At 44.7% G+C, this 109243-nt stretch overlaps 4 protein-coding genes and 1 pseudogene across 14 annotated transcripts; 2 read left to right on the top strand and 3 right to left on the bottom strand.

The window, feature by feature from the left end:
• Positions 1–6843: 6843 nt before the first annotated feature.
• Positions 6844–27329, bottom strand: COPZ1 (COPI coat complex subunit zeta 1). Its single transcript, XM_035002478.1, has 9 exons — positions 27259–27329; positions 16073–16141; positions 14651–14732; positions 13941–14032; positions 12098–12153; positions 10507–10584; positions 10292–10343; positions 9078–9116; positions 6844–8233 (listed from the first exon to the last, which is right to left on the bottom strand). Exons 1-9 carry the CDS (start codon positions 27274–27276, stop codon positions 8186–8188), a joined length of 534 nt encoding a protein of 177 aa, XP_034858369.1. The 5' UTR covers positions 27277–27329; the 3' UTR covers positions 6844–8185.
• Positions 27330–28733: 1404 nt separating this feature from the next.
• LOC118008464 lies at positions 28734–29693 on the bottom strand (annotated as a pseudogene).
• A 17340-nt stretch (positions 29694–47033) lies between these two features.
• Positions 47034–55424, top strand: NFE2 (nuclear factor, erythroid 2). 4 transcript variants are annotated; one of them, XM_035002485.1, is made up of 3 exons: positions 47034–47322; positions 51655–51823; positions 53019–55424. In XM_035002485.1, exons 2-3 carry the CDS (start codon positions 51710–51712, stop codon positions 54018–54020), a joined length of 1116 nt encoding a protein of 371 aa, XP_034858376.1. In that variant the 5' UTR covers positions 47034–47322; positions 51655–51709; the 3' UTR covers positions 54021–55424. The 4 variants fall into 4 exon arrangements, with proteins under 4 accessions (XP_034858376.1, XP_034858374.1, XP_034858375.1 ...); XM_035002483.1 differs by lacking the exon at positions 47034–47322 and adding an exon at positions 47373–51512; XM_035002484.1 differs by lacking the exon at positions 47034–47322 and adding an exon at positions 47374–51366.
• Positions 55425–56464: 1040 nt separating this feature from the next.
• On the bottom strand, positions 56465–63179 carry HNRNPA1 (heterogeneous nuclear ribonucleoprotein A1). Of its 5 annotated transcripts, XR_004678742.1 has the most exons (12): positions 62912–63179; positions 62242–62358; positions 61819–61965; positions 61459–61669; positions 61275–61367; positions 61101–61193; positions 60741–60815; positions 60398–60556; positions 59650–59805; positions 59312–59377; positions 56823–56922; positions 56465–56601 (listed from the first exon to the last, which is right to left on the bottom strand). XR_004678742.1 is itself a non-coding variant. In XM_035002480.1 (11 exons), the coding sequence occupies exons 1-10, from the start codon at positions 62924–62926 to the stop codon at positions 59322–59324; spliced, it is 1122 nt and encodes a 373-aa protein (XP_034858371.1). In that variant the 5' UTR covers positions 62927–63179; the 3' UTR covers positions 56465–56601; positions 59312–59321. The 5 variants fall into 5 exon arrangements, 3 of the variants coding, with proteins under 3 accessions (XP_034858371.1, XP_034858370.1, XP_034858372.1); XR_004678743.1 differs by lacking the exon at positions 60398–60556; XM_035002480.1 differs by lacking the exon at positions 56823–56922.
• A 383-nt stretch (positions 63180–63562) lies between these two features.
• CBX5 (chromobox 5) lies at positions 63563–100018 on the top strand. 4 transcript variants are annotated; one of them, XM_035002487.1, is made up of 5 exons: positions 63563–63732; positions 81611–81788; positions 86409–86595; positions 89832–89932; positions 91562–100018. In XM_035002487.1, the coding sequence occupies exons 2-5, from the start codon at positions 81652–81654 to the stop codon at positions 91710–91712; spliced, it is 576 nt and encodes a 191-aa protein (XP_034858378.1). In that variant the 5' UTR covers positions 63563–63732; positions 81611–81651; the 3' UTR covers positions 91713–100018. The 4 variants fall into 4 exon arrangements, with proteins under 4 accessions (XP_034858378.1, XP_034858381.1, XP_034858379.1 ...); XM_035002490.1 differs by having other exon boundaries at positions 89835–89932; XM_035002488.1 differs by lacking the exon at positions 63563–63732 and adding an exon at positions 79415–79800.
• Positions 100019–109243: the final 9225 nt, after the last annotated feature.

A 109243-nucleotide genomic window follows, 5' to 3' on the forward strand; every position in this document is an offset into this window, starting at 1 on the left:
TCCTCCCTTCTCCTTCATCCCTCGGGAGGAGAATTGGGGTGTGGTGGGGGGGGGATCCGAAGCAGAGGATGGGAACTGGAGGGGTAAAATTGGGTGGGGGAGATCTGAGGGGTAGGGGTGGGGTGACAGTAGAGTAGGGAGAGAAGACTGAAGAGGGAGAGAGAATGAACTGAAAAGCGAAGGCGAAACTGAGGGGATCAAAGGGGGTGACAGGAAAAAAGGAAGGCTGAGGAGAAAAGAGAGACTGAGGGACAGAAAGAAGGGGATCTGAGGAGAAGAAAGGAGAGACTGAAAAGACAGGGCGCCTTTGAAGGGGCAAATGGGCTGAAGCGGGGGAGATCCGGGAACTGGGAGACTTCTTTTCAAACCTCACTATCCAGACTGAGTAAGAGACTGAAATTTCCCTTCAGACAATGGTTCTGAAGAGGAAGAGGCTTAGAGGAGCAAAGGCGCAATAGAGAGGTCAGAGAGAGGGGCAGGGAAGGAGAACTGGAAAGTAATGGTGAAGAAAAGGGGGAGAAGGATGGAGAACTAATGGAGAAGACAGAACTAAGGTTGGGGGGGGGGGCGTGTAGTGAGAAAAGACTAATCGCCACAGGAACTACTGAGAGAAATAATGCCTACTCCTCCTACGAAGACCCATAGACGCCTGCATGGGGTCAAGTCCGGCGCCCCCCCCCCCCCCCCTGTTCTACTTCAAGGCTGCGGTGGACTCCCCTCTCTCTACACCTCACTCCTCCCCCTTGCCCACCTCCTCAGTTAAATTTATGAGTTCAGGGCTGGCCTTCAGGAATTAGGAATATTTATGCCTCTTTGAGAGTGAGGTTTGGAAGGTGATAAATAAGGGGCCATGGTGGGGGGGTGCAGCTGGGGGCTCCTATTTTTAGCATGACCACTTTCCCAAGGCCCCCACCCACCAGTTCCCTCTCATCCTGAGCCAGAGAAGGGATCGCTGCGGGAGGTGGGGACTGGGTTTCAGATATCAGGAAGGGGGTTTGACTACCCTGGAGAACCCCTCAGAGGACTGCAGATCTTTGCAGCAGAAAGGATTGAAGGCAGTTGGGGGAGGAACTTTCCAAGTGTCCTGGCATTCTTATAGACCCTAGAGTGCAGTTACAGCATTTCTGCAGAAGATGGAGAGAAATGGGGAGAAGCCAGTTTCCCCTCTGCCCCCCTAAGCTCAGTTGCTGAGAAATAGGGGAGAAGAGCCAGGAAATTCAGAGGCAGGTTTCTCTGGCATGTCACCTCCATCATAGGGAGAGGACGATTTGAAATCCCCCACCCCCCACAGACCACTACCTGGGTCCCTGGGAAAGGAGGCTAGGAATGTGGGGCTCAGGGCATCTCCTAGGAGTCTCGGCCTCCAACCTGTCTGCCCCCACTGCTGGCTGAGAATTAAAAACAGCCAGTAGTTCTTGATACTCCCTGCCCTGGGCCTCCAGGAAATGAGGGAGGGAGAGGATCTATCCCGTGATCCACATGCCTTCTCCAGCCCTCAGCTCCCAGAACCATGTGTTTGTGACCCCCACCCCAGTCAGAGGGCTTGCTCTGGGCTTGGGTAGGTAGTGAACAAAAATAGGGGTTAGTGGGATGGCGGGTGGGGGGGGTTGTCTAAAGAGAAGAGAGAGAGCTGGAGAAGAGCTGCCCCCTCCCCACACACTGTGCCCTCCATTCACTATGGCTTTAGCAAGGACAGACACAGTGCATGCATGCAAGCACACACACCAGACTCTGCTGCCTGGAGTGGGAGAAGGGAGGGAGAGAAGGGTCTAGACTGGCCCTTTAAGAGCCACTTAGGGTCAGAAAGCCTGGGCTACAGAGAGGGGAAAGGAGCTGATGTCAGAAGACGGATGGGCAGCAAGATGGGGATTGATGCTAATGGGGGAGTTAAAGCTAAGTACTCAGACACTCAGAGGGCAGAACTGCAGATCTGTCTTCCTTATGCTCACCCCCCCACACACACCAAACCAAGGCTGTAAATCTGCCTTCTCAATTGGGGGAAGGGGGAGCGAGGAAAAACGAGATGCTTTCTTCTCCCTTTTCCTGTTTTTTCCTTAACCTGTGCCATCCCCCACCCCAATTCCTTTGTCCTCTCCCAATCTATGACCCCTTTCCCCTAAAATTTCCAATTTTTTACTTTCCATCAGGAATTGAGGTAGTAATTTCAGCTTGTAGAAGGTCTCCTTCGCCAAATACCGGGTGGCAAAGGGTTGGTGGGATTGTGGTGAGAAGCCAGTAGGCTGGAAGCTCCCAGTTGCCTCAGTTTCTCTTCCTTCCACCCTCTTCTCACTTGGAGGTAACTCTAGCAGCCTTCTCCCAGGACAGTAAAGGCAGGATGTGGGATGTTGGGCGCCAGGAGTTGGAATGAGTGTGAGAGGCTTCAGAGTGGGTTTGTGGAGCCCTCTGATACACTGAGATACTAGAGGGGCTAGTGGGCCTCCAAGGGCAGGTAGGGAAGCTGCAGCAGCTGTCCACAGAAAGATATACGGTCTCATTTCTCAGAAACTCCTGGATCATACTGTTCCTTTTCCTTGACCACATACCCTGCCTGCTGAGTAGAGACAATTTCGGGCCAATAGTCTTTTTATTTTAAGGGTAGGGTCCAGCTGCTCCTCATACCTCTCAGGAGGCAGTTGGGGATCTCAGGGAGGAAGGCCCTCTCAGAAGGGTTGGAGCTAGTAACCCTTGGGGAATTCCATGTCTTCCTTTACTTTCCAGTAAGTCTTTCAGTACCCATAATGACATTTCTCTCTCTCTACTGGCACTCAGGGCCTATTCTGGAGAAGTCCTTCTTTTTTTTTTTTTTTTTAAAGATTTTATTCATTTATTTGTGAGAGAGAATGAGAGAGAGAGAGCACGCGAGGGAGGAGGGTCAGAGGGAGAAGCAGACTCCCCGCTGAGCAGGGAGCCCGATGCGGGACTCGATCCTGGGACTCCAGGATCATGACCTGAGCCAAAGGCAGTCGCTTAACCGACTGAGCCACCCAGGCGCCCCTGGAGAAGTCCTTCTATATTAGAGGAAGTCCCTCTCCATTTCATCTGTCACAGTGCTAAACCTGAACTCCTTTCTAGTCCTTGAAACAACTGCTGCCTGATTGCTCCCTGGTTTCCAAATCCTCCTCAGTATCCATAAGAGAAAGACCCTCTCTTCCCTCTTCCCAGGTTTTCCTTCAGAGGCCTAAAATCACTTCGAGGCCACCGTCTCTCTGTTTCCTAAGTCTTCAGGGACTAGGAAGAGAGCAAAGTTGGAGTGAGAAAAGTTGGAGGTTGTGAGCCAGAGCCATTGGAACCCAGGCTTCCAGCCTCCCAGCATCTGGCCAAGCACTCCCTCCCATCCCAGGGAGGTCAGCCATTGCCCTCAGCCCTGGTCTCTGGCTGCTTCTCTGTCCTGATGATAAATCCTGTCTTTGTCTCCCCCTCCAACCCAGGGCCCCAGGCGGCTGGGGGTCAGAGGCTGGGGGAGGGGTCAACATGGAGGGTGGAGTGGGGGGAGACACAAGGAAAGTGGGAGGAGAAGATGGACAGGAGCAGCTGGTGAGCAGGCACTGGGGGTGGGCAGCGAGGGGGTGGGGCCTCTTGATTCTACAGATCCTGACTGCACATTCCAGCAGGCCAGCATTCCCAGTAAGCAAGCCAGGATTCTTATGATGTGGAAGTACCTTGGGAATGACCCCAGGGAAATTAGAAATACTGGGAGATGGGGGTTGGTGTGGGATGCCTCAAGGAAGGAAGCTGCTGGAAGAAATGGGTGAATGAGAATATTGTGAGAATCAAACTTATCCCCACCAGACCCCTACACAAATGTGCTGTGCACAAACACTAAGACAGACAGACATACACACATGCATGCACACATCCAGGATTTATGGCCCGTCAGCATGAGGGAGCCCAGGAGAGCCAGCCTGCCCCTGGGCTGGCCCCTCCCCAGCTGCCTTCTCTTGCTATGACTTTCCCATCTCCATCTCTCCATTCTTTTCTCTTCCCAGACTTGCTGCTCTTTACTTGTGTCAGTTTCTCTTACTCTCCCAGTTCATTACGCTGGCTTTCTGCTAACTCTCAGCCTCTGCCTCTTTGTCTTTCAGTCACTTTTTCTCTCTCACTGTGCTTCTCTATCTTACTCCCCTCTCTTCTATTTCCTTGGACCCTCCATCTGTCCTGACTCTGCTGCTCTTCAGCCCAAGAATCTCCCGTACCTCAACTGCCACCCCAGAGCCTCATAGTGATGGGAAGGAGAAAAGAGGCTCTGAATGAGGCCCTGCTTTGGTCTGGGAGGTCTGGGAGGTCTGGGACCATAATGTGTTATGATATGGGATGGAAGGGGGGACAGGAAAGCCAGATGACCAGGAGAGAAGCTCAACTAAGGGAGAAAAGATGAAAGGATGAAAGAGAGAAAAGACACAAAGAGCAAACACTAAGGAGAGGAGGGTAAAAACTAAAGGTTCCCTTTAAGTGTATTTTGGGTCAGTCTGAATGGGAGGAGCTGAGGGGCATCTCCTGAGTCATTGTGAGACCCAGATCCAGCAACAGGATCTGGAGACCCAGCCAGAGAAACAAAGATGTGATGTCCACCAGGCAGCCACAGTTCTGGGCTCTCTCGCCTACCTGAGTTCTCACAGACCTTTCTCCTCTGCAGACAGTCTTGGAGTGCTGGTTCCCTCCCCACCCACCTCCTCCTCCCCTAACACCTCCCCTCACCACCAGTGCAAATGACATCAGCTCTGACTGCCACTGTCCTCAGCCCTGCTGATGTACTCTCCCATGGGTGAAAGAGGCCAATCACCTCTGCCCCATCCATTCATTCTCCAGCCCAGGAGCTGGGGCTTATACACGCCAGCACCCCAGGATGGAGTAGGAGGTTGCTGTACCAGGAAGCCATCTGCAGGACACGGTGGAAAAAAAAGGGGAGCCTGGGCACCAGGGGAAGGGAGAGGAGCTGAAGGGGGGCACTTGAGGAAGAGGGGCTGCAGCACTAAATCACCCTGTGGGGGGGCTTGCTCTGCCTGAGCTCAGTGGGGTGGGTAAAGGATAGATATTTGGGGAGGGGGAAAGAATGGGGAATCGCCACATCTGGCAGGCAGGTGTCTGGCACTGTTCAGGCTGCAGTCCCTTTCCCATCCAAAGGGGAGGAAGGGGGGAGGGGAGGAGGGGCTTTCCAGGGTCTCCTGGGGAAGAGGGAAAAGCTTACAAACAGAGACCCAGAGGCCCAGAATCAGAGACCAATGGAGGGAGATAATCAGACCCTGCTCCCCAGTTTCTGCTTTAGTTAGTGCTGGAGAAGGTTTGCTCATAGTCCTGAAAGAAAATTGCTGGCCAAAGGACTGGATAGGCCAGGGCACCAGAGTTCCATTCCTCGTGGGAAACAGAGAAGGCAGGAAAAGTTCAAAGCAGGCCAGGCTGGGGAAACAAGCTCAGAGAATTTCAAGTTTGAGAACTGGTTAGAACTCCATTCTCTTGGGGCGCCTGGGTGGCTCAGTCGTTAAGCATCTGCCTTCGGCTCAGGTTATGATCCCGGAGTCCTGGGATCGAGCCCCGCGTCCGGCTCACTGCTTGGCAGGAAGCCTGCTTCTCTCCCTCTCCCACTCCCCCTGCTTGTGTTCCCTCTCTCGCTGCGTCTCTGTCAAATAAATAAAATCTTAAAAAAAAAAAAGAACTCCATTCTCCACACTGTCACTGATCAGCAACACCCCCCAACTCTCACATTGACATGCCCTCCCCACCCAGGGTCAATGCTGGGTGATAAGTAGACAGTAAGGCTGGACACTGCTTCCCCCTCTCAGACAGGCAAAAACAAAGATACCTAGCCCTCATGCAGCCCCCTGTACCCCAACTTTCAATGCTGGACTACAGGGATGATAACCCAAGCATTTTCTTTTTTTTTCTACCTGCTGAGGGGGATTCCGGGCAGAGGTGCCCCACAGTTGCTGAGCTTAATTGCCAGGTTCTCATACAGCAGGGAAGACTGGACAACTCGGTTTCATGTCTTGATGCTGGAGAGGCTCTTCCCACTCCCATTACCTTCCTTCCCTCATCCTTTCCTGAGGTCCTAATGTGGTCTCTCCTGCTTACTCCTGGAATTGCAGGCCCATCTTATGAGCTGTAGAGGTGACTGAGGAGACCCTTCAAAACTGCAGTGCAGAGGAGGGCTCCCCACACTCCCCCCTCCTTAAAATCCTGCAGAGGAAGGGGGAAAGAAAACCAAAGCATTCTCCTGTCGCCGCGGCAACCATAAAACCCCCAGCTAAATCCATCTTGTGAGCTCACCGCCCCATTAAGATGCAGGGCCAGGCTCTGCGCCAGCCCAGCCACATTCATTTGTGCGAATAAAGGTGGAGGAGGGGGAGGGGAGCAGGCTCTGGAGGGACCGGGAAATGGCGAGAAGAGGTTATTTACACCACCGTCCTGACCTTCTGGAGCAGCACTGGCTCCGATAAATAACCCGCTCAGCGCCATTTCAGAGCAGGAGTGGGAGGTGCAGGAAGGGAGCAGGGGCTGAGGAGAGCCCCCACGCAGGTGCGCGGCTCCGGGTTACTAATGGCTGAGGCGGGAGCAGGCAGCTGGCTTTGGGGGTAGTGGGGGGGGAGCAGTCAGTTCCCTGGGACTCCCACTGAGAAAATACCACCCCCACCCCACCCCTGGCGCCAATTTCCAGGCGAGGGGACGGAGAGATGCCAAGGAGGCAAACAGCCCCGTAAATTAGGGATGGGAGGGGGGGTGGAATGCTGGGGAGTCTCTGAGGTAGGAGGGAAGAAATATTATAAGATGGGGAGTGATGGGGGGGTGCGCTGGAGGAATAGAAGCAGCTGCCAAAAAGAGAGGAAGAGGAACAGAAACATCACACAAAGGCAGTTTGGAAAAAAATGTTTTATTCCTCTTTGCACAGAGCAGTATATGAAGGTGGCTATCTCCTGACTCCATACATCTCTGACACAAAAGTGCCCCCTCAAATATGCCCAGTTATTCACCCCACTTCAGTCTTGGAGAACTGGCAGTTAGTGGGTGGGACAGAAGACTTAAGTCTCAGGAAGGTTTTTTTGAGACATTTTTGTGGGAAGTTTTGGGTCAAGGGGAAAGATTAGACCTCCATCTTCCAGGGGAAATCCAAAACCCAAAGGTTTTCTGAAGAAAGGCACCTCTCTCAGCGACATAGGGAGGGAAAGAGCCCAGACCTACTGCCTGGATGTAAGGCTGAGGCAGAGAGAAGACAGGGTTAAGCAGCAGAGATTGCAGACCCAAGGCAGAGGAGTGAAATGCATGTGGGGGAGGGAAGGGGACAGAGCCCAGAGGCCCAAGTCATAAATCCCATCCCCTCCCCAGTTCTGAGCAAAAACTCTTCTTCCCAAGACTAAAATGGAGTTTTAGTTTAGGGACTGGCTTTGCTCCAGGGCACAGCAAGGACAAGCCAGGCAAAGATACCATGGGTAGGGAAGGTGGAGAGTCAAGGTAGTGGACCAGGAGACAGACACTCCTACAATGAACACTCACAGACCATAGCGGTTTTGAAGCTATAAGCCAGGATCAGGGTAAAGAATGCAGCTGTGACTGAAATACAGAATTTTATAAGCCCTATCCAATAAAATTTAAATCCCTGCTTCTTCCACTCTGTCCCCTGCCCATGAGCTGTTCCCAATCTTTTTTCCAAGGCTGGAGGACAGGGCAGTAAGAAGGGATGGGAAGAAATGCTGAGGCCAATAAGTGGGGCTGTGGCTGAGACTGGATATGCCACCCCCACTCATCCTATAGAAAAGAATTCTCTCTCTCCCTCCCCTCGCTAACATATGGGCTGTTGGGATGAAGGCCCAGTAAAGGCAAAGGGAGGAAAACACTCAGCACATTCTTTTTCCTGCTTTGATCTCAAGTGTAACTGCAGCAAAGGGCAGAGAAGTTGAGAAGAAAATATGGGGGGTAGAACATGAGAGCATAATCTGGTGTAAAAAGGAAGAGGGTGCTTCCCCTACCCTGCGTTTAGAATCTGCTGGGAGCTTTACTCCCAGACTGTAAAAAAAGTAAGAAAGAATAGGAAGCATACATGGGGGTTTGGGGGAGCAACCACAGACAGAATGGAGATTTAAGGATCCCTTGTGATCCCCGAGATGACCCTGAGAGCATCAGTTGGGGGACTGGATGAGAAGTCACAGCAGACGTGTGGATTTTTTGAGGGGGTGAGGAGCCAGGAACAGTGAGGTCTTCACCGAAGGAGTGACCACTTGATCTGTTCTTTTGCTGACTGCAGCACCTGCAGGGACAAGGGCGGCAGTTGAGGGGCTTGCTGCGGGGCAGGGCAAGGAGAGAGACTGGGGCTCTTCTTCCCCTCACTTGCCTTCCCTGTCCTTAGAAGAATGGCAAATACAAAATCCCCAAGGGTATAGGGATGGGAAGAAGCTCTCTAAGGCCCTAGAGGATTGTCAGTTTGGGAAATTCCAAAAAAATTCAAATCCACTGGGGGGATGAAGAGAGAAGAGGTATACCTGGGAGGAAAGAAAAAAACGGGGGGTTACTGGACATATGTTAGAAAGGAGGGGTTACACATCCAGATGGACTTCTTGGGGAGAATTCCAAGTAGGTAGAAAACAGAATCCCTCCCTTGCCTCCCACATCAGGTAGACAATCTATCCGCAAAGTAGCAGGATGGATCTGCAAAACCTGCTTATTCTAGAATATGCATTTCCAGCTTAGCCCTCATTTGAATAATAAGAGGAGAGAGAGAGAGAGAGTGTGTGTGTGTGTGTGTGTGCGAGCACGCGTGCGCATGCACGCATGCACACGCACACACACACACACCATCTGCTTAAGGCAAGCCTCTGCTGGGGAATAAATCACTGAATGAGGCATCAGGCAGGGAGGGTTTGAAGGGTACAGAGCAAGGCTGACAGCCACTGCTCACAGGAATGTGGGATAGGAGTTGGGTGGGTAGGGAGTGTTTGGCTATATGAGTCCCCAGTTCTCTGGAATAAGAGGGAGCCAAGAGAAGATGTGCCTTCAGGCTCTAGACTCATTCAGACTTGGGCTGGGGTGGAATGCTATTCTAGCCTCTTTAGTGGCCCAGTCCATCTGGAGAGGAAAAAAGGAGAAAGTCATACCTGAGACACGGTCTGCTCCGTAAGGGGAACATCTTCACCCTATGACATAGAAAGACAACATTTAGCATGGGAGAAAGCTGGAGTAAGTAGTCAGTGATGGAGAAGGAAAAGGTAGTTCTTAAAACTGAAGCAAAAGGCAGATGCCTGACTTCTCAGTCCTTTCTAGGTAGTACAGCCACAATTTTCTTGGCCAGAGGGACTGTGAGCAGGAAAGGGTCATTTCATCCATCTTCTGTTTTCAGGCAGGAGGACTTCTTAAAAGATTTATTCCATTCCAAGTAATCAGCAGGTTATCTGATCCTCAACTTGGGGGTGGGGGACCTGATTCCCTAGTTAGAGAAGACCTTCCCTGAATATCAATATCACTAGGGAAAGGATGAGGGGGAGCCAAGGGTAATTTAATGGATCCCGCAAGGCCTGATGGGTAACGACAGCATGTTAATTTGAAGAAATAAACTGCTGCAACAGCAGCCTGAGAAGGGGAAGGCGGGAGTGGGGGGGGGGGACCCTCTCTCTTGCCACATAGAGACATATGTTAGAGGAGAAGATTAAACTATGCAAATGGAGCCCACGGCAGTTAAGGGAGAAGATTCCCATTACCCGACACTGTCAGCCTTCACTCTGTAGAGGTCAGAGCTGGGACATTCTATGAATGGGGAGATTTGCTTTGCTTAAACATCTCTGCACCCCACAATTTCCTGGTAGTCTCTCTCTATACCCACCATTATCTCTCTAGCAGACTTGGAGGCTTCTATGGTTAACTCAGGGCCCCCTTTCTGATATTACTACCACCAAAAGAAGACTGAGGTTCTGGCAAATAAATGCTTCCTAACAGAGAGGTGCTGTCCTCAGACTTTAAGACAAGGAAGACACTCCCCTGACTCACCTGATTGGGATCCATCCCCAAAGGAAGTTTAAGTCAAACTCAGGTTCCTTTAAGTTTCAGAACCATTAATATTAAAGTTTCTTTTATTCATCTTTGATTTAATTAAGTATGTATTAAATGTCTCTTCTGTGCAAAGACTATATGGGATCCTGGGTACCAGGTAAGGGGAAAAGTATGCTCCTTCTGCTTCCCCTCTTTGAGATAAGAAATTGAAAGGGAAGGGGAAGGCTGTATGTATTCTATAAGCCCTGACCTTTAGATGCATTTAGCAGGTCTGGCCCTGGAGGGTGAGTAAATGGGGGATGTAGGGGAGCACACTCCTGCTTACCCTTAATGCCACCCGGTGTACCACTTGCTGGGGATCACTCTCTAGGATCACCCTAAGAAGACAAAGAAGAAACCAGCATTCACTCTGTCCTGAAAGACACACTCATTCATTGTGGGGATACTGTGGTCACTCAGGCCACTTGCCTTAGGACAGAGGCAATTATCCGACCCCCTCACCCCAAATCCAAGGAGGTCCAGGCAGGTCAGAAAACTCACCCTCCATCTACGATTTCATCCACAGCCAAGAAGAGCCCCTCCATGTTCTCCAGCAGAGCTCGCTTTTCTACATTTTTCCTGAGTCCCCAAGAGAAGAGAAAAAACCAGCCTGTGTATAAAAGGAATCCTAGGACATTGTCTGAGTTGGAGATCCAAAACTAGACCAATAAAATGTCTCCACCAACCACAGAGACTAAAAAGTAAGTAAGAACTTTTTGGCTTATCCACTCTAAACGTCTTCTTACTCTTAGTTGCTGAGTAAGGATCAGGAATGTCAGGAAGGAGATTCAAAAAATACAGGCAATTTCTGGGCACCTGGGTGGCTCAGTTGTTAAGCGTCTGCCTTCGGCTCAGGTCATGATCCCAGGGTCCTGGGATCGAGCCCCGCATCAGGCTCCCTGCTCCGCGGGGAAGCCTGCTTCTCCCTCTCCCACTCCCCCTGCTTGTGTTCCCTCTCTCGCTGCGTCTCTGTCAAATAAATAAAATCTCAGAAAAAATACAGGCAATTTCTGACTATTCAAGGGTTGATTATCCAGAGCTAGTTTCTTCCCTACCTACCGTGATGCTGCTAGTGACACTGCTCATAAACACTGACATCAGTGGGTGGAAAAAAGGAAATAAACAGCTAAACTCAATCTGGAAGTGGCGGGAGGTAGAGAGGAATTGAGTGCAAACCCTATTTGTACTTAAGCTCTGACAAACCTTCTAAGCCTCTCTCCGCTCCCCCCGTTCTTCCCCTCCCTCACCAGCTCTTCTCAGGCCTTAAAAAGAAGCCCAACTAGGGGGCTGGGAACAGTCAGGGCCCTCATCCACCAGCCTTAGATCCGGTGGTTGTGCATGTGGCCAGTCACATCCGTCAGTTTGACTCTTTCACTAGATCACCAAAATGAAGTCTATTCATTCACCTGGCTAAGAAATAAATCATCCCCTTCCTGAGGAAATCTGAGCCATTCGCCCTGCTGATTTTGTGGGGCTGAGAGCGCCTGCTGTTCTGCTCCGGATGGTGGATGGCTGTCTGTACTGGGTTCACTTGGGAGCTGCTGGGGGAATAAGTTCAGACTCCTGGATGTTTTCAGGAAAAGTATCTTATATCTCTTCTGTTGCCCATCTACGTGGGGACCAGAGGGCTGCTGGGGAGGTGGAAAGGGAGGAGAGGGTAAATGGTATATTCTTCCTCTTCTAAAGAAGGGAAAACCTAAGGGCTGAAGTTAAAAATTGGGAATGTTGCCTCCATTCCTAAGGCACTAATGTTATATCTGGGACATTTCCCTATGTTTGCCCTTTCCCTACCTTCTAATGAAGTCTAGGAAAGCACATTAACGGTTCTCAGAACTCTGACATAGCCACTGGGTAATGAGAGAGTAGAGAGACACTGCTCCCTCCCAGTCCCCTTTCTTAGGAGAATTATCCCACAGGAGGGACATACTTTCCATCCAGTCCTCCCCATCAGTGGGAATTACTCTGAAATAATAAGCCTAACTTCTCAAGGTAAATCAATTCTCTGGAGCCTCTGCTAATTCCCCCACAAACCCCTGGGCCTGATGAATAGTGACTTTCTCTCCCAAACAGATGTCAACAATGGCCTGCTCACCTCAGCATCTGGCTCAATGAGTCAAAGAGGCAATTCAGAACAGCCATGAGCATCAGCTGTTGGGAGACAGAAGAAGCAGAAGGATAAGGTTCAAGGCCCTGAAATCTGCTACATGAACACAAAACCCACTAATTCATTAAGCATCAAAAGACACAGGCTTTCATAAAGGACCAAAAGCATAAGGTGGAAGTGAGAGCAAAACAGGAAGAGGACCTGTGGTTTCTCACAGAAATAAATTCTGCTACACAATCCCACAATTCGAGGTCTCTCTTTGACGAGACTGTTCAAACTTTCCCATCACAGTCCTTTACATGTCTTTGCCAACTGTATATGCGTTACCTGGTATCTTAGGTAAAGAAATCAGTATCCAAACAATAGCTAAGGTCAGAGGGTTAGTGGAAAGAGCATGGCCTTTGGCGTCAAACAGATTTGGGCTAAATCCCAGTTGAGCCATTTCTAGATATGTGACCCCGGAAAAGTTATTAGGTTGAACGATATGAAACTGCCACTTCTGTAGTTCAAGAGTGGTCATATGCAAGTAATTTCATATCATTCCTCATGGTTTGGTTTCCTCATCTATAAAACAAGGGCACTAATGCCCCAAACTCACACAAGTGCTGTAAAATTTAGGTAACAATGTACCTTACAAAGCACTTAAAAGTAGTAAGTAGTGGGCGCCTGGGTGGCTCAGTCGGTTGAGCGACTGCCTTCGGCTCAGGTCATGATCCCAGGGTCCTGGGATCGAGCCCCATGTCGGCTCCTGGCTCCGCAGGAAGCCTGCTTCTCCCTCTCCCACTCCCCTTGCTTGTGTTCCCTCTCTCGCTGTGTCTCTCTCGAATAAATAAATAAATAAAATCTTTAAAAAAAAAAAAAAGTAGTAAGTAGTAAGAACTTCAGAAGAATTGGTTCTCTCAAACTTTTACTTTTGCTTTAAATTATGTGGGGGCTTTTTACTTATCTACTCTCCTAGACGTTGGAGACTTACCTGAGGTAAGTAGCTTTTCCTATGCATAGGAAGCAGGTTAAGACTATACCCACAGTCTTCTCAAGTTGATCCATTCAGAACGTATGGCTTCAATTGACCCCAAATGTTGGCTAATTGACCCAAACTCAGTCAGGTGTGGACCCTTCATAGCAGGAGCAAGCATCCCCCCAACCTTGACCAAACCTCAGAAATCCATCTTTAAGGGATGCCTGGGTGGTTCAGTCAGTTAAGTGTTTGATTCTCGATTTTGGCTCAGGTCATGATCTCAGGGTCGTGAGATCAAGCCCTGTATCAAGCTCCACACTCAGCACAGGGTCTACTGGAGATTCTCTCTCCCTCTCCCTCTGCCCCTACCTCCCCATCACCACCCCCACACCGTATGTGCATATGCATATATTCTCTCTCTCAATAAAATCTTAAAAAGAAATCCATCTTTAAAAACACTATACAGGGAAAGCCACTGGTATATGTTAGTATGTATTAAAATATATATGGTGTCTCCTACATGGAGATAAAAAAGCAAGAGCAATTGGCACCTGGCTGGCTCAGTCGGAGGACCATGCAACTCTTAACCTCGGGTTTTGTGAGTTCGAGCCCCACATTGGGTGTAGAGATCACTTAAATAAATGAAACTTAAAAAAAGAAAAAAGAAAAAGAGCCATTGGGGAAAACTTCCACTCTAGGTTGATTTGTTTGCTAGGCCATGTTTATGAGGTCAGCAGGGATCTCTGACAACTTTATTAACCCAGTCAGAAGCCAGAGGGACGTGGCACTCTAGGGTCCAGAACCAGTAACTGTGTCCTGCCTATGGGTTTAGGAAGTGGGATCAGAGATAGCAAAGAGGGGTGGGATTCTCACCTCATTTTCATAGGAGCTGCCAATCACATAGAAATAGAGATCGATACTGCTTTTGTATACCACTGTCAGGCCTTCCAAGAGAGCGATTTCACCTGGGGGGGGAGGGGAAGGTGGAAACAGTGGGTGGCCTGAGATAAGAAAGCAGGATAGAAGGAATTACCGTGAACTCCTGGCATTCAGCTGTTTGGGCTGAAGTATGGTAGGTCATAATAACCCCAAAGACCAAAGTTGACCTGCTTTTTCTTTCTGGGTAGTAGCAGAAGAAGGGAAGTACAAACTTGGGGAAATCGAAATGTATCTTCTCCTCTAACCACCTCCCCACCAACTACCCTTATTTCCCTCCTTGTATATGAGACAGGATACTAGTCGATCCTTCGGAGGTGAAAATGCAGAGCGGTCACCTTTACAGACTTCCATTTACCTGCCCTAATGGATGCGGTACAATAAGCAGAGCTGCAGTTAAATTTGTCAAGTGAGGCTCATAAATCCAGGGACTAGACAGGTAGCTAACAGCCAACCTTCCAGCACGGTATTCCCGCGTGAGGTACACTCACCTCCCCATTACATTCTGGAGAGTTTATTATATGAGGGGAGGAGGTAAAAAGAGAAAAAGGAAGCAGTCATTTTATCCTTCCTCTGCAGTCCTGCTGCCACCCCCTGCCCACCATGGTTCCCCCAACACAGGGAGCAGTGAAAGGAAAATGACCTACTGTCAGTCCGATGGGTCTTGTTGAAAATGTTCTTCTCAAAGGCCTTTTGCTCCTTGACACTGGGGTAGGTGTCGTCATAGTACTGGTCAGTGAGAAAGGAGATGGGTTGGGTCATTAGAGCTGGGAGCCCAGAATGATTAGTGTCTGTGTTTGCCCTGGATCTTGGATTTCTTTCCTTCAAGGCATGGGGTGAGGGAAAAACACTGACATGAAGGAGGAAGAACTATGGAGGGAGGGAATGGCCAGTGAGTAAGCAAATACAAAAAAAGAAAAAAAAACTTTTAAAGACCCTGCTGTAAGCATGCCCACCTCACATTTCTGAGACTGTAGGGGCAGAGGTCTACAAGCCCTATGATGAAGCTCTGCCCCTGTCTGCATTCTAGGGGAGCAATCCCGAAACTACTCTCATCAAGTGCTCTCTAGGAGTTACCCCACGCCAGGGAGCAGTGCTGGGGAACACAAAAAGCACTACAAGCACAGAACACTTCTTTCAGACCCTCACACACAGTATGAAGCTGAGGAATGGGGAAAGGCTGCATAAACCTCTCTAAAAAAAGGCAAACCCTACCCCAATCTCTCTTATATCTTAGCTCTCTTTTCTGCAAACTGCAAGAAGCAAGAGACCATCTAGCACATTGCTGAGCCCACTCCCAAGCTCTCCCTGGCACAGGGTGGGGATACAGGCTACTAAATCGCTCTGCTCTTTAGGGGCTAATCCGTCGCAGTCAGCTGAAGACCTATGACAGGTCTGGCATTTAGTAACTGGATAACTGTTTCAAAAGGTGTCCTGCATAGTTACATCCAATTACAGGGAGGAACAGCTGGTGAATTCTAAACTAATCTCTACCTGCTGATTGATTTATGCTGTGCTCGCCCGGAGTTAATACACCAGGGACAGAAAAAATTTCCACAGGAGGGGGAGAATATGGAGAGGAGAGGGGTGTCCTTTCTCCTCTCTTTCAATAGATCCGAAGTTAGAAACATCACACGGGGGACGTCAGGAGGTAACAATCTTGATGGTGACTGCAGACTTAGGGCTGGAACCCTCTGGAACTGCAAGAGAATTCCCTGGAAAAACCCAGGCAGGGTGACAAGGCAGAAGGAAAGGGGAGAGGAGTGATGGGCCCGGGGAGCCTGCTTCTCACACCCAGACACTGTACTGTTCAGAAACCAAGGTTCCCAAGCTTTTCCTGATCTGATGCTGACAACAAAGGAGGTCAAAATCTGTGAGAGGCAAGTATGGAAGCAGGGTAACTAAGATACAGAAGCAGTTTGGGTTTTATCTGGAGTAGGCACAGGAAAATGTAAGAATTCTCAAAATTATAGTATCAAGGAATATGAGATAACAGGGGCAGTTCCAAGATCCAAATTTCAGAATAAGTCTTTGTCTTGCTCCTAAATGAATTTCAAAGGGAATCTCACCTTGGCAAAAAGTCGATCTCCATCGTTGTCCAGAATCAGGATGGCTTTGACAGTATACAGGGAGGGTTCCTGAAGAGATATGAACATACCTTCAGTCCTGAAGGCTCCTGCCACCACTGGCAGACCACATATGTTCCCCTAGTCCCATTGGGGCTGCAAGGGGATACAGAGGTGCCTCTGCATGTCCCCTCTCCCAGCCTGGTTAGATTTAGGCAACTCCCACCGAGAATGATCAAGTGGTGAATGAACTGAATTGAGGGAGGGGGCATTTCAACAAAGGACTCCAAGGCAGCATCAGAGAAACAGTTTCTCTGAGCCAGACTCACAAAGGGTTTAATCAAGGTAGGTCATGCTGTTATTTCCAAATATTATGCTACAGTTATTTTCCAAATTACTCTCCCTCCCTGGTCCCCCATGCACAGGTAGGTATGGAATGTGACCAGATTAATTAATAGGCACTGCACGAGGCTATCTGAAAATAGGGTTGAATGCCCTAGTGTACTTGGAAGTTTCTGCAGTCCCAATGCAGTAGCAATGCAGAGGCATAAAGCAAGCCTTCCCTGAACCACCCACACACTGTGCAGAGGGAAATGAGCATACATGCATGTGCACACATTCATGCACACAGACACACCAGTTCTGAATGCAACCCAGTGAGACATCCATCTTCCAAGACTTCCCCTATGATCCCAATTCTTCTACTACACCCCCAACCACTACCACTTAACTTCCCAAGACATAAACCAATCTGAATTTGGGGGGAATTAAGAAGTCGTAAGAAGAGAATCTAAGAAGCCTGAAGCCTAGATATAATGAGCAGGAGGGGAGTGTTCTTTTACTACCCAAAATCAAATTTTGAGGATAATGGCTCTCATAAAGGAACCACAGCCTCAGCCTTAATGATTACACTCAACTGCAAAACATAACACTTTGCAAAAGCTCCTCTACTCCTGCAACTTCTAGGGAACCAGCTAACCAGGAGACGAAGAGGAAGGAAAGGGAGGCAGTGCTATGTGTATGGAAGGTGTCTGCAGTTCACATTTCTTTTTTTAATATATATATATTTTTAATATATTTTTTAAGTAGGCTCCACGCCCAGTGTACTCACAACCCCAAGATCAAGAGTCGCATATTCTACCAAGTGAGCCGGTTGGTGCTCCTCACATTCCTTGAATTTCTTTTTTTAAAGATTTTATTTATTTATTTGAGACAGAGAGAATGAGAGAGAGAGAGCACATGAGGGGGGGAGGGTCAGAGGGAGAAGCAGACTCCCCGCCGAGCAGGGAGCCCGATGCGGGACTCAATCCCGGGACTCCAGGATCATGACCTGAGCCGAAGGCAGTCGCTTAACCAACTGAGCCACCCAGGCGCCCCCATTCCTTGAATTTCTAATCAACATTACTTACCATTGATATCCCTCCCCTGTACTATGAGAAAGGGCTGTTGCTTTGCTGCCTCCCTTTCCTGGCCTTACTTAGGAAACCCGCAGTCCTCACAGGGGCTAAATATAATCTCCAAGCATGTGTTTAATAAAGACCCAAGAGTGAGGATGAAAGAATTATTGCCAAGGATCTAGAAACTACAACCTCTACAAAGGTAAATTGTCCCATGAGGCTCCAGGAGGTTTATGGTTCCATGCAAAGAACCAACCCTACCTCAGGGAGTTAAGAATGAGAGTAAAGGGAACCCAGTCTTTTGACAACAGGGTGATGAAGAATGTAAGCTTTCCCCACTTGAATTCTTGAGAACGGCAATTTTTGTGTTTTGTTCACTGATTTATTCCAAGTGTCCTGAACAATGTGTGACACACACTAAACTCTCAGTATTTGTTGAACGATTATGAGAATTAATGAAGTGTGAGAATAAAGTAGAAATTTCTTGAAGCAGTTAAGCATCTAAGGGACCCTCTTATGATTAGACTTCCAAATATAGGTAGACATTCTGGTGTGGCCATTTTGGGTGATATTACTACCAACTTATCTCTCCTCTGATAAACACTTAAGAGATGTCCACCCTATACACATTACTCCCTGGAATAAATACTCTGTCTCAAAATAAGGAACTCTGTGTCTAGCAGAGGTAAGTCCCCTAGAATATCATCTAAAAGGTCACAAATAGAGAAGCTTTCCTAACTCCTATGCCCCACAGAAAGATCTTCCCATAAAGCAGGCTCAATGCTATAACAACTGGATCCTCAATTCACCAAAGGGAGATACCAATGGGAATTAATTTCCTTAACAGAGGAAAAGAAGCCCATAGGGAAGGAAATTTAGAAAAGATCATTTTTCCTACAGCCTTTTCCCTGGAAATCTTTGGCTCTGTTCCTCTCTCTACATTCACAGGAACCTTGGAGAGCTTCCTAATGGTTTAAACTGGGCATTGATCTGGCATAGGTAACTGGTTCTCGCAGCCACAGAGTCTGGCATCCCTAGAAAGAATGGGATGGATCCCAAAGAAAAGAAAAGCCCTGGGGTGCCTGGGTGGCTCAGTCGTTTAGCGTCTGCCTTCAGCCCAGGTCATGATCCCAGGGTTCTGGGACTGAGCCCCAGTTCGGGCTCCCTGCTCCGCAGGAAGCCTGCTTCTCCCTCTCCGACTCCCCCTGCTTGTGTTCCCTCTCTCGCTGTGTCTCTCTCTGTCAAATAAATAAATAAAATCTTTTAAAAAAGAAAAAAGAAAAGAAAAACCCTTATAGCCACCAGCCAACTAGGAAACAATGTCCTTTGCCCTTTGAGGCCAATGGGGAATGAATGCCTAAAACTGCTGGCAAAGAGAGAAATAGATCCCTGGGTTCCGCTCCTAGCTTTCCTCACTGGCTTCCTAGAAGATGTTATCAAGGAAACTTCCAAAACAGGAACTAGATCTTACTGGAAAGGATAAAAGACAGGCAAAGGAAGGCAGGGAGAAGACCAGATCTGACTTACTACAGCTCTGAAAGAGGTAAGAAGGCACTAGAGAAAAGGCTGCTCATTTCAAACTTCCAAGGGATAACCACACTAAATAAAGCCAAGAATTTAGGCATGAGTCTAAATGCTGCTTTAATTCTCCACTCTGCTACAGCTGGAGCCGCAGCTTCTCCTTTACTTCTCCTGCCACCTCCTGACAACTGCCGGTTCCACTTCCGCCGGGGGCCTTTACCTCTCAGGAGTGGGGAGGCCAAGAGTTCCTCTCATACCATAAAACCAGCCAGTTTAAAGGCCCCAGAAGCCATTACTGATAATGTAATTTCATCTTAAGTTTTTGCAAAGGGCAAGTTTATAAATAACTCCCAGCTATTGAGAAATGGGCCTCCTGGACAATGGACTAGGCTTGACCTTGTAACACATTAAATGCTGATTACTGAAAAAGACCCTACAAGCTTAGGGCCATGTTCAAAGGATTTAAAAGGTCTATTCTTCCCTCCCACTCCCAAATGTGTAGCTGCTAGAAAGCTTTCGAGACAAAGTTCTGTGATGCACTGACTTTCAGAGAGCCACAGCCTGAGTGTATAACAGAACTTCACCTCAAATGCTAATAGTGCCTGGAAATGATGTGTAGGCAGATTGGTTTGTGGGAGGTGGGTGGCTCAGACAGATTTTCCTGTATGTTTTTATTATCAAGAAAACCAGACTGGGCTCCTCAGGAGAGCTGAAACAACACGGAAGAAGCAACTAGCCCGCTGCAAAGGAGTCTTTGATCTCAGAGGCTTTCTGAAGCCTGGTGAAAAACATCTCCCAGTACCCACACCCCCAGCACAGAGGGGACTAGAGGAGGAAGTCATTCCTAGTGCTGCCCCCTGTGGGCCTTCGAATGACCTGCAGCGCTTCCTCAGAATTATAGTCAGCAAAAATACTAAAAAGGCAGCTCTGGATAAAAGCTCTCTATTTGTGTGTCTTTTAAGTCAAACTAGGAGAGGTGTGCTCTGAAAAAGCACGGGAATGAAGTCAGTTGACAATGTATACAGTAAGAGGGCACTCTGGGATAAAATCATGGAATGCCACCAGAAGAGGACTGGGGCGGGCAGGGCGGGGGGGTGGATAATAAGTCTTTGCAGCAGGCAGACAGGACATTTGAGGGCTAAGACTGGTTACTTTATTTAATTCACGGGGGAGGGAGGGACATGACCAAGAAGCCTTTGTGGAGTTAGAGGATGCTATCCATAGAGCTGAAAGGGCACAAGTAAGAATCCAGTTGAGATTCCTAGAAAGTTCTTCATTTTCCACTTATAAAGAAATCTTTATGGCCATGCCAAAAGTAGTACCCTAGCTTGGCAATAGGTTTTGAACAACAAGAAACAAGATGCTCTTCCCTCAACCCTATTTATAAAGTAAAACCAAAACAGTATAAACTAGAAGGAAAAATTCCTAGATACCACTCCCAGCCACATAGCTAAGCAAGTATTTTGCTCCCTGATTCTGTGCCAACTTCTTTAAAATGAAAAACCCCTCTGGGGTTGAGGGCTCCAATTTGCCAGCCACAAGCCTAGGGACTTAAATGAAAAGAATTAACTCAAGGATTTGACAAAGAAGCATAGTTTTTATACACTACCCAAAAGTTTGCTTAGATTCAAGCACAATTCAGGAAAGACCAGGAGCCACAGGTACCACGGAACATAACCCAGATGCCATGAGACTAAATACTGGCTATACAGAGGAAACTGAACACAAGTCTTAGGAAGGAAGAAGTGATGTCAGGAAGAGACACCTAGGAAGAATCTTCCTATCTGACACAGATACAAAATGTGAAAGCACAGTCACTACTAAGAACTCATACGCTCCAGGAGAAAATGTCTCTAAATTCCTAAAACCCTTTATTATCATCTGGATCGGCCATTAATTCAAGTTCTACCTTTCTGTGGGACTCTGCTTCTTCATCAGAGAAATGAGAGGCCTGCCCTAGATCAGTTAAAGTTAATACCTTAAGTTACCGAAGACCTCTTTGGTAAGCTGATGAAATCTATGGACCCTGTTCCCAGAAAAATATACATTCACAAATTTTTATGATTTCAGGCTCAGAATTAAATATGATACTTTGTGAGGATAATAAGATGGTGTGGAGAGGGTAGGAAAAAAGGGGGGAATGAGTGATACTTTTATAAATCACCCCCTCTCCTCTGCCTGGCACCAAATAATGATTTCAATAAATAATGTGTGTGGACTTCATAAATTAATGAATATGACTGAGAAAACTAACGCAGCCAGCAGGGGGAGCAAAGGTCAGCACCTTTCAATGACTAAATTTGGTGGCTGTGAGACAGGAAGGACAAAGGTAACCAAGCCCAAGCTCTTCAGGAATGCAAAATCTCAGATCCTCTCTTAACCCCTGGCTGGCTCAGTCAGTTCAGCATGCAACTCTTGGTTTCAGGGTTGTGAGTTTGAGCCCCACATTGGGCCCAGAACTTATTTAAAAAAAAAAAAAAAAATTCAGAAAGGCTATTTGTAGAATTTTTCCCCAGGGGCGACAAAGTAAATTCTCCAACTGTTATGAAAGTGAAAGAATTACAGAAATGCAGGACACAGCAAGCAGCACTGGAAAGAGAGAGGAGTTGAACAAGCAGAAATCAGAGTACTCCACACCAAGGCCTGAGAGCAACATTAGAACCTCCTGCCTTCCCAGTTCAGTAATCCAAGAGTTCTCATTTAAATACCACTCAGTAAAGGGAAATATTAAATGGAACTAGATCTATTTCTGCTGAGTCCTTAGTTATGTTTCATGCTTTCTGCGCCCCCCACCCCCCCAGCCACTGCCCCACATCTGCTAGTCTAAGAGAATGAGTTAACAGCCTCTGTGTTCATCTTTCAGTCTGTCAACCCAAAATTCAAAATCGCACCCCGAGGAATAACTGCTATCCTCTGCCCCAGTTTGTCTCTCTCTAATAAGTCCACAAAAAATAGAAAAGGGGTGGTGTTGTTTTTTTTTTTAAGATTTTATTTATTTATTTGACAGAGAGAAAGAGCGCAAGCAGGTGGTGTAGCAGGCAGAGGGAGAGGGAGAGGGAGAAGCAGGCTCCCCGTAGAGCAAGGAGCCTGATGTGGGGCTCCATCCCAGGACCCTGGGATCATGACCCAAGCCAAAGGCAGTTGCTTAACCAACTGAGCCACCCAGGCGCCCCAGAAAAGGAGGTGAAGAAAGTTAGTAGAGCTATCCAAACCTGTGGCTGTAGGTGGTGATATCTGCCTTGACAGTGCAAAAACTAAACAGCCAGATAGGGATACATGTGCTTCACCTGCAGCCTGAGACTTCGGTGACACAGCAAGAAAGGCTTCTGAAGAGATGGATGTGGTCAAACACCAGAAAACGAAAGCTAGGAAATCTAAGGGTAAGAGAACTCCTCTACTAATCAGATCTGAGAGAAAGGCAAGACAGAATGTGAGTGGGCCTTTGCCAGTACCAGCATCTTATAATGTGCATGGACTCAACCTCCCAATCCATCTTCGTCAGCTGCTTGAGGGCACTCTGCCCTCTGTCTTTCTAATTACTCTACTATAAGTGGATAGGTAGACATTGATTCTTTACTCCGGTTCAATCCTTTATTTGCTTCTTGAGTTTCCCTTTCCAAAACTAGTCATTTACACGACTCTAACCAAGTCGTGTAAATGAAGTAAAAAACAGCAGAAAATATCTAGATGAAAAAGACCCTAAATCTGCCACTAGGCTCCCTCAAATATCTGGATAATTGCATTCATCCTCTGCCTCGAAGGGAAGACCTGGCTTTTCAAAGATCTGGCTTTCTTCACATGGAGAACCCCCCTCCTCTTTTGACCGTGTGACAGCTCCCCTAGACCTTTGTTATAATTTATACCTTGCCAGGGACCAACTCTTTCCCACCACTGTGAAGGAGAGGGAAAAAATATATATGAATACGTCGGAAATCTATAACGAGGTCTTTTTGGAGGGCAAGACATGGAGAGAGTTAGAAGCAGCGTCAATTGCTCTTTGGGGGTTTTAGTTCAAGCTGAGGTCTGCTTCCAGCAATCAACCATTAAAACAAGCCGGCCAGAGTAACAGCACAGTTTATTCTGATCATTTAATTTGAAGTGTCAATAAATTAAACTTCAATCAATTAAACTAGGTGTGCAATAACCCAGATGGACACCCCGACACCAACATAATCACAATAAAAATTTTTATGGCTGCCAGGGACCTCACCGGGGGCAGCGCTGGCACTGCTCGCGCCCTAGCTGAGAAATATATCTCCACAGTGCAGGAACAAGGAGATTGCTTCTCCTAACGAAATGGAGGGGCCAGGCACCAGCAAGGACGCAGCTGGGAGAGGGGCACAGGGGACTGCCAGGAACGAGATGGGAGTGCTTTGGGGGCTTAATGTAATTGATACCTTTGCCCAGAGCAGGGAGAGGGGGCATTTAGGCCAAGTACCTCTACTGTTAGTGCCAAAGGAATTTAACAAAAGCCCCATTAAGATGATTCAGGAAGCGAAGGCCACAGAGCAATATCAACCTTTAAGTCATTGATGTATTCTGTATAGTTTCCTCCTCCATATATACACACACCCTTGTGCACTCTGGATGCCCTGAGTTTTGAACGAGGCTTAGAATTCGGGATTTGGTCATTGTTTTAGAATAAAAAAATGTTACTAAGGGGAGAGAAAGGATAGAATTAAGTCTAGTCGGAAAAACACTGGAAAAACACTCAGAAAGTGAATCTAGAGAGGATTAGGAAAAACGAAACCTATGATGAAAGATTTAAGGTTCTAGACTGCTAGAGTAATTCAGTTTTGAGAAAAAAAGGTAAAGAGGGAAGGGAGGAAGGGGTAAGTCATTATCTTTAAGATTTCATTGGTTATTAATGGAGAATGGTGACCTGCAGAGATCCATCTCCATTCACAGCTAAGAAAGGGAGAACCAGCAGAAAACAGCGGGAGAGAGGAAGCTGAGTCCAAAGATGCAGGCTGGGAGCACTATAAAGCACTGGGAAGGAAGGTGATGAAAGGGTCTCTTTCCTTAGAGACTACAAGAGGACCTGAGAAAGATTAAACAAATCTGCTCAAAACCTAGAGCCAGATTACTTAATTCAAGGAAGAAATGTGACCCACCGTAAAGTACCTAAATGAAGGGAAACTACTGGTATTTAGAAATTCCCAGGGCGCCTGGGTGGCTCAGTCGTTAAGCGTCTGCCTTTGCTTAAAAAAAAAGAAATTCCCATAACCAGACCAAATTTTGGCAGATGTTTCTTCTTGACCCCCTCTAGATTACCCTTCCCTTCTTCTCAATATCCTACGGCTGTGTGCCTTGTAGAGGTGAGGATAGAAAAATATACTTTGATCAGATTTCTCCAGAGGTCCAGCCAAACCAGGAAACAGAAATGTGAAAGGAGGAAGCCGACAAGAACTTTAGAAGGTGTCTGCCCTCTTTAAGTTAGAGTGTGGTCTGTTCAATATTATCACAGTATAGTAAACTTTAGTTCAGTAGAGAGCTAAGGTAAGATCCAGGGATTCCTCATACTTTTCACAACAAAGATGGCAATAAGTAATCAGATGCTGTTGAGTAAACAGAGAAGGGGATGAGGTTAAAAAGGACCAATGCAGGAAGGTGATTCTGAATCTGTTGGGGCTAAATTTCGTGGGCCGGTTTGTGAGGGTAGAGAAATAAAAATTTAGGGAGGATCACCTGATTCTCAACTAGGATTCCTCATCTGAAGCACTGAATACTGAAAACTATTTAAATAACTGCTTTTTTTTTTTTTTTTTACTTCTCCCAAGGATGGTACAAACTAGTACCATTGTGGATACAGAGAAATTGATTCATTACATTAATGAATGCCTTAGGGTTTAACTCTCCTAGAACTCTGGTCAAGAAACGGCTGGAATGGTGAGAAAGATATACAAATTATTAACTGGGGGCCCAAAATATAATGAAACTGTAAAGAGAAAAAAAAAAAAAAAGTTGGAAAGAGCTGACACAGAAGAAGGAAAATACTAGTTCAATATAAGAACTCTGGACACCAGCACACGTATTGATACCTGTTAGTACTTTGTCCCCAACAAAAGCTTTATATAACTGATATTTAAAAGTACAATTCTGCATACTGAAGAGGTAGAAAGTCCATGATGAGAAAACCTATAGTAACATGAGAGAGACTTAGTCTGGGAGGATGAGGAATCAAAATTCAATTGTTTTGACATGTGCTTCCTTGAGCCATCCCTTTTCCCTGAAATTTGGTTTCCCCTAACCCCATGACATAGATTTCTCATGACAAAGAATCAGTACGGTTTCAAAAGCAAAGTTCAGGGGTACCTGACCAGTTTAGTAGGAATCTGTGAAAGTGGCATCTTAGGTATAGATCAAAATGGATATAAGGAAGAAGCAGATTGAAATAGACTTCATTGAGGAAGCAGAAACTGAAAAATGAGGTAAGAGAAAACGTGACTTTCATATATACCTCCTTCAACTCACCCCTACACACAGATCCCTTATTAAGAGGGCTCCCCAAGCATCATGTCCCTCAGTCCTATACCTCTAAGCAGGCTCCCTTGTAAACAGATGTAGGGAGCATTTTAAAATTTTCTAAAAACTTCCAAAGAAACCAACTCCCTGGAATTTATCCTAGTCTGTCAACTGGTTAAGAATACTGGCTAACTGCCTGGTACAGAAAATATCTTATTAAAAACTACTCAGGGGGTGGGACACCTGGGTGGCTCAGTCGGTTAAGCATCTGCTTTCGTCTCAGGTCATGATCCCAGGGTCCTGGGATCAAATCCCACATTGGGCTCCATGCTCAGCAGGGAACCTGCTTCTCCCTCTACCTGCCACTCTCCTTGCTTTTGCTTTCTCTCTCTCTGACAAATAAATAAAATCTCAAAACCAGGGCGCCTGGGTAGCTCAGTTGGTTAAGCAACTGCCTTCGGCTCAGGTCATGATCCTGGAGTCCCGGGATCGAGTCCCACATCAGGCTCCCTGCTCGGCGGGGGGTCTGCTTCTCCCTCTGACCCTCTTCCCTCTCGTGCTCTCATTCTCTCTCAAATAAATAAATAAATCTTTAAAAACAAACAAACAAACAAACAAACAAACAAAAAACTACTCAGGGAGTGCCTGGCTGGCTCAGTTGGTGGAGCCTACGACTCTTGATCTCTGAGTCACAAGTTTGAACTCCACACTGGGTGTACAGATTACTTAAAAAAGTTAACAATTTTTAAAAAACCTCAGATTTTAAGCTTGCTGCCTGACTTGACCAATCCATACGATAAGAAAGAATTATCCCTATCTTTGCCATTTTGAAAGAAAAGAAATAAAACCTGTTATTCTCTTTTACCTGATGAAAATCTGGATATGCACATATATTAGAACTGAAGGAAAAGATACAAGAAAACGTCTTTGGAAAGAACCTGGAATTCAACTCAATCAAGGAAGGAGACTGGGAGCTAAATTCCTATACACACATATATACTAACATCCCAAATTGCAAAACAGAGCACTTTAGAGAGGAATCCTCTAGTCCAGTTCTAAAGAAGGGGTAATAGCATTTTATTTGTTTTAAATATGGGCAAGGAATCTAAAACAACCTTTAGCCACCAAAATGCTCATATAACCAGAGGAAGAGTTAGCATCCCAGATCCTGCACTAAGAACTCCTAAAGTCTTAGTGGGGAGAAAAAAAGAACAGAATAAGGAGTCTGGAAAAATATTCTATAATCCTGCTAACTCTATCAGGTATTCCAGAACTTAGATGGACCATGACAAACCTACATAATGGGGATTAACAGGAGACGGAAGTAAAAGGAAAACCGTTTTTGGAAGAAATGTAACGTTATTATCAAAGGAGAGTCAAACTGTGACAACCATGAGGAGGACCCTGTGGTGACAAACACCTGCAGTCTATTCTTACAATTTGGGGCTAGTTTGAAGGTTTGGAGAAAGTCAAACCAGGCTATCATCCATAATGCTCAGAATGAGGGGGAACCTAAAGGACCCCGATCCAGTATGCTTATGATACTGTGCATTCTAAGGACTCCATGTGCTCCCTCAACTTTCCACGGATTCTGCCTTCTCCCCGGAAGTGCTTCCTACTCTAAACCGAGGCTTTAGCTCCTACAGTTCCTATAGTAGGCCACACACTTATTCCAGGGACTGGCAGAAGCTTCGGTCCCCGAGGATTACCCGGAATTCCCCTTTCTACCCCCACCCAGTCAGGCTGAACCCCAACTCCCAGCCCCTCTGGACACCGCAGCATCTCGGCTGCCCCTCCAGCTCCTACCAAAATCAACGCCTCCATCTTGCCCCGCAGCTGGTGCCGACGTGGAGCCGCAAAAGCTACACCGTCGCTGATTGGCCCCGCGTCCTCATTAGACCCCGCCCAGGAGGAGGATTATTGGACTATATCGTACCAGCTATTGCTCTATTGGCCAATCAGTGTTCTAACTTGCTTAGCGGAAGCAAGATGTCCAGCCAGAAAGCGCAGGCATTTGATTGTCAGTTTAAAGACTCAATAAAACGCCAAAACCTCACGGTTGAATGGGGCGGGAGGGCCAGTGGGGCGGGGTTGTTTCCATGGGGAACAGAGGAAGCGATTATTAATTTTCAATTGGCAGAGAGGGGAACACGTGATATCGTCGGCCTGATTTAGCAACTTTAATCCGCACTCCCTTTAGAGGGCGCTGTGTCTCCTTAGCCCTCAACACTGGCCGCTCTTGACGGAATCCTACCCTAATCCTCGTTCCAAGAGCCCACTTTAGGGCCTGGGTATCCAAGGTTGCTTTAGCAAACACTGCTCGCTCTTCCCTGCGGCTCGCTGAGATCCCTTCAGTATCCTCACAGTCTGCACAACCATAGAGTAAAGCCAAGAGATGCCCAGCGTATTAACTAGATAAAACAAGGCCGCCAGAAGTTAATTGCTACAGTAATAATCTCAAGATGGAGCCCCCAGGCTTTGCTGGGCCCAGGGAAGGAAGGACAAGAAGCCAGTGAATTTCTAACGCAGAGTTTCTTTGGCCAGACATGAAACGGGATATTAGAGCTTTGGAGACTAGAGAGGAGATAGTAGGAGGGACAAAGGGGCAGAGGGTCCAGGATAAGGAAGGGTATAGGGAACAGGGTCTGCGGTTTTCCAGTAGGGACAAGCTGTTGCAAAACGAGAAAAGAGAAGTTTACAGAATGCAGGGATTTCACAATATGGAAGGTTTTTGGTGAAGTTTAGCTTTCCTCTACCCCTAGGTTCGTTGGTGCCGACTCCTCTTAGGTCAGGGATACCTACTGCCTTATATTAGCTCTAAAGAGAGGTTTTTTGGTTTGTTTGGTTTTTGGTTTTTTTTCCATTTCTGACAATTGTGTCTTCAGGAGCTCTCCAAGAAGAACATCCAAACCTACCCAAGAGTTTTTCTAATAATTTCAGAGTAGAGCCAGAGGGCCTAAGAGAAAAGTATAGAACAATACAAAACTAGAGTTCACATACGGTATGAAGGAAGGTATATATTTTTCTGGTAAAGTCCCAGGTGACAAGCCTCATATCTGGAGGCAGTAAGGGCTTAGCCTTTATCTGTTCTGAATGGGGAGTTATTCAAACATTTAGCATTGTGCCTGGCATCACAAGGTTGTCCTTGGCTTGGCAGCTTAATGATAAAGCTAACATTTAATGACCATCTACTATGTGCCAGGCACATGCTAAATCTTTGAATAGATTATTTAACTTTTTTTTAATAAGAAAAAAGTTAAGTTTATTATAATTTATTTTATCTAACAATCTAGGAAGTTCCCAGCCATCAGCAGTTCCAGTGCAATTTCAGGTGCAACTGGGAATTCAGGAATCTCTGTGGAGCTGTTAGTGTAGCAAACATTGTAGGTAAAAAACATGCATACTTTTGATAGCACATATGATCGGATCTCTCAAACTGACTTGATTTGGTTTTTTTTCTTTCTTCCTTTCTCTCTTTCTCCCTTCCTTCCTTCCTTTTTCTTTTTATTTTTTTTTTCTTCTTTCTTTTTAAAATAAGTTCAGGGCGCCTGGGTGGCTCAGTCATTGGACATCTGCCTTCGGCTCAGGTCATGATCCCAGGGTTCTGGGATCGAGGCCCGCGTTGCACTCCCTGCTTTGCAGAAAGCCTGCTTCTCCCTCTCCCACTCCCCCTGCTTGTGTTCCCTCTCTCGCTGTGTCTCTCTCGGTCTAATAAATAAATAAAATCTTAAAAAAAAAAAAAAAAGGCTCTAGGCTCAGAGTGGAGCCCAATGCAGGGCTTGAACTCACAACCCTGGGATCAAGAGTGAGAGACTTAACCGACTGAGCCAACCAGGTACCCCTCATTAGTTTTGTTCTCTGCAAACTGACTTGGGCCACTCAACATGGCTTTTATTGTTCCTGATGTTAGTGAATGTTCCCTTTATACAATAAATTCATGACCATCAAAAGATATCAATTTGGGGGTGCCTGGGTAGCTCAGTCAGTTGGGCATCTGCCTTCCACTCGGGTCATGATCCCAGAGGCCTGAGATTGAGCCCCACATTGGGCTGCTTGCTCAGTAAGGGAGCCTGCATCTCCCTCTCCCTCTGCCCCTGCTCTCATGTGCTCTCTCGCTCTCTCTCTCGCTCACTCTATCTCTCAAATAAATAAATAAATAATTTTTTAAAAAAAGATATCAGTTTGATATATGTGGCGTCAGGGCCTTCACAGCCACCATAGGTTTTCTCTTCTCCATCCATTATGTTCTTACTAAATTCTACTTTACTTCCACAGGAATTTTAGTAGTTTCTCAACAACCCTGCAGCCACCATGCTGTAGCAACGCCACAGCCCTTACTCCAGGGCCACCCCCTCACTCCCAGCTGCCTGCTGCCCCGAGGCCCATTATTTAACACTTTTAGAAAATCTTTATGAAGTACATGACTATTACACCCATTATATAGATGAGGAAAGTAGAGTTCAGAGCAACTAAACGATTTACTTAAAGCCATACAACAATTAATTGGCAGCCACACATTCAAGCATAGGAGGTCTGGTTCTAAACCATATTCTTACCCACGATCCACTCTTCTAACTTGTGGTACAGCCTCTTGTGTATTCCAGTCCTACCTGAAGTACCCTACAGCAATGCCTGCTGTTCTGTAAGGACCATGAGGAGAAAAGGTGTGTGATGGGGGGAGAGGTCCTCTTTCTTTGATAGAGTAAGTGACAAATTTTAACAGTCAGACATTGTTCCAGAAGATGGCTCATTCTTAGGTCTCCAGCCTATTAGGTGACTGTGTATAGGGGGAGGACAACTGGCTGGACGGGAGACATTAATTCTTGTTGTGACTTGGACTTGATAAGCAGGAGCCTTCTGGAGCACCTGGCTGGCTCAGTCATAGAGCCTATGGCTGTTGAGTTCAGGGTTGTGAGTTTGAGCCCATGTTTGGGATAGAGATTACTTAAAAATTTAAAAAACACAAAAAACGGACTAGAGCTATCTAGAGCCCTATCTAGAGTTAAAGTTTTATCTTCCATCAGCCTTCACTTGAAAAACCTTTAAAAATCAATCAAATGGCGACACCTAGGTGGTTCACTCAGTTGAGGGCCTGACTCTTGATTTCGGCTCAGGTCATGATCTCAGAGTCCTGAGATTGAACCCCGTGGGGAGTTGGCTTGAGATTCTTTCCCTCTGCCCCTCTTCCTGTGCACATGCATGCACCCGCATGCTTTCTCTGTCTCTCTCAAATAAATAAAATCTTAAAAAAAAAAAGAATCAATCAAATGGGAAACGAGTATGTGCCTGCCCCATATATATATGCGTGTGTGTATGTGTGTGTGTGTGTATATATATATATGTATATATATATATAATATAAAACCATGTGTATATGGTTACAAACAATTTATAAAAAATGTATGGGAGGGGCGCCTGGCTGGCTCAGTTGGTGGTGTGTGTGACTCTTGATCTTAGGGTTGTAAATTTGAGCCCCGTGTTGAGTGTAGAGATTACTTAAAATTAAATCTTAAAAAAATATATGTGGGGAAAAAATGGAGAAAAAGCCTGGAAAGAAATATACCAAAATGTAACCAGTGGTTTGTTTTTGTTTTTTTAAGTGCTAGGACTTTTTTCAATGTTTCCATATTTTCCAGGTGTTCTAAAATGTGTGAGGGGCGCCTGGGTGGCTCAGTTGGTTAGGGGTCTGCCTTCAGCTCAGGTCATGATCCCAGGGTCCTGGGATCAAGCCCCACATCAGGCTCCCTGCTCGGTGGGAGGCCTGCTTCTCCCTCTCCCTCTGTCCCTGCTTGTGTTCCCTCTCTCGCTGCGTCTCTCTCTGTCAGATAAATAAATAAAATCTTTAAAAAAAAAAAAAATAAATAAATAAATAAAATGTGTGAGTGCTATTTAAAAGGAGAAAAATAAGCTATTTTTTAAAGGACAAAATCAACTTCTTTCCATGAAGCCTTCTCTGATGTCCCCAGGTGGAGTTGAACGTTTCCCCTGTATTGCCATCATTGACTCTACTTACAGCTATGTTGTAACACATAGATCTAACTCACTAGACTTGCCATCTATGTCCCATTCATTTTATTTCCTCAGCACCTCGCCCTCAAATGGTAACATTCAGTGTTTACTGAATGGAATGAACATTTGTGAAAATGCAAGATACAAAGGAATGAACAGTGTCAAAGGGAAGTTTAGGATTAAAAGACTAGTAAGGAGCACAGATATTGAAAGGGAGTGATCCTTTAGGATTGGGGCAGGGGGTTGTCAAGGTCTGGGAGAAGAGGAGGTGTTGAGTTAGGCCTTGATTCATTCATGCGTTGCTGAAACGCCAGATAGAGTTTAGAGTTTGGTATGAATAAAGGTATAGGATGTGCAAGAAAGCTTTTTTTTTTTTTTTTACTTTTTAATTGTAAAATAGTGTAAAATATTTTAATTTATTTTATACATAGCATACATCTTACCATTTAACCATTTTTAGGTGTACAGTCTGTGACATTAAGTACATTCACGTTGTGCAACCATCACCACTATCCATCTCTAGAACTTTTTCATCATCCAAAACTGAAATTCTGTGCCCATTAAACAATAACTCCGCATTCTCTCCTCCCCCGCCCTGCAGCAGGCTTTGGTAACCATTATTCTACTTTCTGTCTGTATGAATTTGACTATTCCAGTACCTTCTATAAGTGGAATCATATAACATTTGTCCTTTTGTGTTTGTTTGGCTTATTCACTCTGCATAATGTCTTCATGGTTGTGTAAAAAACGTTTGAGGGATTGGCTTGATAGTAGAGAGGATTCAAATAAAGAAACAGAAGAAGATGAAGATAAAACTGGAAAGGTACTTATGGCCGATTGGGAAATGCCTTGAATGCAAACCTACATGGCTGCTGTTGTGGGACCAGATGATTGTGGAAGTTGGAACTGTTACAGTCTCTTGGAAAGTATTATGGCAATATCCTGTAAAATTAAATGTAAGTACATCCTCACCTAGAGAAATAAAAACATAACCCAGTACATAATGATAATACAAGAATGCTTATTGCAACATTGTTTACAATGACAAAAAATAATATTATTGTGTATAAATAAGGTAATAGTCAAATAAATTATTGTACATCCAGACTGTGGAATAATATGCAACTAATGAAAAATCATATTCTAGCTGTATGCATTAACCTGGAGAAGTAGTAGAGTGGCATGTTAAATGAAAAATGTTGCAGGAGCGCCTGGGTGGCTCAGTCGGTTAAGTGTCTGCCTTCAGCTCAGATCATGATCCTGGGGTCTTGGGACTGAGCCCCACATTGGTCTCCCAGCTCAGCTGGGAGCCTGTTTCTCCCTCTGTCCCTCACCTGCCACTCCCCTTGCTTGTGCTCGCGTGTACAAGCTCTCTCTCTCTCTCTGTCAAATAAATAAATAAGATCTTTTTTTTTAAGATTTTATTTATTTGAGAGAGAGAGAAAGCACATGAGAGGGGGGAGGGTCAGAGGGAGAAGCAGACTCCCTGCTGAGCAGGGAGCCCGATATGGGACTCGATCCAGGGACTCCAGGATCATGACCTGAGCCAAAGGCAATCACTTAACCAACTGAGCCACCCAGGCGCCCAAAATAAATAAAATCTTAAAAAAAAAAAAAAAAGAAAAATGTAAGTTGCAGAGGAATTTATGAGGTACGACTGCATTTTATTTATTTATTTGTTTATTTAAGAGGGAGAAAGGGGGTGAGGGTTAGAGGGAGAGGGACAGAGAGAATCCCAAGCAGGTTCCACACACAGCACAGAGCCAGACTCGGGGCTCGATCTCACAATGCTGAGATCATGACCTGAGCTGAAATAAAGAGTTGGGCGCTTAACCAACTGAGCCACCCAGGTGCCCCTGCATTTTTTAAATTTGAAACAATATGAGACTCTAATTATGAATAACTATATTTATAAATGCTTATTCTATTCTATTCTATTCTATTTATTCAACAAATATTTATTGAGTTCCAGCTGTGGGCCAGGCACTCACTCTAAGTACTGGGTATATAGCAGTAAACAAAACAGACAAGTATCCCTACCCTCATGGAAATTGCATTCTAGTTGGGGAGCAGGAGCAGACAGTAACTGAAGAAACAAGTAAACTGTATAGGAGTTTAGGTGGTGATAAGTGTTAGGGAGAAAATTAAAACTGAAGAGGAGGCTAGGGGGCAATTCTAGTATGTTGCACAATTTGGAGTGGTACCATTCACCTTGGGGAAAAGTGACGGACAGGATGAAAATTCAAGAGGGTGATCAAGGAAGACCTTACAAACAAGGAGATATCTGATAAAAGATCTGAAAGGAGTAAGGGAATGAATGATGTGGATATATGGGAGAAGAGCATTCCAGGCGAAGAGAACATAGAGGAGGGGTTGCCTAGCTAGCTTGGTTGTGGAGCGTGTGACTCTTGATTTTGGGGCTGTGAGTTTGAGTCCCATGTTGGGTATAGAGATTACTTAAAAATAAAATCTTTTTTATTTTATTTTTTTAAAGATTTTATTTATTTATTTGAGAGAGAGAGAATGAGAGAGAGCAAGCACATGAGAGGGGGGAGGGTCAGAGGGAGAAGCAGACTCCCTGCCGAGCAGGGAGCCCGATGCGGGACTCAATCCAGGGACTCCAGGATCATGACCTGAGCCGAAGGCAGTCACTTAACCAACTGAGCCACCCAGGCGCCCAATAAAATCTTTTTTAAAAGAGAGAGAGAGAAAGAGAGCACATAAAGGGAAATGTGGAAGAAAAGTATTAATAAATGTTACCCTAGGAGCACCTGGCTGGCTCAGTCAGTAGAGCATGTGACTCTTGATCTCAGGCTCATGAGTTCAAGCCCCATCTTGGGTGTAGAGATTACATACATACATAAATAAATAAAGCCGTATTTAAAAAAGAAAAAAGCTACGGGTGCCTGGGTGGCTCAGATTGCTAAACGTCTGCCTTTGGCTTGGGTCATGGTCCCAGGGTCCTGGGATCAAGTCCTCATCGGGCTCCCTGCTCAGCGGGGAGCCTGCTTCTCCCTCTGCCTCTCTCTCGTTCTCTGTCTCTTATGAATAAATGAATAAAATCTTAAAAAAAAATAAAAAGAAAAAAGCTAAATATATATATGTTACCCTAGGGGGTGAGATGGAAAGAGCGGATTATTAAATAATTTTCCTTTATATATGTCGGTATTATTTGACTTTGTTACAACAAGCATGCGTTTATTAAAAGTTGTAAGGATTAAATGAAATAATAAAAATATACATAAACTGTTAAATGCTCTACCATTGTTATTCATTACCTTATAAATAGTTGGAACCCATTGAACACTTCTGAGCAGAAGCATGAGATTATGGAAGCAATTTAAAAAAAAAATTTTTTTAAGATTTTATTTATTTATTCATGAGAGACGCACAGAGAGAGAGGCAGAGGCAGAGGGAGAAGCAGGCTCCCCAAGGATCAGGGAGCCCGATGCGGGACCCGATCCCAGGACCCCGGGATCATGACCTGAGCTGAAGGCAGACGCCCAACCATCTGAGCCACCCAGGCACCCTTAAATTTTTTTTTTTAAGATTTTATTTATTTATTTGTCAGAGAGAGAGCATAAGCAGGGGGAGCAGCAGGCAGAGGGAGAAGCAGGCTCCCTGCTGAGCAAGGAGCCCAATGTGGGACTTGATTCTAGGACCCTGGGATCATGACCAGTGCCAAAGGCAGATGCTTAACCAAATGAGCCATCCAGGCATCCCTGGAAGCAATTTTTTAAACTGCAGCAAAATCATAAAACAAAAAATTAGCTATTTTATTTTATTTTTTTTACGATTTTAGTTATTTATTTGAGAGAGAGTGCATGAGCAGGGGGAGAGGCAGAGGAAGAAGAGAAACAGACTCCCCACTGAGCAGGGAGCCCCATGTGGGGCTCCATCCCAGGACTCCGAGATTATGACCTGAGCTGAAGGCAGATGCTTAACCAACTGAGCCACTCAGGCGCCCCCCCAAAATAAGCCACTTTAAAGCATAAAATTCAGTGGTATTAAGTACATTCACAATGTTGTGTAACCACTGCCTCTCTAGGTCCAAAACATTTTCATTACCCCCAAAAAATACCTGACATCCATAGAGCAGTTGCTCCCAATTTTCCCCTCCCTCTGGCCCCTGGCAACCACTAACTTGCTTTCTATCTCTATGGATATTTCAGATAAATGGAATCATACCATATGTGACCTTTTGTATCTGGTTTCTTTCACTTAGCACAACATTTTCAAGATGCATACATTTCTCAGCAAGTATTAGTATTTCATTTCTTTTCATGGCCATGTAATGTTCCATTGCTTAATGTACCCTGTTTTGTTTATGCATTCAGTGGATGGACATTTGGGCTGTTTCCACCTTCTGGCTATTGTAAATAGAATAGTTCTGCTATGCACATTCATGTTACAAATATTTGAGTACCTGTTTTCAGTTCTTTTGTTTAAATGCCTGGGAGTGGAATTGCTAGGTCATATGTTAATTTTATGTGTGACTTTTTGAGGAACCACCAAGCTATTTTCCACAGGAGCTGTACCATTTTACTTTCCAGGGCACGAGGGTTCTAATTTCTTCACGTTATAACTGACATTTGTTGTTTTCCTTTTTTTTTTTTAATGACCTTCCTAGTTGATGTGGTGTTTCATTATGGTTTTGATTTGCATGTCCTTAATGACTAATGATCTGAGCATCTTTTTATGTACTCGTTGGACATTTGTAAATCTTTTTTGGGAGGAATGTCTATTCGAGTCATTTACCGATTTTTAAAAATTGGGTTGTTTGTCTCTTTGTTGTTGAGCTCTAAGAGTTCCTTATATACTCTGGATACTAGACTGTTATCAGACATATGAGTTGCAAGTATTTTCTCCTATTTTGTAGGTTGGATGAAAGAAATTTTAAGACAATTAATTTGACAACTGTGTGTGTAGGAAGGATTCCAGGAGAAGTTTAAGGGCACAAAGACCAACTAGGAAGCCATTACAGTTCTTCAGGTTGCAGTGAACACAGAATAGTAACAATGGGAAAATATCCCCAAAAGATTGTGTACCACAGGTGAAATTAGGAAAAGTCAAAGTGTAATGGATAAGATTAGCCATCTGTAGAAGAAGCAAATGACCTGGTGTCGTCTCAGGAAAGCATAATTCTATCAATATACTAAAGCTCTAGCAGCCTAATCACTTAAAGTAGAATGGCTGGAGCCCTAACACAATCAAATTCTAACCTAATCAATTACAATAAAATGGCTGAAGTGAACATAAACAGAATCAATTATATTAACTTGGCTGAAGCTGAGACCCAATCAATTCAATTGTATCTTGTCTTCACAAAAGGGGGAGATAATCTGCATAGAATTCCCCCTTCCCCAACCAAAAAAAAAAAAAAATGTCAGTATTTCCCCAGTGACATTTAGGGAAGAAGATTCCCTGTTTGGACTACATAAGTATCTTCTATATTTATAAAGAAGATGGATGTAGTTCTATTAGTCATTAAAATTATCCAACTAATTCGCTTGTTCACTGAACAGCCTTCTAATTATAATATTTGACTTCCAAAATTGTCAAGTATTTTGATTGGTCAATAGGATTGTCTAGGCCACTGTAAGTTATATGTGGAACATTAAATCAACCATATGGCTTATATTTCATGCTCTTTTGAGTTTGGTCAGCATAAATGAATTCTCCTAAGATGAATTAATCGGACAAAATCAACTTCAGGGCATTCAAGCTGAGGCTCAGAACCTCTTAAAGAAGAAAACTCAACAATGTTTGTATCTCTTGTCACTCTAACATCAACCCAGGCTTGGCAGGAGCCTTATTTCATGTACTCAGAGAGGTAGTGAGAGGAGTTTTTGTTGTTTTGTTTTTCCATTTTAGAGTGGAATGAAGACTTAGAAAGTGCTTAGGTTGCCTAGGGCCGCACATAGTTCACCTAGATTAGGTGCTAAATGCTCCAACTCCCAGCCCAGGGCTTGCTCTGCCTCTTGCTAAAGCAATCATTGATTGTTTCTACAGAATGGGAAACAGGATAAACAGGGGGAATTACAGATAGAAGAGCCTCAGCCATAACTGATGGCCTGGAAATAGGAGCACATCCCCTCCACAAAATGACTAGTAAGGACACAGAGATTCTTGGGTGCTCAGTAGGGGCACTTTCTGACAGTGAAGCAGGTCTTGGGGAGACAAGAGAAGAAGGTAGAATCTTTCTGACCCAACAGCAGTCTGGCTTTGTCTCTGAAGTATAGGAAGTGTCTCCCCAACATACGACTATGATGACACTTAAGACCACAAAGAGGAAGCTTCCTGGGATTATATAGCTGCTGCTTTGATCCGAGAGAACGGGGTGGTAATTCCACCTGGATGAACTCTTAGGACTGCCACCTTGCACTTCAGCCCTATCTGAATTATTTTATTACTCTTCCTCAGGACTGGAACCACATAGTCAGCTGTACAGAGAGCAACCTTGCTGCTTGTGGTGCAGAACTGAATGTTAGCTATGCACTCAGACAAATCTAATTTTCTCATCTTTTCACAGAGCTGAGAGGGGATGGCCTTAGAAACAGGGATACTTCTTTCATCTTAATAAGGTAGAAGGCTGAGCATGTGGAAATACACGCAAGTAAGATGGTGGATTTGGTATTGGAAAAATAAAACAATCCATCTAACTGCATCTATTTTATCAATGAAATGTGAGACAAGGTCATCTGCTGAGAGAGAAGTGGAGGGGGGGTTGGAGATTTTAGAAGAAAGAAGGTGTGAAACAATTATTGAGCAGAGTAGAAATGAGAATTTACCGGGGAAATGTAGTATTAGGCAATGTTGAGCTTTTGGGTCATAAGTTTAAAGTGATACTAGTCAGCAAGAATCTGGGATTTCCTCTATCACTATTTAGCTGCCCAGGTATAGATGTGGAGAAGCTAAATTGTTGGATTTAACCAGAATTGATTTTTTAAAAATTTCCTTAAGTAATCTCTGCACCCAACATGGGGCTTGAACTAACATGAACTAACATGAACTAACAACCCCAAGATCAAGAGTCACGTGCTTTACAGACTGAGCCAGCCAAGCATCCCAGAATTGATTGTTTTCTCCCCAGGAAAGTTCAATGGAGGGGGAAAGGGGCAAGGAAGTTAACAGTGTCTGCAGGTTTATAGTTCTGGATATGAAGGGGAGTGGATGGGTTATTTAAAGAATAAAATAAAGGGGCGCCTGGGTGGCTCAGGCAGTTAAGCGTCTGCTTTTGGCTCAGGTCATGATCCCAGGGTCCTGGGATTGAGGGTCCTGGGATCGAGCCTCTGCATCAGGCTCCCTGCTCAGCGGGAAGCCCTCTTCTCCCTCTCCCTCTGCCACTCCCCCTGCTTGTGCTCTCTCGCTCTCTATCTCTGTCAAATAAATAAATAAAATCTTAAAAAAAAAAAAAGAATAAAATAAAAAGATAGTATCAATGGTTTAGAGATCTTTGAGGGAAAAGAGGTAATTGGGTGGGAGGAGAGGTGTTAGGGTGTGAGAAGAAAAGATAGAAATGGTGAACCAGAAGTTAAGGTACTTGGACATTTCAGAGGATTTTATCTGGACTAAATTTTTCCAACCTTTTTTTCTTTTCCAACCATTGGTCTTTCCTTATTTCTTCTTTCTACCTTTCCTCCCACCAGAGAGTAAGAAACAATGAAGTCTGCTTTTCGTTTCTTGTCTGGGTAACTGAGCTGCTGGCTCTCCACCAGTCCTCAATATGAAGCCCTTTCTCTTTTTCTGTCTCTTCATTCTGGAGAAGGAAAGCTGATAGTTGGGGGAAGATGAGGTCAGGAGCTCTGCACCTTTCTCCTTGTGGGTGTCTCGTTCTCTGCCAAGTGATCTCTTTGGGGAAAATATGGCCAGAGGAGCAGCAAGCAGGTTATGAGCATGGTTTCAACTGCAACCAGAGCGAACACAGACAAGAACTGCCAACAGGGAAATTGTGAGGCCCTGGTGTGGAGATAGGCTTTTTGGAAGAAACTTTAGTTGGCAAGAGACTTTGGGAAGGGGCCCAGAGGCACTTGGAAAATTAGGCAACCTTTATCCAGTGTCTCCATGTGCTATATAGAGGTGAGCCCAGGCTCACCACAGTGAGGAGAACCCCCTTGTCAGTTTTGGCCAAGTTGGTCACTCCTAGAGACTGGGATAACCTCATTAAAGCCCTGTAAGTTGGGCACGTGGGTGGCTCAGTCGTTAAGCGTCTGCTTTCAGCTCAGGTCATGATCCCAGGGTCCTGGAATCGAGCCCCACATCGGGCTCCCTGCTCCGCGGGAAGCCTGCTTCTCCCTCTCCCACTCCCCCTGCTTGGTTCCTGCTCTCGCTATCTCTCTCTCTGTCAAATAAATAAATAAAGTCTTTAAATAATAAATAAATAAATAAATAAATAAATCCCTGTAAGTTTTCCCAGGGTAGGTCATCCCAACTTGCCCTAGGGTACTTGGAGGGAGGAGTCTATCTGAGAACTTTTTTTTTTTAAGATTTTATTTATTTGACAGAAAGAGACAGCGAGAGCAGGAACACAAGCAGGGGGAGTGGGAGAGGGAGAAGCAGGCTTCCCGCCGAGCAGGGAACCCGATGTGGGACTCGATCCCAGGACCCTGGGATCATGACCTGAGCTGAAGGCAGATGCTTAACAACTGAGCCACCCAGGCGCCCTATCTGAGAACTTTGATAGGCAACTAGACTCCAGGCAGGGAGTGGGCTCTGAGCCTCCTCACTAAGACCTACTCTGTTGTCCCAGGAAACTTAGGAGACTTCCTCTCCACCCAAACCTCTTTTTACAACATTGGGGTTCCCATATACTATAACTGGTCAAATCTTAGAGATTCCCCTCCACAACTGTGCATTTACATATATCGTTTCTTCTGCTCAGAATGTTGTCTCCCATTTTTCTCCTAGGAAATTCAGATTTTTCCATCTTTCAAGACTAGTTGAGGGGCACTTGGGTGGCCCAGTCGGCTGGGTGTCTGCCTTCGGCTCAGGTCATGATCCCAGGGTCCTGGGATCAAGCCCCACGTCGGGCTTCATGCTCTGTGGGGAGCCTGCTTCTCCCTCTCCCTCTGCCTGCCTCTCTGCCTACCTGTGATCTCTCTCTGTATCAAATAAATAAATAAAATCTTAAAAAAAAAAAAGACTAGTTGAAAGGTTACCTCCTCTCTGAGGCCTCCTCTGAGATAGTTGCTTCTTTTTCTTTGTTCCCCCCAAAACTAATTTTTTAAATCTTTTTTTTTTTATTTTTAAAGATTTTTTGGGGCCCCTGGGTGGCTCAGATGGTTAAGCGTCTGCCTTCGGCTCGGGTCATGATCCCAGGGTCCTGGGATCGAGTCCCGCATCGGGCTCCCTGCTCCTTGGGAGCCTGCTTCTCCCTCTGCCTCTCTCTCTCGCTCTCTGTCTCTCATGAATAAATAAATAAAAATCTTAAAAAAAAAGAGTTTTAAAAATTATTATTTATTTACTTGTCAGAGAGGGAGAGAGAGAGAGCACAGCAGGGGAAGCGGCAGGCAGCAGGAGAGGGAGAAGCAGACTCCTCACTGAGCAGGGAACCTGAGGTGGGAATAGATCCAGGCCCCTGGGATCATGACCTGAGCCGAAGGGAGACACTTAACTGACTGAGCCACCCAGGCATCCCCCCCACAAAAAAACCCTAATTTATCTATTCTCACATCACTGGCCATATCCACTTACCTGTTTATACATGTGTCTGCACCATTAGACTGTGAGTGCCCAAAGGCAAAAGATCACAACTTAGTTATCTTGGTATCCTCCAAATTTAGCAATTTGGCAAATACTCTATATTTGTTGATTGAGTGACAGTATTTATACTCAGAACTAGACACCTTGAGGTATATATAAAAAAGACAAAACATAAAATGCACTCCTTCTCAATAAGTTTATTAGTTCACAACAATTTAATGCAATAATTTAATATATTTATTAATAATATTAGATGTGCCACATATGTACCATTTAATAGTGCTTACTATATCCCAGGCACTGAGTCACTGAATTAAACACACATACCTGGTTTTTAGCTCATTTATTTCTCACAATAACATGTATTGTTATTATCCCCCAAATTACTGGGTGGGTAAAATTAGGCTTGGAGAGATTAAAGAATTTGCTTGAGATCTCAAAGTGATTGTCAGAGTACAGGCATTTCCAACTCCAAAATTCATGCTCTTAAAAAAATTTTTAAGAATTTATATTTTTTAAGTTTTTATTTATTTACATAATCTCTGCACCCAATGTGGGGCTTGAACTCACAACCCCGAAATCAAGAGTCTCATGCTCTTCCAACTGAGCCAGCCAGGCACCCCCTAAATTTATGCTCTTAGCCTTTGTGCTATAGGGCCTGAGTCAAGTTTTGTACAATACAGTTTATACCGTCACTATTACAAGGCAATATAATAAAACACAAAATCATATGGTTCAATTTGCAAATAAAACATTTAAATCAGGTTATTAATTATTTGGTACATATAAGGAACCGATGCTCATGGACTTTCTGTGTAAGCACTTTACGTACATGGTCACATCTGATCCCTCACAATCACCTGTGTCGGGAGCTCTATTCTCCCCATTTAGGAGAAATTGAGGCTCAAGGAGGTTAGATAATTTGCCAAAATGCACAGTGCTGTGTTTAGCTGACAAACTGAGATCTCTCTTCTACTCCATACTGCCTCAGATTGGTAGGAAGGGCCAAGCAGAGCATTTTGGTGGAGGCGAGCGGCTTGAGCAAAGATAGAAGACTGGAATGAGCAGGATAGCCGTGAGAAGGAGCAAATAGGCATCTGGCTGGCTTAGTTGGAGGAGCCTATGGCTCTTGGTCTTGGGGTGGTGAGTTTGAGCCCCACGTTGGGCACAGAGCTTACTTAATTTAAAAAAAAAAAAATTAAAGGGACGCCTGGGTGGCTCAGTAGGTTAAACATCTGCCTTCAGCTCAGGTCATGATCCCCGGGTCCTGGAATCAAGTCCCGCTTTGGGCTCCTTGCTCAGCGGGGAGCCTGCTTCTCCCTCTGCCTGCCGCTCCCCCTGCTTGTGCTCGCTCTCTCTGACAAACAAATAAATAAAATATTTTTTAAAAAATAGGCATCGGGCGCCTGGGTGGCTCAGTTGGTTAAGCGACTGCCTTCGGCTCAGGTCATGATCCTGGAGTTCCAGGATCGAGTCCCGCATCGGGTTCCCTGCTCAGCGGGGAGTCTGCTTCTCCCTCTGACCCTCTCCCCTCTCATGTGCTCTCTCTCTCTCTCTCTCATTCTCTCTCTCAAATAAATAAATAAAATCTATTAAAAAAATAAAATAATAAAATAAAAAATAGGCATCAAGCCTCATCCTCTAAGGAGCAGAGGGTGGGGCTTCCTAGGCAGCTCCGCCCCTGCAGAGGATTACAACATGGTGAGGTGGGGGTAGGGGTTTGGGGTTCCTGGAAGGTGACTGAAGCCCATAAGGCTGGCCCTGTGCCCATTGTGTGGCTAAAACTGGCCCCGCCCAGTAGTGCTGGTGGGAGAGCCATGGCCTGAGGGCTAGTTCCTGGAAGTCTAGCTGCCACCCGCCCCCACAAACTGCTGCGTCCTAGGCCTGAATGTCTCCCAGAGTCAGACTGCCCACCGGCTGGCTGCAAGTCTCTCACACAGGAGTGTGGCCTCCAGATAGGTTAGTCTTGTTCCCCAAGCCCCTGGGATGCTCTGGCCTCCAGGCTTTGAAGCTTCCATCTCCCAATAATAACAGATTCACTTTCCTATTGACTTCTCTTCATCTTCTCAACACCACTAAATAGGTATTATTATCATCTCCATTTTTCAGGTGAGGAGAGAAAACTCAGAAAGTTTGGGCTGCCCAAGCCCACATAACCAGGAAATGCTGAAACTCAAGCCCAGGTCTGAAGATTCAGGATCTGGTCCTCCCTCATTCTGCTATACACCATGCTCATGTCTCTTTCGAGATTTAGAATGAAGCCCCAGGGGTTATTTCTTCTGGGCTACTCTGGACTCATCTATTAGTCTTCATCCATTTTGGGTTTAGGGCTAGGCTCTGCTACCAGGGCATAACTCTTAGATGTCAGAGTCTGGGAACTTCAGTCTTACACAACTCCCTGGACCCGTAAGCCCCGAGCTTTTTTGGTCTGAGAATGGGGCTCAGTCTCCCCTCAACTCCTGCGTCAATCCTCTAAGAATTCTTATCACTGGAGGGCGCCTGGGTGGCTCAGTCGTTAAGCGTCTGCTTTCGGCTCAGGTCATGATCCCAGGGTCCTGGGATCGAGCCCCACGTTGGGCTCCCTGCTCGGTGGGAAGCCTGCTTCTCACTCTCCCACTCCCCCTGCTTGTGTTCCTGCTCTTGCTATCTCTCTCTCTCTGTCAAATAAATAAATAAAATCTTTAAAAAAAAAAAAAAGAATTCTTATCACTGGAAAGGACCTCCTCAACTTTTTTTTAATCCTATCCTTACCCAAACTAGAACACAAGGAAAAACCCCAGTGGATGGCTTAGGAGATCTGGCTCCAATACCTGGGCCTCGGTTTACTTTAGTAAGAGGGGCCTTAACTATTCCCAGGTCCCAGACCCCCTCCACTACCTCCCCCTGCCATCCGGGGTAACCGCCAGGCTCTGGTGCCTAGGATAACGCCCAGCCCTCCCCTTGCCTCCTGTGGCTGCCTCCCCTTTCCGTCTGTTGAGAGAGGAAGCCAGGGGGTGGCGGGTGCAACCCTGCAGGGCACTGATAAAGGGCCAGGCCTGCCCCCGCCCCCTGGGGCCACTGCGGTCAGGCCAGCAGGCAAGCAGGCAAGGCAGCCATCTCCCTCTGGGACCCATGGCCCTCCCCTGGTTCCACCTCTGCCACCCCGCCCTACTCGGGAAGCTGGTTGCATAACCCAGTGGGGTGTTTGGCAACACACTTGTGGCTTGACCTAATGCTGGTGGTGGTGTGCACATGCGTTGGGGTGAGGGGGGGATGGATTGATCAGGGGTATCAAGTCAGCCTTTTGGGGGTAGGTGAGCAACATGGATGGAGAATGGTGTAACAGTAAAGACACGTTGCCATGTTTTTCTCCATATTCTGTCTGCTACCTTTGCTGAAGTGGGGGAATCTTGGGATAGGAAAATATTAGGGATTCTGCCTTGCCCAGCCACAAGCACTACCCATCCAGGCTCCTCATGCCCTGCTAATCATCAATCAGACAAAGGAGACTGAAGAGAGAAGGCTGTTGACTCTGGACATCAGAAATCTGCGAGGAGGAGGCTGAAGGAACCATTCCCACCCCTGAGGGCTGTCAAGGGTGTTCTGGCGGCAGGACCCAGCGTGGGAACGGCAGTCATGGCCTCTTCCTATAGGAGGGGAGTAGGAGAGAGGTGGGAAAGACACTTCTGCCTGGCCTCAGTGAAGGCTGTCTGTTCACTTAGTCCACCCTACATGATCATGTCTGTCCCCCTGAAATAAGCAGGAAACTGCTTCAGATACTTCTATGACTGCCTATTGCTTACAAGATAAAATTGTCCCTAGCTTGACTTTCAAGACATTTTACAATCTAGCCTCAAATTTCCCAGGCTTATCTTCTACTACTTCCTACCCCCACACCCCACCCTAGTAGACCCAAAGTACTACCCTATGTTTTATGGCTCTGTGCCTTCATATCTTTGCTTGGAATACCCTTCTCCCTCTCTCTGCCAGGTGAACCCCTAGTCATTCTCCACAGCCCCACTCAATTGTCACCTCCTCTGTGAAGACTTTCCTGAATTTCATCAAGCAGAAATTCAACTCCACAGCACTTTATATAGACCTTTACTAGTGTAATTCCCCAACTAGACTGTGAGTGAGGACACAGACTATGTCTTATTCATCTTTGTGTTCCTGGAGTATAAAACATAGTAGACACTCAATAAATGTTCGCTGAACGGATTAATGAATGATGAGGTCTGTGTTATCCACAGTTGTATCTGCAATGCCACAACAGTGTCCTGAGCTGGTAGTTTTCATTCAGTAAGTGTTTGTTCACTAGCTGTAACCTGATACCATTATTTAATCAGCCACAAGTGTGACTATCACCACCCATCATCCTCTCTGAGGGGCCCGAATAAGTATGCCACTGAGAGAGCTATATCTGAATACCCAGATGCCAGGTATGTGACCCAGATTCATGCCCAGGTCATCAAGAGATTCTGGACCCACAAGTAACGTGTCATGGAGCCATGGGTCCCCTCTTGTCCTACATAGATCATGCATATAGAATCATGATCTCCTGGGATAGAGCTGAAATCCAAAGTGTTTAACCATGGGTTTGATGTGGGGGTTGATCAATCCCCACCCCCCACCCCCCCCACCCCCCCGCCGCCCAGGCACAAGCTGCAAGGAAGCTGTATCAAACTGCCTCTTGAGTTGCTTGGTTGTGTTTCTAGTTGTGGAAGGTCCCAAGGGAGAACTGGGGTGCTGATGTAGAGGTGTCAGGGCGGGGAACACTTGGAGGAGGACTCCCAGCAGCTATTCTTTATCAACCGGGACAGAATATTTTCAATATCTGAACAGTGAACATGATCCTATCAGAGGATGTTGGCTGTGTGCCAGCTTTGCCTTGGGGTGGCACCCATCTGCCTCCCCATCTTTAATTGTTTCCAATAGAACTTGAACTATTGTAAGAAAAAATAGAGAAAAAGTCTAAGCTGCAGCTGTAAGGACTGGAGCTAGACATGGGAAGGACTTTCCTTACAGTTGAGAGTCACTAAAAGGAAGCTAGGAGGAAGCAAGACTCCTCTGGTCTCTGGAGAGAGAGATCTGTTTGGCCTGGGTCTTGGGTTGTGTGTTGGAGATCAAGGGATGATGGAGTGACTTCTGGGGGTACTTACTGGCCTGAGAAAGAGCTGCTGTGGGTGCTGGGGGATAAACCTGATATCCTACACACATGTGCTGGCCTGTCCAGAGAAACACAGCTGCCATGTGTTTGGGGTGCCCTGCCTGAAAGAAAGGAGGACAAAGGGCACCCAGGGCCCCCTTTAACAGAGGTGAATACTGTCCCTGCTGGGCACCCCCATGCACACCTAACTCCCCTCACACACTGACAACAAACCTGGCCAAGAAAGAGGCCATTGTCCTAGGACATCTGAGGCTGCTGGGGGAGGGGAGAAGGCTACAGGTGAAAGGACACATCAAAGCAGCAACTGCCCCTCCTCCCCAAAATAGCTCCCCTACCTCTCTCCCAGAACCCAGGCTTTCCTGAAGTAAAAGCAATGCCCTAAATGCCCACCTGCCTAAACAATTGGGACACTAGACATTTGATCCTTATCTTCAGCTGCCATCCACCTTGCTATGACTCAGTTTCCCTGTCCCTAAGAGAGTCAAGGGGACAGAAGGAAGGAGGTTAGACTTGTATAAAGTTTAGAGGTCACCTTGGAGTGGGCTACCAGGTTGGAATTTATCATATGCATAGGAGAAACGCAGGCCTGGCCGGACTCCTGGGCTCAAAAGGAGGGCTGGGAGGCGCTGGAAGCCATGTGTGCCCCCGCTGGCTGGGAGCAAGGTGGGGGCGGGGTGTGGGCAGAAACCACACCGGGCTCAAGTTTCCTCTCTTGGCCAGAAGGGGCAGGAGGAGAGGAGGGCCACGGGGAAAGGGGAGGGTTGGAGGAAGGACGGAGAACTCAGGCCGAGGTCTTCGGAGAGGAGGCTGGTGCGCCACCCGGCGCTCCCCGTGCTCAGGCCGAGCCTCCACACTCAGCGCTCAGTAATGGCCCGGGGGCGGGGCGCAGCCCTCCCCTGTTTTCAGAGGTAGCAGGGATCCTCACCCAGGAGGTGTCAGCGCAGGCCCAGCCTCCCCAGAGACAGCACCGGGAGCCACATCTCTCTCCTCACCCAGCTCGGACCCTGCCACAGGTGCCTGAGGGGCGGGGTGGGTGGGCGATTCCAGTGGGATCCAAGCGGCAAGCTGGGGAGGTGGAGGTGGCAGATGAGAAAATCACCAACTTTCTGCACATCCCTAGGAGATCTCGGGCCCTCCCAGGCTGCCCCTGGTTTAGGAATCTGACATCTTTGGGAATTCATCTGGGAGAAGACCTAGATGACTTATTGAGCACTCTGAGATTCTTGGGGTGAGAGGCTGTAGATGGGGACCAGACAGTGGTCCTCTGAGGCACCTTTGAGGGGCCGGGGGTGACCCTGAGTAACCCTTCAGCAGGGGACTGCCCCAGGGAGCCGATAGACTCTTAGGTGTATGGTACCAGCCTTTCCCCTACTCTATTCCATCTTGCTGCCCTGTCTGGCCAGCTGGGAGGATTTGGGGGAAGGTGAGGAACTGGAGACACTGGATGCCTGGATGGGTGGGGAGCACAGCAGAAGGATGGGGTGGTGGGCGCAGGGCTGTTGAGCTCTTGCCTCCTTTGCCCCTTGTCATCTCCGGGCCTGGGCAGTCGAGCTCAGCTAGAACTGGCTGGGAGAGGAGGGCGTCCTACCCCAGTGCAGTTCCTTCAGACCAGAAATCTTAGCAGCTTGGGAAGTAGGAGGCTGGGTAGCAGTGGAAGAGAAGAGGAAGGTAACAGATCTGCTGGGGCTGGGATTCTCTAGTCATTGGCCCTCAGATGACTGGAGTTTGGTTTCTAGGGACCGAATGGGGATAACATAAACGTGTCCCTTTCTCCCTTGTTCCCATACACCTGTTTGAGTCACGTATACCCTCAGGAGACTAAATCTCACTCTGATTAACTCTCTCTCTCTCTCTTCCCTTTTCCTCCGTTCTCTTTCTCTATTTCACCTCTATGTGTCTCTCCCTCTTTTGGGGTTGGTCCTAATATTTCTGAATAGCCTGCTCACCTGCCACTCCACACCCCAGGCTTCGTGGATCCCTCCCCATCCCTTCCCTGCTTCTATTGATAGCTGGACAGGTGGGGTGGTCTAATCAACCTCAGAACAGGATCCCAGAGGCAAGCACCCTCTCTCTTTCTCCCCGTCAAGGCATCCCTCCACAAAGGGTCCTCATTTTGAATCTTTAAATATAAAGCTCTATATCATTCTGTGAGTACTCAGAGACTGTGATAAGAGCTTTCTGGGTAGGACCATCAGGATCAGAGTCAGGAGGACGGATTATAGTCCCTGCAGATGGCTCCAGTCCTACCTGGTACATGTTGGTAGGGAGGAAGATGGCTGTGTGACCCCAAAGTGCAGGTTAAACTGGAAAGTGGGAACTGTATGTTGTAAAGCAAAAGGGACACAGGGAGGCTCACTCTACTTTCCCAGGATCTGTTGTTTCTGCATCTTCTGTGATGTTCTGTTTGACTCAATTCTGACTACACCCTCCTATACCGCTAGTGGCCAGCGCCAGGCCCCCAGGCCCATCCTGGAAAAGTAGGCTCCTAAGACCCAGAGGGGCCTATGCCTGGTAGATAGACCACCAACAACCACTGAGTATCTAGGGAAAAACATACTACTCCTCTTTGGCCTGGTGCAAACTTGCCCCTGCACCAGAGAGGTGGTTGGAGCTGATCCAGAGATTCTCATCAACTCCCTCTTCTCTGGCCTCCTGCCTCCCGCAGGGACCCTTCTGGATTCTCATTTCCCTGTCCCAAAGGCGCATGAGAAGGGGCTGATATCTAGTCTCAGAGGCTAGGGCAGCTTAGAACCCAGCTTTGCCTGGGTCTGAAGCTAGGAGAAGTCTGGAGGTCATTTGCCAGGCTCTTTTCTGGCTTTGTGTTCTTTCCTGTAAATACATATGGTTGGACTAGTTTAGCGTTTTTCAAGGTGGGGTGGGCCTCTGGCATCAGAAACACTAGGGCGCTTGTTAAAATGCTGCTTGCTGGGTACCTGCACCTATGAATTCAATTCAGTAGGTCTGGGGGTGCCTGGGTGGCTCAGTCGTTAAGCGTCTGCCTTCGGCTCAGGTCATGATCCCAGGGTCCTGGGATCGAGCCCCGCATCGGGCTCCCTGCTTGGCAGGAAGCCTGCTTCTCCCTCTCCCACTCCCCCGCTTGTGTTCCTGCTCTCGCTAACTCTCTCTCTGTCAAATAAGTAAATAAAATCTTAAAAAAAAAAAAAGAAAAGAAAATTCAGTAGGTCTGGGACGACTCACAGGAGCCCATGTTTTTACAAGTACAACAGGTGACTGCGGTGCACAATCAAGTTGGTGACTGCCTCTCGCAGTCCTGTCTCCATTTAGTGGAAGAGACTGAATGGGGAAGTGATTTGCCCGAAGTCTCGCATTTGGAAGGCCAGAGAACCTGGTCTCCTGCCTGCCTCCTAGGGCAGGATCATTGTACTGCACCTAAGAGTCAGATCCAGGAAGATGCAAGGAGGGACAAAGTTGGGGGGGGGGGTGCGGTGTGGTGTGAAGGACTATGAGGCAAGAGTCATTGTCCCTGCCCCCTAACCCCCTTCTCCATTCACTTTGCCTTTGGGCAATTTCCTCCAGAACCTGGGTGGGGGAGGGTGGGGTTCCGGTGTTGAAATGGCATCCTGGACAGACATAAACACCCCACCCACTTTGCCCACTGGCCAAGCGCCTGTGCCTACACCCCCTCCCAGCCCTGGGGATGGCAGTATAACAAAGGGTGGGGGGGCAAGGGCTAAGGGAGATCCTCCTTCCAATGGATAATTTGGAGTTCTTACTAATTTTGGGTTAAGTCAAAGAGTAGATTTCATATTGGATAGCTGTGACAGGCCATCCTTGTGGTGATCTAAGGTCATGCAATTTGAGGTCATCCCATCCTATCCTCTGTCCTTTTATAAGTTTCTCCCACCCCCAGCCTGCCTGCCTTTACTTATATGGTAGGGGTGCGGTGCTGTGTCTGGCCCTAAGATATTGGGAAGCCCCTGTGAAATCTGCTTGGCATCTCTTGTTAAAGGCTGGGTGAACAGGTGCAGGGAGATGGGTGTCAGGGGATAGGGAGGCAGGATGAGGAGAGGGGCAGATAGAGAGAAGATGAAGGCGGCGGGGTGGGGGAGGGTTTGCTGAGAACAGTAAGCTGCCCGAGCAGAAAGGGACCTCTGAGTTCAACTTATCCAACTCCTTGGTTTTATAAATGAGGAAACAGAAGCTCAGAGCAGCGGCGATGGCTTGCCCAACCTCACACTGCTGCTCGGTGGCTGACTGGCAGCTAGAGCTCAGATCAAAAAAAGGTGGGGGGGGGACTGTGTTTTTAAGGCTCTAAAGAGATATTCCCTCAGAAGAAAAGAGACAGATACCACAGAAAGAACTGACTGAGGTAAACCACCACTAGAGGCTCAGAGAATGGAGACACAAGAGTGGGCTGGCAAGGTGTCTGAGAGGCCAGTAAAGGCTCGCAGGGTCAACTAGTATATCTTCCAGACCTGCGTCTGCTATCGATCAGGTTGGGTCCCAATTTCTGAATGGACCTTATAGGATCTTTGTGAAAATCAATCTCAAACTAATGCTTGTAAAACATCAGCACAGTTCTTGACAGTGCTTAATAAGTCTTTGCTATGATTGTTATATTACCTTAGGAACCCTGGAAGCCTGGCTGTGTGGGTTGGGGTATGGCCGAGATGACCCTACAGGGACATAGGACAGAGGTCCAGTGTCTCCAGAGACCATTCCTCCTCTGCTGCCTCCAGCTGATAAACCTCTTATCAGGCCCAAGCAGGGGAGCCCAGAGTCAGGATAGGAGGAGAAGGCAGAGCTGGTATCAGCCACCAGGCCTGGGCCATATCTCAGAGAAGGGGAGGGGCTGTCTGCTTTGCTCTTCCCACAACATGCTCCTTGGGGATCCCCAAGCACTCATTCTCAACCTTGGAAGATGAGACAGAGGAGGAAAACTGAGGACAGAGGAGGAAAGCAGGAGTGATCCCTGATGTTGCCCCAGAAAATGGGGAAAAAAACCCCCAGAAGATGTGACTTCTGCCCTGGCCAGTGATACAGTTTGGGGGAGTAAGAAGAAGGGGAAAGGGAAGGCATCTCGTCTGAAAAAGAAGGTAAGGACCCACTGCGCTCCCAAAGGACCTGACCACAGCCATAGCAGGTGAGGTGGAGCTCACACTGCAGAGAAAGCCTTTGCAGCTTAAGGAGTCGGTTGATGAGGACAACATAATTCGGGGGATGAGGCCTCTCCTTCTCTCAGGTGAGGCTGCAGGGAGCTCTCCATGGAGGCAGGACAAAGTTGCTGGCCCCTAGCAGGAGGAGCCTTAACCTATATCTCCTGGTTTTATTATTATTATTATTATTACTATTATTATTTTTAACCTGTTTCTCCTTTGACACAGGTTTCTGGGGCCTTTTGTGCTTTGGGGATCCTGGACCAGGCCCTGGCCCAGTAGGATGCCCCCGTGTCCTCCCCAGCAGAGCAGGGACAGGGTGACACAGTTGCCCACTCCGGAGCTGGGCGAGATGGAGCTGACTTGGCAAGAAATTATGTCCATCACTGAGCTGCAGGTGAGCAGATTTGGGGGGACCTGGGGGAAAGAGCAGAAAAGCAGGGAGTCTGGCTGGGACTGGGGCAGGGGACTGGAGCAAGCAGGGAATGTTCCAGGCACTGGAAAAGGAAGGGCTGGAGTAGGAGGGAGATCTGGATGGAAGACCAGAATATTAAGGGGAAAAGGGTGTGGAAGAGCAGGGGAAAGTAGTGGTGGGGAAGGAAGGATCTGATTGGGGGTGTAAGCTCTCTCAGCAGCCACTCTGCTCACATCTCTCTATCCCACCTCCTGCCCCGCCTTCCTTTTCTCACCTTCTTTCCTTCGGAACTCCCTCTCTTCCAATCCTGCCCATCTTCTTCCCTCATTTCCTCCCCTGTCCTCAGATGCTGGGCCCCTTTCCCTCAGGTAGCAGAGCAGTAGTTCAGGGGCCTGGAGAAGGCGGGGTGGGGGGGTCAGACTATGACGGGGTCCTCGCCTCCTACTAGTTGGACAAAGGGGTGTCTGTTGGCCTAACAATGATGCCTTTGTCCCCATCTGGGCTGGAGCACGGTGGCTCCTCCATGTGAGTTGGGGGCCCTGTTTCCAGCATGTTCTCTCCTCCTCTCCGCACCTGGGCAGGGACAGAGGGACTGAAGAGGAGAGGGTAGAGTTTATGCTAGCTCCCCAAGGTGCCTCAGCCCCCAGACCTGGCTCTGCGCCGCCCCCCGCCCCTTCGCTTCCCTGCCACAATGCCCGGGGCCATCATGATCTGCCCTAAGCCCTCCTCCTGCTCAGCAGCTCCCTCTGCTGTGCACCCAGGGCATGGCCAGGGTCTGAACTTGACCCTTTTGACCCTAGATAACCACAGCAGGAAAGGGTTGGGGGGGAGGGCGGTCATCATAGATAACAACTTCTTGTCTTCCTGAAGGAAATAAAAGAAGAAGTGCCATTTCAACCCAGTAAGAACTTCTCCTGAAGAGGAGGAGATTCCATATTGTTGCAGCGTTAGATAGTCCTTTCCGAAGTCTGACCTCACTGACTTCCATTCCTGTTTAAGCTGCTTTCTGCTTGAAATAGCTGCACTGCAATCTTACAGGAAGCTTCGAATGATTTTTAGCACTTTTCTGTTCCCCTGTTATCTTACTGTGTCTTTCAGAAGGACCCAGCTTGGTCCTGCGAGAGAGCTCGTTTCTCTTCAGCCTGTCTCCAAAACCTCTTTGTGTCTTTCCTTGCAGGGCCTAAATGCTCCAAGTGAGCCATCATTTGAGCCCCCAGCCCCAGCGCCATACCCTGGGCCCCCGCCACCCCCAACTTACTGCCCCTGCTCAATCCACCCAGATGCTGGCTTCCCCCTTCCTCCACCACCTTATGAGCTTCCAGCACCCACATCTCATGTCCCAGACCCTTCATACTCCTATGGCAACATGGCCATACCAGTCTCCAAGGCACTGACCCTCTCAGGCCTGCTCAGTGAGCCCCTCCCAGATCCCTTGGCTCTCCTGGACATTGGGCTGCCAGCGGGGCCCCCCAAGCCCCAAGAAGACCCAGAATCTGACTCAGGATTATCCCTCAACTATAGTGACGCTGAATCTCTTGAGCTGGAGGGGACAGAGGTTGGTCGGCGGCGCAGCGAGTATGTAGAGATGTACCCAGTGGAGTACCCCTATTCACTTATGCCCAACTCCTTGGCCCACCCCAACTATGCCTTGCCACCTGCAGAGACCCCCTTAGAACCCTCCTCAGGCCCTGTGCGGGCCAAGTCCACTGCACGGGGGGAGGCGGGAAGTCGGGATGAGCGTCGGGCCCTGGCCATGAAGATTCCCTTCCCGACGGACAAGATTGTCAACTTGCCGGTAGATGACTTTAATGAGCTGTTGGCACGGTACCCACTGACGGAGAGCCAGCTGGCATTAGTCCGGGACATCCGACGGCGGGGCAAGAACAAGGTGGCCGCCCAGAACTGTCGCAAGAGAAAGTTGGAGACCATTGTGCAGTTGGAGCGGGAACTGGAGCGGCTGGGCAGTGAGCGGGAACGGCTTCTCCGGGCCAGAGGGGAGGCTGACCGGACCCTGGAGGTCATGCGCCAACAGCTGACAGAGCTGTACTGTGACATTTTCCAGCACCTGCGGGATGAAGCAGGCAACAGCTATTCCCCTGAAGAGTATGCTCTGCAACAGGCTGCTGATGGGGCCATCTTCCTGGTGCCCCGGGGTACCAAGATGGAGGCCACAGACTAAGCTGGCCCGGAGGGGTGGGACTGGTGATGGAGATTTCCTTTATTCCCTTCTGATAAAGGTACTCCCCAGAAGAAGCTGGGTTCTCTAGACCAGAAGGGGACAATGGGAAACCTGGCATTTGGAGGGTCCAAGGTGTATTCAGTAAGGCTTGCCTTGAGACAAGTGTATGAGGGGAGGGCTGGAATCTCTTTTCTGTGATTCAGCTTCCTAGGTCTCCAACCTCCACCTCGTTTGAGCTTTGGTATATAAAGCGCTCTACACAAATAGCCTTCCACTGTGTCTTCCTTCTCAAGAGAGGGTGATAAAGCTGAGTACTGAGTTCAGTGCTTGTTAGTGGTGGGGAAGGAATCCTGCCAAGCTCATTTCTTTCTCCTGCAGCTCTGTATGACAGAGGTATGCAAAAAATTTGGGCTTGAGCAGTGTGATCTATCACCTTCATCTCCTTTTTCAGAGCCAGAGGTCATGGATGATCTGAGGAATCCCACCCTCCCGGGGGGCCCACTATTTATAGAGTGGGGATTGCTGCCAATGCTGGCTACACCCTCTGTGCAAGGTCCCCGAGGTTCAGACCTGTCTGTGGAGCACAGAAAAGTCTAGAATGCCCATAGGCCTTTTTTCTGTTCTCTCCATCCTGCCTACTTCTATTGGATTTCCTCATCCTGATGTGCCAGAGCTCTCAGAAGTCTGAGATGCTCTTGATTTGAGAGAATTTGATTGGACAGCATAGTTTCAAGGGACTTCATACCCAAGTCTGGGTAAATCCTGCTCCCCGAGGAGTAGGTTATGCCTTTTGGGAACTTTCGTCTCCTTGGTTACATTAGACACACTATCCAATCGTTTTGGGGCCTCCCTTTTCTAGATCCTCAAAGATCTAGGGTCTTTTTTTTCCTTAAGTAGAACACGATTTAAGTTCTAGAATCCTTTATCACATCAAACTCCAATCAAACTTCTCTCACATTACACCATCTCCTTGAATGGAGTTGCGTGGTTCCTATCTTTCCAGTCACTGGATTACACAAATTACCTCTTTGGGGTTTTTTACTTCTATTTATACTTCTACTCAACTTTAGTAGCTCCATTCCAAAAAGGAAAACGTACTCCTACTTTCAAGTTCTGATAGACACTCAGTTGTGAGACATGAAAAGCGGACAATGATCAAAGGTGTAGTCTTCATGCTTACAGATTCTCAGAAACGTGGTCTCTAAGCTAGGTTGGGGAATGAAAGCAATTTAAGGCTTCTGATTCCTAATAGATCTGAAAACAGTTCAGACAACTTGTGAACTTTCTCAAAAAATTGAAAATGCAGGATCAAGTTGTAAAGGGCAGTGCCCGGGATTAGCTGTTCAGCAACTTGATTAGTTCACCTAAAAGACATCAGGCAGTTTTTTTTCGCTTTTAAGCAAGCTCCCAAAAGTGGTAATTCAGAGGCAAATTTAGACATTTATCCAACACTTGAGCACCTAGGTTCTAGTATTGTCCTAGGCACTGGAGATAAAAATGGGGAGAAATGCCCCCGTCTCCTGAAGTCAGATCTATAGTAGTACATTACTTGGTGTGTACCTAACTAAAGCGAAAGGTGGAACAGCTTTGGAGCATGATTTGGATTCTGTTCCAGATTCAAAAACTTTTAAACAGGTCATCTTCATCTAAAAAGTTAGCTTAACTAGCAACCTTTTATTTGTAAAGCATGTTGTGAAGTACATAGTGTGATAGAAGCATAACGTCATTTTCTTCAATAGCTGTATTTAGTACTCGGTGGCCTGTGTTGTCCTGTCCTTCTAAACCAGGATTGAGAGAAACCTGTTCTAGTAACTCCAAGCCACAAATGAGATTCTTAAAATCATAGCAATAAAGACTGCCCATACATTTACACCTCTCTACCCCTCTTACTAGTTTGAAAATCAAGGCCGGATCTTTTCTTGAAGGCGGTAGTTTAAGCATTTGCTAGGGGGTTAATTATTGCTCCCAAATTTTTGCGTCACTTTTGAAAAACTTGATCTTCCCCTCCATATTCATCTTAACCTGGTTCCAGATTTTTTGGAAGCCAGAAATAGCTGGCAATAAATACTTGCAGAACAATTATAAACAGCTTTAAAGTGATGGGCCAAGATTTAATCCTACAGCAAGAGCCAGTTTGATTTCACTATACCATGCTGCTGATAGGATAACTTTTACGTATTAATACATGGTATTACCACTTGTACTCCAAAAAGCTAAATATTATTCATTTTTTACTTTGGGGAAGGGTGGGAAAGAACCATTCCCAACAACCTAATCTTAACATGTTATATGTCCCACCTTTCTTAACATACCTAAAGTTTAACTTGTTCCTTTAGAAGGATCCAAGGAAGCATGAATAAGGAATGAAAAGGGACAGACTTTCAACTCTGCTAAAAAATTCTGACCTACCATTATCATGAAGGGAAAAAAAACCCACACCAGAACCAAGTTAAAAGCATTTTATTTAAAAAAGTTCATTCATAAAACTGAATAATTTAAGCTGCAGAGCAGCTAACAACTGCATGGCAGTGAAAATGAGGTGCAGTGGCTCGGATAAAGGTTGTCCTCATTAAGGATGTTGCTGCAAGAAAGAAAAAAAAAATTAGGAAGTGTTTTATATATGCACTTCAAAGATCCTACAATTATACTCATTCTGTTTACTGGGAACCCAGTTACTTTAAGACATTTTGCTGGCTAAGGTAGACGATCTCATTTTTTTTTGGTTCTCAGGCACAGCTTGCCATTCTTTACTTGGGCAATACCAAGCACTTTTGCTGATCATGAAGTTCATAAATAGCTTACCTTTTAGCCATAAATTTGGACAGATGAATTTCTGATTTTTTGTTTTTGTTTTTTTTTTTTTTTAAAGAGAGTTGATTAGCCTGGAGTAGCAGACTCCTCCCTAGAAAAGTAAACAACCTTTAGAACTAGCTTTTCTGAGACCAAGTCCCAGCTCAGGGTAAATCCCCCACCCCCCCCAAATTAATGATCCACCCTTCCCTCCCACCATGTTTTGGGGAAGATTCTAATGCATTACTTTGAGCCATTGTTTTAAGGAAATGGGTTAAAGGAAGGTAGCAAATAAAATTAAAGGGCAAAAATATATTGTCACAGTAGAATTAGTGTTCACTTCATTTGGGAGCCAAGTCTAGGGTGTCAATTTAAAACAATTGATCTCCAGAAAAACCAAGTTCAGCTTAACTGGACTAGTTTTGGCTCAATATATTAAGGATAATGTAACAGAAAATCGGATTTTAGGTAACACTATATGGATGTAAGTAAAATCTGTTCTTACCTACCAGCATAGCAATAAAACCTTTCCTCCTGGTTCTGACTGCTAGTCCTAAGAGTCAGGTGTGCCTTACTCTTGTCTGCCTCCTTTCTTGCGATGGTCACTGAAACTTCACTCCCTCCTAGCTTTCATGGAGCGTGCCGTGGCCTGCCCCTGGCTTATCTGTACTCCACATACCACAAGTGTCTACTCTCAGCTGTAGAGTGTCTGAGCTCGGAGCCATTCGCGCTATACTTGCTAGCAGTTCCTAGAAGCTGAACATCTCTCCTGGATCTTTAAAGGCATTGTCACGAATCCTGAGGTATCTGCAAACTCCCTCAATAGTTAAGGTTCCACCTGCCATTGCAAACTCAGCCAATATCAAACTCATGGAACTATCAACCATGCTTTCCCACCCACCTCCCCCCCACTCCCTGCCCACCCTCCTCCCCAAACTTCCAAGTAACACACCCATGAGATGGAATACACAGTCCTAGTGATAAACAATTTTCTATGCTAATCAGGTACAATGGCACTGAAATTGAGGGTACCAAAGGGAGGGCTCAAGAACCTATGTAACAAATAACAATGATTGGATATTAAGTAACTGTAAAAGGCTTTAAAGAAATCATTTTCTATACAATTAACATTTTAGGATGGTTGTGTGATGTACCATATTTAAAGGAAAACTGCAGTTAACATAAATATAATAAGGTTCCTCACCATCTCCATAATTTTAATGTCCAAATAGATTCAATAGTATGATTAATCTATAAACCTCTATTAAGGACCCACCCACCAGAACAAAGTAAAACTGCTGTTTTCCTTTAATGTAAGCCTGTTTTTGTATTAAAAATAAGATATTCTTACTGGTGCTGGTCAGTTTAAAAAGGTCTCCCAAACACTTCTAATCTGTGCACTTATGGGGTGGCATTAGCCAGCAGCTGGTTTCTATTCTCTGGCAGAGTTTTGAACTTGAATCGTGATAGAAGCATTCAACATTATGAGGGGTAGTGGGTAGGGAAGTCCAAAGCTCTGCCAGTCCCAAATCCATACAGTTGTCATTCCATTCAAGAGAATATTAAATCGTTTATTGATTACACATGATAATGGATGATACACAAGCTTTAATCCCATCTATAATTTTATCTGATACCATAATTCAATTTAGATATATTGCATAGGATGTGCCAACAATCATATTAATAACCAAATAAACTCCAGGACTTTGCTTGGGTGACCCTTTTAATGGTGAACTCCAGGTCACAACACATTAACTGTCAGTTCAACTACACCAAGGTTTGTGGAGACAATGGCGTCTGTGCCCAAGCAGGTTGCAAATCAATTTCGAATGGAACCTGGCATCACCCTGAAGGAAATTCTAACTTCACACTGTTGGGGTAGTATACCAAGATGGCTTCAGAGTAGACTAACTTTACACAGCACATTTAAAAAAAGACACATTTATTCAGCGTCATGATCAGACTATTACATTTAGCAATCAACAGCATGGGTGCAAAAAAAAAAAAAAAATCTACATTAAAACCCTTTGTTGGAATGCTTTACACTTTCCACAGAACAGAAACTAAAATAACCTGTTATACAATTAGTCACAAATACAGTCCTCGAGTTTTTTGCCCATACACATGAGTATTGTCTAAAACATGTCTTCTTTGTAGCAGCTAGGCCCTGCCACCACTGTGCTTGGCTGAGTTCACAAATCTGTTGTAACCTGTAGCTTCCCTGTCACTTCTCTGGCTCTCCTCTCCTGCTAAGCTTTGTTTCCTGTTGAACAATATGGAATAAAGTTGTTAATCTAAACATATTAAGACTCAAAGCTACAATCCAATAGCAAGTTTTGTTTCCCACAAATTTTGCTGATCTGAATATTAACTTAATATCCAAAATTTTACTGCAATTTTAATGTTAACTATGTTGCACTGCTCAGCTACATTAGGGTTACTGGGTTTCATTATCATTTACAAAAATTAACTTAAAACATAAAAAGGTGTTTACTTACCTGGCAGTAATTAAAACCTTCTGCCACTGCCATAGCTACTGCTGCTGCTGGAACCACCATAGCCACCTAAAAATACAATTTGTTCCTTTGAAGCTTTGGAGGTGCCAACAGTTAAGACTTTCTGTACAGGGGGGGCAATCAAAGTTCAAATTTTTCTAGAGTTTGAGCTCACATGACTTTCCCAATTTGATTGCAAATTACCCGGTCACTTAAATTTCCTAAAAGCTTTAAATCGTCAGCGTTTCACTATCTATACAGATATTACCTAAAAATTAACGTATTTTTTACTGGAACTAGCTAGAGACACCTAGCATTCCAACAGTGCATATATACAATACCTTGGTTTCGTGGTTTGGCAAAGTATTGGCCTCCACCACCATAGGGGCCAGAGCTTCTGCCTCCAAAATTTCCTCCTTTCATGGGTCCAAAATTTGAGGATTGATTGTTGTAATTGCCAAAATCATTATAGCTTCCGCCACCTCCAAAGTTGCTTCCTAAGAATGGAAAGAGGCCCTTTATCTGTTACTTGAAGATGGTAATTCTGAATTTTATTTAGTGCTCAGAGCAAAAAAAGAAAAAAGAAAAAAGAAAAAAAAAAAAAGCTGCATGTTCTGCTTGCCTTCCTCCCAAACTCTGGTAGCTCCGAAGTTTAACTATTTCATCCTTTTCTGGGCAAGGCACTGAGATGAATATTCCAGTACTTTAAAAAGATTTATCCAATGCACCGTGGCATAACAGCATATTGTCTAGCCTTGAAAGCCTCTACCCATCCAAGGCCCTGCAAACACATGCTGGATATATCCACTACGTGCCTAAGATCCAAAGGAGTTAAGATACTAAATCCTGCTGGAAACTAATCTAATTCTGATTAAAGACACTGCTATCCACTTACCCATCTATCTAATTTGGGAGTGAGGCGGCCCCAGCTTAAAGCTAGGAGGAGGTAGCATTAGCAAGCCCATTAAAAAAGAATACCATGCATTGTACCACATAATGCTTTTAAGAGCATCAAATCCCCTTACGGGCATAAACTCTAAAGGGCTAATCTAGCTGTTGCACCGAGTACTTGGATCACTGGATACCTACCACTACCACCGCCATAGCCGCCTCCGCCTCCTCCGTTGTTATAGCTGTCATAGCTGCCACTCCCGCCATAGCCACTGCCCTGGTTTCCATAACCCTGTCCACCACTTCCATAGCCTCTGCTTCCTCCAGAGTAACCAGGGCCGCCTCCTCCATAACCACCTACAAGAATACAATTCTTCTCAATAAGACAAAAGTATTCAACAATCAAAACCTGTGCAAGTGTAATGCCTAAAAGCCTGCACACAGCATGCTGTTATCAGAGCTGAGCTTGTCATGCACTAGTTTACTAACCTAGTCTAAAGGTTGCCAAAAGAAATTTCACCTATGAACTCCTTCAACTTACCATCATTACCAAATCCGTTATAGCCATCCCCACTGCCACCATATCCACCACCACCTCGACTGCCACCAAAGCCACCTGGAAGAGAGAATTTTATACCACTTTTTGAAGTATATAGATTATACATTGTTTTTACCCTTCTAAACCTAAATCTTTTAAAAATTCCTGCGTTACAAAAATTGTTTTTATACTCAAGATTTAACCTGGTTAGTGAGAAAGTCAAAACTACATTTGGGTAAAATTGAACTCTGGAAATGTTGGCCAGTAGCTACATCTACTACAGGTTGCAAAGAGGATAAATCATCTGGGGATAATCAAACTACAAGCCTATTATTCTTAGTGGTAGGCTATAACCACACATACCTCGACCACTGAAGTTCCCTCCACGACCAAAGTTGTCATTCCCACCAAAACCACCTCCACGACCACCACCAAAGTTTCCAGAACCACTTCGACCTTAAAAGATAAGTTTTAAATGTTAAATCATACACATTGAAATTGCTTAGCTATCTATACTGATTAATCAAATAAACCCACCTCTTTGGCTGGATGAAGCACTAGCCATCTCTTGCTTAGATAGGGCTTTCCTTACTTCACAGTTGTGGCCATTCACAGTATGGTATTTTTGAACTAAAAAATTATCAAGAGAACACCATCTCAGAGTTTAGAATGTAACACGGACTTCAGAGCCCTTAGCAAAGAGCATGCCCCTGATACTTACTGACAATCTTGTCTACAGAGTCATGGTCATCAAATGTTACAAAAGCAAAACCTCTCTTTTTGCCACTGCCCCGGTCGGTCATGATCTCGATCACTTCAATCTTCCCATACTGTTCAAAATAATCTCTTAGATGATGTTCTTCAGTGTCTTCTTTAATGCCACCAACAAAAATCTTTTTCACAGTTAAGTGGGCACCAGGTCTTTGAGAATCCTAATATTTGAAAAAGCCCAATTAAGTTACTTACATCAGCAAAGGCATCCCTGATAAAGATCATTAAAGTGTGTTAAGACCACAAAATTGAAGTCCACCTAGTGGCACAGTTCTAAATCGTCAGAGAAAGGAAAAAAATTATTACTCACTTCTCTTGAGACAGCCCTCTTTGGTTCCACAACTCTCCCATCCACCTTGTGTGGCCTTGCGTTCATGGCTGCATCCACCTCCTCCACAGTGGCATACGTGACAAAGCCAAAGCCTCTGGAGCGCTTGGTGTTTGGATCTCTCATTACCTGGAATGTTAACTCATTTAATACATAGTAAAACCCCAGAACTTATCGTTTCTACCTTGAGTAAAGTTAATGAAAGTCTTTGTATCAGCCTTTCAGTTTCCCACTACCCATCTAATGTAAATTTAACTAGGACCTTCTAATTAGGTAAAGCTACTTTCCCTTGTCGAATTATTTTCAACTATAATCCTGTTAATCTTCATAAGCACAGTAATTACAACAAAACAATCCCAGTAAATGAACTAGTTCTACTGGCCTTTTGTCTCTTCCAAGTCTTACCACACAGTCCGTAAGCGTTCCCCATTGCTCAAAATGGCTCCTCAAACTCTCATCGGTTGTTTCAAAGCTCAAACCTCCGATGAAGAGCTTCCGCAGCTGTTCAGGCTCTTTGGGAGACTAGGAGCAGGAGAAAAAACTCGTTACGTGGGGGCTATAACGCCAAACACCTTTCAGTTAGGAAAAGCAAAACCAGACAACTATGTTACGTAGCCCTTATTGTTCCTTCGGGTCACAGCAAGCCACGTGCTTCTCCCCATTAGGGGAGATGCTCTGTTGGGGGCTGGGAAGCCACGAGCGCATGCGTCCCTACTCTCCCTCCGACGCACGCGCAACAAAAGGACTGGGCTGGAAGGATACATAAACAGCAGGGAACTGGGACTGTTCTTTAAGAACTCGCCCCCTGAGACAAAGTAAAACAAAACCAATCAAATGTGCCTAACTGTTTTGCCAGGAGGGGAAAGCCCGGCGTGATAACCAAACGTTGCAGGACGGCGGCCTCATGGCGACGACGAGGACAAAATGGCGACCTGAACTTTGGGAGGGGTAGGCCCTGGCAGCAACCGAAGAACTGCCGAATGAGCCGGCGCAAGGAACCGAACCAGGCCGCATCCTACCGAACTCAGGAAGGAACGAGGGAAAAAAATTAGATTGGAGACAGCTTGTTACTCACCTCTGACTTAGACATGACGGCGGTGGGAGGGGAGACTTTAACGATGCTTACTCGGCGGCGTCCACGGGCAGAAAGGAGTAATCTAACGAACGTATCTGCCAGCCTACCTTCGGCCTCGCTTTTTTATCCCGCCTCCTCGCTTTAGGCATTGGTAGACTCCGCCCCTGAGTATCTCTGATTGGATATTTGCAATAGCTTCTCCCTGCTATTGGTCTGTAGTCCCGCATTGCTGTATAACGTCATCCGTTTGGGCGTTCTACGTAGTCCCCACCCCTTAGGGGCCATTGGTTCCCGGGTAATATTACCCTTAACTAGTGTGATTGGCTCGCCAAGCAATCATTCATATTTGAATGTACCTAAGGTATTTAAATAAATTTTTAATCCTTCACGCCTGGAAATTAGTTTAACCCACTTGGCAAAGTACGGTTAATACTATGTCTTAGGAAAGAAGTTAGCGGGTGACTTTTTTTTTTTTTTTTTTGCAACGACCGCCTGCTGAGCGCATGTGTAGTAAAATGGCGAGTTTACGCAGGCGCATTAAGAAGCTCCGCTTGGCGCTTGGAGCACGTGAAATGGCGGGCGGGAGACGGCGGCGAATCTACAGCGCCTGCGTAATGGCGGGAGTTGTGCCCCGTTTTGCGCAGGCGTAATGGGCGGAGATAGGGTCCAGTCCCAGGATTGGTCGCGCAGGCGCAGGGAAGGATCCGTTTTGGCGGGCGGTTGGCGTTGCGCAGAAGGCGGCGGCGGTGGTGTCTTGTGGTCTGGCCTCACCACAGAGGAACAGGGAAGACATTAGCGTGAGTGATCGGTCTCGATTCCGGGTAAGTGGCGGATAGAATTGCCTACCCATATGAGGTCTTGAACTGACTCCAATTGGGCCCGTTATTGTGTGAAATGAATGGACCGCGGGGTGGGGGCTAGTGAAGGGGGAGCGGTGCGTTCGGCCAACCAATGGAAGAACATGGGCGGGATGTTTTATTCCCGTAAATTCTATGGAGCTTTGCTGCCGGAGAGTTTGACTGGCTTGTGTATGGGCCAATTGGGTCTGCCTTTGGCTGGCGACTGATCGGTCCTTGGGCCATCGGAATGTGGGAGGCGGGTTTTCTGCTCCTGAGCAGCGTCTCCCTGAGCCAATGAGCACGGAGCGCGCGGTAGGTTGGGCTCCTCCAAGAGGCAGCGGGTTGACTTCCAATGGGGAATGCAGGAGTCGGGCGGTTAAATGGATGGACCAAATTTGGAGCCAGTAGGCGCATTGCCTACGGAAAGCGCTCGGGCAGGTCGCCCAGTCAGCGGTCCAGAAGAGGAAGGTCTAAAATTTCGGGTAGTGAAGAGGATTCAATGCGTGTGATGGCGCGGCGGGTGCATATTTTATTCACAATGACTTCTCTAACGAAGCCTTTAGGCCTCCATCCCACATACCATTCTGGTAGGGAAACTAGAAGTTTGCTCCTGTATTGCTTCGAATTTGGCATTTTCACCGCTACATCGTTAGTTCTCACCACTCAGCACTTTTTAGGTTTTGAGAGGAGCAGGGTAGGTCTTTGGGAACTCACTTCTTTAGGACGACTGACTTGCAATGTTAGAACCAATAGGATAAATCTCTACTGTCGTGGAAAGGCGCCTGAGAAAAATCTACATAATGATGCATGTTTCTACGGACAAATGGATACTTGTAAATCCATTTACAAAGTTTTGGAAGGCTACATACTATAAAGTGTGTTATCTCTAGGGATAGATTGAGATCTAGGCAGGTTGGATCTCTAATGTTTAAGTCTTTTCAGGGATCATAATTTGTGGTTAAATAAAGGTGAAAAAGTCAGTTTTTGTGTTTCCAGTCATAATCACTTGCTGCTTACCTCCTCTTTTATCCTTACACCTCGAGAGAGTGCTGTGTTTTCCTTAAGAAATAAGGTGATCCTCAGGATAAGAAAACAAATTATAAGGGGCGCCTGGGTGGCTCAGTGGTTAAGCGTCTGCCTTCGGCTCAGGTTATGATCCCGGGGTCCTGGGATCGAGCCCCGCATCGGGCCCCCTGCTCAGCGGGGAGGCCTGCTTCTCCCTCTCCCACTCCCCCTGCTTGTGTTCCCTCTCTCGCTGTGTCTCTCTGTCAAATAAATAAAAAATAAAATCTTTAAAAAAAAGTTTTTAAAATTTGTATTTCTTTTTTATTTTTATTTATTTTTGTTGTTTTTTTTAAGATTGTATTTATTTGCGAGAGAGAGAATGAGAGACAGAGAGCATGAGAGGGAGGAGGGTCAGAGGGAGAAGCAGACTCCCTGCCGAGCAGGGAGCCCGATGCGGGACTCGATCCCGGGACTCCAGGACCATGACCTGGGCCGAAGGCAGACGCTTAACGACTGAGCCACCCAGGCGCCCCCAAAAGATAACTTTTTTGTGTGTACTTAGTACCTGCTAGGTAGATAGACATCGTGCTAAGGATTTCACAAGCATTATCTATGTCTCAATGCTTTTATCTTAGTCTCTTCTTTGAGGAACTTTCCCCCTGTGTATGTTCTTTCTTTACACCATTAAAGAGTTTCTAAGTTCTCTTTCTGCTCTTCCTTTGAGGATATCTGAATTTTGATAAGTTGCTTAACAAGGGTGATACTTAGGGTGTTAGGGACAGGAGGAGTCAGCCATCACCTGGATTATTCCATTGCCTTGATTATATTTCCTTCAAAGTGTTTATTTTACAGGCATTGTAATCACCTGTTGGTAACACCCATTCAGCTGATTTGAAGATGTTTTGTAAAAGAAATTTTCATTATATAATGGCCATATCAGAATCTAAATTGCTCTCTTGTTCACTGACTTAAGGTTAATAGAAAAATGTTTACTGTAATAATTTCAACTACATATGAAGTACACTTCTGATTAGAGACCTCTGTGACTTTGTACAAAAGTTAATTTTAGTTGACCTTGTAATGAACAGAGGAGAGATTTTTGTTCTCTGACACTTGCAAGAGGACAAATTTGTTGCAAATTGTTATAAACTGTTTGTTGGTATGCTAATAATGCAGCTGCTTCTGCTGAGTTTATAAGAACTAAAGGGATCTAGATTAAGGTTATCTGCCCCTAATTTATTTAGGTTCAAAAGGAATACAATTTTGATCTACAGGGTTTCTTGCAGCACTGTTGACATTTTGAGCTAATAAATGCATCTCATCTCCTCCCTCACCCCCATTTGTGACTGTCAAAATGTCTCCAGACATTGCCAGATGTCCTGGGGGTGTCAGTGGGGGTGATGGTGGTGTAAAATCTTCCTCAGTTGAAAACTTGATTTAGGGGCACCTGGCTGGCTTGATCGGAGGAGCACGTGACTCTTGATCTCGGGGTGGTGACTTCAAGCCCCACATTGGGTGTAGAGATTACTTAAAAAAAAAAAGAAAGAAAAGAAAACCATTGATTTAAAGTGACAGATGCTGGGGGTGCCTGGCTGGGCTCAGTGGAGGAGCATGCATGCGACTCTTGATCTCGGGGTCATGGGTTTGAGCCCCACATTGGGTGTAGAGATTATTTAAATAAACTTACATAAGAATAAATAAGTAACATGACAGATGCTGGAGTTGATTATCTTGTCAAAATCTTTTATTTTAATAATTGGAAATTAGAGGGAGAAGATGGGTGAAGTGTTTAGGAAGTGGCCTTTGGTAAATGGATCACTAAATCCTAACGGTTATCTCTTCAGATGTAGAGAGATCATCATTCCATTGGATAAAAGGAAAATTTCATTAAGTTTTTACCATTTCTTGCACTCTAAACATGATTGATTGCATCCTTGCATCCTGTATTTGTTTGGCTGCCTAAATAATGGCAGATATGTTTTGGACAAAGGTGGACTTTGGGTTAGATTCTTACTACATTTTCACTTGCTACTGGGATTCTTTTGGATCAATGTGTCTCAAATTTTTGATCTTGACCCTTACTAAGAAATACATTTACACTGATACTGTACACATATCGAAACAAGCTTCACTGTATGAATATATGTGCAAAGCACTCTGGTACTTTCTCATCTACAGTACACTTTCATTTTCTTAAAAACGCAGGTCAGTTTTTGCTGGTTTCGTCACTGTGTATAGACCCACAGATTGGGGAAAAAAGAAAACTGATCTGAAGAATAGGTAAATCTTGTCGTTTTAGAGTACTCCGAATGGGTTCCACCCATCTCCAGCCCCAGCTGCTTGGATTTATAAACAAATTAACCATGACCCTTTATTTGATGGTTTTAATTTGAAAGATTTCAGGATTTGAACATAGGCTTCTTGGTTTACTGTGATGTGCAAGTACACATTGCTTTTTTGTGAATTCTCTTACAGTGTTAAGAGTTAATAGATCTGATGAATATTTCTCTCCAGTAGGAAAATTTTAGTGGATAATTTTTCATTGATATTATGAGACTATCACATTTAAAACTTTTTTTTTTCCTTAAGATTTATTTTATTTATTTGAGAGAGAGGGAAGCGTGTGCACGCTTGTGTGCAGGAGCCAGGGGCTGGTGGGGGCAGGGAGAGGGAGAGAATCCTCAAGCGGATTCCCCTCACAGCCAGGTGCAGAGCCAGAAGCGGGGCTCAATCCCAGAACCCTGAGATCATGACCTGAGCCGAAATCAAGAGTTGGATGCTCAACTGACTGAGCTACCCAGGTACCCCCACATTGAAAATCTTAAGTTTACACTTCTTGCCTTTGGAGAACCTGGTTTGGTTGTTCATTTGTACTGGCCTGTTAACAAGATGTTTAGCCTGTGTTGCAAGATTAAATTTCAAGTACTTGTGTTTACAACTTAAGGATATATTATTGCTGCCAAACCTAAAAGGATAGTGTTCACTAAAAGGGAACATAACACATCTTCACTGGTCTGTCTGAAAACCCAGGAAGTAGAAAGCTATCTGGATAGTAGGTGAGCAGGGTAATGGTTGAGGCAAAATAGAAAAAAGAACATTACTCTGCAGTGGCTGGATTTTTATATTTCAAGGAAAGTTTTGGTAGTTTTCAGAGCCCTTGTTAGTAGCTTTAGAAAAGAGAAAGATATCCAGGGTACAGAGGTTTCTGAGGAAGATTAGTAATTTTTATTTAGGTATTTTATTTAACTACATAGCATGATTTATATATCTTATTGGAATAGCACGTTTAACAAATCCAAGCATTTCTTTCCTTTTCTTGTTCTTTTGCTTGGTCTATTTTTATTTCCACTTACCTTACATGAAATTGGACTTAAAGCTGTGTGCTGTGGATATTGATTTTAAAAGTAGTAAATTACAATGTGAGATATCACTTGTAACTGACTCAGCATGGCTGCTATTTACACATTGTTATTCATGAACTTGAACTCTGGGCAGTTATCTTTTTTCCCTGACATAAACTTTGATTTTCCTTTCCTCCTTATAGAGGATGCCTTTTAGCTGATCATTGTACTAATGGGAAAGAGTCCAGGTCATCCTGAGAAGAGTTGGCTTGTGCAGAGTCCAAGATACAGCTTTGTTGGATTTCTGTAAGCTACTCGAAGCCACATATTCATTTCTGATGACAACTTTACACTTGTGTTGGCAGAACACCCACAGTGACAACTGGTGCCTATGTTTAGTCTGTCCAGGAGCTCTACCAGCTAACATGTTTGGGGAAAAACCTACACTGTTCTTGTTAGCAGCTATGTAAATATTAGACCTTGCTGAGTTTGTCTTCCTGGATCTGCCAGTATTTTGGGGGGTAAGTTACATTCTCTGATCGCCTTAATTTACCCTTTGAAATGAGGTATTTAATATTTAAAGGTTTTAGGCATTCTTTGGGCTACTTGAAGTACAGTTCTTTTTGGATCAATAACTGGTTTTATATACATCCAGTTTATGATTTTTAACATTTTATTTCCCCTGTGTATTAGTCTCCTGTGGCTGCTGGCACAAATTACCACGAGCTTCTTAGTGGCTTCAAACAACAGGAATTTAGTCTTACAATTCTGGAGACCAGAGGTCTACAATCAAGGTGTGGAGCCCCCTCTGGTCCCTTCCTTGCCTCTTCCAGCTTCTGGTGACTGTCAGCCTCATCTCTCCCTGCTTTTTCTTCACGTTGTCTTCTTTTCTGTGTCTCTGTTTCAGAACCGCCTGTCATAAGGATAGATGTCATTGCTTTTAAGAGCCACCCAGATACTCCAGGATAAATTTTTCCTTTCACATCTTTTGCCATATAAAGTAATGTTCCTAAATTCAAGGGATTAGGACTTGGGTATCTTTGGGGGGGCCATATTCAGACCACTATAACCTAGTTCTCTAACCCTTATCCAAATAAATTTTACCTAATTCAAAAAAGAAAAAGCTATGGGGCACCTGGCTGGCTCAGTCGGTTAGATGGCTGACTCTTGGTTTCGGCTCGGGTCATGATCTCGGGTTGTGAGATGGAGTCTCAAGTGGGAATCTGTTTCAGATTCTCTCCCTCTAGCTCATGCCCGCTTGCGCACATGCGCTCCCTCTCAAATAAAATCTTTTTTTTTTTTTAATGGAAAAGTTAATTAAATTATCTTTTTGGTTTCAAGAAACATTTAAAGATTTTATTTTATTTATTTGACAGAGAGTGGGCATACAAGCAGGGGGTAGTGGCAGAGGGAGATGGAGAAGCAGGCTCTCCACGGAGCAGGGAGCCAGATGCGGGGCTTGATCCCAAGACCCCTAGATCATGACCTGAGCCAAAGGCAGATACTTAACCAACTGAGCCACCCAGGCACCCCAAGAAAAAATTATTTATTTATTTTTGAGAGAGGGAGGGGCAGAGGTAGAGAGAATCTTAAGCAGGTTCCACACCCATGGTGGAGCCTGACACCGGGCTCTAGCTTGCTACCCTGAGGTCATGACCTGAGCTGAAATCAAGAGTTGGACACTTAACCAACTGAGCCACCCAGGTGACCCAAGAAAAGTTATTTTTAAAATGAGAGGCAAATGGGAAAAAAAGCTCAGAAAACTTAGATTCTCTTCCCTCTTCTGTCATTAACTACTGATACAAGCTTAGGTCAGCTATTTGCCCTCTTTGGTCCCTAGTTTCTTCATCTTATATGGAAAGAATTGGATAGGTGATTGCTGATAGCCTTCTAGACCAAAGACTTTTATGAAATAATGCCTGAATTGTCTGGGAGTTTGTTTTTTGAAGTCAGTGATTTTAAATGTGAGTGAAGAACTCATTCTAATATTTTGGGCCAGTGGAGGCCTTTGCCTAGGATTTGAGGGATAGATGACTGACTTGTTGGCTGGTTGTCAGATCCTTGGGGTATTAACATAGGGTAACAAATTTGTTAATTGTGTGTGGTTTTCTTAAAAAAAAAAAGGTATAATGGACAGATTGGGCCGTTTTTCACTCTCATCTTAATGAGGCTGTGGACTGTGTAGTCTGGATTTCCTTTCCAGTAAGAATAGTTTGTCAAAATTAAACAGTGACAGATTTTCCTACCTGAAACTAGGTTGTGGAGCTAGTTTTTCACATGCAGTCTTACCCTTCAGACTTAACTGAGTGCCTGTTCCATCATACTTCATTGCTAGAAACGACACTACAAAACATGGGGTTGAGATGGTATTGCTGAAAGGACTATTCAAAGGTCAAATTTTTAGTACACTCATTATTTATTTCTTACATGGAGAGGAGGAGGAGGAACCAAATTGAATTCAAGTATTTCTCTGATTATAATCTCCATTTCTTAGAATAAAGCAAGTTCATATCTGAGTCAGCAGGCATAATTATGTCGGAATAAAATGCCCTGCTAAAGAGGTCAACCAACAGGCTGGGAAATCTATCTTAAGTTTGGTTTCTGAGGCAGATCCTTGAACTCCATGTACCTTCTTTCTCATCCCTAAATCAGTAAGACTCACTTACCTCACAGGGAGTTGTGGAGGGTAATATACTGCTAACTTGTTCAGTATTTCACAACAATAAATTACATGTAAGGATCTGATAAAACATCGGCAAACCCTATTTATATGAGTAGTTGGAAACAAGCATAGATATAACTTACAGATAGTTCAGAAAATTTATTAAAGTTATTTTAACTTCCTGTATCATCAGACATCTTACCTTCTGTTTGCTGCATACTTTCCAAAGAGTTGTTTTGTTCTTTTTCCATAACAGACATGAGGTAGGTAGGGCAGATAGCTAACACCAGATTAGATGATAAAGGGATCAATTCATCAAAAAGACACAAGAACCCTAAATTTTACACAACTAATAATAAAACTTCAAAATAGGGGCGCCTGGGTGGCTCAGTTGGTTAAGCGACTGCCTTCGGCTCAGGTCATGATCCTGGAGTCCCGGGATGGAGTCCCGGGATCGAGTCCCGCATCGGGCTCCCTGCTCGGCAGGGAGTCTGCTTCTCCCTCTGACCCTCCTCCCTCTCATGCTCTCTGTCTCTCATTCTCTCTCTCGCAAATAAATAAAATCTTTAAAAAAAAAAAAAAATACATGAAAGAAAAAACAATGGAACTGAAATATATACATTTATAATTATATTAACACGTTTATAAGTAACCCATGGATCAAAGACATCACAAAATTAGAAAATATTTTGAACTGAATAAAAACGATAACATGACCTTAAAATTTGTGGGATGTAACTAAGACAGTGCTTAAAGGGAATTTTATAGTATTAAATGCTTCAGTTTTTAAAAAAGCAGAAAGGTCTAGAGTCCGTGACCTACATTTCTATCTTAAGAACCTAGGAAAAGAAGAGCAAGTTAAATTCAAATTAAGTAGAAAGAAAATGCTAAAGATAAAAGCAGAAGGTAGTTGGTGAAGTATAAAACAAAAAGAGAAAATCAATGAAAGTGAAAGTTGGTTTTTGAAAAGATCAATAAAATTAATAAACCAAGCAAGTCTGATCAGGGGGGAAAAAGACACAAATGACTAATATCAGGAATAAGAGAAGGGATATCAGTACTGATCCTAGAGACATTGAAAAAGTAGTAAGAGACTATTACGAACAACTATGCCAGTGCATTCAGTTTCTTAGATGAATTGAATCACCTCCTTGAAAGACAAACTGCCAAAGTTCACTTCAGAAGAAATACAGAACCTCACTAGCTCCATATTTATTAAAGAAATGAAATTTGTAGTTGAAAATGTTCCCCCAGTGAAAACTCCAGGCCTGAATGGCTTCACTGGTAAGTTTCACCAAACCTTCCCCCCACCCCTTACCAATCCTTTAAGGAAGAGAGATACCAGTTCTACAAACTCTTCCAGAAAATAGGTGAGGAAGGAACAATTAAAGCATTCATTATTTTTAACATCTATTATCAGGCAAACTTCTGTTTCCTTTGTGTGTGTGTGTGTGTGTATTTTTTTTTTTTTTAAGATTTTTTTTTTCCTGAAGATTTATTCTAGAGAGAGGGTGAGCCCGTGGGGTGGGGGTGGGGGGGTACAGAGGGAGAGGGGGAGAAAGAATCTCAAGCAGACCCCCTTCTGAGTGTGGAGCCTGACACGGGGCTCTATCCCTCGACCCTGAGATGATGACCTGAGCCAAAAATCAAGTTGGACCCTCGACTGACTGAGCCACTGAGGCACCCCAAGATTTTATTCTGTTTTTTTTTTTTTTAAGATTTATTTATTTATTTATTTATTTGACAGAGAGAGACACAGCGAGAGAGGGAATACAAGCAGGGGGAATGGGAGAGGGAGAAGCAGGCTTCCTGTAGAGCAGGGAGCCTGATGCAGGGCTCGATCCCAGGACCCTGGGATCAGGACCTGAGCCGAAGGCAGACGCTTAACGACTGAGCCACCCAGGCGCCCCCCCCCAAGATTTTATTAAGTAATCTCTACAGCCAAGGTGGGGCTCAAACTCTGAGATCACCCCTGAGATCAAGAGTCACATGCTCCACCAACTGAGCCAGCCAGGCACCCCCTTTATATTTTTAAAAGTATTTTCCAGATTTTTTTCTTCCCTGCACAGTAGACTGACGAGATAAGTAGGGCAAATAACACCGTTAAGATTAACTGAACTGGCTAGTTTGATCTTTCAGTTACCTAATTGGGAGAGGACCACATCTCCTTATTCCTAGTCCTGATTTTGCCACTGTTAACAAGCTGCCTCTTTAGAAGCTTTTTTATAACAGCCTTTGGGGACAGGACTAACCAGTGCTGACTTCACCAAGGAGAAATTGTTAAAATCCTCAGCCCTTAAGTTGAAGGCTGGGTTAGACTTAGTTAGTGCCCATGCAATGCTTGACACTTACTTACCAAGCCCTCAATAAATATCCCAGAACGAGGATCAGAATAGCAATGTTAATCATCCCTTCAGCATAGGATTTAAATTAGGATTGCAGTTGGAACCCGGATAAAAAGATAGAAACATCTTATTTGGTTTAAGGAACACATCAGAACGCTCAGTGGAAGAGCTGGGTGGTCTGAGATTGGCTGTCCCTTTTAGCCGTTAATCTGGTGGTGGCCTTTCTTTGCATTTAACTATCAATATATCTGAAGTGTAAAACACACTTTTATGATATTGTGGCATAGTAACTCACACTTAAATGTCAATAGAGACACTTGCAAAGACCTACAAGGTTCAATAATTTCTGGTGTGGGTTTGTTTCTCCTGTCATCACCCATTATGTATTTTTTTACAGCTTTTAAATTGCCACAGAGAGAAATTGGTCAGGATCATAATAGATGGCCAAGGAGCTGCCAAGGATACCGTTGCATGGATGGGAAAAAGTTCAGTACTGCCTTGATTTTATTTATCTAAATTGTAGGCTATGACTTGAATATAATTCATGTTGCTAATATACCAAGGTAATGGCAAAGCATAGAATTATGCCATATGTTGAAGGAATGCTCTCTTTTACTCCATGAAGTTTTACAGTCTGAGATGTCTAACTCCAATTATATAAAAACTTCTTTTTTTGTCAGCATGTATTAATCAAATTTTAGCATATTGCCTTAAATTATAATAGCATCTCAACAGTTAAATTAGAGATATTTTAGAGATTTTAGTTTATGGTTATGCAAATTAATTTTTATGTCTCTTGAATGTCTTCTCTAAGGCTATGAGAGAGCATAAATTGTCTGGTATAGCAGAGGCTTTTCCTTAAAGGATTTGTTAGAGTAACCTGGAGGGGTCTTTGTGACCCTTAAGCTGCTGATGTCCAAAATCTGTACAAGCTGGATGCTGGCAGATAAGCACCATGTCTTAATTTTATGGCTGTTTGAAAAATATGACTGTTCTTTTACTTGGGGGTGGATACTTCATCTCTCTTAACCCTTCCATATTTTGTGAACATGCTCTGCCAAAGTGGTATCTAAAAACCCAAGATTCATAGTAACTACTCCAACATTGCTATAACCCATATTTCTTAAGATTTATGTATGGTAAAATTGCCAGGTTCTTCATGAAAGGTGACTGGATCTACTCGTTCATGCATCATCACATTTAATTAAGAGAGGAGTGGGTATGAGAATAACACCCACCTGAGACTGTGGTGCCTTAAGAGGAGTTCAGTATATTGCAAGGACAAAGTTGTTGGAAAGCACCATCTGGAAGACATTTGCCCACAGTGGTGCCAAATTCTACTTTCTCATAAATCTTGGAACAATTGGATATCTAACCTTGCCCAGTGATGGGTTTAGGTGTGGCCTAACTAAATTTAAAGAAGACTGACACTTGAGAGAAGAAATTCAGTGGATTTTTTTTTTTTTAAATATTTTATTTATTTATTTGAGACAGAGAGAATGAGAGAGACAGAGAGCACATGAGAGGGGGGAGGGTCAGAGGGAGAAGGAGGCTCCCCGCTGAGCAGGGAGCCTGATGCGGGACTCGATCCAGGGACTCCAGGATCATGACCTGAGCCGAAGGCAGTCGCTTAACCAACTGAGCCACCCAGGTGCCCTCAGTGGATTTTAATAAAGGGAAAAAATCCCATATAAAATTATGTTCTGGGATTGTGATCTCGTAATGAGACATCAAGAATTTGTGCGTGTTACTGCTAAATATGCCAGTGAACCAGACTGATAACTTTTAAGCAGTTCTGAGATTTGCTATAGTACACATTCGTTTATATTTTTTAATGGTGGTCAGAGCTTGGAGGAGAGTACAGCTGAATAAAATTTATAAGGCAGCCTTTATCTCTGTTTATAATGTATATGTTTTAATCTAAAAGAACAAAAGGCCCTTGACTCCCTTGCTCACTGGAGCAGGAGGCTTAGATAATCAACAAACAGGATACTTTGCCCCAGAATAATTCTGTGACTGGATGAGGCAGTGCCTTGGCCTGATTTTTAAAGAATCAAAAACTGGAGTTGCACTAGCCAAACGGAGAGCATTTCCTCTCTCCACACTCCTTTCTATTAATAAAGTTTGTGTTGTCTATATGTGGCTTGTTAATGATAGGGGTGTTAACGACCATAGTTAATCTTCCTCCTCAACTCTTCCCTAATCCAGTCTCTTAAATAGACATTTAAAAAGCTTTTAACTCCTCTTGAATTGGGTGCTCATGGGCTTTTGGTGGAGGTGGAGTGATAGTTATCAGCCCATTTAACAAAACCTGAGACAGCCAGGACAGCTGTAATGTGTATCTCTATGGTGTGTTTTTGTTAAAATGCCACATGGCTAATACTTTGGAAATCATAAATCTAATAGAGAAAACATCTTTATAGAGGGTGTTTTAGTTTTATGCTGTATGTGTTACAAACTTAAAATCATTGGTGCTTCTAGATCCATAAAGAACAAAGAATATAGACCAGATTAAAATGCTTCTGTAAATTTGGTTTCTTTTCATCTGTTTTATTTATTACAATAGGCTATATAGAGGACGCCTTGAAGACAATGCTGCAGCTGACTATCTAATCTTCACTTAAGCCACTAACTTTCCCAAGGCACATTGGGGAGAAATGGGAATTTCTCAAGCCTGGGCCAACTGAAGTCATCCAACCACAGCATATTTAATTAATACATGTGATAGGGAGCTTTGCATATGCCCTCATCCCTTTCCCCTCTTTCTGGAGGATTTTGCCTTCTTACTGGGCTTATAGATTTTATATTGAAACTATAAAATAGGGGTGCCTGGCTGGCTCAGAAGAGCATGTGACTCTTTATCTTGGGGTTGTAAGTTTGAGCCCCACATTGGGTGTAGAGATTACTTAAATAGAAAATCTTTGTGGGGGGAGAAAAAAGAAACTCTAAAATGAACAGAGCGCTCACTGATTATGTGTTTTGACATTTGGTCTGACTACCACCTCCAAATAGTTCAGTGGGTGGTTCACTGAGGCAATTTACCAGTTGGTTTTCATTACTTTTTTAAAAATACAAAGCAAGCTCAGAAAAAGATTTAGAATTATGTTGTATATATACTTTTGCTCGTAAGTAGTGATGAAAATAAAATGTGCTACACCAAGATCTAAGAAAAGCCACCAAGACAGCTGGCATTGCCAAGTAGTGACTGGAGGGACTAGAGCAAAGCCTGAACTGGACAAACAGATCCCAGAAACCCTATGTGGGCGATTCTGTGAATCCAGGATTGATAAATGCAAATAGCTAACCATTACCTCTGTTGTTCTGGATTGCCCCAGTTTTCTCTAATGGCTTCTCTAACTTCTGGGGACTGACAGTTTCTTACGCATTTTTTTTTTAAACCCTTATAATGAGTGGGATTTTTTGGTCCTTCTTCTCTTTCTGCTTCACTTCCTCACCTCTTCCTTTTTTTTTTTTTCCTGGAAGATTTATCTGTTAAAGAAGTCTTCTGTCATCGACTTGGAATGTGGGTTCTGCCTGGGCCTGACCACAAAGCTCTTTGATGTTTTTCCAAGGCTGACTTCTCACCAGATCCCTGGTTTAGGGTTTTTTTTGCCCAGCACTCAGAGGCCTATAAGGTGAATTTGCCTTGTGTCATTGATATGAACGGTTGGTGGGGCCTTCTCTTTTCTCATGTCCGGATGGGCAATTAAATTGCTGGAATCTGTGTGTAGTTGTTGATGCCTTTACCAGAGAGTTACTGTGCATAGTCAAGAAAGGGCTGAGAGCTGTTAATGCCTGAAAGACTCTAGAAACTTGAGAAGCTGCTCACCCCTTCCTATGGAGATTTCTACAAGGATAGGGTTGCGCTCAGAGGCTCATCCTCTCTTCCTTATTCATGGTATCGGGATTCTGCCTTAATCACTCCATCATCCTGCCAGCCATGTCTCATTTCTCATACTTGAACGCTCCCTCCTCTCAAGCTCAGCGTGAACCACCAGTCTTGATGCTTTATCTGGTACAGGCTCTAGCCCTTAAATTGTCCGTCTGGCTTTGTGTTTCATTTGACCCTAATACACTGGGTCGCACTGTCTAAAAGAGAATTATGTTCCCTCCGATGTCTGAGTGCATTTCTCATTTCTTACTGCTGCTCCTGAGCAGATCTGTAACTTCAAGGTTAAGATAAGACACATTCCATCAGAACTATGTCGTCATCCTTGCCAGCTTCTGATCTGTGACTGTCCAGGAGATTTATAAGACAGTTGCGTGCCATTCTTTACAGAATATTATGGTTGGACTCTGACTCCTGGCATCAGGCCCAATTTGATTTGTCAGCTGTTACAAAACCCATTTCCCAAAGAGAAAGAGACCTTAGCTGTGTGCCCTTTTAGGCAGTTCTTAAAGAGTGGGAAGGAGGAAATTGATCTGACATTATTTCCGGATGTTCTAGGTAGGGGGGTAGACACCAGAATATTTTTGTCCTTCTTGTTGATTTCACTTTTTTTTTTTTCTGAAAGGTTTTACTAAAATACTAATGTTGCTGTCATTCTTTATCTCTTCACAGAATTACTGTTAGTCTTTTCATACTGCCATCTCCAATGCTTTTCTGAGTTTTAAGGAGTAAGAATAAGTATTTTACCCTTAAGAGAGAATGTACCTGCTTATTCTCTGAAGCTTTTATTAGTTTACCTGTACCTAGTTAACAAAGATACTTTCCTTCTTTGTTGCTATCTACTAATATTTTGAGCTGCAGGAGTTAACTTCGTGTGATAGGGTTTAACAGCTTAGGAATTTGGAAGGTCACATATTTCCTGCTGCTGTTGTATTTGGCCCTATATTTTTACAAAAGCTTCTCTTTGGGGGGACTTACCAGCTCTTTGGTCTCTATTTAAACTCACTGTTTCCCTAGGAGGTAGGCAGTGGGGATTTGGCCCATTTTAGTGATTCTGGGGTTAGATCTCAAATTATTTACTCAAGGTCACACATAGCAAGTTAATCACACAGTGAGAACCCTGATCTAATTCCTTTAGCATTGTTTTTATATCCCTTAATTACACAAAGTATTCAAAAGTTAGGAAGAGTCCAAAAAGGCAGTTTTACCCAGAGATTTTTCTGACCGGTACATTCAAATTTGAGGAAATCTTCTGTAGTTAAAAACTGTCTACTCTCATACCCTATGATTACTTCTGTTTGATAACCGAAATAATCACTATTCTCCACCTTTTCCCCAGTTGGGATCTTTGCTTTTGATTGTCCCTTTTTCTTACTCTCCTATGGCAGCAACCTCTGGCTCTAAAGACCTGAATTGTAAAGCAGAGGAGGGCTTTAGAGCTCTCCAAAATGTTCTTTAGGGCCAGGACAAAAGAAACTTTATGGGACTGCAAGTCTCTATCTAAGTAGCTCTTCTCTTTATCTCAATCCTCCTTTTTTCAAGTATTAGGGATTATTGATATATGGAGTTTTAAATTATTATATATTAATGCTTCGGGTAGATAGTAATTACTTAAAAATTTGTTTCATAACATTACAATAACTACTAATGAAAAGTGTTTTTTTTTTTTTAAGATTTTATTTATTTGAGAGAGCAGAGAGCGTAAGTGGGGAGGAGCGGGGAGAGGGGCAGAGGGAGAGGGAGAAGCAGACTTCCCACTGAGCAGGGAGCCTGATCCCAGGACCCTGACCTGAGCAGAAGGTAGACCCTTAACTGACTGAGCGAGCCACCCAGGCACCCCGAAAAGTGGTTTTAATTCAACAATAATGGTTGTGACTGGACTGCTCTCCCCTCTCTTTTTAAAAATACTTAAGGATTGGGCGCCTGGGTGGCTCAGATGGTTAAGCGTCTGCCTTCGGCTCAGGTCATGATCCCAGGGTCCTGGGATCGAGTCCCACATCGGGCTCCCTGCTCCTTGGGAGCCTGCTTCTCCCTCTGCCTCTCTCTCTCTCTCTCTGTCTCTCATGAATAAATAAATAAAATCTTTAAAAAAAAATACTTAAGGATTACACTTTTTTCTACCTGTAATTTCAGTGGACAGGTTCTTTGTTGGTGCTTCAAGTGTCTGGATTCTGTTTCAGTGTCTAGTAATCCCCCAAAGAAGGAAAGTTGTATAGTATCTTGAAATACTTCCCTTCCCCCCTTTCCTCCTATCCCCCCATCCCCCCATCCCCCAAGCAATTTTAATTAACTGTTCAGTGACAGATGGTAGAAAAGGCCTTATTTAAAGTGCTTCTGGTGGGCTGGGTTTTAGGGGTGAGTGGTTTGTACGGATCCTGTTGTAGCGGGACCTGGCTTTTCCCTTCCCCCTTCCAGTTGAGCTATAATCCTGTTACATGATCTTAAAATGCTATTGATTAATTCCCCGTGCTCTTAGAGGAATACAGTGTTGGGTTTAAAACCCAAGAACCAATTCCCTTGAGCTCTGAATGCCTTCAGCTTTGAGGCCAAGGGAGTACCTTCCAACTTCTCCACCCAGTCTTCACTGAAAAGGAAAGTTAAGCCTTTTAACTTTTCCGTTTGCCTCTCCGCCCCCCCCCCCAGTCTAGTACGGCTGCCAGTTGCCATGGCAACGGGCTGGGACAGCTGCGCAGTGGCTCCCAGGCAGCTGGGTGGGGGCGGGGGAGCCGCCAACCCGCCAAGCCCCAGACCTGGGAGGGGAGGCCCCTCCTGTTAGCCCAGAGGGAAAGAAAGGACTGGGGCGATCCGGTAGGTAAAGGAGGGAACCCCCATTCATCTTCTACCTTTGGGGCTCCTCTTCTGCATGAAGGTATAAAGGGAGATTTTTCTCTTTCCTCCCTCAAACTGAAGAACACATATGTAAATCCTTGTTTTTCCTCGTGAGGCAGGGGAGGCCATAGCCACAATGCTTAACTGCATGCATCTAACCCGGGGCTGGTTTTAACCCCAGCGCTCTGACCTAAACTGCTCAGCTCCCGGAAATTCCAAGGTGAGTGGGGGTGGGGGTGGGGTACTCTCCCTGGAATATGACATTTCCTGTCTCTGGTGAGGTCGGAGGCTGTTTTTATTTTAAATAAATAAGATTTTTTTTCTTGAAGCTTAGGACTCTCTTCTAAATTCATGGAAGAATTATTTTCAAACTCTTGTCTACATTCTCCCCCCTCCACCTCCTCTTCCAAATAAAGTACTTTAATAAAAACTTAAGTTTTTTTTACAGGGCAGTAATGGGTACAGACAGTTGTTTGGGTGGGCAGACCTATTGTAATAGGTTCTGGAGATATGGCTTCCAACTAGATGTTCTTGGAATAATTCCTTAAATTTTGCTAACTTGAACTAAATTGATAAATGCAACTTTTTATGCTACTTGACTTGAACACAGTTGTGAGATTAGTAGTGGCCTTCCCTGTTCCTGGGAGTTGTCTTCTAGTCAGGATGGAAATATTTTTAGAGAGTGCTGAAAAAAATCTTTCAAGATTACAGAAAAATAAAAATGGAGTTCAGCTAAGAAAACAGTTCCTGCTACTCTATAATCCAGACTGTAGGCACCACTTAACATGGATAAAGAAGAAGTCTTAAAAGTGATTATGGAAACAACAATGTGGGAATTTTAAAAACTAGATTCTGAGTTGAATACTCCCTGGTTGTGCATATTTCTGAGCTTAACTCAATTTCCATTTGTGTTGCCTTGCTTCAGCTTTCCTTGGGCCTGTGAATGGTTCCTCTGTGTTTTGAGGCTTCGTGTTGATGTGAGTTTGGGGCCAGACTTCTTTTTCCTTCTCTTCTTCCTTTGGCCCAAAGTCAGCTCCGGTTAAGAGAGGTACCTCCTTAACCATTTGGATTAGTTGAGCCATGAGAATTACTGAACAATCCAGTAACTAATTTTTATTTTTTGGACTAAAAAAATTTCTTTTTCTCCCTGCCTCTCTCCCATCCCAAAATGAAAAAGGAGGCCTAGTGTATCTGAGATCCTAGCCTTGCTTTTGTGAACTGATGGACGCTCTGTAGGGACAAGCTCAGTTTGTTTAAGGGAAAGATAAACCAAGTCACTGAAGACAGTGGTGAAAGATGCCTGAGCAGGCCTTTTTGTGCTAAGAGACTAGTCAAGATCCTTAGAGCAGAGGAAGGTTACATTTTGGGGCTTTTTTCATTTTTATGAAGAACCTTATTCACCTTATAGGTAAGATTTTAATTCTGTCACTGTTCTTTTAACTGGTAGTTTTCTGCATTTCTTTGAGATCCTGGCTTTTTAACATTCACAGAAGTACCCGGGAGTAACATACCACACCACTTGTCTTTTGGAATCTGAAATTAGAGGAGTTAGACAGTTGTGTATATATTAATGATTTTGGTCTTGTGAGCTGAAGTAAAAGGTGTATTTGGGAAAGTGGGGATTGACCATTTTTTTCTTATATGCTTAGGAACCATCTGTAAGAATGCTTCAAGACCCAAAAGAAGGGTACATGGCAACTTTGTGTTATACCCCCTGCATTCCATCAAGAAAAGACAAAGCTTTAACTCCTTGCATGGATTCTGATCATTTTGATCTTCCTCTTTGCAGGAACCGGTGGCCTTAGTCCTTCAGGTGGAACAGTGTGCGACATGGGAAAGAAAACCAAGCGGACAGCTGACAGTTCTTCTTCAGAGGATGAGGAGGAGTATGTCGTCGAGAAGGTGCTAGACAGGCGTGTAGTTAAGGGGCAAGTGGAATATCTACTGAAGTGGAAAGGCTTTTCTGAGTAAGTGCCTTCTTTAGGCCTTAGGACTCTACAGAGGTGGACTCTTGGTTTCCTTCCTCATGAGCCACTGCCATCTTTGTCTTTTTCTCTCCTGACCTGCACTCCTTTGAGTCAGAAGATGCAACAATAAACTAAACAGAGTCTCCCTTGGAGCTGGTCTTCTAATGATAATGCTTTTGGGAGACAGCATAATGAATTGGTTAGGTGCATAGACGTGGAGCCAGATTGCTTAGGTCCAGATTCTTGTTCTTATGAGCTGGGTGACCTTGGTGTAGTTCCTTAGTCTTTTTCCTCCTCAGTAAAATAGGAATAGGAAATAGTACTTGTCATAGAGATGTAGAGTCTGACAGGTAAGCTTCAGTGTAAGTATAAACTGTTATTGGGGCACCTGGCTGGCCCAGTTGGTACAGCATGTGACTCTTGATCTCGGGTTGTAAGTTCGAGCCCCATATTGGGTGTAGAGATTACTTAAAAATAAAAAGTATAAACTGTTACTGTTAATACTCTTTTGGATATAACTAAGCTAAAATATATACATATAAGCAGAAGTCATCCATTCCATAGCCCATAGCTTTCCAAAATGATCCTTGGATCTCAAAAGTGACCTAGGGTGAAGGACTCATCTTAATGAGAAACTTAAATCTGAGGCCACATTTTTTTCCCTCCTGGTATTTATCTTTTTAATTTCAAATCTACAGCCGAGGCAAAAGAAATTGAGTGAACACTCAGATACACACCACCTACTTTCTGCAATTAATACTTTAATCTGTCTGGCTTTTTGTTTTTGTTTTTTTTGAAGACCTTTAAAACCCTTTTTTTAAAAGTCAATGAGCTTTAAGAATGATACTGAAGTATTGACTAGAATGTCTGTTAGGAAGTCATTGGCTATAGGCTGAAGTGCTAAAGGTGATTATTCTTTTTCCTTGGAATAGATAGAACTAGACACATTGAAGCACAGAGGGAGGTAGCTTGAAAGGTAAAATATATGTGATCGGTAGACATTTTGCCTCAGTTTTTTTTTTAAAGATTTTATTATTTGACAGAGAGTTAGCGAGAGCAGGAACACAAGCAGGGGGAGAGGGAAAGGGAGAAGCAGGCCTCCTGCAGAGCAGGGAGCCCAATGCAGAGCTCAATCCCAGGACCCTGGGACCATGACCCGAGCCGAAGGCAGACGCTTAACGACTGAGCCACCCAGGCACCGCTTGCCTCAGTTTTTGATTAATTCTCTTCTCAGGATGCCTGATAACAAAGAATGGATTTTCCAGAACCCCAATGCACTGGTAGGAACTGGTGTAGGCTTCTTGGAGTGGCTGTGGAATAGAAATATAATGCAAGGCACATGGGTAATTTTACATTTCTGGTGGCCATGTTAAAGAAAAGTGAATTTTAATAATTTATCTAATGCAGTATATCAAAGTGCTATTTCAACATTAATCAATATGAGAATTAAGATATTTTACATTATTTTTTTCATGCTAAGTCTTAAAAATCTCATGTGTATTTTACATTTTATAGCACATCTCAGTTCACACTAGTCACATTTTCAAGTGTTCAGTTAGCCACATGTGGCTAGTAGTTAGTTAGCACATTGAACATCCCAGTTTTAAAGTGTAGGACTTAAATGTCCTAAAAGGTTCAAATTTTGACAGTACCTTTGGACAGTCTGAATCAGGAGCCTTTGGAACATACTTAAGGTTATTTCATTACAGAAATTATCGTTTCTCATTTGGAGCACTTTTGGCATTTTAGGTGGGACAGTGCACGCACTACAGGATGCTTAGCATCTCTGGCACAGAGCACACTAAATGTGGGTAGCACAGCAATCAGAATATGCCCTCCGTATTTCCGAAGAGGAATGGTATTACCGCATACTTTAGAGATGAGAAATTATGAGTTTGAGAGACCTAGAAAGAGGAATTAAAATAACACTGAGAGATTTTAAGGGTGTCTGTTGGGCCCTTTTGAATCACCATTGGAAATTGTTGGTCGTTTTGAAGGTACTTGAGACTATATCTGTATTTGAGTTACTGGTAACTTACATAGATTAAAGAGGGAAAGAAAGTTTGAGGTAGGTAAATTAAAGCACTGTCCTTACTTTCTCGGAAATGCCCAGGATTTCATTAAAGACAGGGACAAATTTTGCCCTATTAGGATTGTCTGGAACTAAGTACCTACTGCTTGTTAGGCAGTGGTCAGATTCTTCTACCTCATGTATTTTCTTTCATTCTCATAACAGTCTTTAGAGGTATTTTCAGTTTACAGATGAGGAAGTTAGCGAAGCTATTTGCCGAAGATAGTGTAACTGGTAAGTGCTGGCACAAGGACCTAGTATCAGATTTCTTTTCTTTTTTTTTTTTTTTAAAGATTTTATCTATTTATTTGACAGACACAGCGAGAGAGGGAACACAAGCAGGGGGAGTGGGAGAGGGAGAAGCAGGCTCCCCGCTGAGCAGGGAGCCTGATGCGGGGCTCGATCTCAGGACCCTGGGATCATGACCCGAGCCGAAGGCAGATGTTTAATGACTGAGCCACTCAGGCGCCCCTAGTATCAGATTTCTTTGGCCCTAATGCCCAGACTCTTTAAATTAGACCATGCTGTCTTTTGGGTGAAAATTGGTTGTTGTAGAAGCAGCAATACCAATATGGTAGGAAAAGAGATAATCCCGTTATAGGACTGGCTTTCCTTGCTACCAGTAGAGACTCGCTCCTCTCCCTCTGTGTCTGCTTGCTTATGTTACAGTATTGGCGCACCTCTCGCTTTTTGTGTCTTAATTTCTTCTGGGATAGAAAACTATATGGTTTGTGGATTTGGGGGAAAGTTACTGTATGAGGTTTTTTGTTTTTCTTGTCTTTTGCCGAAAGAAGAGCTATGAAGGAGAGGCTTTTCTAGTTTTAGCTCAAATGATTTCGAAATAAATCTTGTTTCATTCTCAAGCTCTTTTTGCAAAAAGTTTTAAATCTAGAGTAAATATCAGTTTTTTCCATTATTCTGCTTCTTATTTGAGTCTAGTTATTATGGCGTGTGTTCAAACCATGCCCATCTTAAAGATACCTTATTTAAAAACCAAAATAAAATATTTAAAATGGATAGTACATACATTAAATAATTTTTTCTCAACTCAATGAAAGGATTGTAGAAACTGTTTCTATGATATATTTTCAGATGTACTTTAAAATAAACTAGTCCTTACTATTTAACCAAAAGAACCTTTGCCACTGGCTAGGAGTGAAGAGGATGCCTGGCCTGGTTTTTCCCATGGAGGTATATTTCATGCTTTGATTCCATAAGCTTGTGATGTAGTTGGTAGTTTGGTTTTCCAAAACCCATGCCAGGAATAGAGAACAACTTTGTGAATAATAACTGTTTGTTTTCCTCATAATAGGACTCCCTTGATTCAAGTTTAATTAGGCTCAATTATTCAGTTTGGGTTTTTTATTAATATAAAAATGTATTTTGACTACCTAGTAACAGTAGACTTGAATCTACAGCATTGAATTAATGTACTCCAAATCCCACTTCTTTTTTTTTTTTTAGTGAAATTTTTTTTTTTTTTTAAGATTTTATTTATTTATTTGACAGAGACACAGCGAGAGAGGGAACACAAGCAGGGGGAGTGAGAGAGGGAGAAGCAGGCCTCCCGCGGAGCAGGAAGCCTGATGCAGGGCTCGAACCCAGGACCCTGGGATCATGACCTGAGCCGAAGGCAGACGCTTAACAACTGAGCCACCCAGGCGCCCCCCAAATCCCACTTCTGAGTCTTCTCCTTACTGTTTGCCAGTATTCTAATGATTTTGAAGCCCTTATACCTTTTTTCTTAACAGTTACTTCCAATCTTCCAATAATTTATTGACATTTCTTCAGAATATAAGTAACATGTTTAAGATAACTGGGGGTGCATGCTTTGTTACATTATTCTCTCAGGATTTTATTAGATGATTATATATATGGAATCACATTATTTTATAAAGCAGAATTCATATTTTGAGTTTTAAAAAACTGTATTGAGGTATAATTTACATACCATAAAATTCATTCATTGAAAGTATACAATTCAGTGAATTTTAGTAAATTCAGAGAGTTGTCAACCATTACATTACTCCAGTTTTAGAATATATCCATAATTTCCCCAGATTCCCTGGAGCTCATTTGTGGTTAATCCCAATCCTACATTTTGTCTCTAAGTGTGTCTTTCCTACGTTTCATATAAATGGAATCAGACAATATATAGTCTTTTGCATCTGGTTTCTTAGCATATTATATTTGAGGTTCTTTCATGTTGTGGCATGTATTAATTAGTATTGTGTTCCTTTTGTTGCTGAATAGTGTTCTGTATAGATATACCACATTTATTCATCTATTGACAAGTTGATGGACATTTGAATTGTTTTCTGTCTTTGGCTGTTAAAATGCTGCTGTGGGTAATTGTATGCAAGTTTCTTTGTGGATATATTTTTTCATTTCTCTTGGCTAGATTCCTAGGATCGAATTTGTTATCTCTTTTAAGTGTAGGGTTTTTTTTCTTTTGCCTACCTGTCTTCTTTAAAAGAAAGCGCTGGATTTTTTTTCCCCCTCATTCTTTTCCTTTTTTTGTTTTTTTTTTTTCCATTCTTTGTGCCCAGGGAGCACAATACTTGGGAACCCGAGAAAAATTTGGATTGCCCTGAGCTAATTTCTGAGTTTATGAAAAAGTATAAGAAGATGAAGGAGGGTGAAAATAACAAACCCAGGGAGAAGTCAGAAAGTAACAAGAGGAAATCCAATTTCTCGAACAATGCTGATGATATCAAATCCAAAAAAAAGAGAGAGGTAAGCTTCTTTCCCCCCTTTTCCCACAAACAGTTGTTTTGCCTCTTGCCGCACCCCTCCTACCCCGCAAGCGGTATTTTGGTGGTTTCAGTTCTAAGGGTGGCCTGCAAGGTAAATTGTTGAACAAAAGAGCTTCCAAGGAGGTATGTTGATTAACTACGGCGCCCCCTCCTGGCTGCGTGAGAAATGTACTGTATATTCCACTGAATTGTATTAAAGTGGCAAAATTAAGTCCCTGTAAAACAGGCAGCTCCCTGTCTTCTCCATAAATAGGCAGCTAAGTTATCTTAGCAAGGGAGGGACTTGGTGACGGTTTTAAGGGTAGAAAAGGGCTTTAAAATGTTTACTACTTTTTTCCTTTTGTTTCAAAGAGCACTTACTTTCAAACTTTTATATTCTCTTGCCTTTTTAAATTGATGTGAAATTCACATAACATAAAATTAACCGCTTTAGTTTTTAGTTTTTATTTTTTTAAAGATTTATTTATTTGAGAGAGAGAGCCCGTGCCTGCATGTAGTTGGGGAAGGGCAGAGGGAGAGGGAAGAGAGAGTCACAGCTCTGTGTTCCCCCGAAAACAGAGCCCAACGTGGGGCTTGATCTCAGGACCCTGAGATCACGACCCAAGTGGAAACCAAGAGTGGGACGCTCAACTGACTGTGCCACCGAGGCGCCCCACAATTAACCATTTTAAAGTGTACAGTCCAGTGGCATGTGTATTCTCTTTTGATTTTATTATTTCTACATATTCCAAATAAATTTTCATCTTTTTTGAATCTTATTGTTCAGTTTGAAAAGTATGCTTATGAAATTTTGGTTTGATGTAGTTGCTTTAATTCTACTGATCTTTAGTTCTCAAGTAACTAGCATAAACACTGCTCTTGCCTCTTTTTTCATCTGTATCTTTTCCATCTGTGTACACACACAGACACACACGCTACTCCCCCCCCCCCCCAGCTTCCATTCCTTTCATTTATTTCAAGGTTATGAAGCCTTTTGTGGTGAAGGATGTATCATACCCTTAACGTTTAATAAAATAAAAGCATAATAAGTCCACTTCTGAATCTTCTAGCATCACAGCCATAAGCGTCTATTTATCTTCATTCTACTTGATATCCACCTTTCTGGAACATTAGTTCTCAGCCCTGGCTGCACATTAGAGTCATCAGGGTGGGGTGGGGGGCTTTAAAAAAAAAACCTTTTACCCAAGATACACCCCAGACTAGTTAAATTCAGATTTCTGTGGGTTGGGCCCTAGGCATCAGTATTTTAAAAGACTTACACAGGTGGTAGAGAAAATGGGAGATCAGCGTTCGAAAAAGAATTGAAATAAGAGTGAAAGATTGGAGGTTACAAGTGAAAGTGGACTCTAGGTTCGTGTCTTTCTCCTTATTTGTTTCCCTGATTAATTTTATTTTTTACAACCTTATTTTTAAAACCACTCTATTCTGGTGTGTTTATCGTTATGATACAGTGTACTGATAAGGAATTTGAGAATGCCTTCCCTTCTCTAAGGAGCTAAGACTCGGTTCTTTCTTTCTTTTTTCTTTTTTATTAGTCCTTTGTATTCTGGCTTTTGTCATTTGATTCATTTTCTAACTAAAGAGACCAAAAAACAGCACAGCAGAAGACTTGTGACTAGCCATTTGTAACATACAGTGTGTATTTCCTCAACCTAAGGTTTCTGTCCTTTCGAAAAGGAGCAGTCTGGCTTTAGACCTACTGGCCAGCATAGAGAGTTTCGTTCCTAGGACAGGTTCTGATGCTGCTGACCTTGAAAACAACCCCCACACATCCCTTGTAATGTTCATCTGGGGCCCCTGGCAGCATTCTCAGCAGTGCTGGCGGCTGTCAGGTAGATAGCCGGGAAGATAGGTGATTGTATGTTTTAAAGGTACAGGAGGGGGTTGCGTTTCTTTCTTTAGACCACTGCAGAAGAAATTTGTTAGTCGGCATTATGCCTGATTTAAGATTACTGCCTGTGTGATGATTTTAGCATTTTCCTCGCCTCGGCTCCTTTTCAGCAGCTTGAACATTTTTCTTCCCTTCCCTCTCTATGTGGCAAACTGTTTTCAGCCACCAGCTATGATTTACGACTCAGTTCTTGCGCCAGCATTCCAGCTGTGAGCAGCTGTGTGCACATCTGGGAACCTCCTCCCCTTAAGCGCCCCCAAAAGAGGCTGTGTTTTTGAGTCAGTATCTCCCCTGATCGGTGCATGGAATTTCCTTCCCAGTGTGGGTTCTGGTATCTTTGGGGACCACCTGGATCCTGAATACTTTGTTTCTCTCAGAAAAAAGCAGGGTGAATGTCAGATCGAAGAGATTATTATGAAAATCAGACATCAGAGATTTAGTTCATTTGGGCAGTCTTACTAAATCTTTTTTATGTTGCTACTAGATAAGTTTGCATTATTTTCCGTAATAAGGTCTTTAAAATTACCTGGCTTGTCTAAAATGCCACTGTTTTGCTCTCACCAGTGCCATCACACCTGAATCGGACTTTGTGCTCCTGCCTCAATGGCATGATTGCATTTGACCAAATTTGAATAATCTCCAAGAAAATTACCAGTTTGTTTTAAGTCACTGTCCAGTTCTGTTCTCTAATGCTAACAACTCATCCACATCAGGAGGGGATAGGCACAGACCAGGGCCTCTTCTCCCAAGTGTGTGGGTATTGCAGTACATGAGCTCTGAAAGAAATTTGCTGTTTTATGATACTGCCTTGAATCATTCTTACCTCTGTTCTTTCATCAATATAGACGACTGTGTGAAAGAAGTATTAAAAATATTGGTAAAGGTTAAGGTAAATTAAGTGTCTAAAAAAAATCAAGATTGGTATATTTGAAGTTTATAAAATGAAAAAGGGTTTAGTTCAGGTAAGCCTGGACTTGTTTATCATCTTGGAAGCAACAATTTAGGGGTAGTCAATTCATAATATCAAGGAGATTAGATTAGAGGGTTAGATGAGTGCTTAGATGATGCCTCCAGAATATCTTAAGGACTATAAAAGAGTTAGGGGCCGCTGCTCATTCTTGAAGGAGTATTGGAAGAACAACTGCGTCTTCTTAAAAAATATTTCTTGGCGTCACTGTCACTGGCTGGCCCAATACTGTATTTCTTAAGTTCTAAGAATTTTTTGAATTGGTGACAAAAATGAACTTAGATGGTGCTTTGTTGAACTGAGAAACTGGGTTTTTTTTACTCTTCTCTAAGCTGTAACCTTTATCTTCTATTTATAGCAGAGCAATGATATCGCTCGGGGCTTTGAGAGAGGACTGGAACCAGAAAAGATCATTGGGGCGACAGATTCCTGTGGCGATTTAATGTTCCTAATGAAATGGTGAGAGAGATTGGGCCTCACTGTACAGTTGTGTTTCTTTGCCAGTGGCTTGAATTTATATGGAAGATAGGGAAGATGGGAGTATTCCCCAACTAAGAATTTTGATTGTCAAGGATCTTTGGCTGATATCACCTGTTAGTATTAATGGAAATTAGGGTTGGGAGTGGATTTAAGACATTCTCAAGCTTTGGTATTAAGCCAAATTATTTTAGCACCAATACCTAAGGTAGCTTTGAGGTAGGATACATATAGACATGACCTAACCATTTATTTACACAGTTCTGAATCATTTACCGTCGACCATGAGCCTGTGGCCATGAGATAGGAGTTGAGTGAGGCTTTTTGCCATCACTGAGGATCAAAACAACTGAATAATCTCAACAAAAAGCATTAAGACTAATAGTAGCAAAGTGTAAGTTACTTCATTCGGTGGAGGGGGTGTCTCTTAGAGGAAAGGGTAGTTACTTCCCTCAGTTTGGTTTCTTAAAGACAGGGTGATTTATGGTGTGACCCTCACTACCTCTCTGTTTCCAAGTGTTCTGGGCTTGTGATTTAAGTTTGGTCTCTAAATAGAGGCTTCGTGCTGCATTGCCACTGAGGAAGCTAATTTACCTTAAAGTTGTAGAATCAAAAGGTTTAATATTTTATCTGATCGAAATTTTGCTGGTAAATTACCCAGAAGCCTAGATTTGAAGAATCATTATACTCTGTCAGAAGTAAGGAGCTGTACTGACTGCTTTTCCCACTCAGCCATATGTGTTACTTATGATTTACATTCACATATTAACTAGCTTTTTTCCCCACCACAGTCCAAATTTGAGTGTCTGATCTGAGCTGTGTGTTTTCCCCACCTCTCCTCACCCATAATACCTCTATGAATTAAACATCTCCGTTTTCTAGAAAAGGAGATAGTTGTCTTTGCTCACATCTCAGTGGAATTTTAATTTAAAATACTTTTTTTTTCTCGGTTTGGAATACTGGTTAAGGGACTGGCTAGATTTTTTGTTATATGTGGTAGTAGAGCGTTTGTAACTTGGATAATTGAAATTTGCAGCTAATTCCTACATTTCATTTTAGTGGCTATATTTTACATTCTTATTCTCCCTTACGTGAGTACTGTTGTGGACTTAAGTTTCTGTTTACTTATTACTCCAAACCATTGTTTTCACCAAGAGGATAATGAGTGTTTAAAAGGCCACAAGATAAGGAAGGTTAAGATCCTTTCACTCAGATGATCCAGAAGCTGGATTGATCATTCTGTGCATAATCAATAGGACTGATTTTAGGTTTGATTGTGTTCACTCATACATAGAAATCAAAATTATAGGAGCAAAATTTATATAACTTCATTTTCAGCCTTTTGATTAAGCCTGCTGTGTTTTCATCTAAGTTCTAGCTGAAGATTTCTGCTTCCATCTGATGTAGTAGTTAAATGATACTCACTGATAATTTATTTACTTGAATTTCTCCTTGAAAATACTGAGCTGTTAGGGTCCTTCTCACCTTCAAATCAAGATGGAGAAGAAATCAAGTCAGTTAAATCCATATAACAATATAAACCTTGGTTTAGATAGATTCTCTCTCACTCTCACTTCCTCTCCTTCTAAGTCTCATATTCTCTCTCTCCAGGAAAGACACAGATGAAGCAGACCTGGTTCTTGCAAAAGAAGCTAATGTAAAATGTCCACAGATTGTGATAGCATTTTATGAAGAGAGACTGACGTGGCACGCATATCCTGAAGATGCGGAAAACAAAGAGAAAGAAACAGCAAAGAGCTAAAGGAGGGGGTGGTCTCTGTCATTTCTCTTTGTATATAATACATTCACCTCCCTGCCTCCTCTCCCTTCTGCCCACCCCCTTCTATCCTAAACACATCCATAAAAAATGTGCTTATCACTGTGCTCCACAGGAGAAATGTTGGTATTGGTTCTCTTGTAACATAACTGATGGTCTGATTCATGATAAGTGTTTCTCTGTGAAGACCAGGCATTTACATACTGTGTAATTCCCACAGTTTTTTCCTTTGCCCTGATCTCTTCCTTCTGCTCCCCTGTGACCTCAAGATGAGTTTTAACTTTTTAATCACCTTAGAGTCTTGATCTTTTCAGGGTTGGTTGCTTTTTAGATTGGGGGATTTTGTTATAATGATGATGAATTTTGGTTTCTTGCTTTGGTTCTTAGAACATGTTGATGACCAGCTAGCTTTTGTTTTGAGATGTTGGGATAGAAAAGATGTTTCCGTCTTTTTAAAAAGCCAATAGCAACTGCCTACCTGTTGGGGCTTTCCCAACCTCATTCAGCTCTACGCAGTAGAATACAGGGTTCCTGGTGTGGTCTTCTGGGCCACCCTCTATTGTTCATCCCCACTTATCCTCCCAGAATAGCCCCATTCCTTGGAGGACTTGAAATGTTACACTCAGATTTGTCAAGGCACTCTTAGCCCCAGGACTTTTGGCCTTGTTTCTTAGCAATCCCTGATTCTGCTTCTGCAAGGTGGTGTAATCTGTCATAAAATGACAAGATTATGAACTGTGGAGATTTTTAGCTATTCGTACAGGAGGAGGATGGGGTAGGATACGTTGTCTTTATGATCACCTATGGTATATACGTATTTTTTCCTTCCATCCCTCACATTTGGACTGTATATTTATGTAGGTGTGACTGACTGCCTGGTGCTTGCTTGTGCCAAGGTGCTAGGCACCCTCCAGCCCTGCCAGCTTTTGTGGCCTCCCAAAGCATTCCTGGTACCAAAGAGGCTTCAGACCTGACCCTCACTTCTCAGTGGACCCAAGTTTCCCTTCCATGCCATTATTTTCAGTGGGGAATTCTTGGAGGGGAGCCATTGGCCACAGTATCAATTTTAAATATTCATAGCGTTTATAGTCATAAATTTCCTGCTTTGTTGACTCCTGGATTTGCCACCAAGAGTCCTCAAAGTATTACTACTTTTCCCCTTTTCCACCCTCAAACTCTTCATTGTATTTTATTTTTAAAAATAGGTTTCTGTGGAAGACTATCACCTCAGAGTGGCAGGCCCTGGCATTAGCATGTTGACACAACCTTCTGTCCCTATTGAGAATATTTCCTTTTTGGCTTCCTTGTGCTTTGCTATTCTATTGAGAGATGATTATTTGATCTTATCCTTCCATCCTTGTCCCCCCAAGAAATGCCCTACTTCTCTTTAGCCATTTTCTTTCAGTTGGGTGGGGTGGGGGGTGACTAGAGAATCAAGACTAAAAGTAAGGAAATAGCAGGGTTATGAGCATCCGTGTCCCAGTCCAAAGCTGAGGAATTAAGAATAAATGCTTGAAGTAGCCTTAACTCTAGAGTTCACCAGCCATTGAGGTTGTTTTTGTTGTTGCTTTTGATTTTTAAGACCTACAGCTTTCTGGCCAGGAGCAGTCAGCCATTTCTAGATTTTTCAGAGTAATCAGGGGAATGGATAGATTGCTGCAGTCCACAGATGAGCTGAATAATATGCAAATCATATACCCATTCATAGCATTTGTTACCATTGCTTTCCTGCTCAGCTGCTGATTGAATTCTGTGTGCTTGTATAAATTATGTCAAAAATTATACTGCACAGTTGAGAAGACAGCTGTTGCTGCAGTGACATGACAGACTGGAACAATGAAGCTCTTGGTTTAAGTCATCCAGGAAAATCCTTCTGAATGGTAATGTGATTGGGTGAGGACTCCTAACCCGTACCTCAAGTGGGTAGGAGTTTTTAATCTCCATCTTTCTTTACTCTGAAAGAATTCAAGGCCTAGATCAAGTGGTAGATAATTGATGGTTAGTACTTAATCTGATGGGCATCTGAAAGAAAGAACGGATGGTCAGGAAGCAGATTTGTCATCAAAGTAGCCAAGGATATAATTAGGGTAGACTAAGAATAAGACAAAAGTAGGCCAGAGCCCCTGAGGTGGTGAGCTGGGCCTGTTGATTTCCAGGTGGAGAAAATGACAGCTTATCCATGGAGCCCGTGTGTGTCTCCCAGGAGCAGTGGGCATGTAAACTACAGTGACTGTTTTTCAGACCAAAATCAACATATGGACAAAGAACACAACAGAATTAGTTGCTGCTGAGATTGGTCCTGAGAAAGCTGGGGCACGTGTTTGCTGTGGTTATAGGTGATGCTTAAGACATTCATCAAAATCTGATTTTCTCTTAGCAAAGGAAGTACCATCTACTACTCATCAGCTCTTTCATACCTTATTCTTCACTCCATCTTTTCTGTTCACAGTTTATTGAATCATGGTCTTGTACTGAATGCTGCCAGAACAGTTGTTTTCTCCCTGCCTACCCACAGCTGCTTCGGTTGGAATGTAGGCAGTCAGAGTCCGGTTCTGGCTTCAGCCCTCAGCAGAAGGGAAACCAGATGCCTGCCTTGTGTCTCTGGCTTTGTTAGTTCTGAACAGCTGTCCTGGCCCTTGCAGAATTGTGACCTCAAATGGAGACCTGTCTTCATGGGGCTTTCTCCTCAGAAGAGTTAGTAGCCATGGGCCAAGCACTCCTAAACATCTAGGTCTCTGGTGCTCGAAGCATATTTTTCCTGTATTTACTTAGTCCTCTTTCCAAACCTCTTTCTAATGCTGAATTTCTTCTATTAATCAGCATTCAAGGATCTCCCTTTCCATAGAAGGTAGCAGAGCCTTGCCCAGCAGAGTTTACTAGTAGGTCAGTGTAGCTGCTTTTCTGGGCCCTGCACTGGGTCAGTGCCCTCATGTTAGGATTAGCTATTAGGAACATCAGCCCTGATGGAAGCACCCATTTTTAACCTGGAGAGAACCATATCATTTTTCCTCCCACAGTCCAGTTTTTGTCTGCCCAAGGGAGCATTTGAGCCTGTGGTGTTCCTTAATCAAGTCTAGGTGGTCCTTGACTGTCCCCCAGCCCTATCTGTGTACTGCTCTTTGTTGGTGATGAAAGGTTAGTCCTGTTCCATAGCTTGGGCAGTTAGGTTATTCTTAACTCTCTTCATTCCTGTTCTGTAGCTACCCTCCAGTCCATTTTCCTTCCCTTCAGGTCAGATCCTAGGGCTTTTTGGAAGGTACTTGGGATTTTCATGCAATTTTGTTGGATCTGTGTTTAGTCCAACTCACCTCAGGTGCAGTGAGGGGTCAGAGGGACCTATCTTGTGTCTGGGCTAGAGAGCAATTGTCTTTGCCCTTAGGGTTTGAATTCAAGGGCCTAAAATACCGCTTTCCAATGACATGAGAACACCAGGCAGGGTTAGGTCATTAGATTTGAAATGTGGAGGTTGTTCCTCACAAATGAGATCAAAGGGAAAGCTCATTTTGCATCCATGATTCCATCCTTTTGGTTTAGGTTTTTAGATTAAAAATTGTAGTGTGGAGGTCTGTACCTTTGTAATCAGACTGCCAAGCAGGCATGCCTGTGGCAAGGTGGAGAGAGGAATGGTTTGAATCCAGTATATTCTAGTTTCATGCTGGCTTTATGGCTAATCATAAAAGTTACATTCTCAAAAACAGAGATGTTACCAGCCTTGCACCCAGGAGTATGTGATGTGCTCAGAATTCAGTGCCCCACCCAATTAATAGTGTGTGGATTTGTATTGAGCTGTCCATATTCTGGCCACCTTAGTATGCATCAACATTCATTTTATTCCACAAGCATTTTTTTGGCCTTGGGGGTACAGAGTTCAAGAAGATACAGTCCCTGACCACAAAGAACTTTCATACTTATGTGGGATGAACTGACTGTTAATAGTTCAGTGAAATAAATGCTACAGATGGGTACACATTTTTTATTTGGGGACAGTAGGAGGGTGACAGTTCATAGGGGGATAGACCTGGACCTTGGATGAACTGAGCTAACTGGCCATAGATGGACTATAACAAGGGCTTGTTTTATTCCAGAAAATAAGGATAACTGAAGGTTGGTTAGCAGTGCTGTTGCTGAGAGAGAAAATAACAGGTGAGTGCGGATTGAGAGTCCCGCATTTTGATCCCTGTTATGGGCTCTTTGCCAAAGTATTTAATGGTCTGGTTAATTCTTGCCTGTGGAAAGTATTATCTGTGTTGCAGATCAGTTCTGTGGTGTTACATTATTATGGGTTCTGTAACATTTATTCCTCATGGACATTTTATCAGAGTTGCTCACACGTTTTTGTTTCTCATCCCTTTTGGGGGAATTAACTTGAGGTTGGCTTTAAGCCTAAAAAAAGGACATACTTTTCAATGATAAGGGATTTGCTAAAGGCTTAGGGGCACATCTTTTAACACATGAGCATCTACTGTGTGCAGTGTAGTTTTATTCAACACTGCAAGGTGGTGATTTCTAAGCAGACGTGTGTCAATTATGTGGAAACCTCTCCGGGAAGTGCACATACCCTGGCATTTCAGATTTAATCAATCTAGGGAAGTCTAGAGTGAGGCCTAGCCCTGCTGAGAAGCAGTCTGACTTGAAGAAGTTTCTTAATTCCGAACTGTGTAACCATAAGAAAAAGATGCTTTTCTCTGTCTGGATCATTGAGAGTTGACTAACTTTGGAAGTGAGAATTCCCAGGAATGAAGAGTAACTGTTCTGGATAATTAAATGTGAAGGTTCTTTGGATAGCTTCATAAAAACAATTCTAATTTCTTTGTGCTTGCGCTGGATTTCTTGAATTTTAAACTACCTCATCTTTTTAGAGTTACTTCAGCTTGTCCTTGCCACTCTAACATCATGCTTGACTTTGGTTATTTTCTGACATGGAATTTTTTCTATGCCTTGACAGCATGTTCTCTTGCCTTTTCATCCTGATCTTCATTTCATCATCTCATATTGTTCTTCTGGCAGAAATATTTTAAAATAGTTTAAAATCTTGGCTTTTGGGAAGAAAGTGATCCTTCAATGCTGTTTGTCTCTGGGATCAGTAAGAAAGAGTTAAAACAAGGTGGTGGGGGGAGGGGACAGAACCTGCACTGGAGGCAGCTGAGGAGGGAAGAGCCATTAATTAAGACAATTTCAAAGTCAACTGATTGTGATCATTAATGTCACAATAGATCAAAACCTAATTATCACAGCCTAGGTAAGAGCCATCAGTATTAATCGGAAAATCTAATAGGAAACTATTATCAAGAAATTAGGCTAAATTGAATGCAATGAACTTTTTATCTTGCCATTCTGTTTGTGTGTGTGTGTGTGTGTGTGTGTGTGAGAGAGAGAGAGAGAGAGAGAGAGAGATGTCCCCTGGCATTGGCAGGTGTGACCCTCACAGTTGATCTAGGTGCCAGTGGCCAGTTCATCACGCTTTCTGAGGAATTCCAAACAGACTGAACCTGAACTGTCATTGTCATTTTAATGTCTTGAACATTGTCATCACCTGGACTTTTCCAGTGTGACCAGCAATCAATGAAAAAAGGTTAATATTTAGGTCTTGGGATGGTTGGTCCTGCCTGGAATGAGAGTATCCCTGGTGGACATTATACTGTGTGTGTTGGCAAATCATTCTTTGAGCTTCAGATGTATGTAGAGTCCTGCTGCTCTGGCTATTTCGAGGGGGTACAGAGGAAAAGAGGGGCTTCCTGCCTGGAGATTCTTCAAGGAGACCCGAGAGGATAAGAATTTAATTGTGTCACAGAGCTTTTAAAGCTCAAGTCAGTGTTTTGCAGTTTCCAGTAGCTTTAGGATTTAATTCTAAGCTAGGGCTAACTGTGGATTTAGTATTTTTCCCCCTAGTTTTAGGATAAGGATCATAATGATTACTGCCAGAATCCAGTTGTAAGTTCGGGGGGTGGGGGGGGAGAAGGTGTTTTTTCTTTTACTCTTTCGTCCAAGAGTTATGCCCCTGTTGGGATATTAAAGAATATTACAAGAGTCTTACAACTAGTTCTAAGGAATGCTTCATCCCCTCTCTCTGAATGGAAGACTAAGGGTCACCATTTATATCCTTAATCTCGAGAGCCATAAAATGAAGATCCTGCCAACTCCTGGAGTTGGGCTGGCGCAGAAAGGTTGGAAAGATGCTGCCTTGTGGGCATTGAGGGGAGGGACAGGCGGCAGCAGGAGGGCATCTGGTGGCCAGATCCCACTGCCTGGCTTAGCCTGGAGAGAGTGCTGCAGCCACTGCTGTTGCTAGCCTTGCGCCCCTCCCCCGACCTTGCAGCTCAGAGCACTGCCAAGACCACCGCTGGGGACAAGGTTCTTGCCTGAATGAGGTCTTGTTCTTGGATTTTAGGATTTAGGAATAGGGGTTACTCAGTATAGAACTTCGGAAAATCAGTGTAACTTACTCCCTCACCTCTTAATGGTGAAGTGAGTATTTCTTTACAAAAGAATGCATGCCCTGAATGCTTAAAATGTAATTTTATTTGCAAAACATCAATTAACACATGATTTTCAGAAGCAGTCTGTGTCTCCAAGGTTCCTCACATTATGCCAGATAAATAATAGGCCCTCTGTTAATACTTGTGGGTTGGTTGAGTTCATCTAGTTTGCAGAGTGAAGTGTACCTGCTGACTTCCTTTTGCTTGCACATGTACTCTAAGAAGTAAGATGCCCTAGGGAGTGAAACAAGAATTGAGTGGATGCTGACTATGTGTGCCAACCTCCTCAACTGATTCATAATGGCTGACCTTGGGCAAGTCACTCCTTTCAATGCCTCAGTTCCCCATCTGTCAAATGGGGTTAATGATACTGACCTACCTCACAGGGGTGTTGTGAGGCATTGTAAATCAAAGTTGGTAGAATACTTTAGGGTCCTCGATGGAGGATGCCTTGAGCCGAAGTCTAAAGTCTAGACCTGACCTAGGCTTTAGTCCTCACTGAGCTGTCCCAAGGTTTGGAACTACTAGTGACCTCGGCAAGTTCTCTGCCCCCCACCCCTCATCAAAGCTGCTAGTTCAGGTGTTGACAGTGTTTTTGTGAATGTTGGAGTCTTAATAGTCCAGACATAGGATGTTCTGGGGGAAGGCACTTAGTATTTTCTATATCTTGCATCCACAAAGAGAGGCTGTTTCAGACCCAAGAGCATTGGATTAGGGAACTATGAGGCAGGGATGCTACTGCTTGTTTCTCTCTGCGGGTTGGGAATTAAGGCCCCATTCCCCATGGGATTGGAACAGACTTCAGCTGTCTCAGGAGCGAAGTGAACACAGTGGGCTTAATTTATATCGTTGGTTTTATCGAGTTTCCCCCCCACCCCGAACTGAGTCACTGCACCCTTTGCTTCCCCATAAGAATCAGCTGGTTCAATAAACATAACCACTTTCTCCATCCCCTACCAGAAAAGAGCCACTTTGGGAAATGTTTTTGTAGAGATATGTTTAACACTCTTAAAGCTTCATCCAACTTAACTGTACTCATTTGTCATCTTTTTCTCAGTGTCCACAGTCTGAACTTGACTTTGACCTGTTTTTCCTCCGGTTTGGGAAAAGTTCGGACACTGTTTCTATTTGCCCAGATGTGGGCTCAGCCAGCTCCTCTTCCCAACAGGGCTCTTTCTCCTTTCCCTCTCCTTGGCCCTAGACGTGTAACCCATGGAAAAGCACAAGGTCCTGGCCCCTTGCTGCGGTCACATTCCCGGTTCTCCGTGCTTTGTGGACTTGCTCTGTTCCCCCAGCTCTGGTGGCACCTGGTAATTCTGTGGAGTTCTGGAGGATGGAGAGAGCACAGTCTGACCTCCTGCCAAGTAGCCAGGAGTTGATATACCCATGGCCCAGCAGCCTTGCCACCCTTTCCCACAGGATGGGATGTGAGAGACTCTGAGAGGCTGGGCTTCTTTCCGCACTCTGTCCCATCCTGAGTAGCAAAACACATCACGCTTGGTAGCCAGATTTCTAAGTGGAAAAATGGGAAATTGAATTCTCTATGGACCTTTTTGGTTTGTGGGGGAGTTTTGGTTGTGTTCCTCGGTTTTAGTTCAGCCAAACATGTCGGCTTTTCATTTTTTTTAAAATTTTTTTAGGATAAGTGATATATATATATGTTCGCCTTTTAAATGTAAATGTTTAAAAGTAGGCAATTTATGTGTTTCCACAACTGACATTGATGCAGACCTCATTCTCTCCCCCTCTTCCACCCTCCTCTTTTCCCTCTTTTCATACTCTTGTATTGGTTCTAATAAATGGTTGCTTTTCAAATACGGATCCTGAGTGGTGGTTTGAAGATCTGGGTCTGACACCCTTCCTTAATTTGGTCCCTGGAATGTCAGCCAGTTGTCACACATGCCTTTCTTTCTTTCTTTCTTTTTTTTTTAAAGATTTTATTTATTTGAGAGTGAGAGAGAGAAAGAGCACAAGAGGGGGGAGCGGGAGAGGGAGAAGCAGACTCCCTGCTGAGCAGGGAGCCTGATGGCGGGACTCGATCCCTGGACTCCAGGATCATGACCTGAGCCGAAGGCAGTCGCTTAACCAACTGAGCCACCCAGGCGCCCTCACACATACCTTTCTAAAAGAGCAGCGAGACTTCTAGAACAAGGGCTTTCTTCTTTTTTTTTTTGGTAAAGATTTTATTTATTTGACAGACAAAGTGAGAGAGGGAACACAAGCAGGGGGAGTGGGCGAGAAAGAAGCAGGCTTCCCGCTGAGCAGGGAGCCCAAAGCGGGGCTCGATCCCAGGACCCTGGGATCGTGACCTGAGCCGAAGGCAGATGCTTAACGACTGAGCCACCCTGGGTCCCCAACAAGGGCTTTCTTCTAACAGTTGCTGGTCTCTGACTTGCCACAGGGTGGCGCAAGCCTGAGAGAATAAGAGACCGTGTATCCCATTCCTACTCTATTCCCTTAACCTGTTCAGACTGTGCCTTCCTGGTCTCTGCACTCATCTCTGCTGCCAGTGGCTCAGAGAATAAATATTAGCCTTCAGCAACCCAGGGACCTCAGAAGAGTCAGCTCCTGGTTATTAGAATTTGTGGAAAACCGCATTGACAATCTACGTCAGGCTTGAAAATCCCAGTGTATGTGAGCTTGCAAATACAGCTATTTTATTATCTCTTCTGATTTGCTTCGCAAATACCAAAGAAACTATTTCTCTGACGACCTGTTGATTGTGGGTCAGGAACATGGTGTGTCTGTGTGGGGTGGGCGGGGGGAGCAATTGGAAGTTGGCTTAAGAGGAAAATATGTAAACTATTAATTAATGAAAGCCTGGTGCAGTTTTGAATCTAATGGACACAGACAGAAACAGAAGAGCAATGAGGAAAGCAGAGGGGTCCCAGAACCCAGACCTCCTCCCACTGAGATAGAACACCGCTGAAGGCTGAGCCCTCTTTCCCACATCTCTTATCTGCAATTCTCCCCTCTTGTTTTCTCTTCTTGCTGCTGAGTTATAGGGTCTCCCCAGTCTAATCTCGTAAAGTCTTATGAAGACATCTGTAGGTTGGCTGGTTTAATGGTCCGTGACCCCATAAACATGGGACAGGAGAGCCATTTGGTCCACTTCAGAGCCAGCCCCTTCTGGACATTATTTATTTCCCACCTCTGAAGCCTGGGACTGCTTGTCCCCTTCCCTTCCCTTTCCTAGTTCTCTCACCCTCACGCCACTTTGTCTCTGCCTAGGGCCTGCACAAGGCGCGGCTCTGGGGTTTTGACACCCGCACTCCCACTCCTAAACAACTGTGTCTTGGTTTTTGTTTCCCTCCAGTGTGTCAGGGGGTATGCCTGCATGGCACTCATTCAGATGAGCTCATCATTGCTCATAACTCTTCTCCCAGGAATGTTGCCTCTCAGTGTGCTGGACAAGTCAGGAGCTGGGCTGTTTTGTTTCCCCTTTTGTCTCCACTAAAGGGCTGCAGAGCTAGTGAGATCGATGCAGCGCTGACAGCCTGGGGAAAATGGAGGACCAAGTGCAGGGGTCTGTGCTTAGGTGGGCTGCCGGGTACACGCACTCTGTTAGAGGAAGCGGCCCCCCAGGCAGCCTCCACCCTTGGAAGGAAGCGGGAGCCCTGGTGTTGAGGGCTACGGCCCATGAGTGCGTGCAGAGGGAAGCCCGTTACAGCCTGTGGACACGCCAAGTACTCCCTGAGCCTTGAGGGTGACCTGCGGAGGGGCGTGGAGGCAAGCAAGGCAAAAGCTGGGAGCGCCACATGGGCCCTGGGGGGCTCTTAACTCCAGCAGGGATGGGGGAGGTAACGACTGAGAAATCTCACTAACCCTTTCACTCAAAACCCTCCTGCTTGAAGTCAGGGACCGGCTGAAGGCACGTGAGGGGAAGGGTCTGGTCCTGGGCTCTGTGGCTCCTCGCCTTTGTTTCCTCCCCTGCCTCTGCTCTCCTGCTTCCCCCACCCCCTCTGCAGCTGTAACATCTTGCTTTCCAGGTGCTGGCTCCCTCCTCTCTCAGCTTCTGTCTTTATTTGTATTTTTTTATGGTTTCTCCCCTTTGTCTACTGTATCGTGTGTGTTTTTCTCTTTCTTTGTCTTTTTTCTTCTCATTCCTGGTCTCTCCACCCCATGTTCTCTCCACCCCCTTTAAATTTCATAAGCAGCCTCAATTTGGACATTTAATTTCAACCCCATCAAATTATTATCTTTCTTGCAACAATCTGGGACTCTTTACGAGCTCTTTCTACCCCATGCCACCTCTGGAAACAGGTGCATCTCTTTCTGTGTATAATGTGATGCTTCCTCCCAGATGGGGAGAGGCGATGCCTCATGCCTTTTCTCAGCAAAGCCTTGTGTGATCATTTGGTTATAAGCCAGGGAGAGAGGAAGAGAGGCTGAGAATTGCGCTGGCTGATAAATCTGGGGGCTGCTGAGATGAAAAGGTTTGGGGTTATCATTGCACCCTTTCCTTTCTTCCCCCTTCCTGCTACTGCTGTCTTCTGGGAAGGAAGCTGGCAGTGAGCTGAGGGATGGGCCCCAGCTGCTGCAGGCTGCAGCGAGGAAATTCTGCTTCTATGTCTGCAGCAAGGGTGGGGGTGGGAGCAGGTGAGATCTGCAGTGCGGCGGAGGAGGGCAGGTGAACTGAAGCCCTTGCCTGCGCTGCGTTATGCACAAGATGGACCATACCTTCCTGCTATTTCCAACACCATGCAGCACCTCTCTGCTGCCTGTTCCCCGACTCCCCTGCCCCCACTGGAACCCTCTGCTGCCTTATGTTTTAACTCCCAGAGACCGGGGCCTGACTCTGCCCTTTTGTCCTGTCACGCATCCCCCTCATCTAGTACCCCCTCCTCTAGTTCCTGTCTCCCCGTTCCAGGCTTATTTGCACAAGGAGCTGGGAGGTAGAGGGCTCAGAGCCACCAGGATGCTCCCAGCCCGGGACAAGGCTGGCCTACCTGTTTCTCACAAGTGCTGCCGAGGATGGGGAAAATCCTGCTTTGAGACCAGGACACAGAGGATGCTCCCTCCTTCCATCATTTCTCTGCCCTTCCTGCCTCTCCCTTTTTCTCCTGTTCATTCTCAGTTCCCTTTTCCCTTTTTTTCCTCTCCCTGTTTTATTTCCATGTTTCTAGGAATAGACCGCTAATAAGAGGGCTCACAGGAAGGAATTGAGAGGGAAAGAAAAGTACAGTGTTTTTCTCCTCCCCTTTCACCTCTTGGGGAGTTGGAGCATCTCTCCATCCTCAGCCCTCCTGATTCTCTCAGCAATGATGTCTACAACAGGGACTTTTTTTTTTTTTAAGATTTTGTTTATTTATTAGAGAGAGAATGAGAGAGAGAGAACACATGAGAGGGGATAGGGTCAGAGGACGAAGCAGACTCCCTGCCGAGCAGGGAGCCCAATGCGGGACTCGATCCAGGGACTCCAGGATCATGACCTGAGCCGAAGGCAGTCGCTTAACCAACTGAGCCACCCAGGCGCCCTACAACAGGGACTCTTAACCTTGAAAAAGAGCTTCTATTTTTAATTGAGTACTTCATGATTTTGTGTATGAGAGAGACCCTTGTCATCCCCACAAACGCAGAGTCAGTTCTCTGGTATTTTTCTGGTAAAAATTTTAAGATTATCATTTTTGATAATTTTATAACCCTCCTTGAGGTGATTGGAGTCTGGGGTGTTGCTGTTCAGCTAAACCAATTGCATCCTTATTTCTGTCTGAATTTGTTGCCCCCTTTCAGCATAGGAATTAAAACTTCCTTCTCTGGGCAGAGGGGTGTCTTCTTGTTCCATTCATCAACCTAAGGGATCATGGGGCAGGTAGAAACCATTTCCCTGATTCCCTCCTCCACCCCGAAAAGGCAGGCCCAGCCTGCTGATAGAGGGAGGTGAGGAACAGTGGTTGGGTGTATTATCCCCACCTTGCTTTTTTCATTTGAAGCGGAGAAGAGGGTTTCCACTTTGGATTAAGGAGCTGGGTCTGGTGTGGTTAGGGTCGACACTGCTTGGATAGAGGACATGGAAGAGAAAGAGGGAGGTACAAGGTTGTCCTTGTGAGAAACTGGGAGAATGGAATGAAATGAGGAAGGTTGGGAGATGAGAGGCTTGGAAAAATCAGATGCTGTGCAGGGGATGTGTGTGTGCCCAAGCCCAGATGAGCACTGTGGAAGCTCACAGAAGGGCCTGTGAGGCCCTCCAAGGTGCCTCGGCTGCCCGCACAATGTCTTCACCCAGACACAGCCGGCGCTTCACTTCTGAAGAGCCCTGGGCAGTGAATCAACTTAGCATTTACCCTCATGTGTTCTGAGTTAGAATAGTCTTTGCTCTGAACTGGATGAGCGCCCTGAAAATCTAAAATATATTTTTGATTACTTAAGGAGGCCCTCCACAGCATCCTGAATGGCTTCAACTTCTACCCTGGCATCGTGGGGGAGGGCCTGGAATCCTCATGTTTTCCTCCCTCAATCCCCAATCCTGCTTCAGGTGGTCTCAGGCAGTGGAGGGGGAGGGGAGATTGGGGGCTGGCAGTACAGATGTCTCAGTGGCTGCAGAGGGGACGCCCTCATGTGCATTAGAGATTGCTCACAACTGACTAGCTGTTGCTGTCGCCAACAGGAGAGGGGGCAAACAGCTGCCCCTTCCTCCCAAATAAATGGCAGGTTTGTGTGTATATGAGAATTCAGAAACAACTCTCAGTGTAGGTTTGGGCTCATATGAATCTATTAAACCCACTGAGTCCAAGTTGAGTCTAATAGGGGAAGCAACGATCTAGGTAATTCAAAGTAGCAGATAATCCTCATATCTTTACTTATGAATATGATTGAAAGGTGCTTTGGATTGCACACAGGCTTTGGAAGGTGCTTATGCGGGCTTCTCTGGGCCAAGAGGAAGAAGTCGTTAATAGAGGCAAACAAAAGCTGTTCTTAGCTCTGTACCAGGACAGCCATACAGATCAGAAGCAGAAAATTGCAGGCAATGTGTCTGTTCAGGTGGAAAGGCAGGGAGGCCAGAGAGGGCCTCAGGGGCAGCATGCTATTGGAAGACCAGTCAGCATGTTGGAAGGCCAAAGGCACAAAGAATGGCAGGATTGAGAGAGGTTAGGAAGCAATAGAAGCTCACAAATGACCTCACTCTAAATATAGCAAAAGCACCAGCCCAGAACAGCCCTGGTACTGGGGAAAAAAAATCATTAGGTGAAAGTTCAAGTCAGGCTTTGTCATTCACAGCCTGTCAGTCAGGCTGTGTGATATTGGGTAAGTTAATTCCCCCCTCTGGGTATCAGTTTCCTGGTGGGGGGTGGGGGACTCACATCAAATACTGAGTAATAATTTCATTTTTCACAAAATGTTTTGTCTTTTATTGTAATAAAACATAAGGAAAAATTGGAAAAAGTGTAATTCTATCATGTTAATATAATTAATGTATTTTTATGTTTTTGTGCTTGACCGGATTTTGTCCATATGAGGCAAATTCTTGTTTTTAGGTAGTGTGTATACCATTTTGTATTTTTTTCACTTAACATCATAAAATAGTTCCATAGCACTATATATTTGTAACAATCACTATTTTTTTAAAAGATTTTATTTATTTATTTGAGAGAGAGCGTGCAAGGGTGTTCAGGCACGAGCAGGGGGGAAAGGGAGAGGAAGAGGGAGAAGCAGGCCGACTCTCCTCCCCACCCCAGCAGGCTGCCCAGGACCCTGGGATCATCACCTGAGCCTAGCAGAAGGCAGATGATTAACCGACTGAGCCACCCAGGTGCCCCTTATTAACAGTCACTGTTTAAAATGATCATGAAGGGGGTGCCTGGGTGGCTCAGCCGTTAAGCGTCTGCCTTTGGTTCAGGTCATGGTCCCAGGGTCCTGGGATCGAGCCCCGCATCGGGCTCCTGCTCAACAGGAAGCCTGCTTCTCCCTCTCCCACTCCCCCTGCTTGTGTTCCCTCTCTTGCTGTGTCTCTGTCTCAAATAAATAAAATCTTTAAAAAAATAAAAAATAAAATAAATAAAATGATCATGAAGGTATGAAGTATGGATTCTGGCAGGATCCCTGGTCCGCAAGGCCCCCTCCTATATCTCTGGCTGCTTTATCTCGGCCTTCTACCTCTGAAATAGTGGTGGTTCCAAGGTTACCCTTCTCAGCTCTTGTTCTCATTGCACTGTTCCCTCCTCCTGAGATAGCTCATCCATTCTCATAATTTCAGCTACTGCTTCTTGATAAGGCTCATGACCCCCAGATCTGTATCTGTGCGCCCCAACTGTGTCTTTGTCTCCCCTGTATCCACTTGCCTTCTGTTGCTTCCTCGTGAGGATCCTGGAGAGTTCTGAAAGCCAAGAGCTTTACTGATGGGAGTTCCATGTCACCCCTGCCTTCTGGAGCTCGTGGTCTGAGACAGAGTTGGGGTTTGGGGGGTGGTCATTACAGACTTTCTATAGGATGAACAGTGAATAAGGATGGGAATGTAATTTAAAGAATGACATGATGGGGAGCCTGGGTTGCTCAGTCGGTTGAGCGTCTGCCTTTGGCTCAGGTCATGATCCCAGGGTCCTGGGATCGAGCCCCGCATCGGGCTCCCTGCTCCACGGGAGCCTGCTTCTCCCTCTCCCACTCCCCCTGCTTGTATTCCCTCTCTCGCTGTGTCTCTCTCTGTCAAATAAATAAAATCTTAAAAAAAAAAATAACATGATATGACATCAAGGGATGTCTTCGTCATCACCAACAGGGGTGAAACTCACCGAGAACACCAACAATAGTTGGCAAGACCTTCATTGCCCAGACTGTCCGGCCACCTCTGGCCTCAGCCCCACAGGCCTTCCTCCTGCCCTTCTGCTTTCTGCAGGTCTCAATACCTTTATATGCTCTCAATACCCTGGTCTCAATACCCTTATCCCTGAGGCTCTCCCCGCAGTCGTGTTTGCACATTATGTCCCTTGAAATACTAGAAGGCTGTTTCTGAGTTTGGGATCTCCAAAAAAGTGGCTCATAAATCATTCGGGCCTTGGTGGGGGAAGCACAGAGGGCAGAATGGGGGAATTGGAGGAAGGTGATGGAGAGCTCCCAGAGGAAAGCAGGGGAAAGCAATTGAGATGGAGAAAGGATAGGATTTCTGGAGGGTAAGAAGGAAGAAACTAAGCTTGGAAGAAAGGAGAGGGGATATGGGAGAGGAAAGGGTGGGTGCATAAGGGGAGAGGAAAAGGAAAGAGGAAACAGAAAGGTAAGAAAGGTGAGCTATGGATAGGGAGTGGGGGGAAAGGCACTACATGAGGGAGGGGTATCTTCGTTGTGTCCAGGAACCTGGACACCGCCACCAAAAAAAGGTGATGAGTGTCTTAGCAGGGACAGTTTCAGCAAGTCCTTCTGTCCGGGAGAATGGGAGGAGAAGTTAGAGCATTCCAGTGGTGCCCAGCCTCGAGGAATGTCACAATCCCTGACACACATGCACACCTATGGCCTCCTGTGCTAACGGAGTTGCTGGTTGTCTCACCCAGAAAATGCCCGGTCGAAGCTCTATAGGTGGGAGTGGGCTGGAACCCTAGATGAATTCCCTCCATGTTGAGCACACTCCTCTCTGGTGTGAAGCTGGATCCAGACTGCATCTCTTGGGGGGATAAAGTCAACGTTAAGAATGAAGGGTCTTGGGGAGTGCCTGGGTAGCTCAGTTGGTTAAGCATTCGATTCTTGGTTTCAGCTCAGGTCATGATCTCGGGCTCATGGGACCAAGCCCTGTGTTGGGCTCTGTGCTCAGAGCGGAGTCTGCTTGTTCCTCTCCCTCTGCTTCTCCCCCTGCTCACTCTCTCTCTAAAATAAATAAATATTTAAAAAAAAGGAATGAAGGGTCTTGTCATCGGAGTCAGAGGGACCAATGTTTAGTAAGACAAGCATCCAGCAAACTGGAGCTTTCCTGCATTGAATGCATTTACACTTCAAAACTCAAGAGTTCGGCCCTTTGTGATCTGCCCAGGTGTCAGTTGATTAATGGAAGAGCCAGGCCTGGAATCCAGGTCTGCCTTCCCCAGAATTCCCCGCTGTATTCTGTTCCCAGAGATTTTGCCTGTGCCCCTCCCCCAACGCTGGGGTGCCTGCTTAAGGCAAGACTGTTCACAATCAAGGGCAGGCTGGGCAATTAAGGGCCTGGGAGAGCCTGCTGTAAATTGGCCAAGGGAGCACAAAGCCACAGGAAGAAGCAGGAGGCACTGGGGATGGGGGGGGAGGGAGAGGACACCAAGATGTGCCAGGGAGGGGACGGTAAGAACAGGGGAGGGAGCTGGGGATCAGGACTCAGTCAGTTTTCAGGAGATGGCCCAGGAGGGTTGCCTGCCTCTAGCTGTTAGGCAGCCTGCGGGGATTTGGGGGTTTGTGCTGCCCCCTGGTAGCCATTGAGGGAAGAGCAGTGAGGACCATCAAGTCCATAAGCAGGTCTGACCCCCACCCCATGGGATGATGTCTTGCTGTCCCACAGGTTCTTGAAGAATGCATACTGGTGAAATTCGAACCCTGGCAACCTCAATCCTTTACTCTTCTTAGCGTGGATCATTTAGTGGAGGTGCTGTCCTCCCCAGGGAAAGGGGCAAGAGGGAACCTCATGTCATCTGCCTGCAATAACATGTAGTAAGCATTTTATGAACTATTTCGTTCAATCATTATGAAGTCCCTATTAAGTGGTCAATAATATTTTCATTATTCCCAGTTGAGGAAAGAGCCTCAGAGAGAACGTTGCTTTTCCAAGGTCATGCAGCACTAGAGTTTAACCCTAAACCTCTTGACTTGTGAGTCCAGTGCTCTCTCACTGCATCAGCTCTCCACTCATCCTCCTGGTTTCTCACCTCTCACAATCTTAGGGGTGCTTGGACCAAAAAGGAACTGGAGAGGGAGGAGGGACTCACCTGTGGGCTCACAGATATCATGTAAGGGATGGCACTCCGCAGAGCCCTGAGTGTCTCTGTATGTACTCCACACATACAGAGTGCCTGGGAGAATCGCAAGCTTCCTTCCTTCCTTCCTTCCTTCCTTCCTTCCTTCCTTCCTTCCTTCCTTCCTTCCTTCCTTCCT

The sequence above is a fragment of the Mirounga leonina genome, unplaced genomic scaffold, assembly GCF_011800145.1.
Source record: "Mirounga leonina isolate KUSES-001 unplaced genomic scaffold, KU_Mleo_1.0 Mir_126, whole genome shotgun sequence".
Lineage (NCBI taxonomy): Eukaryota > Metazoa > Chordata > Mammalia > Carnivora > Phocidae > Mirounga > Mirounga leonina.

Coding starts and splice junctions, on each gene's coding strand:
- CBX5 (XM_035002487.1), top strand. CDS start 81,652: ATGGGAAAGAAAACCAAGCGGACAGCTGACAGTTCTTCTTCAGAGGAT. Junction 86,596..89,831: donor AATCCAAAAAAAAGAGAGAG/GTAAGCTTCTTT, acceptor TTCTATTTATAG/CAGAGCAATGATATCGCTCG. Junction 89,933..91,561: donor TTAATGTTCCTAATGAAATG/GTGAGAGAGATT, acceptor CTCTCTCTCCAG/GAAAGACACAGATGAAGCAG.
- COPZ1 (XM_035002478.1), bottom strand. Junction 10,585..12,097: donor TCATTGAGCCAGATGCTGAG/GTGAGCAGGCCA, acceptor TTGGGGACTCAG/GAAAAATGTAGAAAAGCGAG. Junction 10,344..10,506: donor GATGAAATCGTAGATGGAGG/GTGAGTTTTCTG, acceptor TTGTCTTCTTAG/GGTGATCCTAGAGAGTGATC.
- NFE2 (XM_035002485.1), top strand. CDS start 51,710: ATGCCCCCGTGTCCTCCCCAGCAGAGCAGGGACAGGGTGACACAGTTG. Junction 51,824..53,018: donor TGTCCATCACTGAGCTGCAG/GTGAGCAGATTT, acceptor CTTTCCTTGCAG/GGCCTAAATGCTCCAAGTGA.
- HNRNPA1 (XM_035002480.1), bottom strand. Junction 61,966..62,241: donor GAACGCTTACGGACTGTGTG/GTAAGACTTGGA, acceptor TTAACATTCCAG/GTAATGAGAGATCCAAACAC. Junction 61,194..61,274: donor TGCTTCATCCAGCCAAAGAG/GTGGGTTTATTT, acceptor TTATCTTTTAAG/GTCGAAGTGGTTCTGGAAAC.